This window comes from Oncorhynchus mykiss, chromosome 8, assembly GCF_013265735.2.
Source record: "Oncorhynchus mykiss isolate Arlee chromosome 8, USDA_OmykA_1.1, whole genome shotgun sequence".
NCBI lineage: Eukaryota > Metazoa > Chordata > Actinopteri > Salmoniformes > Salmonidae > Oncorhynchus > Oncorhynchus mykiss.
The window spans coordinates 65285711-65429889 of NC_048572.1; the positions used below are offsets into that span (position 1 = coordinate 65285711).

The 144179-nt window shown below is 41.1% G+C and overlaps 5 protein-coding genes across 15 annotated transcripts in view; 2 read left to right on the plus strand and 3 right to left on the minus strand.

The window, feature by feature from the left end:
• c8h10orf67 (chromosome 8 C10orf67 homolog) overlaps nucleotides 1-5100 on the minus strand; it is a 20815-nt gene extending 15715 nt beyond the window's left edge. The window contains exons 1-6 of one of the 3 annotated variants that reach the window (XM_021613331.2): nucleotides 4689-5100; nucleotides 4299-4419; nucleotides 3322-3423; nucleotides 3140-3214; nucleotides 2740-2892; nucleotides 470-617 (exon numbers count right to left, since the gene is read on the minus strand). In XM_021613331.2, coding sequence (XP_021469006.1) covers nucleotides 470-617; nucleotides 2740-2892; nucleotides 3140-3214; nucleotides 3322-3423; nucleotides 4299-4419; nucleotides 4689-4774 — 685 coding nt within the window. In that variant the 5' untranslated portion in view covers nucleotides 4775-5100. Of the gene's footprint in view, nucleotides 1-469; nucleotides 618-2739; nucleotides 2893-3139; nucleotides 3215-3321; nucleotides 3466-4298; nucleotides 4420-4575; nucleotides 4666-4688 lie in introns of those variants that run through there. The other 2 variants (XM_021613330.2, XM_036985984.1) reach the window with 2 other exon arrangements.
• A 10184-nt stretch (nucleotides 5101-15284) lies between these two features.
• On the plus strand, nucleotides 15285-100830 carry si:ch211-207d6.2 (sickle tail protein). Of its 6 annotated transcripts, none has more exons than XM_021613332.2 (20): nucleotides 15285-15790; nucleotides 38512-38798; nucleotides 47974-48160; nucleotides 48426-48624; nucleotides 51476-51572; nucleotides 62537-63333; nucleotides 64189-64316; nucleotides 64472-64641; nucleotides 65266-65450; nucleotides 73880-74016; nucleotides 74254-74401; nucleotides 74493-75006; nucleotides 75961-76243; nucleotides 92828-93084; nucleotides 93288-93467; nucleotides 93794-93913; nucleotides 94594-94677; nucleotides 94775-96478; nucleotides 97381-97500; nucleotides 98154-100830. In XM_021613332.2, exons 1-20 carry the CDS (start codon nucleotides 15565-15567, stop codon nucleotides 98700-98702), a joined length of 6372 nt encoding a protein of 2123 aa, XP_021469007.2. In that variant the 5' UTR covers nucleotides 15285-15564; the 3' UTR covers nucleotides 98703-100830. The 6 variants fall into 6 exon arrangements, with proteins under 6 accessions (XP_021469007.2, XP_036841880.1, XP_021469011.2 ...); XM_036985985.1 differs by having other exon boundaries at nucleotides 94775-95773; XM_021613336.2 differs by having other exon boundaries at nucleotides 94775-94873.
• Nucleotides 100831-103837: 3007 nt separating this feature from the next.
• Nucleotides 103838-122903, minus strand: paxip1 (PAX interacting (with transcription-activation domain) protein 1). Of its 2 annotated transcripts, XM_036985986.1 has the most exons (20): nucleotides 122605-122897; nucleotides 121388-121522; nucleotides 119937-119980; nucleotides 119740-119803; nucleotides 119536-119646; nucleotides 118299-118928; nucleotides 116473-117394; nucleotides 116193-116287; nucleotides 115961-116056; nucleotides 112073-112210; nucleotides 111029-111150; nucleotides 109035-109219; nucleotides 107271-107382; nucleotides 106959-107061; nucleotides 106615-106783; nucleotides 105922-106022; nucleotides 104642-104776; nucleotides 104452-104527; nucleotides 104270-104330; nucleotides 103838-104147 (listed from the first exon to the last, which is right to left on the minus strand). In XM_036985986.1, exons 1-20 carry the CDS (start codon nucleotides 122683-122685, stop codon nucleotides 104132-104134), a joined length of 3396 nt encoding a protein of 1131 aa, XP_036841881.1. In that variant the 5' UTR covers nucleotides 122686-122897; the 3' UTR covers nucleotides 103838-104131. The 2 variants fall into 2 exon arrangements, with proteins under 2 accessions (XP_036841881.1, XP_036841884.1); XM_036985989.1 differs by lacking the exon at nucleotides 104270-104330 and having other exon boundaries at nucleotides 103838-104178; nucleotides 122605-122903.
• Nucleotides 122904-130565: 7662 nt separating this feature from the next.
• Nucleotides 130566-136269, plus strand: LOC110530354 (homeobox protein engrailed-2b-like). Its single transcript, XM_021613339.2, has 2 exons — nucleotides 130566-131412; nucleotides 133379-136269. Exons 1-2 carry the CDS (start codon nucleotides 130947-130949, stop codon nucleotides 133717-133719), a joined length of 807 nt encoding a protein of 268 aa, XP_021469014.1. The 5' UTR covers nucleotides 130566-130946; the 3' UTR covers nucleotides 133720-136269.
• A 3987-nt stretch (nucleotides 136270-140256) lies between these two features.
• Nucleotides 140257-144179, minus strand: part of cnpy1 (canopy FGF signaling regulator 1) — a 21384-nt gene continuing 17461 nt past the window's right edge. For all 3 annotated transcript variants that reach the window (XM_021613341.2, XM_021613340.2, XM_021613342.2), the window contains 3 exons: nucleotides 142498-142707; nucleotides 141422-141518; nucleotides 140257-140432 (listed from right to left, as the gene is read on the minus strand). In XM_021613341.2, coding sequence (XP_021469016.1) covers nucleotides 140392-140432; nucleotides 141422-141518; nucleotides 142498-142707 — 348 coding nt within the window. In that variant the 3' untranslated portion in view covers nucleotides 140257-140391. The remainder of the gene's footprint in view (nucleotides 140433-141421; nucleotides 141519-142497; nucleotides 142708-144179) is intronic.

Sequence of the window (144179 nt, forward strand, 5' to 3'; positions counted from 1 at the left end):
ACATATTCAGATGGTTACCTAAGTTACATAAGCAATTAATGAACATCAAACATTTAGAGAGATAAAACGCTGATCCTTGAAAATACACCTGTGCACTGTTTACTTTCTCTTGAAGGACTCCCACACTGTGGACTGGATGGCCAAACATTACAATCTGACCAATGGCTGCCAAACTGTGAGTTATTAGCTCATGTTTCCAGACAATATCTGCTGCAGGGGGCACATGATTAGCCTAGTTGAAACGGCAATTGATGTAGGAAGTTTGCATACGGGGTTAAAAAGTAAAGATTTATCAATTAGACTAAACAGTTTAACATAGTTATTGAGTCACAGAATGACATCAATATGGATTTTATGGTCCAGATACTATGACTTAACATCTTAAATCCTATAACATTTCAATAAGCAGATCTTAAAAAACTGCAGGGAATAGGATTTGTTACAAAAATGAAAAGAATCCCCACAATACCTAGATCTTCCAACTGCTGCTCTTTAGCCTCCAAGGAATTGCGGACCTGGTCCATGACAATGTGCATGGAGTCAATGTCGTCTTGTAGCTTTTGATTCTCTTGTCTCAGCCATTCTTTATCCGGGTCATCCACAGCCTCACAGCTAATCTGAAGAAAAAAAATGACAACTCCTTTTTAACCTTTTTTCTTTAATCCGCAAAACAAAAGGCACACAGCTCAAGCAGCGTGGCAAGTATGAGTCCTTTTCAGAAACAAAGCAATCGTACAACTTTCTGCCTCCTTCGATTTCCCCCTGAATAATAAAAAGCCGAGACACACAAAAAATAACTCCGGCCATGAGTTTTTTTTCACCCCTCTTTGCCCGGAAGAAAGAAGGCAGTACATTATATACAAAGACCATAATTCATGGGGACATTTTTATTGACAGGGATAATACATATCATACTGTTTGCGTGCCCCTGTCATTCAGGTCAATTTATTCTGGAAGTCCAAAGCGGCAGCTGGGCCTTTCCACCCACGGTTTGGGCCCTGGTCTCTAACAACCGCTGCCTGTAACTAGGCAGGGCTGAGGGGGGAGACTGGGGGAGTACGGTTGGGCAACACCAGGGGGTTTGAAGAGTGCACAGCTTCCAGGGGGGGGCTTGTTGCCTTTGTGTCTTCCCTCAGTGGCAGCGCTGCCAGTGTCACCAGGATCACATCACATGTCAGAGCAGTGAAGTTTGCAGACTGGGAGCCGCATGGAGCCCATCAGGTTCCTGTGATATCCACGCAGTTGGCCCTCTCCACTTTGTGCTGCAGCCACCATTCATGCCCTGGACATTAACAGGGCTTTTGCATGCCTGTCACACTTAGGACTGTGCAGTGTGCAGGCGTTCAAAGGCTTTCAAAGCTTCAAGGTCCCCCCCACCCTGCTTTTCCCTTGTTTTGTTTCCTCCTCTTGTTTTATAATGAAAGAAGACAGTACTTTTGTGAGCAGGGGTCATATTTGAGTAAAGAAATCTAACTTTTTAAAATAATATGAATGCCTTTTTGTTTCAGTTGGAATGATGCCAAAACTGTGTGAATTCAATAGATTTTTGTAAGAGAGCCACCCAATACATCCAGGTTTGCCAAAAGACACATTTGAATTAAAAAGGAAACACACCATGCTTCATAAGCTTGACATTATCAGGAACTGTATGCTCTCTATGGACTAAATGCTGTATCAGCGTTAATCAAATAATTAAAAAACTATTTAGAGGGATTATAAGGTTAGGAGTGCTTGCGTTGCGTGTGACACTGCAGTTTTGACGCCGCGTTAGGCTAAGCTACATGTCATGCCACAGAGGATTACCCAGTTGGTCCTCTCTGTAATCAGCCTGGGCACCGTTCCATCTACCTTGGCACAGCCCCGACCCGATCGGCATCAACAAATGATCACCTCTTCATGCACCACCAAACACCATCCATCCCCTCATCTCTCTCCCCATCCAAGATAAAGTTAACTAACTATGAGTGACAGCAATAAACACAAGTTTTTCTTGTTTTATGGGGGTTCCCTCTGTCTCTGGTTCTCTCTACACAGCTGTATCTAAAACCCAAAACACTGCATGGCTGACTGGGACTGTTTCCACTGCGATTGAAGAAGAAACGCTGCTTCCTTTACCTCTGGCTCCACCATCTGCCATAGAGTGGTAACTACGAGTGATTAGCCATGCGGTTCTCCCATGGCCGTGACCACTCTCATTAGCACAAAGAACAAAGGAGCAATTCTCCAGAGCTGCAGTCATCTGTTTCACTTTGAGAGGCTGGTTTTGTGTGACTACTCTCCCTGCCATCTGCCTACAGTAGAGTCCCACTTGTGTTGGACAAAACTAAAATACTGAGGGGCGAGAGAGGAATCGAGAGATAGAGTGAGGGGCTGCCCGGCCTCATTAAAACAAGGCAATTAGGGGAATACACCTCACCTTGTAACACTAAATACCTAATTAATGTTGATTTCTGGGGGGGTGTCACTCACCACATAAAAGGTATGACTGATGAGAAATGAATACCTTTTGGTCAAACAAAAGGTGTGTATATCACCACCCCTCCCTTGAATGCATTTTTATCTAACCATGATTAACTACAATCGTATTGTTCACCACTGGCAGCTCTAGCAGAACCTTTGAATATTCTTAATTCTTTAACTTCTTAATTTGGAATATAATTAGGATAAAGACAAAATACAATGTGACTCACATCACTAGAGTAAGTGGGCAAAGTGAAGAACACACTGATCCCAACCTACCTTTGTGAAGACTCTCTCCTCATATTCCCTCAGCTGTTCACTCATACACGTGATCTTCAAGTTCTTCTCTTGGATCTCATTCATCAGATCTTTCAGCCTCCCTGTCTCACTAGCAACAGCAGCTACATTTTCTCCTTTTTTAAGGTAGTAATTCTGAAATAAAACAACACAGTCAAATCAAATGTTATTGTTCGCATACACATGTTTAGCAGATGTTATAGTGGGTGTAGCGAAATGCTTGAAATACACAGTCAATATATTTTGAAAGCATTATAAAAACTTGGTGATAGAGACATGCACACATGCAATGCTCTTTAGTATTTGGGATACAATAAGAGTTATGACAATATACAGTGAAACGTGTCATTGTTGTAACACACTAGGCTTAAGGTGTCCATACCTTGTAGCTGCCTCTGATCACATGGATTGCATCATTGAATTGTTGTTGATAACTTCTCCGTATAACTTTTACTTTCTGTATGAAACAATGTTTAGTTTAGTTTATAAGCATAATGCAATTTGACTGAGAACATGGTAATTATTTATGTTCAAAATAAATTGTACAAATTCAATATCTGTCACCTCCTTATGATGATTCTCCAAACTCTTCACTTTGTCATTCATGCTGGTATACAAGGACTCTGCCTCTTGCTGAAGTTTGGACTCATAGTGTGCCTGTATGAACTTTATTTTCAAAAAAATGTCTTTTTTCAGGGTATCCATATTCTAACAAACAAAGGGGGAGATTAGTCAACATTTCTTTATGTAGGCATGTTGAGCCAAAGCACATTCCAGCACAATTCATCAACTGAAATGCATACTGTAAGCTAGATGTTGTTTAGTCTACATCGTACAAATATATTGAATAGGCCTCCCCAATGAATTTAATGTTCTTATGTATTATAGCCTTTAATTTGACAAATACACAAGGTGCAAACACATCAAGACTGTGCTCTTTTAAAGCACAAGGGACATAAGTATAACTCAGCAGCTAGCATAATCAGCTTGAATCAGTAGGAAGTAGCTACTGTACTCTGTTTTGGTTCCTTCTTTGTTGAATTGGTATCACTTTCAATCTTTGGAGGATGAATACTCCACAAATCTACTAGCCTGCCAATCAATTTGTTTAACTCTGCAGGCAAGGGCAGTCATTGCTGCGCCCTTGCTAACATTTTCTTCCCCAGAACAAAGCCTCCATATGCCCTCTCAGCAGGGGACTGGGGAGATATAAGAGCCATGCATTTAGGCCTAAAGTTATAGGAATTTTGAGATGAAAGGGGATGCAGAGTGAATTGAAACACTGAGCAAATCTAGAGGAATGCACAAGTCACTGTCACTCAGGCGTGGCGTTTCACTTTCTATGTTGCTCTTCTGATTGCAGTGTTTTTTTGTAAGTAGCCAAATCAAAAAGGATAATACTAATAATTGGAGTTGTTTGAAAATATAAACTTTTCGATTGTATAAAGTGCATCTTTATTTTGTAATAAACATGTGCATTTATTGTATGGAGAAACAAAGTTATTATATAAGCAAGCAATGTACAAACTAAAGTAACCTACCTTTATAAGTTCAGCAGTGTGGTCAGATAGTAACTTGACAGTGGGTAATTCTGAGACATCGGTTTGGACAGAAGCATCTGGACCAAAGAATCCCACCCTCAATTGATTCCCCAGTGAAAACCTCCACATTAGGCGCCGCAGCAGACAAACAGGTAAATTAGACAGACAAAAAAAACAAACAGAGGAGAAAACAATGTCAATCATTATTAAAAAATATATATTTAGAAAAATGTAACAGGTGCTTGCCCAATATGATAACCAAGATAGCTAACGTTACCAATATTGAGAGTCGAGAGATAGCTGGGTACCGTTAGAATGTGCATGTGACAGAAAAAAGTTACAGCTAGCTAGCTTGTTTGGCTAACGTTAGCTAATTAGCTATCTACTTACTTGCGAATTTCCTCTATTTCTTTAGAAAATAGCTCCTCTTCGTCCTCATTCATACACATCTTTTTTTGTTTACACACGAGGTTCATGACCGTGAATGTCAGACAGATTTTGTGTTTCAAAATCACTTGCTTGCTAGCTAGTTGATTTGCTAGCTTGTCTTTGCCACTCCAGAGTATGGTGTTGCTATAGCTACTTGGACAACTGGGAAACTAGCTCTCATCAGGAGCAGGTATGATTTTCTACTTGTTTCTATCTTATTTACTTTAAATGGTCATTGAGCTAGTTATTTGAATGGTAGACGTGTCAAATCTCTCCAGCCACGATTATCGAACAATTCTTATTTTCATTTTTTTACATCACATTGTAACTAGCTAGCTGGCTTGCAACACTGACGCGCGCACTGTCATGAAGGGTCGCTACTAGTTACCACAAACACAAAGTCATAAACCCCGCCTATTTCTACAATTTATCTTCTTAAAATGTGATTTTAAACCTTACTTAACCGTAACCCTAACCTTAACCACACTACTAACTTTACGCCTAACCTTAAATTTAGACCAGAAAGTACATTTGAGTTTTCATTCATTTTTAGCATATTGAGCCAATTTGGACTTTGTGGCTATGGTAACTAGTGTAAACCGCCACCGCAAGTGCTTGTTCAGTCTAGGCTGCAGGTTATGGTTGACCCTCATTTAATTAAGAGGTTTTGGGCACCAGAGGGACCCCAATGAAATATGTTTTTTTTCTTCTTCGTAACAACCAACTGATGTTAACAACTTAATCAAAATATGAATCTTTGAAACTGCAACTTTCAGATGATGACACTTGTTTTTGTGCAAATGTATGATGAGTGCATTCGTTGATTCAGATTACTATTTGATCTATAATTTCCAAATGTGTAACATTCTGTTCCTGTGAACATAACAATTTGTATCCAGACAGGCTTCACTGTTACCACTCTTGTGAATTTCAGTTCATCATATTTTTGTTGGTTATTGAAATTGAGCCAAATAGGGCCAATTAAATTGTACACATTTTAAAATTGAATGGATCTGAGATTAGTGAAAAACTCTAATCACAAAATTAATTGTTTTCACACAATATAAAAACATTAAAATAGTTGTCCTAGTCTGTCTAAATAGCATAATCTCTTAGAGTCTGATTGAGCAACATAATCCCTAAATCTGAAATCTATTCCCCTGGTAAAGCCCCATCCATAGTCACAGAGGCAGCAGACTAGGTATGTCTCCTCCCCTCCCCCTTTCACACAGCGTTGCTTACAGTACATCTGAGTCTGCCCTGAGGGCCAGGCAGTATGGCGCTTTAATTAATCAAAAACAGTTTAGTCCAATGAATAGGAGGTGATGGTATTATTATTTGTTTGTCTGTTTTTACTAGTGAATATAATCCTATTTTCTGGAATGTGAAGTCTTTGTTTGAGATATTCTGTTTTAAGATTCAGTGCCTCACAGCTGTGTGGTTTTGGGATGGAATCACACTGAAGATCAATACCACACACGTCAATAGGGATATAGCCTAACCGCCGTGGAGACTCAGGGGAGGGATGTGTGTGTGTGGAGGGGGGTTGACCACCACTGAAGCAATTGTCTCAAACATCTTATTTAGCAACACCTCACAACATACATAGAGATTCTATTATGTATTCATGGTTGTTCACATACAGTATTTGTAAGTTTAACTAACTTGAACAGAATTAAAATCTATTGTTATTTTTTTTCCAAACTGTTGGTTTTGAGGGGAAACTTGTCAGAGTCCATATTTTTCCTGACCATACTGGGTGAGAACAATAGGCCATCTGCAGCTCAGAACAATGTCAAATTTTTAAGGAAGAACAACACAGGGGTCTCCATTCAGTAACACTGGTTAACGACTACTACAGGAAATATAAGTGTGTCTTATTAAAAAAATAAATGTCCCCATGCATTGGAGATTAAAACATTTATCCTTTATTCAACCAATACTTTTGTTTTGAACAAAGGATGAATTTTGGGACACATTTGCTAATGTTAGAAAATAATGGATTCAAAAAAGATGATCTAATCTTCACAAGTTAGATTGTGCATGCATGATAGCTCTATCAAATGCATATTGGAAAGCAGACTTCACCCCATCAGCTCCAGTGATGCTGGTGATTTCTATTGATGAAGCACATAGGTTACCCATAGTGCATTAATGGGCTGTCCAAGTAATTTGATTTGCTAATTGTGATGGCGTAGTGCACCAGTGTAACAGGGCTGGAGTTGAAGGGCCCTTGTGAAGTGGTTGGTAAGTGTTTCTTCAATAGAGAAAACATAAGACATTGTGAACCCTATGACACGAATTTATATATTTTTTTTCTGATGTAATTCAGAGGCATGTAAGAAAAGCATGTTCAATGCATTTGAAACACTTTAATTGTGATTGACAGTTTAAAGACGTCAAGATTTTGTTTTTCCCTTTGCATAGGACCTTACTGTTGCAATGCTATGAGTTGACTTTGTTTATGTGTTAAAGTCAGCATTCATTATAAACTCAGCAAAAAAAGAACTGTCTTCTCACTTTCAACTGCGTTTATTTTCAGCAAACTTAACATGCGTAAATATTTGTATGAACATAACAAGATTCAACAACTGAGACATAAACTGAACAAGTTCCACATGCATGTGACTAACAGAAATTGAATAATGTGTCCCTGAACAAAGGGGGGGGGGGGGGGTCAAAATCAAAAGTAACAGTCAGTATCTGGTGTGGCCACCAGCTGCATTAAGTACTGCAGTGCATCTCCTCCTCATGGATTGCACCAGATTTGCCAGTTCTTGCTGTAAGATGTTACCCCATTCTTCCACCAAGGCACCTGCAAGTTCCCTGACATTTCTGGGGGGAATGGCCCTAGCCCTCACCCTCCGATCCAACAGGTCCCAGACGTGCTCAATGGGATTGAGATCCGGGCTCTTTGCTGGCCACGGCAGAACACTGACATTCCTGTTTTGCAGGAAATCACGCACAGAACGAGCAGTATGGCTGGTGGCATTGTCATGCTAGAGGGTCATGTCAGGATGAGCCTGCAGGAAGAGTACCACATGAGGGAAGAAAATGTCTTCCCTATAATGCACAGCGTTGAGATTGCCTGCAATGACAACAAGCTCAGTCCGATGATGCTGTGACACACCGCCCCAGACCATGACGCACCCTCCACCTCCAAATCAATCCCGCTCCAGAGTAAAGGCCTGGGTGTAACGCTCATTCCTTCGACGATAAACGCGAATCCGACAATCAGACAAAACTGCGACTCGTCAGTGAAGAGCACTTTTTTGCCAGGCCTGTCTGGTCCAGCAACGTTGGGTTTGTGCCCATAGGCGACGTTGTTGCCGGTGATGTCTGGTGAGGACCTGCCTACAAGCCCTAAGTCCAGCCTCTCTCAGCCTATTGGGGACAGTCTGAGCACTGATGGAGGGATTGTGCGTTCCTGTTGTAACTCGGGCAGTTGTTGTTGCCATCCTGTACCTGTCCCGCAGGTGTGATGTTCGGATGTACCGATCCTGTGCAGGTGTTGTTACACGTGGTCTGCCACTGCGAGGATGATCAGCTGTCCTTCCTTTCTCCTTGTAGCGCTGTCTTAGGTGTCTCACAGTACGGACATTGCAATTTATTGCCCTGGCCTACACTTGCAGTCCTCATGCCTCCTTGCAGCATGCCTTAAGCACGTTCACGCAGATGAGCAGGGACCCTGTGCATCTTTCTTTTGGAGTTTTTCAGTCAGTAGAAAGGCCTCTTTAGTGTCCTAAGTTTTCATAACTGTGACCTTAATTGCCTACCGTCTGTAAGCTGTTATTGTCTTAACTTAACAACCGTTCCACAGGTGCATGTTCATTAACTGTTTATGGTTCATTGAACAAGCATGGGAAACCGTGTTTAAACCCTTTACAATGAAGATCTGTGAAGTTATTTAGATTTTTACGTTTTATCTTTGAAAGACAGGGTCCTGAAAAAGGGAATGTTTATTTTTTTGCTGAGTTTAGATGTTGTGTCAGAAACATAATATTTTCGAAACAAATTAAACAACATTGTCGGTAGGCTAGTCCGGTCTTTCTGTTCTGTTGTGATTTACAGTTCCATTTTCATAGAATTTAATGGTTCGGCCTATGAATGACTGATATTTTGTCCTCTCCTCCAAGCTTCCGTCCTTTTCTCCTCCACCAAAAACTGTTAAGCTTTAGGAGAGTGTGTAGGAGAGTGTCAATTTGTGTATGCTACTGCGGTAGAGTTTTGAAATCCACCACACACACTTTGAAACAGCTGTTGTTTTTCTCAGATGAGAAAAGAATACACACATTTAAAAACAATACGCTACTTATGCTTTTATCTATAAAATGTATAGCACAACTATCTACATTTCTTTTTACACATGTATTTTGGGTTTCCCCCTCTGTGATTTAATTTTCTTGATGATACACTAGTGATTTTTGTATTCTTTTTTTTGTTGTATTATTATTAATTCTTATTTACAGTGACAGCCTACCCTGGCGAAACCCAGACGATGCTAGGCCAATTGTGCGCAATCACAGCTGGTTGTGATACAGCCTGGAATTGAAGCAGGGTGTCTGTAGTGATGCCTCTTAGCACTGAGATGCAGTGCCTTAAACCACTGTGCCACTCGGGAGCCCGCTGGAGAGTTAAAGGAGAGTTTCATTTCATACAAGCACATTAGTATCCACGTTTTCTCTGCACATCTGATTACCTTTGACCTATTTCAAGAGGAGGCGAGGAGAGGATAGAATTCCAATTTAGATTCTCCCTTTGTAACAGTGATTTCACGGTGCAGAGTTTTAGAATACATGTTGCCCTTTAGTGGTGATAGGATAGTACCTCATTGAGGAATTAAATCTTGCAGCAATAAACTGCACATTTATCACATTTGTCGTTTAAGGAAAGGCTGCATGAGTCAATCTGTTGATGCGAATTGTGGTAAAGTTAAATATGTAATCTGTAGGCTTAAGTAACACATTTGGGCGGCAGTGTAGCCTAGTGGTTAGAGTGGTGGACTAGTAACCAAAAGGTTACAAGTTCAAATCCCAGAGCTGACAAGGTACAAATCTGTCGTTCTGCCCCTGAACAAGGCAGTTAACCCACTGTTCCTAGGCCGTCATTGAAAATAAGAATTTGTTCTTAACTGACTAAATAAAGATAAACATTTTTAAAAAATGTAACCACAACAGCTTGCATGGCATTTGTTAAGCAGTACCCCAGTATTTGATATTATTAATTCTCTGTTCTATTCAAGTCAGCAAAGCTGTTGTTTTTTAATCAACAGAGTTGGGCACTCAGCCAATCATCCAACAGCGCTGTTGTAAACGTTTTAATTTCCAAGCATGTTAGCAGTATTGAATCATAAAACAGAAAATGTAAAATGATCAACATCCATATTTTCCATTTATTACTGTGTGATTTAATCAGAATCAAGTGCCATCTGCTTTGAGACAAAAAATCTGAAACATCCAAAATATCACCTCACATGGCTGCAGCCTATAAAATAGACTAGAAAGTAAAACATTGACATCATAGCTCAAGTGGGGAAAGCCAGGGCATGATGAAATCACTAAATACCCCAGGCACAAAGTAGATTAAGCCTAGCAGCTCATGACCCAATCATTCAGAGGCAGACAGAGCCCACAGCAGGCGATGTGTTAAGGGGACAGAGTCAGCAAATTAACCCCATGGGATCACAACATGGTCCACACACAGAGGGCCAGATTGGATGGAAAATAAATCAAAACAAAGCTCTTTTAGGCCAGCCCACCCACAATAGCCAGCGACAATAACATCACAACAGAGGAAATGTGAATATTTGGAACAAATGGCGTCCCATACTAAAATAATCCGAACTGCGAAGCCTCCATATGCAAATAAAAAAAAGTAATTACTTAGTCAGAGGTTTAGGAGCATCTGACACTTTGAGGTTTTAATCTGACATATGGTTTGTTTGTGGGAGCAGAGGAGTGTTGTCATACAGAAGGTTTAAAACTGATTTTAGGGGGTAGAATACTAATTGTATATGATTCAGATTACAAATATTTTAGTTCCATAATATTATATAATCTGTTCCCCCCAACATCATCTCTGATGTTTTATGTGATGACATCACAGGTATAGCAATAGGATCTCAAATGGTCACAAGCCTTTTGAGAAGAGGAGCCTCAGCCATATTATATCATTCTTAGTTGAGACCATTACAATGTGCTTCAATTACATAAAAAAACTATGACGGTTCCTTAATGATTATGACACATGACCATTTAATGCCCAGTCTGTGGAGAAATTGACTGAATTGGCGACACTTTTACATCAGAGCCTAGTGGCGAGGAAACACTTTATTTTAATACATTTCCTCGCGTCCTCTCCTCTGTCATTTCTCTGTGATAGTAAACTCTCCATCAGTTTCTGTGGCCAAGAGTTGGAATAAAATCATTAAACCATAAGTCACTTGGCAAGCAGGAATAAAGGGCCCTCTGTTTCTCTGAGTCCTGAAAAGAGCTGCATGGTTTGTTGGTTTCATTCAGAAACCAACAAGTTAATGTTGCATATAATGTAATGTTTTGGTACTTAAAATGTGATTTTACATTGACTGATGAAGCATAGTATATAACTACTGTAAGGTAAAACTGGTGTAATCAGAGGTGAGGCTTCTTCCAACAGCCAATCATTCTAGAAAGGGTCTGAAAAATGTACCAAATATGATACATGTATGACCACACGAGGGCCCCAGAGAGAGCTCTGAGAAGACAGTTCTTTAAAAAAAATGCTGGTTCCAGGACCCCACCTTAAATAAGTAATTCAGTATCAATAACAAAACCAGAGTAGAGCTACAATTATCTGGTTCTCAATAGATTTGGGATATTTAAGAATACAGTACATACTAACATTCACTTACATTGAAAAAATCACCCTATAGCCTGTGTGAGCAATGTGCTGCGAAAAGCACAGAATGTGTCACGCTATCAACACCTGTCATTGACTATTAGCTACATAAAGGTGATGTTTAACCCTCAGTGGTATACATGTTTAAGCATTCCCTATATTGTTTCTGGCTTTTCTATACAAGGCTTTATTTAGTTTTGAATTGATCAAATTGCCCCATTGTAAAACAGTGCCTACTCAAGTGCCCACCACATACTGGTTATACTACTTGTAACAGGTTATATTCCTATAACCCTAAGAGGATAGCTAGGGACCTCTGTGTGCTTCCTTGCCTGTGTGTGTACCCTTTCTCAGGGCTAGGGAAACCCCCTTGGCCCTTCCTCAAGACATGAAGGGAGAGTGTTGGACTGCTGAAAATAAACCCCTATTAAAGCCATTTTATTCTTGCTTCAGAGAATCATGACAGCAGAAACTGTCTCCCTCTGTAACATGTGGTGGGAGATATTTTGGGACATTAGCCTGCAAATAGACCACAAACCTATACATGACACAGAGAGCCAGTTAATTATTATGATGACAATTAATGATGCGTCTTATCTACAGTATATGGTCCTATGCTTCTGTATTGCATATACTGCGTGTACACTTTAGAACATAGTGTTTTCAGTGGTGGAAAAAGTACCCAATTGTCATACTTGAGTAAAAGTAAAGATACCTTAATAGAAAATGACTCAAGTAAAAGTGAAAGTCACCCAGTATAATTGCTAAAATATGCTTAAGTATCAAAAGTAAAAGTATAAATCATTTCACATTCTTAAATTCTTATATTCTTATATATTAAGCAAACCATACGGCACCGTTTTCCTATTTTTTAAATTGACGGTTAGCCAGGGGTACACACCAACACTCAGACATTTACAAATGACGCATGTGTGTTTAGTGAGTCTGCCAGATCAGAAGCAGTAGGGATGACCAGGGATGTTCTCTTGATAAGTGGGAATTAGACCATTTCCCTGTCCTGCTAAGCATTCAAAATGTAACAAGAACATTTTGGGTGTCAGCGAAAATGTATGGAGTAAAAATTACATCATTTTTTTTTTTGAAATGTAGTGAAGTAAAAGTTGTCAAAAAAAATTGTATAGTAAAGATACCCCAAAAAACGACTTAAGTACTTTACACCAGTGAGTGTTTTAGCACATAGTAGCCTATGACATTTAAATTGGTCTCGGGAAAATTGCACAATGGGTCATTTTGGGTTCAGTGATTTTAAAAATAAACAGTTTACATCTGAAATGTTTTGTCAATAAATAATATACTTAGTTGTGACTGTCCTGTTTATGAATATAAGATTGTCTGGGGGTCTGTCTACTCTTATTGAAGACAATAATATTCTTCAAGACATGTTTAGCGTACAATTTGAAGGTAAGAATTTCAAAAACTCATTTTCACCAACAGAAATGGTTACGGCAGTAGTTGTCTTCAATGTTTCAATATTTAGTCACCAGTATTTAGGGACGGTTACCAATGCAATGCTTTCTCATGACCAAATGCCATGGAGCCACCCAGGGCTGTTCTTGTGATGATGAAGTTTGACCATCCCGTGTCAGTATCATGATGAGGGAACAGTCCAATGGAAGATTCTCTTCCACCACCACTACAGAGATAATTGGTCCCTTATACTACATGATTGAACTGGGTCACTTAACTGTGAAGTGGCCAGGACTTTATAGAGGATTTTAATACAGATCATTTAGTTTAACTCCAGGAGGTCCAGTAGGATAGGGAGAGTGGAGATCACTGGTTTAGTGAGAAGCTGAGCCACAGGGCTGAACCACAGTCCATTACCCCACATTTAGGTCCTGTACTGTTGGTTCATGTGGCTATAAGGATAGTTCCAACCAGCAACACAGACAGATGAATTTCACCACAATAACCTACAGATACTCTTTTAATAGAAGGGAGTATTTAAAGATCATCTATTATTATGTTTAAACTAACCCCAACCAAACATTTAGGATAAGTTGTTACATATGTATGTTTTGTAAATGTGCCCACAGAGAAGGCTTAGAGATTGTATTCAGTTGACACGATGCCTTTCATTTGTGATTTCCTGGCTCTGTTTATCTGACTGTCACATCCTAATTTTCTTTAGGCTATAGAGGCTGGGAGCACAACTGGGTCAGTTATACTTCCTGAATGCTCCCGATCCTTCCAACGAGGGAAGGACAGGGGACTGGCTCACATGGCAGCACATCTGCATTATGTCTCTTGCTATAAGGGCACAAGGCGAGACCCAAATGCAGACACAGGGGGCAGATGGTTGAGCTCTGATATTTATTATAACAAAAGGGGCAGGCAAAAAAGCAGGTTGGGGACAGGCGAGAGTTTATAAACCAGGTCAGAGTCCAAACAGTACAAGGGGATAGGCAGGCTCGAGGTCAGAACAGGCAGAGTGGTCAGGCAGGCGGATTCGGTGTCAGGACAGGCAAGGGTCAAAACCAGGAGGGCTAGGAAAAACAAGACGAACTGGCACAGAGATACAGGAAACACAGGGTAAAAACACCGGGGACTAATGGGGAAAACAGGTGACACCTGGTGGTGGGTGGAGACAATCACAAAGACAGGTGAAACAGGTCAGGGCGTGACACTTGCCCGTGGTGTTTTATTTTTTTTTACCTGTTTCAGATTTGTCTGGGTTGGTTCTACTGGGGTTTGATTTTCTATAAAGGCTTTCATGTCATGTTATTCAGGTGGATTTTGACATGTGCACGCTATGCTACAGTAAGGCGTTTTATCTGACCTTTTATTGTCCAATAAGATGTTATATTTCATATATAATCAGCTTTTTATATACTTGTAATATATTATATTTATTTGTATTTTGTATTTTAGTTGTTACTGTTTTCTGTCATGGCATGTTCTAACACATCCAATCTCCCCTGTCATCTAAACCCACATCAACTGTTTGGATTTTGTCCCAAAAAAACACTCATTATTCAGAGATATTCTAACAATGAACCAATTCCAAATGACAACTTATCTGTTAGTTTACCTCTATATCTGTCGTCTCTAATGATGTGAACTCTACTAACCAGCAAGCAGATTTCCCTGAGGCAGCCTATCAGAGAGCACTACACACTACTTAGTGAGGTTGTAGCTGCCTGCATGCGCTGGCATCCATGCCTACTCAGCAGAAGCAGGACAACCGTTAAACTGTAATCATCTGTGCTCTCTGCAACCTTATGCCATTAATACTGTGTAGGCTAAACATTCCGTGCTGAGATTACCTTCATATTAAGGAAGGGTTTTACCGTTACCCTGGCATCCGTTCCACTAGATTAGAGGTAATTTGTCACCAGTGTGGGATCATCTAAGCATCATTTACTATGAGAGAGAGAGAGAGAGAGAGAGAGAGAGAGAGAGAGAGAGAGAGAGAGAGAGAGAGAGAGAGAGAGAGAGAGAGAGAGAGAGAGAGAGAGAGAGAGAGAGAGAGAGAGAGAGAGAGAGAGAGAGAGAGAGAGAGAGAGAGAGAGAGAGAGAGAGAGAGAGAGAGAGAGAGAGAGAGAGAGAGAGAGAGAGAGAGAGAGAGAGAGAGAGAGAGAGAGAGAGAGAGAGAGAGAGAGAGAGAGAGAGAGAGAGCTTGTGAGGCTTCTGACTCTCCCAATGCAGACTCACAGACCGTTGTACTGCAAGGCACAGCACAGCAGAGTGCACATGTGGAATCATGCTGATGAACTACGTCCTATCTAACTAAGGAGCTGAGCTTTGTCTAAAGATACTTTTTTCTTGTTAGACAGCTAATCCTCCGTGTCCGGTCGAGGCTTGGCACTCAGACTACTGAGAGTTTGATTACCAACTGGACAGACAGACTGGCAGAAGTGTGTGGGAGAGAGGAGCCAGCTAGAGGGATAAACAAGACGTTCTGGAGTATCTGACCGGAATTCTTGTTGACGGTGGAAAGATGACATCCAAGTCATCCAGGCTGGGCAGACCCTCATCGGCAGGGTCCAAGCAGCCCTCTCAGAGGAAGGATTGCCCGGTGGGTAACCGATCCTGTATGCTGCGGGTCGGGGAGAGGCTGATGAGGGCTGGGAGTGAGGGGAACCTACATGTAGTGAGACCCAAACCTGTCCAGCAGACACCCCTGGAGGAAGGACACCAACAGTCCAGCTCCATCACACCCAAAGGTAGGAACTCTCAAAAGTCTTTAAGTTTATAGTCTAAGGCACTTACTACTGTACTGCAAGACTTTAGTAGTAATTTACTAACTCATTGTTTTCTGATGATGTACTGTATGAGCCATATGATATTGTATTGACAATGACATTGTGTCAAAGTCAATACACCACAAATTAAATCTGATTATGTACAGTGTTACAGTGCTACATGCTTCTGTGCATCAGTCATGATCACCCCACCAACACTCTCGCACTCTCTCTATCGCCCTCACCTACACGCTGACACACACACACAGACACACACAGACACACACACACGCACACACACACAGAGAGAGAGAGATACACAATTACTGTACAGTATGTGGAGGGCTATTTTGTATTGTCATGCATTCCTGGGTGAAGCACATGAGTCTGGCCACATTGTTCTGCCTAGGCCCCCTCAGCGGCCAGTGGATTAAGCCCTGGGGTCAACCCTTTTAGCTATCATTGTGCTGATTAGTTACATTCCCCCTCTTATCATCACATTCTCTTTCAGTAAAGTTGGGTTAATCTCCTGCCCCGGTTCAAAAGTAACTGCTGCTGCAGACCCTCTGATTGCAAATTGTACCGTTTTGAATTGAACCTTGCCAACTCTGCAGCTGGAATCAGTCGCATAGAGAAAAATAATTTCTCACACTATCCAGGGTACAAATGAGCCTGTAAGTGAACTCAGGTTCCCTCTAGGTTTAATATATCATTTGAGCTGACGAACAATGGCTGCGATACATGGCCTATAACTAACAGATGACATTTCCTGTGGCTGTCTATCTATCGTCAGTTGCTGCCAGTGGCAGGCTTAACACCATGTATTCAGAGAAAGATCTGAACACTAAGCCTCTGCTCTCCTCACAGGACATGATACAAGACTGTTCTGCTAAACTACCCTTTAACCAGCCTATTTTTGAAATGTCTTCCCTTTCTCCATACATTGTGACAAACTGCACTTCTCACACTGAGCCCTCGGCTTAAAATCTTCTCACACTTGCTGTCACATGCAAGTGACATAGAGTAGACTTAAAATAGAATAGAATAGTACTGAACCTGGTCTTCTATCATGAGTGATAGTAGTTTTGCAATTTAGTTGGGAGTAAATAACCTGTTGAGTTTTAGTGTGTGAATGATTCATCATGAGGGCCATCCCAGCCATGGTTCGCCTGCTTAACAGTTGATGATGATCTCATCTTTCATTGTCTACATCTGTTGTTAATTGTGTTTTAGTTAGTATTGTCAATTCTAATATTCAAATGTAAGTTGTAGCTACTCACAATTCAGCATGTTGCTGCCAGTTGCTCTATATATTTTTTGTCAAATAATAATTATACTGTTTTCCTTTGATCTAAATCTTTTGGCGGATAACAATGCCTGCCACTGGAAACAGTCTGGTGGTAATTATCAGTGCATATGTCAATATCTAAGCTGCAAGATCACCCAAAACTGTAGTATTAACCTGATGACTTTTGTGCCTTCTAACCCCTTTTATACATTGTCTGTTTAAGCTACAGACTGGGTTGTACCATTGGATTCGTATATTATTTTCTGCATACGTAGATACCAGCCATTAGCCTGTGTGATTAACGGTGGCTGAGCAACAGCGGTGTTTGTGAGACAACCACAGATCCCGAAGGAGCCGCAGGGCCAGGTCTTTTTACAAAATCGTCTGTAGAGCTACAAACTATTGAAAGCAATTTATGAAAAGCTGAGACGCCCACGAACACGCACATGTTTTTCTCTATGACTCTCACAAGCTACACAAGAGTCGTTAGAAGGTAAGGGGTTCTTCTACATAGAAGATCATAGGAAATCACAGGACATACTGTAGTGTCTATGATACTGTAATAAGCTCACATAGTTGCTATCACAAACTCCAAACTCCACACAGTTGTCACTGAGTAGTTAGATATCCATTTCCCATTGAGCAAACAATTTCTGTACTTACATTATTCATATAAATGAATTGTTATCAGGTTTTTGCTTTGACAGACCTTTGTTTTTATTGACATTTGTCAATAAAACCACGAATGTAACTGTTTATGTCAAATTGTTATCTGTTCTACTTGTAGCCCTGGTTGTCCTGAAAATAACTGTAAAACACTTCATTGAGAGGCTAAATATAAGGGGGGACGCAGATAAATGAAAAGACAATTTGTTGCTGGAGTCTGGGGGCTGATAGGGCAAAGCAGAGACAGTTCTCAACAGGCTTTCTCAGGTTTCAGCTTCAAAGTGGATGCCTGTTTTTTAGATAAAGATACTGGTGTCTTTATCAACACCTTGTTTCCAAAGATAGAGACTGGTTTCTGAGCAAGTGTTGACAGGATTTAAAGTTTAGACTTTTAAACATCAATATCCACTAGATTAAACTAATGGGCAAATCTGATGGTATTATTATCAGAATAATTATCCACTGAAATGTACAATCCTCTTGTGAAATTTAACCTAAGTGCTCTGTCAATTGCAACGTGAAGACTGTTTGTCATGATGTGGAGTAGAAATGGATTTAGGATGGGAATTATACTTTTTTCATTACATTGTATCCTTTATTACCTAAAAACCCTTATCTGTGTATTATTGGATCTAACAGACCTTTTTCATTTTGACCAAGTCACTTCATTTTCAGTTACGTAACCCATGTGATCTGTTAATTATGGCAATCCTTGTGTCATCTCAGGCAGCAGCCTAGCTCACAGACCCTGATTTTGATTCGCTCTGACAGCTGCGTGATTTCAGATCAGACGGAAGTCTGCCCGGCCCTGTCCGTCCCAACCCCCACCTCCCACCTCTACAGCCTCTACACTACAGCCCTAATGACATGTCTTTTTTTTATAGCCACAACAGCGATGCATGCTTTCATGAACTCAACACATCTGAAACAGCTGCTCAATTGATTTAGACTTCATGTTGTTCCCTTGTTAATAATGATTTAGGTGATACTGGCGTGACATGGCTATTTCTGTGGCTTTGGTTTAGTCTCTGGATGAGATGCATACAGATGACATCATCGAGGCCAGTGTTCTCATAAACAATAGAAATTCCTGCTCTCCCATTCGGAAAACCATCCCTAATTCTCCAAATGACTCCTTATAACTAGAACTGGGGCCCAGCCTCTTCTCATCCAAGTTTATGATTGACTCAGATTGACTTACAGTAACTACCTAGCTAACCTGCAGATATTTACTTTAAAAGAACCCTTTAAAATGAAAGTTTTCATTGGCGTTTGTTTTTCTTCCCTCTGGTAGATTCACAGGCCAATAGAGGAGCGTACATACAGCCTGTAGCTGTATGTTATTATTGCTAATAGAGCCACCCAGGCTAAAATAAAAATGTACTACAAATTCTGGATGTCCCTCTCTCTTGGTGTCCATAACCTGTTACAGTTAGTATGTAAGGACATTCATGTTCCATGCTTTTATTGTTGTAAGGTTTTGTTGCACAGCACATGCTTGACAGCCCCCACCAAGACAGTTATTTAAAACACTCCCCCGCATACTAGTGCTGGGGGCATAATGTGAGATCTAAGTCATGCAACAAGGATGAACAAGCTAGGGAGAGAAGAAGTACGCACATTCTGTATAAACTGATTAGAGCGTACCCTAAAGCCATGTTTGGTCAAGTTCACACGAGGTTACTGAAACTATTGTAATTCACATTTATTTACCTAGTCTTTGTGATAGCATGCCAAATTACCAATAAAGAAAATGTATTTGGAAACTGTGGTTGGCAAAGTTAATAACAGCTGATAATGAGCATAATAGGGCATGTATTAAACACTAAAGGATCAGTTCAGACTTCTATGCTATTTATAAAATGCTACCCTGAACCAAGCAACAGGTTGATGTCATGTGAGGCATTGATTATTGTGAAAGTCTGTGTTTATTAGGTGTTTTATTGCTACAGTATGCCAACAGTGTTATACTGTATATAGTAGGCTATAGGCTATTTCAGGCAACACATCAATTCCACCCTCTCAACATCTTTGAAAACTGACTGAAGGGTCAATTAAGTAAATTACATTGAACACAGGTTTTGATTTAAAGTGGGTGTGGCGTACCTCCCCATGTCTTTACATGAGATGGATACGGGAATAGGTTTTTGATTAAATTGTTGGGCAATCTAGATCATTGAAAGATAAGTGAATTTTCACTTAACAGACACGCCAACATCCTTCAGGAGTGTAAAAAGGGGGAGGGGAAATCCTTGGGATAACTTGTGTTAAAGTCAGTGATCAGTAGATCTGTATGAGTTGATAGAGCTAGGCTCTTTCCAAGTGGCACCCTATTCCCTACACAGAGCACTACTTTTGACCAGATCCCTTGGTGCACTACAAGAAAAAGGGATCCATTTGGGATGCATTCCTAGTGAATGAGGGGTCTTAAAAGGATGGGTAAGAAGCCTTGTGAGCAGACAGAAAGGAAGAGTAAAATATTACTACGGTATTGCTTTGCTCTCCCAGGACTCATCTTTCAAAACGGTCTCATAAGATATTTTTTTTTTAGCTCATGCGGCTTTATAAAACCTTGTCACATACTATTTCATAGCATATTTTCAAGGCTGAATGTCCCAGCCTTCAGACTCCGTGAAGTGCATCAGATAAAAAACAACTCAAGTCTCACAATATCAACAATATGTAGTCTGCCTCCTCTAGACCAGACTGCCTTTATACCCTATAATTAGGGGTTCACAGCAAAGCTCTTGTTCTTCTCAGATGTTTTTTTTTTTTCATTGATCAAATAACTCAAGTATACTGTAGCTTGGTAACTTTCTTTCTAATTACCAATCTATACTTGAGTTATTTGACTTTGTATGTAGAGGCCACGAGTAACTTGGTCAAAAAGAATGGCACCGATTGGCCTATATGCGGTCTCACTTAAACCCAAATATCTGTCAACCCATTTGACCTAGAGGCTTGAAACTTTGTACTGTATGTAGGTGTATTTCTTCATGCTGAACAAATTTGCCTCAAGGACCCATAAGTTTTGTTAGGACAGATTTTCCTCCAACCTGGACATTTTGGAAAGCTTCTCATGAACCTTAAGTCCAAATAACACAAAATGTGGGTATGTAGACCCATGTTACCTCCTAACTTATACTGAACAAAAATATAAACGCTACATGTAAAGTGTTGGTCCCATGTCTCATGAGCTAAAATAAAAAATTACAGAAAAACACACAAAAAGCTTATTTCACAAAAATGTTGTGCACAAATGTGTTTACATTCCTGTTAGTGAGCATTTCTCCTTTGCCAAGATAATCCATCCACCTGATAGGTGTGGCATATCAAGAAGCTGATTAAGCAGCATGACCATTACACAGGTGCACCTTGTGCTGGGGACAATAAAAGACCACTCTAAAATGTGGAGTTTTGTCACACAATACAAAGCCACAGATGTCTCAAGTTATGAGGGAGTGTTCAATTGACATGCTGACTGCAAGAATGTCCACCAGAGATGTTGCCAGATAATTGAATGTTAATTTCTCTACCATAAGCCACTTCCAATGTTGTTTTAGAGAATTTGGCAGTGCATCCAACCGGCCTCACAACCGCATACATGTTCTGCCTGTTATAAAGGGAAAAACTAATTCCGATTGGCTGGGACTGGCTCCCCAGTGGGTGGTCTTGGCTCCCAAGTGGTTAGGCCTATGGCTGCGCTCCTGCCCAGTCAGGTGAAATCCATAGATTAGGGAATAATGAATTTATTTCAATTGACTGATTTCCTTGTATGAACTGTAACTCAATAAAATCTTTGTAATTGTTTGATGTTGAGTTTAAATTTTTGTTCAGTGCAGTTTGAGAAAAGCTAAGGGATTGATTAAGAGATGCCTGAGTTATTGATAAATCAGGAAATCAGATTTTACGTGTTTATTTAAATCCTTTGTAAATCCTCTCCACTGAAACTTTTTGGCGTCATCAAAGACATTATCATGATTAATCATGTTAAGTTTGGCATTGATATAAAAAAGTAAACTAACTATTTTGACTATGGAACCCTAATGCTTAAAATAATCATAAAAATCTTCTCATAGACTTAAAGTCAAATTCACTCCAAATTTGCTCTTTGCACTCATCACAATAGTCATTAAAGAGTTTGAGAAAATAAAGATGATGCATTCAAAGATGGCCACAATATACCAGTAGATGCATATTAGCCCACACAGTGTCTTCAGGAAGTATTCATACCGCTTGACTTATTCCACATTTTGTTGAGTTACATTCTGAATTCAAAATGGATTAAATATATTTCTCACCCATCTACACACAACACCCCATAATGACAAAGTGAAAACATGTTTTTAGAAATGTTTGCAAATTTATTGAAAATTAAACACAGAAATGTCTCATTTACATAAGTATTCACACCCCTGAGTCAATACTTTGTAGAAGCACCTTTGGCGGCAATTACAGCTTTGAGTCATCTTGGGTATGTCTGTCAGCTTTGCACATCTGGATTTGGGGATTTTCTCCCATTCTTTCTTGCAGATTTTCTCTAGCTCTATTAAGTTAGGTAGTTAGCTGAGGTGAACAGCAATCTTCAAGACTTTCCACAGATTTTCAAAGGAATTCAAATCTGGGCTTTGGCTGTGCCACTCAAGAACTTTAACATTCTAACACGGAACCCAAACCGTCTGCGCGAGTGCGCCATCGTGCGCTATCGTGCATACATTTATTTTGTCCCCCTACACCAAACGCGATCACGACACGCAGGTTAAAACATCAAAACAAACTCTGAACCAATGACATTAATTTGGGGACAGGTCGAAAAGCATTAAACATGTATGGTAATTTAACTAGTTAGCTTGCACTTGCCAGCTAATTTGTCCTATTTAGCTAGCTTGCTGTTGCTAGTTAATTTGTCCTGGGATATAAACATTGAGTTGTTATTTTACCTGAAATGCTCAAGGTCCTCTACTCCGACAATTAATCCACACATAAAACAACGAACCGAATCGTTTCTAGTCATCTCTCCTCCTTCCGGGCTTTTTCATCTTTGAACTTATATGGTGATTGACATCTAAACTTTCATAGTATTACCACGACGACCGGCAAAACATTTTGTCTTTCAATCACCCACGTGGGTATAACCAATGAGGAGATGGCACGTGGGTACCTGCTTCTATATACCAATGACGAGATGGGAGAGGCAGGACTTGCAGTGCGATCTGCGTCAGAAATAGGAATGACTTCTATTTTACAGTTGACCAGGACAGCTCTAGCACGGCAGACATTTAACAAACTGACATGTTGGGAAGGTGGAATCCTATGACGGTGACACATTGTAAATCACTGAGCTCTTCTCCATTCTACTGTCAATGTTTCCCTATGGAGATTGCATGGCTGTGTGGTCGGTTTTATACACCTGTCAGCAATGGGTGTGTCTGAAATAACGGAATCCACTCATTTCAAGGGGTGTCCACATAGTTTTGTATAGATAGTGTATGTAAATGAGATATTTCTGTATTTCATTTTCAATAAATAAGTCAACTTTCTGAAGGCACTGTAACCTAATATGCTAAGAAATACTTCCATCTTCTTATCATGAAACACAAGACCAAATGACAATTTTGGGGGAATGTAGGCCTGTGGTACATGTCTGATTTAACATGTCCATTTAAACCATTGTAAATCGACTCCACAGTGGCCTATCAAACCTGTCATTAATATCATGAATGTGCCTAAGATGAACCACACTGAATTTGGAGTTGATATCTCAAAAACCAAGGAAACTATTAAAAACATTTTTTTTACATATGTAACTTTAATGCTCAAAGTCATCTGCAATCATCTTCTCCTCATGAACCACACGTCAAATTCACTCAATATGTTGTATTTAGACTCATTACATCAGTATTTAATGGTTTTAAGAAAAAAGTACCTATAGATGCACACACTGTACCTTTCGATGCATGTTAGCGCACATGCTGAGTTGGGCACACTACACCAATAGATAGCACCATATCTCACCAGGGCTATAAGAACTGAATCAATGGACATGGGGCCATGAAATGTAGTATGTGAAGATATTGTATATGTCCTTACAAGCTGTGAGAATATAAAGTAAATGCAACATTAGATGGCTGCACCAGACCAGTTTTTGGCACTATAGATGTCATTGGCACCAGTCACACCATAGGATATTAGAGCAAAAACTATTGATCAAGTGGACTTTGTCTCATGCAAATGTTAGATTTAAATTATGCAGACGAACAATGTGAAATATCATGAAAATAAAGCTGAAAATATTTCACAAATCTTAACATAAACCATTAGTAATATTGACCCCATTATTGGTATATAAATATATTTTTATTAAGTGTATATTAAGTAATGACTTTAAGAATGATTACCTGCTGCATTCAAAGATAGCCAACCTACAGCACTAGACTAAACTTAACTTGTGTCATCCTTCTGGTATTGAGAGAAAAACATGTAATACTTTCACTGATTGCACATAAAGGAAGATAGTTCCTACATTAAGGAATATACAAAACAGAGGACAGTTTATTAGGTACACCCATCTAGTACCAGGTCAGATCCCCTTTGCCTCCAGAACAGCCTGAATTATTCGGGGGATGGAAACAAGGGACCTAACGTGTGCCAGAAAAACATTCACCACACCATTACACCACCACCCGCCTGTACCGTTGACACCAGGCAGGATGAGGCCATGGACTGATGCTGCTTATGCCAAATCCTGACTCTTCTATCAGCATGACACAACAGGAAACGGGATTCGTCGGACCAGGAAATGTTTTTCCACTCCTCAATCAATTGTCTAGTGTTGGCGATCGCGTGCCCACTGGAGCCTCTTCTTCTTGTTTTTAGCTGATAGGAGTGGAGCCCAGTGTTGTCATCTGCTGCAATAGCCCCTTCGTGACAAGGACCAACAATTTTTGCTGTTCTGCACACCACTGTTGTACTGCACCAGTATTTGCCTGTTAGGTTGCATGATTCGTGCCATTCTCCTTCGATCTCTCATCAACATGCTGTTTTTCGGCTACAGGACTGCCATTGACTGGAGGTTTTTTGTTTGTTGCACATTTCTCTGTAAATCCTAGATACTGTCATGTGTGAAAATACCAGGAGGCCCGCCGTATCTGATATACTGGAACTGGCGCGCCTGGCACAGACAATCATACCACGCTCAAAGCTATTTAGGTCACTCGTTTTGCCCATTCTAACTTTCAGTCAAACAGTTCCTGAATGCCTCAATGCCTGTCTACCTGTTTTTTTTAATAGCAAACCACAGCCACATGACCCACTGTCAGTAGGAGCGAACCATTTTCGTGAACGGGGTGGTGTACCTAATAAACTGGACACTGAATGTACTGTACATCGCCATTCATAGGCTTCATTAGGAAATGTGTTGATGATGTTGTACCCACAATAACAATCCGGATATACCCCAACCAAAAACCCTGGATGAATGGAGAAATCCGTACCATGCTGAGAAACGGGAAAGGGGATACCTAGTCAGTTACACAACTGAATGCATTCAACCAGAATCTGTCTTCCGCATTTAACCCAACCCCAGAGCCTGTACTGCAGCATTCAATGTCAGCAGAATGAGCCCAGATGACTCAGTGGCACGCGACGTGTACAAGGTAAGCAGGTACGAGCTCCACAAATCCATTAGGGATGCAAAAAGACAACTCGATGTGTTACCCACCAAAGCCTCCCTACCAGATGAACTTAACATATTCTATGCTCGCTTCGAGACCGACTACTGAGCCATCCAGGATATCTCTCGGTGCTTTCGCTCTCCGAGGCTGAAATCTCAAAAGAGTGAATACTCACAAAGCCGCCGGCCCAGATGGCATCCTTGACCGCGTCGTCAGAGTGTGCACTGACCAGCTGGCGGGCGTCTAATTGGACATCTTCAACCTGTCCCTGTCCCAGGCTGTAATCCCCACTTGCTTCAAGGAGACCACCATTGTCCCAGTGTCCAAGAAAAGCAAGGTGACATACCCAAATGACTATTGGCCCGCCATACTCACCCCTGTCATCATGAAGTGCTACGAGAGGCTGGTCACATCCCACATCAAGGCCAGCATGCCAGGCACACTGGACCGACTACAATTTCCCTACCGCTCAAACAGATCCATGGGAGAGGCTATCACTATTTACATGGCCCTAACCCATCTGGACAGGAGGAACACCTACATGAAAATGCTGTTGATTGGCTAAAGGTCAGTATTCAACACCATTGTTCCCTCCAAGTTCGCCACCAAGCTCAGTGCCCTGGGTCTAGACACTACCCTCTGCAACTGGATACTGGACTTCCTGACGAGCATACCACAGGCTGAAAGGATTGGCAACAACACCTCATCCACACTGTCTCTTAACACAGAAGCACCCCAGGGGTGTGTTCTCAGCCCTCTGCTGTACTCCCTGTTCATCCACGACTGCAGAAGAAGGAGGTGAACTGGCATTGCAGTGCCAGGACAATGTCAGCAAAACAAAGGAATTGATTGTTGACTTCAGGAAGCAGAGGAGGTCCAACATGTCCACATCAACAGTACTGCAGAAGTGAGAGTCAGCAGTTTTAAGTTCCTCCGCATCCACATCACCAAGGCCTTGACACGGACCAACAACAATAGCGCCTCTGCTTCCTAAGGCAGCTGAAGAAATATCTCCTCTCAATACTACCGCTGCACCATCGAGAGCGTCCTGACCGGTTGCATCACAGCCTGGTATGGGAACTGCTGTGTCCACGAACGCAAGGCCCTAAAGCCGGTGGTGAAGACAGCCCAGTGAGGCCGTGTTAACACCAATTGAGGACATCTACTTTTTTTATATTTATATATTATATACCTTCTTATTTTTTTACCTTACCTTCTTATTTTCAATGATGGCCTAGTGGGTTAACTGCCTGTTCAGGGGCAGAACGACAGATTTGTACCATGTCAGCTCGGGGATTTGAACTTGCAACCTTTTGTTTACTAGTCCAACGCTCTAACCACTAGGCTACGCTGCCGCCCCAACTTGAAACAGTGCCTGAGGAAGTCCCAGCAGCATCATCAAAGACCTTACACACCTCAGCTACAAGCTGTTCACTCCCTTAGCGTTGGAGAGATGATATTGGAACACGAGGTCTAATACCAACAGGCTCAGAGACAGTTTCTATCTACAAACCAATCAGACTTCTGAACACTTGAACTGAACTGACCACCTGCACCTGCACGTTAGTACACATGCACTCACTCACGCACATACCCACACAGACATCCACACATCCACACACACATACATCAGTGGCGGCTCTTCAGAGGAGGAAGGGGAGGACCATCCTCCTCAGGAAATTTCATAAAAATACAAATTGTGAAATATTAAAAAAGTTATCGTTTTTAGATAAAACTATACTAAATATATTCACATGACCAAATAATTAAATTTATTAAAATACACTGTTTTATAATGAAGTCCTACAGTAGCCTAAACAGCACTCTGTATGGTAGCACCATGGTGTAGCCGGAAGACAGCTAGCTTCCGTCCTCCTCTGACTTCAATTCAAAATCTAGGAGGCTCATGGTTCTCACCCCCTTCCATAGACTTACACAGTAATTATGACTTCCGGAGGACTTCCTCCAACCAATCAGAGCTCTTGCAGCATGAACTGATTACAGCTGTGAATTGGTTATATTCATTGCTAGACAGACATTTTCAAGTCTTGCCATAGATTTTAAAGCTGTTTTAAGTCAAAACTGTAGCTAGGCCACTCAGGAACATTCAATGTCGTCTTGGTAAGCAACGGCAGTGTATATTTGGCCTTGTATTTTAGGTTTGTTTGTCCTGCTGAAAGGTGAATTTGTCTCCCAGTGTCACGTGTGCTCCCTCTCCGGCCTCTAGATCACCAGGCTGCTCATTAGGGTGCACATCTGTCACCAGCGTTAGGCACATAATGACACTCACCTGGACTCCATCACCTCCTTGATTACCTGCCCTTTATATGTCACTCCCTTTGGTTCCTTCTCCAGTTGTCATTGTTCCTGTTTCATGTCGATGCGCTGTTCCTGTTTCTTGTTTTGTTCATTTATTAATTAAATGTTATCACTGCCTGAACTTGCTTCCCGACTTTCAGCGTACATCGTTACACCCAGGGTCTTTTGGCAAGCAGACTGGACTTGGTTTTCCTCTAGGATTTTGCCTGTGCTTAGCTCTATTCCGTTTCTTTTAATCCTAAAAAACTCCCTAGTCTTTGCTGATGACAAGCATACCCATAATATGATGCAACCACCACCATGCTTGAAAATATGAAGAGTGGCACTCAGTAATGTGTTGTGTTGGATTTGCCCCAAACTGCAACTGAGTTAGGGAGGACACCTATATCCTTGTAGTGACCGGGTGTATTGATACACCATCCAAAGTGTAATGAATAACTTCACCAAGCTCAAAGGGATGGATATTCAACCTCTGCTTTTTTGCATTTTTACCCATCTACCAATGGGTGCCCTTCTTTGCAAGTAATTGGAAAACCTCCCTGGTCCTTGTGGTTGAATCTGTGTTTGAAATTCATTGCTCGACCTTACATATAATTGTATGTGTAGGGTACAGAGATGAGGTAGTCATTCAAAAATCCTGTTAAACACTATAAATGCACACAGAGTGAGTCCATGCAACTTATTATGTGACTTGTTAAGCAAATTGTTACTCCTGAACTTATTTAGGTTTGCCATAACAAAGTGGTTGAATACTTATTGACTCAAGACATTTCAGCTTTTCATTTTTAATTAATTTGTAAAAATTTCTAAAAATACAATTTCACTTTGACATTATGGGGTATTGTATTTGGTTTGGAATTTTTGTGAGTGAAGTGTTCATTGCGTTTCTGTCCAGGAATATGACATGCCAGTCAATGATAAAGACATTGAGAGTTACTTTTACAAAATCAGTAAAGATCTGACCCACCAATAGAGGGTGCCATCACCCTGAACTTTTTTATTCTCAGCATTGAGATGCAATTCCTCGAATTGTCATGGTTGTTCTTCTCTCGTTATCTCTGCTCTGCGATAAGGACACAAAAACCCATCCGGAACAATATCTTCCTCATAACCATAATGACATTTTCCAGCATTGTGCGAACCGATATGTAGTTGAAGCTGAAGCATTCGATGGTTGGCTGTGTAGTGTAGTCAGTGAACCAATGCAGCATGGCAGATCAGAGATCCACCTTCGGGGCAGAAGTGAACTAGATCAATCAGCTCAGCTTTGTCAAAAGGAGCGAGCGAGACTAGGCTTCCTTTCCTCTCCTCGGCTTTATCTACTGCTTCCCTTGCGTCTCTCTTTCTCTCTCACTCTCTCTGTCTCTCTCTCTCTCACCACTCTTCAATCCACTTGTGCGGACTGTCACACAGTGGACCTTAAGTGTCACATCCACTTGGCAGGCTTTTCATGTTGAATTAATTCAACTGCTGAACAAAAATTGGCAGTTTTTTTTGAGGGGGGGCAAAAAACAAAACTGTATAGCTGCCATATTAGACTAAATGTCAAATGTTCTGCTAAAGGAAAATGAAATATTATTTATGAACATGTAGGCTACATTTCCAATCATCATAATGATGTGATAATATTAATTTGAGCTATTTAATAGCCTAATACAGTATACCCTTACAGTGCATTCAAAAAATATTCAGACCCATTGACCTTTTCAAGATTTTGTTACGTTACAGCCTTATTCTAAAATAGACAAAATATTTTTTTCCCTCAACAATCTACACACAAGCCCCCATTATGACAAATAAAAAAACAAATACCTTATTTACATACAGTGGGACAAAAAAGTATTTAGTCAGCCACCAATTGTGCAAGTTTTCCCACTTAAAAAGATGAGCGAGGCCTGTAAGTTTCATCATAGGTACACTTCAACTATGACAGACAAAATGAGAAAAAAAATCCAGAAAATCACGTTGTAGGATTTTTAATGAATTTATTTGCAAATTATGGTGGAAAATAAGTATTTGGTCAATAACAAAAGTTTATCTCAATACTTTGTTATATACCCTTTGTTTTCAATGACAGAGGTCAAACGTTTTCTGTAAGTCTTCACAAGGTTTTCACACACTGTTGCTGGTATTTGGGCCCATTCCTCCATGCAGATCTCCTCTAGAGCAGTGATGTTTTGGGGCTGTTGCTGGGCAACACGGACTTTCAACTTCCTCCAAAGATTTTCTATGGGGTTGAGATCTGGAGACTGGCTGGCAGAAAGACCCAGCCACATTTCATCTTCAATGCCCTTGCTGATGGAAGGAGGTTTTCACTTAAAATCTCACGATACATGGCCCCATTCATTCTTTCCTTTACACTTATCAGTCGTCCTGGTCCCTTTGCAGAAAAATAGCCCCAAAGCATGATGTTTCCACCCCCATGCTTCACAGTTGGTATGGTGTTCTTTGGATGCAACTCAGCATTCTTTGTCCTCCAAACACGACGAGTTGAGTTTTTACCAAAAAGTTATATTTTGGTTTCATCTGACCATATGACATTCTCCCAATCTTCTTCTGGATCATCCAAATGCTCTCTAGCAAACTTCAGACGGGCCTGGACATGTACTGCCTTAAGCAGGGGGACACGTCTGGCACTGCAGGATTTGAGTCCCTGGCGGCGTAGTGTGTTACTGATGGTAGGCTTTGTTACTTTGGTCCCAGCTCTCTGCAGGTCATTCACTAGGTCCCCCTGTGTGGTTCTGTGATTTTTGATCACCGTTCTTGTGATCATTTTGACCCCACGGGGTGAGATCTTGCATGGAGCCCCAGATCGAGGGAGATTATCAGTGGTCTTGTATGTCTTCCATTTCCTAATAATTGCTCCCACAGTTGATTTCTTCAAACCAAGCTGCTTACCTATTGCAGATTCAGTCTTCCGAGCCTGGTGCAGGTCTACAATTTTGTTTCTGGTGTCCTTTGACAGCTCTTTGGTCTTGGCCATAGTGGAGTTTGGAGTGTGATTGTTTGAGGTGGTAGACAGGTGTCTTTTATACTGATAACAATTTCAAACAGGTGCCATTAATACAGGTAACGAGTGGAGGACAGAGGAGCCTCTTAAAGAAGAAGTTACAGGTCTGTGAGAGCCAGGAATCTTGCTTGTTTGTAGGTGACCGAATACTTATTTTCCACCATAATTTGCAAATAAATTCATAAAAAATCCTACAATGTGATATTCTGGATTTTTTTCTTCTCATTTTGTCTGTCATAGTTGAAGTGTACCTATGATGAAAAATACAGGCCTCTCTCATCTTTTTAAGTGGGAGAACTTGCACAATTGGTGTCTGACTAAATACTTTTTTACCCCACTGTAAGTATTCAGATCCGTTGCTATGAGACTCGAAATTGAGCTCAGGTGCATCCGGTTTCCATTGATTATCCTTGAGATGTTTCTCCAACTTGACTGGAGTCTACCTGTGGTAAATGCAATTGATTGGACATGATTTGGAAAGGCACACACCTGTCTATATAAGGGCAGTGCATGTCAGAGCAAAAACCAAGCCATGAGGCCGAAGGAATTGTCCATAGAGCTCTGAGACAGGATTGTGTTGTGGCACAGATCTGAGGAAGGGTACCATTGAAGGTCGCAAAGAACACAGTGGCCTCCATCATTCTTAAATGGAAGACGTTTAGAACCACCAAGACTCTTCCTAGAGTTGGCCACCCGGCCAAACTGAGCAATCGGGGGAGAAGGGCCTTGGTCAGGGAGGTGACCAAGAACCCGAAGGTCACTCTGACAGAGCTCCAGAGTTCTTCTGTGGAGATGGGAGAACCTTCCAGTAGGACAACCATCTCTGCAGCACTCCACCAACCAGGCCTTTATGGTAGAGTGGCCAGATGGAAGACACTCTTCAGTAAAAGGCACATGACAGCCCACTTGGAGTTTGCCAAAAGGCACCTAAAGGTCTCTCAGACCATGAGAAACAAGATTCTCTGGTCTGTTGAAACCAATATTGAGTGTGGACGTCTGGAGGAAACCTGGCGCCATCCCTACGGTTAAGCATGGTGGTGGAAGCATCATGCTGTGAGGATGTTTTTCAGCAGCAGGGACTGGGAGACTAGTCGGGATCGAGGATCAAAGTACAGAGAGATCCTTGATGAAAACCTGCTCCAGAGCACTCAGGACCTCAGACTGGGGCGAAGCTTTTCCTTCCAACAGGACAACGACCCTAAGCACATAGCCAAGACAATGCAGGGGTGGCTTCGGGACAAGTCTCTGAATGTCCTTGTGTGGCCCAGCCAGAGCCCGGACTTGAACCCGATCGAACATCTCTGGAGAGACCTGAAAATAGCTGTGCAGCTACGCTCCCCATCCAACCTGACAGAGCTTGAGAGGATCTGCAGAAAATAATGAGAGAAACTCCCCAAATACAGGTGTGCCAAGCTTGTAGCATCATACCCAAGAAGACTCCACGCTGTAATCGCTGCCAAAGGTGCTTTAACAAAGTACTGAGTAAAGGGTCTGAATACCTATGTAAATGTGATATTTCTGTTTTTAATTTTTAATACATTTGGAAAAATGTCTAAAAAACATTGTTTTTTTTGCTTTGTCATTATGAGGTATTGTGTGTAGATTGATGTGGGGGAAAAACAATGTCATCAGTTTTAGAATAAGGCTGTAACGTAACACAATGTGGAAAAAGTCAAGGGGTCTGAATACTTTTCGAAAGCACTTTATATACACCACTGCACTATGCAAGAGCATTACTTGTATGAAATTATGTGAAACTACAGTTTCAGGGCTTTTCTCCATGTACAATATCAATAATGCCCAACGGAACATTTAAAATGAGTGTTGATACAGCCCACCATGAGTGTCTTAGGTTTACCCAACAGTGAAAATTGAATGCATGGAGTTCAAACTGTATTGAGAGGAAATTATATTTTTGTTCTGTATAATTTTGTTCTATTCTTATGAAAGCTCAAATACTAAATGTGACACATTTTAGTCCACTTACTAACATCTAACGTCAAAGCCCGAGGAATTTAAGTACAACAACAAAACATTACTCTTCGCTGTGGAATTAGTCTATTTTCCTATGCTTGTTTGCATGGCCTTGGTTTGCAGGTTCACTTCTGATAGAAAATGAATGCTGATTTGTACAATAGACCCAAATAGTAGTTATTTTCAAAGTTTTCATGAAGGAAACTATTGGTGGGGTTTCCAGTTTGACCATGACTGTGACCTTGACCTCAGAGTCCAGCTGTGTGAAGAGGGAACAGTGGGAGAGGTTGAGGAAATGAAGGCTAAAATCACCACAGAGGACAGACTAATGATGTCAAACTTTTTTGTATTATTATGAAAAAGAGAATTAGACATTACATTTGTATTATAAAGGTACATATGTTAAATCTTTGACCATCTGGAAGTTATGTTGTAAAGATATGTATTTGTTCATTAATTTGTTATGCCATGTATTCCCAACATGCACTCATAGGCTGGAAAACAGGGTGTTTGGAAAAAGTGAGGACAGCTTTACAATGGAGCTTCCTCAGGAACACACACACACACACACACACGTTGGTTTTGACCATAACTTTCCACGTATAACCTTGCACTACAGAAAGACCTGAACACTGTCTGCACTGTCAATGCAGAATTCATAGTGTTTAAGGGAATAGTGTACAAAGTAATGGAATATCAGTACATACGGCATACTCACTGGAGAGGGAGAAGAGGTAAGGCATAATGTAATCTAGGTAAAGACTAAATGTTTATCTGTTGATTTTTGTCTCTGTGGTCTTTGCAGTATTCCTCTGGTGGATGCGTTTGGATACTGTGACTGTCATGTTAGTGAATAATGATCCAAGGTGTCATTGAGGAATCACCAGTAAACTGAACCTGGACTAAAGCAGCAGTCAGAGGTTGTAGTATGAGAGACACTTTAATAATATTCCTTGTATTAGCCAACTAATACCCAGTTTTAGCTTAATTAAACACTCAGTCAAGTGGGGAACGCTAAGCTTAAATATTTAAAGCAGGATAAAAGACAAGAGGGAGGACAAGGTTCCCGAGCGGTATTACTGTATTTAGAAACTCTATTACATAGATGGATTAAGCCCATTCCTTGGAAGCTCATCAATTAGTCTGAAACTTTGACATGCAGAGAAGTCTTACAACACTAAGCAGATGTACTGACAAGTATGCCTACATAGGAGCTTATGATGAACTGTAGGTCTCGCTCACATGGTGTTATACTGTATGTTACTTCGATGTGCAGCTGGTTGAAGAAACAAAATATGATACAGAAAGTCTACACATAGCGGAATATAATCAGACACTACAGTTAGGCATATGTAATTCTGCTTTGTAACCCAGACCTACAGTTCATCATAAGCTCCTGACCCAGAGTCTATTTCAGGTTAAGGAACTACTGTGCACTTAAATGATACAACAGAAAACAAAATAGTCCTGTCTCTTTAACTGGTTCAGATAAATCAACAAAAACATGTTTCATAGCCAAGATTGAAGCACTGGGGAAATTCTCAACAGCTGTGTACATCCCTGCCTGCCCATCCCCACCCCCCTCCTGAGGAGGCTTCACAGCACATTGCACATGCCAGAATGAGTTCCTTCTCTCCCTCGGCTCCTCTTGCCTAATTCCAGGAAGATAAATAGTCCAGCTTGACTACAACTGAGACTCATACATGGGCCTCTGACCTGCCTACAATCTCTGCTTTCTGTCTTTGTTTCCTGGTAGCATGCCTCATGCTCTCTTCCTTTATAACCGGAGTATAAAAGCAGGGGTAGTCTTGCTGATTTAAACTCACACATTTGCTTCATTTTATATCCAACTGGATGGGTTGGGATATGATACAGAGGACCTGAATTTGCTATATTCTGGTTACAAGCACAACTTTCCTCTGGACTGTAGTAGGACCTTCTTTGACCTCAGTGTGTGTCACACCCTTTGTTGATGTACACTGAACAAAAATATAAACGCAACATGCAACAACAAGATTTTACTGAGTTACATTTAATATAAGGAAATTGGTCAATTTAAATTAATTATTTAGGCCTTCATCTATGGATGTTACATGACTGGGAATACAGATATGTATCTGTTGGTCACAAATACCTTAAAAAAAAGTAGGGGTGTGGATCAGAAAATCAGTCAGTATCTGGTGTGACCACCATTTGCCTCATGCAGTGCGACACATTTCCTTCACATAGAGTTGATCAGGCTGTTGATTGTGGCCTGTGGAATGTTGTCCCACTCCTCTTCAATGGCTGTGCGAAGTTGCTGGGTATTGGTGTGAACTGGAATACACTGTCGTACACGTTTATCCAGAGCATCCCAAACATGCTTAATGGGTGACATGTCTGAGTATGCAGGCCATGGAAGAACTGGGACATTTTCAGCTTCCAGGAATTGTGTACAGATCCTTGCGACATGGAGCCGTGCATTATCATGCTGAAACATTCGGTGATGGCGGCGGATGAATGGCACAACAATGGGCCTCAGGATCTTGTCACGGTCACTCTGTGCATTCAAATTGCCATCAATATAATGCAATTGTGTTTGTTGTCCGTAGCTTATGCCTGCCCTTACCATAACCCCACTGCCACCATGGGGCACTCTGTTCACAACGTTGACATCAGCAAACCGCTCGCCCCCACACAACGCCATACACATGGTCTGCGGATGTGAGGCAAATTCTCTAAAATGACATTGGAGATGGTTTCTGGTAGAGAAATTAACATTAAATTCTCTGGCAACAGCTCTGGTGGACATTCCTGCAGTCAGCATGCCAATTGTTCGCTCCCTCAAAACTTGAGACATCTGTGGCATTGTGTTGTGTGACAAAACTGCACATTTTAGAGTGGTCTTTTATTGTCCTCAGCACAAGGTGCACCTGTGCAATGATCAGCTTCTTGATATGCCACACCTGTCAGGTGGCTGGATTATTTTAGCAAAGGAGAAATGCTCACTAACAGGGATGTAAACAAATTTGTGCTCAAAATTTGAGAGAAATAATATTTTTGTGCATATGGAACATTTATGGGATCTTTTATTTTAGCTCAAGAAACATGGGACCAACACTTTACATGTTGTGTTTATATTTTTTTTTCAGTGGATTTGTCCTCCATGCCGTAAGTGGAAAACATCTCATAACAGTTCCCTGGTATATTCAAGGTGTGGGGTTGAGGATATCCTCTGAGGTGTCCTGCTTGTATCCACTCTGTTTAAAAGCTTAATAGGTGAGGGGACTTGCTCAAGTCTTTGGCTGATTACTGCTTTAGGCCTTCCCCTAAATCTTCCAGACAAACAACACATGCAGATGGGAGTCCGTTTTTCCAGCAGACCCTTAACCAACGTGGGATGGCTTCCTCGTGGGATAGGCATTGTTCTGAGCAGGAAGCACATCTATGTTGAACATAACCTATAAGAGACTTCTCTTGATGATGCATTGTCCCAGCATTGAATTCTTTCCTATACAGGATTTGTAATTATACTACAACAGATGCGTTCTTACAAAACTGCAGCTTTGTGTTGATGCCATTTGTTTCCCATGACACAACCCCCACACACACACCGCCCTTCCAGCATAATTCTAAAAGTCATTTTCTGCTTAACCAAAAAGGCATACCTTTAGGTCCACTTGAAATGTCAACAAGATGTGTCGCATCATTCTTTGCCTGAAGTTGTGCAAAATGCTACTCAACAATGTGGACATCAGTCATTAGTCAAGATGAAGTAAACACGTCTTGTGCATGCTCTGAGTAAAGCATTTAAAGCATTTTAAACATCATAATAATTTTGTCTACCTGTTTGAAAATCTACGCATTTTTTCTAATATGAAGCTCTGTACTGTGTATTCATACAGTAGGCACGTATATCACCACACAATTGTGTGATGAAAGTTCAAGAGATAAAGTAGGCCTACATCTCCCCCAACAAGACTACAGACAGTCTGACTCCAGACTAAATCAGCACTGTGTGATAGATATAATGAATACAGAGGATTAGAACTTCTCTCTCATTTGGTCTGCCTGCTTTGAGGGTCTAAGCCTTCATATTCTAGATGCTTAGGCGATACCACCCTTTTCAAAAGCAAACTCCATGGTGGCCTTATCATTCTTAAGCCATACAAGTTTGGATTCTTGCTTTTTTGATCCACATTTCTATGCTGTATCTATAGCATAGTAAAAGTAAGGCACATGCCTGTTTCAGTTTGTTTAAATCTTTTGAGTTGTGTGTTGTTCACCCTCTGGGTTCATGTTGTAGGTGTTAATTTAGGTAACATACAGAGGGATCCTAAAATGATTGACAACCTTAATAGTTGTGTGTTGTTCACCTTCTGGGTTCATGTTGTAGGTGTTAATTTAGGTAACATACAGAGGGATCCTAAAATGATTGACAACCTTAATAGTTGTGTGTTGTTCACCCTCTGGGTTCATGTTGTAGGTGTTAATTTAGGTAACATACAGAGGGGTCCTAAAATGATTGGCACCCTTAATAAACACTAGCAATAATTACTGTATAAAATAAATAATTCAAATACTGAGCTTTTTAAAATGTTTTTTTATACTAATACAATTGCTCAGAGAAATAAATGTTCTTTAACAAGTAATATTTTTCTGTCTCAAAAGGGTAAGGGTCAAAATGATTGACAAGGATTACAGATAATCCTGAATGAATCGTGAATAATGAGTGAGAGATCATACCCCCAAGACATGCTAACCTCCCCTGTTATTGGTGATGGTGAGAGGATAGCATGTCTTGGGAGTATGATCTTTGACCCTCTATAACTTTCTCACTCATCATTATTCATGATTCATTCAGGACTATCCATTATCATGGTAGCATCCACATTAATATAGAAGTGTTTAGAAACATATTCTATTCTTATTTACAATAATAGTGACAAATTATTTACCATTCTATTCTATTGGGCACAAAATAATCTGAAACACAACCAAAACAAACTGCAAATGCATCCATTTGCTCCCGAGTGGCACAGCGGTCTAAAGCACTGCATTTCAGTTCCCGAGGCATCTCTACAGACCCTGGCTCTATCCCGGGCTGTATAACAACCGGCCGTGATTGGGAGTCCCATAGGACGGTGCACAATTGGCCCAGCGTCATCCGGGTTAGAGGATGGTTTGGCTGGGGTAGGCCGTCATTGTAAAATAATAATTTGTTCTTAACTGACTTGCCTAGTTAAATAAATGTTTAAAAAAATAATAGTACAAAAAAAGTATTATCCAACAACTTTGTATCAGTCACAAGCTTGATGTAGTCATTGTGTGCTAGGAATATGAGTGCAGCACAGATTGTCATCCATGGAACTCTTAAAGGCAAAACAACTTTCTGAAGGTTCATGAAACAGACAGCTATGATTACTCATCACATGAAATAGTGTTGTACACATCATGCACGGTCTTGTCTTTGGATGTTTGCGTGTCATGATAAACAAGGAAAGGACAGGAAAGGGGGATACCTAGTCAGCTGTACAACTGAATGCCTTCAACTGATAAACAGTTAACACCCTCATGTAAGAGTTGTGGTTGTGTTTTCCCTCGTAACAACATAATTTCATTGGTGTGTTTGAATCCCGATAACGTAATATATGATTCTCTTTTATATCTGTTGTATTATTATAACGTAATATATGATTCTCTTTCATATCTGTTGTATTATTATAATGTAATATATGATTCTCTTTCATATCTGTTGTCTTATTACCTCTTTTTATATCTGTTTTATTAATAGAGTTAGGAAACAACAACCAGAGAGACTCATCACCTGAGGATGTAGAGCGTTTCCACAGGCAGCAGACTGTAGAGAACCAGAACCACCACTCTGAGCCACGTTCCCCCAGCACAGTCCCCAGGAGGTACACCATCGGAGGGCAAGGGCCCCGCAGTGCCAGAGACCCCCTGACCATGCAGCACGCTGACGTAGAGAGGAAGAAAGAGGTGTTCCTGGAGCACCTGAAGCAGAGGTATCCTCACCATGCTGCTGTCATCATGGGCCATCAGGACCGCCTCAGAGACCATGTAAGCGGGAACCCTTTTTTATTTGGTTGGTTCTGATTCCCTGCATAATGGCATGATATACACTGTAGGCTTGTGTTGTTATTGTATTGGTGTGAGTATATCAGCTACTGTATAAGGATTTCAAAGCACATATGACACATTTGTCTCAGTATGCCTTGAATTGAAGAATTTAATGAATGTAGAACATATTATTTAAAAAAAAAATAATTCAATACATGGTGTTTCATCAATACATGCAATACGTTAATTCAATACTATTGTGTGGTGTCAGGTGTGCCTGGCCTGGAGTGTAGCCTAACGTAAATGATGGAAATAGAGATGTCAATAAGAATTTCCAGTAAAACACAATAAATTATGGAACAATTTCAGTATACACTTACTGTTTAGGCCAGCCTACCTGAAATAGCGGTGCCGCCTCGCCAGGGGGGTGGTGCCGTGCGCGCGCTGATGCTAGAAGTGGCCATGTGGTAAAATAAACTGTGACTGTTCTACAAGTTAGACAGGTAAATCCAGACCCGCATTTGGGCTAGGTGGAGATCGTTTCCATGGCCACACCTGTCACCTCGAGGAAAGCTCATTTTACAAGCGAACGTCGTCTTGTTGCAGTCATTGCGAAAGAAACCCGTTTACTCCGAATTGAGCAGGACTTACCCTCGGATTGAGGCTTTGATATTTAGGCTACGTTCAGGTAAACTATCGTTGAAAGTAGGCCTACATTAGACTACTTTACCTAGTTTACCTCCAGTTGTGCAATTACAGTATTCTATTGGTATTGGTATAGCGCAGATGCTTGTACAGTAGTGATAACTTGTTGGTAGTTTGCAGATAAACTTGTTCGATATAAGGATAGCAGATATACGCAATAACCTGCCCTGCATACTTTCCAGTCAGTGTAACCTATGCTACCAGTATATACATTTATTTTTACGTATGTTTTTTTTCTCATTTCAATTTAGTCTGGCGCCTACACTCCAAGCACATCAATGTCTATTTGCGTTCATTTTGTATTTTTCTTAAAGGGATAGTTCAACCAAATGACCATGTGAGCTGTCTATGGACCAGGTATGTATGATAGCAATCTATGCTTTGGTTTTATTTCCCAGTCACTGTTTCAAAATGCCAAGGTTTTAGCATTTGTGGCACAACTTACATTCAAGTTATGGTAAGATATTAGACATTTTCTACATCCTCATGTCCAAATAAACCGAAAGTATCAAAAATGTTACCTACCGTGACTTGGGTATTTGTGCCACAAAGCCCACAAAGCTAAAACATTAGCATTTGGGAACAGTTCCAGGGAAACGAAACCAACGCATGTATTGTTGTCATACCTTGTCCATAGACTGCTTACAGGGTAGGGAAACCAATGTATAATTTTGTAATTTGGGTTAACTATCCCTTTAAATGAGGGGAATAGTCTAGGTCTACAGTTATGTCTTGAAAAAAAATACAATCTTAAACCATTTTCCTATTGGTATTTATAGATTAATAGGTTAAATATACAGTTGAAGTCAGAAGTTTACATACACTTAGGTTGGAGTCATTAAAACTTGTTTTTCAACCACTCCACAAATGTCTTGTTAACAAACTATAGTTTTGGCAAGTCGGTTAGGACATCTACTTTGTGCATGACACAAGTCATTTTTTCAACAATTTTTTACAGACAGATTATTTCACTTATAATTCACTGTATCACAATTCCAGTGGGTCAGAAGTTTACATACACTAAGTTGACTGCCTTTAAACAGCTTGGAAAATTCCAGAAAATGATGCCATGGCTTTAGAAGCTTCTGATAGGCTAATTGACATCATTTGAGTCAATTGGAGGTGTACCTGTGGATTAGAGGTTGACCAATTATGATTTTTCAACGCCGATACCGATTACTGGAGGACCAAAAAGAGCCGATACCAATTAATCGTCCGATTTTTATTTATTTGTAATAATGACAATTACAACAATACTGAATGAACACTTATTTTAAATTAATATAATGCATCAATAAAATCAATTTAGCCTCAAATAAATAATGAAACATGTTCAATTTGGTTTAAATAATGCAAAAACAAAGGGTTGGAGAAGAAAGTAAAAGTGCAATATGTGCCATGTAAAAAAGCTAACGTTTAAGTTCCTTTCTCAGAACATGAGAACATTTGAAAGCTGATGGTTCCTTTTAACATGAGTCTTCAATATTCCCAGGTAAGAGGTTATAGGTTGTAGTTATTATAGGAATTATAGGACTTTCTCTCTATACCATTTGTATTTCATATACCTTTCACTATTGGATGTTCTTATAGGCACTTTAGTATTGCCAGTGTAACAGTATAGCTTCCGTCCCTCTCCTCGCGCCTACCTGGGCTTGAACCAGGAACACATCGACAACAGCCACCCTCGAAGCATCGTTACCCATCGCTCCACAAAAGCCGCGGCCCTTGCAGTGCAAGTAGAACAACTACTCCAAGTCTCAGAGTGAGTGACGTTTGAAACGCTATTAGCGCGCACCCCGCTAACTAGCTAGTCATTTCACATCGGTTACACCAGCCTAATCTCGGGAGTTGATAGGCTTGAAGTCATGAACAGCTCAATGCTTGAAGCACAGCGAAGAGCTGCTGGCAAATGCACGAAAGTGCTGTTTGAATGAATGCTTACGAGCCTGCTGCTGCTTATCACCGCTCAGTCAGACTGTTCTATCAAATATCAAATCATAGACTTAATTATAACATAATAACATACAGAAATACGAGCCTTAGGTCATTAATATGTTCGAATCCGGAAACTATCATTTCGAAAACAAAACGTTTATTTGAAATACGGAACCGTTTCGTATTTTATCTAACGGGTGGCATCCCTAAGTCTAAATATCGCTGTTACATTGCACAACCTTCAATGTTATGTCATAATTATGTACAATTCTGGCAAAATAATTACGGTCTTTGTTAGGAAGAAATGGTCTTCACACAGTTCGCAACGAGCCAGGCGGCCCAAACTGCTGCATATACCCTGATTCTGCTTGCACGGTACGTAAGAGAAGTGACACAATTTCCCAAGTTAAAATAAATTCATGTTAGCAGGCAATATTAACTAAATATACAGTTTTAAAAATATATACTTGTGTATTGATTTTAAAGAAAGGCATTGATGTTTATGGTTAGGTACACATTGGTGCAACGACAGCGCTTTTTTTTTCTCGCAAATGTGCTTGTTAAATCATCACCCGTTTGGCAAAGTAGGCTGTGATTCGATGAGAAAATAACAGGCACCACATCGATTATATGCAACGCAGGACAAGCTAGATAAACTAGTAATGTCATCAACCATGTATAGTTAACGAGTGATTATGTTAAGATTGATTGTTTTTTACAAGATAAGTTTAATGCTAGCTAGCAACTTACCTTGGCTTCTTGATGCACTCGCATAACAGGTAGTCAGCCTGCCACGCAGTCTCCTCGTGGAGTGCAATGTAATCGGCCACAAATGCAGATTACCGATTGTTATGAAAGCTTGAAATCGGCCCTAATTAATCGGCAATTCCGATTAATCGGTCGACCTCTACTGTGGATGTATTTCAAGGCCTACCTTCAAACTCAGTGCCTCTTTGCTTGACATCATGGGAAAGTCAAAAGAAATCAGCCAAGAACTCAGAAAAAAATTGTAGACCTCCACAAGTCTGGTTCATCCTTGGGAGCAATTTCCAAACACCTGAAGGTACCACGTTCATCTGTACAAACAACAGTACGCAAGTATAAACTCCATGGGACCACACAGCCGTCATACCGCTCAGGAAGGAGACGCGTTCTGTCTCCTAGAGATGAACGTACTTTGGTGCGAAAAGTGCAAATCAATCCCAGGACAACAGCAAAGGACCTTGTGAAGATGCTGGAGGAAACCGGTACAAATGTATCTATTTCCACAGTAAAACGAGTCCTAAATTGACATAACCTGAAAGGTCGCTCAGCAAGGAAGAAGCCACTGCTCCAAAACCGCCATAAAAAGCCAGACTACGGTTTGCAACTGCACATGAGGACAAAGATCGTAGTTTTTGGAGAAATGTCCTCTGGTCAGATGAAACAAAAGTATAACTGTTTGGCCATAATGACCATTGTTAAGTTTGGAGGAAAAAGGGGGAGGCTTGCAAGCCACAGAACACCGTCCCAACCTTGAAGCACAGGGGTGGCAGCATCATGTTGTGGGGGTGCTTTGCTGCAGGAGGGACTGGTGCACTTCGCAAAAGAGATTGCATCATGAGGAGGGGAAGATTATGTGGATATATTGAAGCAACATCTCAAGACATCAGTCAGGAAGTTAAAGCTTGGTCGTAAATGGGTCTTCCAAATGGACAATGACCCCAAGCATACCTCAAGTTGTGGCAAAATGGCTTAAGGACATCAAAGTCAAGGTATTGGAGTGGCCATCACAAAGCCCTGACCTCGATCCCATAGAAAATCTGTGGGCAGAACTGAAAAGCATTTGCGAGCAAGGAGGCCTACAAACCTGATTCAGTTACACCAGCCCTGTCAGGAGGAATGGGCCAAAATTCACCCAACTTGTTGTGGGAAGCTAGTGGAATGCTACCTGAAACATTTGACCCAAATTAAACTATTTAAAGGCAATGCTACCAAATAGTAATTGAGTGTATGTAAACTTCTGAACCACTGGGAATGTGATGAAAGAAATAAAAGCTGAAATAATTCATTCTCTCTACTATTATTCTGACATTTCACGTTCTTAAAATAAAGTGGTGATCCTAACTGACCTAGCTCAGGGAATTCTTAATAGGATTAAATGTCAGGATTTGTGAGACACTGAGTTTAAATGTATTTGGCTAAGGTGTATGTACATTTCTGACTTCAACTGTACATATGTATAGAGTTGCTATAAAATGTGTACAATTGTTATAAAATGCTTCACTGTTTTGTAATGGAATTATTTCAATGACTTTAGTAGCAGTGAAACCATAGTCTACTCTTCTTATGTGGTGAAGTCCATGTTGCTCTGTTAGTTAAATGCTCATCCATCTACCTGTTACCCAGTGTGATCATTCTAATGGTCTGCAGCAAGGGAGGAGTTGAGGATGAAACATTTGCCAATGCTTTCAAAGACCTGGCATCCCACCAAAGCAGATGAACCATGGTCTGGTCTCTGCCCATGCATCTGTCAGTGATTAGAGATCAAAGTGGGCCATTTGTGGGCCCTGCTTTCATCCCTAGCTGGCTCACTGTGCTGTGCTCTTCCCTCCCTTCACTACAAGTAACACCTTGAACAGTGACGGAGTGCTACCTTATGGTGGAGAGGTATGCAATTGTAGCTCTACACATGGGGTCCATATTGGATGGATAGATAGATTCAGTGGTTTCGGGGGCACAGCTGGAAGTGTTTTTGTTCTATTGCACTCTTGACAGGCTCGGCCCATCTTGGTCTGAGAGATTTCTAGCTGAACAAGGTGGCACTTTTGTTTTCACCCCTCAGAATTTATTTTTATTTATTTTTACCAGGTAGGCTAGTTGAGAACAACTGCGACCTGGCCAAGATGATAAAGCAAAGCAGTGCGACAAACAGAGTTACACATGGAATAAACAAACATACAGTCAATAACACAATAGAAAAAAGGTATATATACAGTGTGTGCAAATTAGGTAAGATAAGGGAGGTAAGGCAATAAATAGGCCATGGTGGCGAAATAATTTTAATTTAGCAATTAAACGCTGGAGTGATAGATTTGCAGAAGATGAATGTGCAAGTAGAGATACTGGGATGCAATGGAGCAAAAATAAATAACAGTATGGGGCTGAGGTAGTTGGATGGGCTATTTACAGATGGGCTATGTACAGGTGTAGTGATCTGTGAGCTGCTCTGACAGCTGGTGCTTAAAGTTAGTGAGGGAGATATGAGTCTACAGCTTCAGTGATTTTTGCAATTCGTTCCAGTCATTGGCAGCAGAGAACTGGATGGATAGGCGGCCAAAGGGGGAATTGGCTTTGGGGGTGACCAGTTAAATATACCTGCTGGAGCGCGTGCTACGGGTGAGTGCTGCTATGGTGACCAATGAGCTGAGATAAGGCGGGGCTTTACCTAGCAAAGACTTATAGATGTCCTGGAGCCAGTGGGTTTGGCAACGAATATGAAGCGAGGGCCAGCCAACGAAAGCATACAGGTCGCAGTGGTGGGTAGTATATGTCGCTTTGGTGACAAAACGGATGGCACCTCGATAGACTGCATCCAATTCGCTGAGTAGAGTGTTTGAGGCGATTTTGTAAATGACATCGCAGAAGTCAAGGATCGGTAGGATAGTCAGTTTTACAAGGGTATGTTTGGCAGCATGAGTGAAGGATGCTTTGTTGCAAAATAGGAAGCCGATTCTAGATTTAATTTTGGATTGGAGATGCTTATTGTTAGTCTGGAAGGAGAGTTTACAGTCTAACCAGACACCTAGGTATTTGTAGATGTCCACATATTCTAAGTCAGAACCGTCCAGAGTAGTGATGCTGGATGGGCGGGCAGGTGCTGGTAGCGATCGGTTGAAGAGCATGCATTTAGTTTTGCTTGCGTTTAAGAGCAGTTGGAGGCCACGGAAGGAGAGTTGTATGACGTTGAAGCTTGTCTGGAGGTTAGATAACACAGTGTCCAATGAAGGGCCAGAAGTATACAGGTTGGTATTGTCTGCGTAGAGGTGGATCAGAGAATCACCAGCAGCAAGAGCGACGTCGTTGATGTATACAGAGAAAAGAGTCGGCCCGAGAATTGAACCCTGCGGCACCCCCATAGAGACTGCCAGAGGTCTGGACAACAGGCCCTCCGATTTGACACACTGAACTCTGTCAGAGAATTAGTTGGTAAACCAGGCAAGGCAGTCATTTGAGAAACCAAGGCTGTTGAGTCTGCCGATAAGAATGTGGTGATTGACAGAGTCGAAAGCCTTGGCCAGGTCTATGAATACAGCTGCACAGTATTGTCTCTTATTGATGGAGGATTTGATATCGTTTAGGACCTTGAGCGTGGCTGAGGTGAACCCATGACCAGCTCGGAAACCAGATTGCATAGCAGAGGTGGTGTGGTTGGATTCTAAATGTTTGATGATCTGTTTGTTAACTTGTCTTTTGAAGACCTTTGAAAGGCAGGGTAGGATAGATATAGGTCTGTAGCAGTTTGGGTCTAGAGTGTCCCCCCTTTGAAGAGGGGGATGACTGCGGCAGCTTTCCAATATTAGAGTGTCCCCCTTTGAAGAGGGGATGACTGCGGTGGCTTTCCAATATTTGGGGATCTCAGATGATACGAAAGAGAGGTTGAACAGGCTAGTAATAGGGGTTGTAACAATTTCGGCTGATAATTTTAGAAAGAGAGGGTCCAGATTGTCTAGCCCTGCTGATTTGTAGGGGTCCAGATTTTGCAGCTCTTTCAGAACATCAGCTATCTGGATTTGGGTGAAGGAGAAATGGGGGAGGCTTGGGCAAGTTGATGTGGGGGGTGCAGGGCTGTTGACCAGGTTAGGGCTGGCCAGGTGGAAAGCATGGCCAGCCTTAGAAAAATGCTTATTGAAATTCTCAATTATCGTGGATTTATTGATAGTGACAGTGTTTCCTAGCCTCAGTGCAGTGGGCAGCTGGGAGGCGGTGCCCTTATTCTCCATTGACTTTACAGTGTCCCAGATGGCGAAGTCCTTCTAGAGGGGACCTTTACAAGATTTAGCTAACCAGATCGCTGAGTCCCGCTTAAGTGACGCTGGTTTAAACATTAACTAGCTGCATTTAGTAGCTACAATGTACTACATTTCCCTTGTTGTATTATTGTGCCAGCTTCAAACCGGTATCACAGTTATAATCACTATCACAGTGTGAACCTGTAGTTTCACTGTACCCATCTGTAATTATTGTATGTAATACATGGTTTTACTCCCACTTACTAAACAATGGGACAGTTATTTTTGTTCCATAGCCAAGTTAAAACCTCAGTGTAGGAGTCCGTAAAGGTTTTGACTTGTAGGTGCCTTCAACTCCAGCACAGGTAGCTTCTCTAGCTAGTCAAATCTTGTAATGCATTATTAACACAATATCTGAAACCCATAGGGTCAACCTGAAGTGGATGACAGTTAACACCTATAATGATCATGCTCGTTGTCAACTCCAAATCTTGTGTTCTTTTAGGTAGGAAATACTGAACATATATTTTATGAAAGATAAAGTAAATCTATTGGGAAAGAATAACTGGATGTAACCAGTATGTTTTCTCGCCAGTAGCCACAGCTCAAGTTATTGGAGGCCTTTATGGGTACCTTTTGATTAACTAAACAAATGATTTGCTCTGAGCTCAAATGTGCTCTGAAGTTTTAGCATTATCGGTAAAGCATTACCATTATGGGAATGAAAGGAGAGACCAAAACTATGTTGATTGAGAATAAACATCAGCCAAAATTGGAGTATTGTTATTCCGTGTTCATTGTTGTTATGGGAATTTGGATAGCGTCATTGGATATATTTATGAGTCTAGAAATACATGTTCAAACAAAGCATATGTTGACATAGAAATAGAATAGGTCTGTTGTAATGAGATGCAGAGTTAAAACTGAAACAAAGCATGTGTACCACTACTACTAGCTATACTGTATTTATGTACATTTCATGAATTCAACTTATTTCCTGTGCATCAAATAATGTAATGGTAATTATGTGAGTCAAAGTGAAGAGGAGAGGGCACTCTGATCCAGAGCTGCCTGAGGTGGTTATTCACCAGAGTGTGTGAGCGTAGCCCAGTCAGTGCCAAGCTTAAAATGTAAATGCAGTGAGTGACTCAGTGTGCGTGTTTGTGTGTCAGGTTGCAGATGTCCCCAGAAGTAACCCTTACAGAGGCCGCATGCATCAGGGACACATTCACATCAAATTATGTGTTTGCCAAATACACAGAACAAGTCCATTAAATCTGCTTTTTTTGCAAGTATGACAGTTAACCACAAATTAACTTAAAGACGTGTTGACAGTTGTTATTTTCAAAAGTGAGCAAGGTGCCCTTAAGCAGACTGGTCCTACTTTAGCATATTTCTGTGTGCAAGCATGCATGTTTGACAGTAATTTAGTGGAAGTAGATGTAACTTCAGGTTGAATACATCACATCCCTGACTATAGAACTTTTGTGATTGTGTGTTGGTGACTGTTTCTCCATCTTCCATCTCTCCTTCTGCTTCTACAGGTCAGGAGCCCCCAGCACTCTGCCAGCCCCCCACCCATTATAGGGGAGCAGCTCGAGCACCTCTCGTTAGAGTCTCTGGAGACCATGTCAGAGGGAGACGGTCCAGCCGTCTTCACCCGTGGCTGCCAGGCACGGGCCAGCCTGCCGGTGGTCCGCTCTGCCAACCAGACCAGGGACAGATCATTAGGTAAGTACTATGGAGCTCTCTCTTCCGCATGCTCTATGTCACACACGTCCTTGTACTCTGACACGTTATCTCTCTCTCCCAATCTTTTACGCTCTCACTCCTTGAGGTCTCACGGTTTCTCTCTATCTCCGTCTTTGTCTTTCTCTTTCTCTCTCTCTCGCTCTCTCCCCCCTCTCGCTCTCTCTCTCTCTCTCTCTCGCTCTCTCTCTCTCTCTCTCGCTCTAATTTTGATGTTACAAAGTGTTTCCTCACCCTCCCTCTTCAGGTGTGCTGTACCTGCAGTACGCAGAGGAAACCAAGCAGATCCGGATGCCCAATGAGATTACCAGCATAGACACAATCAGGGCTCTGTTTGTTAGTGCTTTCCCCCAGCAGCTCACCATAAAGATGCTGGAGTCTCCCAGTGTAGCTGTGTACATCAAAGATGAGACCAGGAACATGTACCACGAGCTAACTGATGTCAGGTGTGTTCATCTATCTACTGTACATTAGTGACTCTACCTTCTGTTGTGATTTATTTCTTCAGATGACATTTCCCCTCTATTGAGCATGTTATGTTGCAAGGCCCATACTGGTTTTGAATGGGCTTCAAGCTTATATCATAAAAAATTATGTAAATGTACAGTACCAGTCAAAAGTTTGGACACACCTACTCATTCAAGGGGTTTTCTTTATTTTTACTATTTTCTGCATTGTAGAATAATAGTGAAGACATCAAAACTATGAAATAACACATGAAATCGTTTAGTAACCAAAAAAGTGTTAAACAAATAAAAAATATATTTTAGATTCTTCAAAGTAGCCTCCCTTTGCCTTGATGACAGCTTTGCCCATTCTTGGCATTCTCTCAATCAGCTTCATGAGGAATGCTTTTCCAACAGTCTTGAGGGAGTTCCTACATATGCTGAGTACTTGTTGGCCACTTTTCCTCCACTCTGCTGTCCAACTCATCCCAAACCATCTCAATTGGGTTGAGGTCTGGTGATTGTGGAGACCAGGTCATCTGATGCAGCATTCCATCACTCTCCTTGGTCAAATAGCCCTTACACAGCCTGGAGGTGAGTTTTGGTTAATTGTCCTATTGAAAAACAAATGATAGTCCAACTAAGCACAAACTAGATGGGATGGCATATCTCTACAGAATGCTGTGGTAGCCGTGCTGGTTAAGTGTGCCTTGAACTCTAAATAGATCACCAACAATGTCACCAGCCAAGCACCATCACACCTCCTCCATGCTTCACAGTGGGAACCACACATGCGGAGATCATCCGTTCTCCTACTCTGCATCTAACAAAGACACGCGGTTGGAAACAAAAATCTCAAATTTGGACTCATCAGACCAAAGGACAGATTTCCACCTGTCTAATGTCCATTGCTCGTGTTTCTAGGCCCAAGCAAGTCTCTTCATCGAGGTGTCCTTTAGTAATGATGTCACGCCTGCTCCCGCTCTCCCTCTCTGGTACTCGAGGGCGCCAGGTTGCTTTTCATTACACATACCTGTCACCATCATTACGCGCATTAGCGCTCATTGGACTCACCAGGACTCCTTCACGTTTTGATTGCCTCCCCTATATCTGCTTCTTCTGTTTCATCCCTGTGTCAGTATTATTGTTGTTTAAGTTTCCCCTGTCTAGACGCTGTCCGTAATTCTGTTCCTGTCCGTTGTTTCATTAAATGTTCACTCCCAGTACCTGCTTCTCATCTCCAGCTTCGATTCTTACAAATGGTTTCTTGCAGCAATTCGACTATGAAGGCCTGATTCACGCAGTCTCCTCTGAACAGTTGATGTTGAGATGTTGCTGTTACTTGAACTTTGTGAAGCATTCATTTGGGCTGCAATCTGAGGCTGGTAACTAATGAACTTGTCGTCTACAGCAGAGGTAACTCTGGGTCTTCCTTTCCTTTGGTTTTCCTCATGAGAGCCAGTTTCATTGCAGTGCTTGATGGTTTTTCCGATTGCACTTGAAGAAACTTTCATAGTTCTTTACATTTTCCGGAATGACTGACCTTGATGTCTTAAAGTAATGACCGCCATTTCTCTTTGCTTATTTGAGCTTCTTGCCATAACCTGGACTTGGTCTTTTACCAAATAGGGCTTTCTTCTGTATACCAACCCTACCATGTCACAACACAACTGATTGGCTCAAACACATTAAGAAGGAAAGAAATTCCACAAATTCACTTTTAACAAGGCACACCTGTTAATTGAAAAAAAAAAGTATTTTTTTTATTTCACCTTTATTTAACCAGGTAGGCTAGTTGAGAACAAGTTCTAATTTTTAACTGCGACCTGGCCAAGATAAAGCATAGCATGCTTTAAATGCATTCCAGGTGACTACCTCATGAAGCTAGTTGAGAGAATGTCAAGAGTGTGCAAGGCTGTCATCAAGGCAAAGGGAGGCTACTTTGAAGAATCTAAAATCTCAAATATAATTTGATTTGTTTAACATTTTTTGGTTACAACATGATTCCATATGTGTTATTTTGTAGAAAATAATAAAAATAAAGAAAAACCCTGGAATGAGTAAGTGTGTCCAAACTTTTGACTGGTACTGTGTATTCGTATTTGTGGATTAATTTACTTCAACCTGACGCTTTTCATAAAGGTTTTTGATTGTGATTTAAAAAAAAATGCATAATCAAAAACCTTCATGAAAAGCATCAAGTAGAAGTAAATTAATCCACGAATACGAATATAATTTTACATGTATCTTAATTGACCACTTTTTCAGGAATTTAAGCCCAGAAAGCTTTAAGCCCATTCACAAACTGTTTAGGACTTGCAACAGGAAGTTGGCGTGACTTTCATAGGGTTAGTTAAACACTTGAAAGACACAAATTGGCACACTTTTACCTAACAACGGAGGTTGGTACAGTATGATACTACCTAATGCTACGGTATGTTGTGTGGTCGGGTAAAAAAAGGGATTGTCAAGCTTTGTGTGCTGTATAGTAGTACAAGTATCTATAACACTGCTGTTAAAACATCCATCTTTTGGTATAGATCTTCAAATTACAGGGGAAGCCTTGCAAGTCATTTAGTCTCTGCTTCGGCATTTCAGCATTCTAAGCGTAACATGAATACTCCTCCACCTCCTTCTTTTTCAGTGTAGGCAAGGAGGCATTAATTAGGGTATTGTTGAGGCAACAAGAGAGGAGGCCCATGTCTGCTGATGACAGGGTGTCTGTCTTTACCACACCCTAATCTGCACAGACACTCCTCTACGGCAGTGGTTCCATGTATTTGATATATTTCAGAGCTAGCACACCTTATTCAACTTGCAGTGTAAATTTGGACGTTTTTCTTTTTTCCAGAAATATTACATCTCGATGCTGTCTGAAGGTGTACCACAAAGACCCTGCACATGCCTTCAATCGCAGCAACGCAAGGCCTAACAATGCTGAGGGCAGGGTGAGTGAAGCCCAAATGATAACACAGCCAAGCACACAAACTCCCCTAAGTCCCCTAAATCCATCTGTCTAGTGCGCTACCTTTGACATCAAGGAAGCTTCCGGTCCTAAATCCCTAACCAGGGGCCTTTAGCTCATCATTCTGAGACACACACAGGGATAAAAGCAACCTTGTGTATTCTTGATTGTAATAGAAGTAGGATCAGAGGCAGGGGTATTCTTCTATATGTTTGGTATACCCTGCTAAGCAGTTATCAAAATCAAATATTTTTAGTCACATGCCCCGAATACAACAGGTGTAGACCTTACAAGCCCCTAACTAACAATACAGTTTAAAGAATGTGATCAAGAAATAAAAGAAACAAGTAATTAAAGCAGCAGTAAAATAACAATAGTGAGAATATATACAGGGGGTACCAGAACAGAGTCAATGTGCAGGGTTAGTCGATGTAATTGAGGTAATATGTACATGTAGGTAGTGTTATTAAAGTGACTATGCATAGATAATAACAGAGAGTAGCAGCGGCATTAAAGGGGGGGGGGGCGGCAATGCAAATTGTCTGGGTAGCCATTTGATTAGATGTTCAGGAGTCTTATGGCTTGGGGGTAGAAGCGGTTTCAAAGCCTCTTGGACCTAGACTTAGCGCTCCGGTACCGCTTGCTGTGTGGTATTAGAGAGAACAGTCTATGACTAGGGTGGCTGGAGTCTTTGACAATTTTTAGGGCCTTTCTCTGACACCGGCTGGGTTAGAGGTCTGGGATGGCAGGTAGCTTGGCCCCTGTGATGTACTGGATCGTACGCACTACCCTCTGTAGTGCCTTGCGGTCGTTGTCTGTGATCAGGCCTACCACTGTTGTGTCATCTGCAAACTTAATGCTGGTGTTGGAGTTGTGCCTGGCCGTGCAGTCATGAATAAACAGGGAGTACAGGAGGGGACTGAGCACGCACCCCTGAGGGGCCCCTGTGTTGAGGATCAGCGTCGTGGATGTGTTGTTACCTACCCTTACCACCTGGGGGCAGCCCGTCAGGAAGTCCAGGATCCAGTTGCAGAGGGAGGTGTTTAGTCCCGGGGTCCTTAGCTTAGTGATGAGCTTTGAGGGCGGTATGGTGTTGAACGCTGAGCTGTAGTCAATGAATAGCATTCTCACATAGGTGTTCCTTTTGTCCAGGTGGGAAAGGGCAGTGTGGAGTTCAATAGAGATTGCATCATCTGTAGATCTATTAGGGCGGTATGCAAATTGGAGTGGGTCTAGGGTTTCTGGGATAATGGTGTTGATGTGAGCCATGACCAGACTTTCAGAGCACTTCATGGCTACAGACGTGAGTGCTACGGGTCTGTAGTCATTTTGGCTGGTGCTCTCATGCATGTTTCAGTGTTATTTGCCTTGAAACGAGCATAGAGGTAGTTTAGCTTGTGTCACTGAGCAGCTCTCGGCTGTGCTTCCCTTTGTAGTCTGTAATGGTATGCAAGCCCTGCCATATCCAACGAGCGTCGGGGCCGGTGTAGTACGATTCGATCTTAGTCCTGTATTGACGCTTTGCCTGTTTGATGGTTCCTCTCGCTTTAGTTCCAACCCAATTTTCGGGCAACCCAAGAGGAAACACCGGCGTTACAGAGGCAAGAGAGGGTGGATCGGTCACCTCTTCCCTCCATTCTACTAGCTAATGTACAGTCACTTGATAATAAGATGGATGACCTCCAATCGTGGATTTGCTACCAACGGGACTCTCAATATTCTTTGCTTTTCAGAAACATGGCTCTCGGACAGGATAACCGCCATGGCTATCCAACTCGATGGCTTCTCCATTCACCGACAGGACAGTGGAGTCGGGGAAATCGAGGGGGGGAGGGGTTTGCCTCATGACTCTGTACTCTTGCTTCCTGTTTACAAGCAGAAGCTGAAACAGGAAGTACCCATGATTCTCTCTGTTGAGAAATGGTCACCAGAATCAGAGTTTATGCTATAGGACTGCTTTGCTAGCGTTGATTGGAATATGTTTCGAGACTCCACCTATAATATTGATGAGCTATCCACCTCTGTCACCTGTTTCATTGGCAAATGCATCGGCGACGTTGTACCCACGGTGAGGGTTCGCTGCTTCCCCAATCAAAAGCCCTGGATTAACACCAAGGTTGGCACTAAGCTAAAGAGCAGGGCTACCGCACACAGCGCTATCGTAGAAGACAAACCTGATGCTACGGCCAAAGATAGGAATAAGTACAAGAAGGCCTGCTATGACCTCTGCAGAGTCATCAAATGAGCTAAAGGACAATATAGGAATAAGTTGGAATCATATTACATAGGCAGGGGCTACAGTGGCAGGGGCTACAGTCCGTTATGGATTACAAGGGAAGACATCGGCGACGTTGTACCCACGGTGAGGGATCTTTTTTTTTTTTGTATTTTACCTTTATTTAACTAGGCAAGTCAGTTAAGAACAAATTCTTATTTTCAATGACGGCCTAGGAACAGTGGGTTAACTGCCTGTTCAGGGGCAGAACGACAGATTTGTACCTTGTCAGCTCGGGGGTTTGAACTTGCAACCTTCCGGTTACTAGTCGAATGCTCTAACCACTAGGCTACCCTGCCCAACGATGCCTTGTTACTAGACGAACTCAATGTATTTTATGCACGCTTTGACAACAACAACCTTGAGCCTCATGCCACAATGACCACTGCCCTGTAGCACTCACCTCTGTAATCATGAAGTGCTTTGTGAGGCTGGTTATGGCACACATTAACTCTATCATCCCAGCCACCCTAGACCCACTTCAATTTGCATACCGCCCCAACAGATCCATAGACAACGCAATCTCAATTGCTCTCCACACTGCCCTCACCCACCTAGATAAAAGGAATATGTGTGTGAGAATGCTGTTCATTGACTTCAGCTCAGCGTTCAACACCATTGTCCCCTCCAAGCTCATTACCAAGCTTTGGACTCTGGGTCTGAACACCTCCCTCTGCAACTGGATCCTGGACTTCCTGATGGGCCGACCCCAGGGGGTTAGGGTAGGCAACATCACTTCCACCACGCTGACCCTTAACACAGGGGTCCCACAGAGGTGTGTCCTTAGTCCCCTCCTGTACTAACAGTTCACCCATGACTGTATGGCCACGCATGACTCCAACACCTTTATCAAGTTTGCTGACGAGTTGACGGGGTTAGGCCTGATCACCGGCGATGATGAGTGGATCAGAGGGCAGCAGTGGATCAGGTAGACCGCTTCAAGTTCCTCAGTTTCCAAATCACTGAAGATTTAAAATGTTCCAAACACACATGTACAGTTGTGAAGAAGGCGCAACAGTGCCTCTTTCCCCTCAGGAGGTTGAAAAAGTTTGGCATGGGCCCTCAAATCCTGAAAAGGTTCTACAGCTGTACCACTGAGAGCATATTGACTGGCTGCGTCACTGCTTGGTATGGAAAATGCACCGCTCTCGATCACATGGCGCTACAGAGGGTGGTGTGGATAGCCCAGTAGATCACTGGGGCCGAGCTCTCTGCCATCCAGAATCTCTGTATCAGGCGGTGTGAAAAGAAGGCCTGGAAAATCGTCAGACACTAACCACCCAAGCCATAGACTATTTTCTCTGCTGCCACATGTGAAGAGGTACGTGTGCATCAAGTCTGACACCAATAGGCTCTTGAACAACTTCTAATCCCCAAGCAATACGACTGATAAATAGCAAACAAAACGGCTACACATACTGAGTTTACCTTGTATCTTTATAAACCTTTTATTTCAATATTTGCACTGTCGCTATGCACACTCACAGGGCGCTGCACACACACACACTGTCACTCCAACACACACACACACACACACACACACACACACACACACACACACACACACACACACACTCACTCACTCACAGGGCGCTGCACACACACACACTGTCACTCCAACACTGTCACTCCAACACACACACACTCACTCATCATTTGGTCACTGACACATAATATTCATGTACATTCATACTGACTCTACACACCTGCACACCCACTCACATGCAAGCTGCTGCTACTCGGTTTATCTTGTATCCTGTTGCCTAGTCCCCTTACCCCTATATATATCTACCTCCCTCACTCCAGTATCTCTGCACATGTAAATATGGTATTGGATCTGACTTTTTAAATATTTCATGTATATATTACTTTATTGTGTATTTCATAAATCCTATTCTTATTTATGCTGTGTTGTTTTCTAGTAATACATTGTTATTGATTTTTGCATTGTTGCGTTTTAAGTTTGCAAGAAAGGCATTTCACTGTATGTGCATGTCACATTAAATCTTGAAGAATATCGTACAAAATTATTGCCTGATGATCTTCTGAACTTTCCAATACCTTTCTTATGCATTCAAACCATACTTCCTTCAGATTGAAATACAGTCAAAAGTACTGTCAGACTGATTTGTAATAGACTTTCATAGGTAATCAACGGCCAACTAGCTAACTTTTTTTTTCACATGGTGGGGTTGCAAATTTGATTTTATATCAAAATAGGGTCGCGGGCCAAAAAAGTCTGTTTTTAGGAGCTCTTCTGTCAGTCAGTATAGTATGACCCTGATAGTATAAACAACTCATCTTGTAACTGTCTTTTTTCCAATAATCACATTAGCCATGTCTTCCCACTAGGCAAAAACGGTGGTTTCCACGTTATTTCAACAACAACAAAATTCAATGTGTTGACTTTGATTCAATGTGGAAAACTGATCGGATTTGCAAAAAGCCATCAACATAAAGGAATTTAGTCTTTTTTTTACCCAACGTTTAACCTAAATCCTTGATTTCACGTTGAATTCACATTAGTTGATAGCTCAACAAAATGTAAATAAAAACTAGACGTTGAAATGACGTCTGTTCCCAATGGGATAGGATCACTTTATTGGACTGAATTGAAAGTATGCTACATGTCACTAATGTACGTATGTTGATGCTTTCAAGGCAAGCTCCCATTCTGGATTAGAAATGACAAGTATTTACTGTAGAATTTTCTGAACGTCTTTTACAGTTACAATCTGTCTCCGAAATAGTTATACTAGGATATTATTGACCATCACGGAGTTAAGTTCATGTCATATAGAAATAAAACCAGAGGAAAGTAATACTGTAGCCACTGTAGCCTTCAGAAAATATTCATACCCCTTGACTTATTCCACATTTTGTGTTAACGCCTGGATTCAAAATGGATTAAATATATAGTTTTAGCCTCCATCTACACAATATCCCATAATGACAAATTGAAAACATGTTTTTAGAAATGTTGGAATACAGAAATATTCAATTTAGAATCACCTTTGGCAGCAATTACAGCTGTGAGTCTTTCTGGGTAAGTCTCTAAGAGCTTTGTACAGCTGGATTGTCAATATTTGCACATTATTCTTAAATTATTAAATCTCGGTCAAGTTTGTTGATCATTGCAAGATAGACATTTTCAAATCTTGCCATAGATTTTCAAGCAGACTTAAGTCAAAATTGTAACTAGGCCACTCAAAACAGTCAAAACAGTGTCATCTTGGTAAGCAACTCCAGTGTATATTTGGCCTTGTGTTTTAGGTTATTGTCCTGTTGAAAGGTGAATTTGTCTCCCAGTGTCTGTTGGAAAGCAGACTGAACCAGGTTCTCCTCTAGGATTTTTCCTGTGCTTAGCTCTATTCCGTTTCTTTTTATCAAAAAAAAATCCATAGTCCTTGCCGATCACAAGCATACCCTTAACATGATGTAGCCACCACCATGCTTGTAAATATGAAGAGTGGTACTCTGTGTTGGATTTGCCCTGTGTTTGAAAAATGTACTGCTCGACTGAGGGACCTTACATATTACTGTATTTGTGGGGTACATCGATGTAGTCATTCAAAAATCATGTTAAACACCATTATTAAACACAGAGCGATTCCATGCAACTTATTACGTGACCTGTTAAGCACATTTGTACTCCTGAACTTATTTAGGCTTGCCATAACAAATGGGTTTAATAGTTATTGACACAAAACATTTCAGCTTGAAAAAAATGTTTCATTCCACTTTGTCATTATAGTCATTGTGTGTCACTGGCCTACACACAATCTCAATTTAATCCTTTTTAAATGTAATCTGTAGCACAACAAAATGTTGGAAAACGTCAAGTGGTGTGAATACTTCCTGAAGGCTCTACCCTACCAAGCAAAGAGCAGTAACTGCTCATAGTGAAAATTAGATAAATTACTTCTAAGTTTTTTTTATTGTCCAGCCAAATGAATTGTAGGCAGATCTTTGGAGATGTGGTTGTTTTACAATGTTATTTTTTATTCATATTAACCCTGACCTCTGACATGACCTGTGACCCTAGACTGCAGTTACTGCCTTCTTGTTTGGTACACCCACTGCAATACGCTTCCAAGACAACATTTTTTTTAACAAACTTGTTTTCATATATTTATTTGTATGTTGTTGTCAGTGTCATATAGTTTGATACTTGTAGACAATAAATAATGCCAAGGTAAACCGTAGACACTGCAGCCCAAAGATCAGTGAAACCAAGGTAAAACTGATGTGAGTGATGGCAGTTACTGCCTTTTTCCTTGGTTTCAATGGAACGTTCTGCAGTTACAGCAAACATGACCCCCACTCCATAACACAACACAATGGAGGCAGGATATTTTGTCCACATGATAAAGCATGTATTTAATGTATAAAATAATAACACTTTTTTGACCAAATGTGCATCGACTGCTTTTTTGCTTAGTAGGGCAGAGCTATGTCTCAACAAACTGTTGAAAGTTATTTTATAGTGTATCTTGTCGTTTTGGATAGTGGAGGGGGAAGGGGAGGAAGGGGAGGATTTTTTTTTTCTTTTGTGAAACATAAAGATTGCTACAGGGATTAAACTATACTAAATATATTGACATGTCACCAAATAATTTATTAAAACATACTGCTTTGCAATGAAGCACTCTAGGGTAGCCCCATGGTGTAGCCGGAGGACAGCTAGCTTCCGTTCTCCTCTGGGTACATTGGTGTTCACCTGCTTCCATAGACTTACACAGTAATTATGACGGGTTGGAGGACGTCCTCCAATCAGAGCTTTTGCAGCATGAACTGTGACATGTTGTCCACCAATCAAAGGTTTAGAGAATGCTTCTAGTAGTAAAAGCATAAGCTACAGCTAGCTAGCGCTGCATAAAATGTGGTGAGTATTTGAAACAGAGAGCGAGAAAGACAATAGTTGAACAGTTTTGACTAAATCTCTTCAAAAATGAAGGAGAAGCAAGCAAGAGAGAGAGAGCTATATTTAGTCATTTTTATTCACTTTTACTTACCTAGCTAGCAAATGCAGCTAGCTAGTTTAGCCTACTCAAACACCCAGCTCAAACAGAGAGGGATGCTATGTTATCTAGCTGGCTATGACTATCCAACACTGGAACTCTTCCAAGTCTAAGCAAGCTTTTGGTCTTACTAATTTATTGCCACCGGGGCCCGCTGGTGTAGCTGCTAAACTGCTTATTGACTTACTGTACTGCATGATTGTAGCAGGTTTGCTAACACATTAGTTATATTTGCTATGTTGACTATGACATAACTTTAGCTAATATGTTGACAACGATGTAGGCTGTGTGTTGTGCTTATGATATGGTATGGCTTGGAAAAGTTTTATCACCTGACCACAGACAGCTGTTGTGTTGGGCATTGAAGTCCACAAGCAAAGTGAGAAGGTGAGAGGAGGAGAGCGAGTAGATGCCTGCAGGAATACAACGTGGCTGCTTAGAACGTGAACTGTGTTTACTTGTAATCAGGTGTGTATTCATTCCACCGATTCTGTTGAAAAACGTTTCTCACATGAAACCAAACAGGGATAAACATACCTGAATTTGTCTAATAGAAACTAATTTACAACTGTTGGACTAATGATTTCACCCCTAGATCCACTAGATGTAGGCAAGAATGTGCAAGGCGGTATTGAATTTGACTATCATGTAGTAGCCTAAATCTATCGCTGTTACATTGAACTGGGTGAATAGAATATGAATGACAGTCATCCAATATGCTGTAATAGAAATAAGGCCACTCTCATAAAAAGTCAAAAATGTCCTCCCTCTTAAACGGCTCCGACCGCCACTGGTCTGCACCATATTGACATCATAGTGCAGGGGTAGGCAAACCTGGTCCTGGAGTGCTGCAGGCACTTCATGTTTTTAATTTAACCGACCTGGAAGGACAGGAGTGTTGAATTTAGGCAATCACTGAACTGATCAATTAGCTCAGTTGGTCAGGTGGGCTTCTGAGTGGCCCAGGGATTGGGAGTAGGGTTTCAAAATTCCAGGAACTTTCAATAAATTCCCTGGTTTTCCCTCCAGATTCCGGGAATCCTCCAACCAGGATTTCCAGAAAACAAGGCACTTCGTTGAAAGTTCCAAGAATTTTGCAACCCTAATTGGGAGGCATGTAACCCTGCTGGGAAAGAGCTCAAATTCCTTTGGTGGGTGTTGTTCTCAGCACGTTGTGTTGTGATGTTAGGAGAAGTAGTGCCTAGTGATCAGAGGCCTTTTTGCTCAGAAAGTAGAGTTCTGTTAGATTGACGTACTGTGTACAACCTTGTGTTGCAACACCAAAGGAAGTGCCCAACCATCCTGGACATTCTTTATTTTCAGATCCACTTGATTTAACTCACAAGATCAGACTATATATATTTATATATTGTTTTACATACACCTGATGGGTGCAGTGAAATGTATTGTTTTACAGGGTCAGCCATAGTAGTAAGTCGCCCCTGGATTAAGTGTCTTGCTCGGGTATTCGAACCAGCAATCTTTTGGTTACTGGCCCAACACTGTAACCCCTAGGCTACCTGCTGCCCATAAATGCATGTGATGTCTGTGGTAGTGCAGATCTTCCTCTTCACAGAAAGAAAAAAAATGTGCTCTCTAGAACCTGAAAGGGTTATTCAGTTGTCCCCATAAGAAAACCCTTTGAAGAACCCCTTTAGGCTCCTTGTAAAACACTTTTGGTTTTAGGTAGAACCTTTTTGAGTCCCATGTAGAACCCTTTCCACAGAGGGTTTTACATGGAACCCAAAAGGATTCTACCTGGAACCAAAAACGGTTTTCCTGTGTGGACAGCCGCATAACTCTTTTGGAATCTTTTTTTCCTAAGAGTGTAGGCACAGATACATTTAGGCTTGTGGATGAAAGATGATAACACTTTTACCCTGGTCTGGAATGCATTGTCGGCATGAAAATGTGTCTTTTGTTTAAGTTTATTACTGTACCCACTGGTGGTCAGCCCAGCATATTTTTCCATAGATGGAATAGCCCCATGTGTTTTAGGGTATTTCTGACCAGATAAGATTGATAATGCCATACTCTAAAAATATTTCCTGTTTGAGGCACTCCTGTTGTTTTTGCACAGGTTGAGAAAAGGTGAAATGTGGGAAAACAAGATAAGAATATTTTCATTGTAGCAGGCCTATGTTAAATGTCTGTCTGCTTTGTTGTGGAAATATTTGGGTATCAATGTTATGCAGTGGTCTAGGGCACTGCATCGCAGCGCTAGCTGTGCCACCAGAGACTCTGGGTTCGCGCCCAGGCAGCCGGCCGCGACTGGGAGGTCCGTGGGGCGACGCACAATTGGGCTAGTGTCGTCCGGGTTAGGGAGGGTTTGGCCGGTAGGGAAATCCTTGTCTCATCACTCACCAGCGACTCCTGTGGCGGGCCGGGCGCAGTGCGTGCTAACCAAGGTCGCCAGGTGCACGGTGTTTCCTCTGACACATTGGTGCGGCTGGCTTCCGGGTTGGATGCGCGCTGTGTTAAGAATCGGTACGGCTTGGTTGGGTTGTGTTTTTTAGGACGCATGACTTTCGACCTTCCTCTCTCCCAAGACCGTACGGGAGTTGTAGCGATGAGGCAAGATAGGAACTACTAATAATTGGATACTATGAAATTGGGGAGGAAAATGGGGTAAAAAAAATAAATAATAATACTTCAACGTACATGTCAATGACTTGTTGTGTATGAATGAGCTGCTCTTATTGTCATAATACAATACAACTGGTTTTCAGATTATTCCTAGTCGTTGTGAATGTCACCTGTTTGACTCTAGGGTTATTCTAGAATATTCCAAATGCAGTTTTATCTGTTATGACAAGCCACTTTATGAAAGGTGAATAGATAATCCCTATGAAAAAGCAAAACGCAAAGTTAGCCAACACCCCTCTTGCATCATGCAACGGTTCTATAACTTTCTGATCACTGTTCAAATCTGCTGAACTGCTGAAGGTAAAGCATGTACCTGCAGCACGAGCACTAGGAAGATTGTGAGTACCATAACAAGTATTTTCTTGAGTCTGTAGTCAACTATTACTGGCTAATGTAATTTAGCTTAGATTTGCTCCAGTTCAGTGATTGGCATGTTTACACATCAACTGACAATGCTTGATTAATGGACTTTTTCACGGGAATCGTGTCAAGAGTCCATTTTACATGACCTTATGATCTGAACAAGTTGTCTTTAGATTGTTGTTGTGAAAAGACTCTGAAATGAATACAGACAAAGATGCAGATCAGGGAGAATTATGTGTCAATGGTAACGTTGGGAATTACTCATACTGCGTATTGAACTAGTCCTGCACGCACAGCATACACAACAAACGCGCTGTGTCTTCACTCGGCACAGTGACGCATGACTGTGCAATAACGACATGTCTAAACAGATAATGGTGTTTACCTGTGGTACAATTCCACCTTTGTGGATGTGGTTTTCCTCTCTTTTTCTCCCACACTCTGTGTATGGCCTTTGTCAAAACAGATGCACATTATGTCTACAATTTGTCATTAAGAAAAGCAACATTTAGATTCATAGATTTATTTTTTGGGGGACAGATATAACGTTAATCTAATGACGGAGAGTCTCTCTGCATAGCACATCAAGTCTCTTTTCATTGACTTTGATGACCTTTTCTCTGATTTTCCTCCTGTCTACAGATACCAAGGGAGATACTGTATGGAAGTCATAGCCCTGTGCACACTTTACAATCCACCTGCAGTCCTGTCCACTCCATACAGGGGTCCATGTCTCCCCCCACAGTCCGCTCCATGCCCTCCTCCCCCTCCAGGATCCCCTATGGCCACCGAGCAGGGGGAGGGGTGCCAGGCAGTGCCACCCTCCCCAGGGCCAGCATGTCCAGTGGGCCCCCCAGCAGGTCCGTCACACCCTCCCCCAGTGCCATCCTGGAGAGAAGAGACGTCAAACCTGACGAGGACCTGAGCAGTACAAGTATGGCGCTGGTGCGTGCCGACGGGTTGTATGTCAACGTCACTGACCCCTACGCTGTCCAGGAGGGCCGGCTGAGTATCGCCTCCTCCCAGGGGGGCGGCCACATGGGAGACATGGTCGACATAGGTGGTGGTAGCCTCCACCGAGCCTTGGTCAAGTCCCCAGCCTCCTATACAGAGAACCCGGAGCAGCAGCACTCCCTCTACAGGCAGAAGTCCCGGAGGTACGGGGAAAGCCAGGGACTACCGCCACTCGGCACCAAAACCCCGCCCCCTTCCCCTCACAGATTGAACGACAACCACGGCCCTGTGGCCTCAGAGAGGGGCTCTCCTATTCGCCGGTCTCTGCGGAAGGAGAGTAATGGTAATACAGTGGAGGTGGTGAACAGGACCAGGGGTAGTGTGTCCTCTGTGTCCTCCTCTCCTGTGTTCGTGGAGCTCCCCTCAGGGCACTATGGGGACAGGCTGTTTCAGGGACACCTCACCCCCAATGACCCCCAGACCAGGTGAGACTCACAGACATAGAATTACTAATTCTATAACTATGTTGATACTCACGTAACAGAGGGCTCATTTTATTTGTTTACAGAGAGCTCATTTATTTGTTTATAGTCCACTCAGTAACGATTGCCTCTGTTTTCCAGGGAGTCCTGGGTGACTAACTACCACCTCAACTTTGGGTTTTTGATAAAGCACGATAGAAATTCAATGCGTTGTTGTTGTTGTTAATATTATCTATTATAGGTAACTGCCAAAATAATGGAATATCTTGAGTAAATGAGGGATACAAAGTATATTGAAAGCAGGTGCTTCTACACAGGTGTGGTTCCTTAGTTAATTAAGCAATTAACATTCCACCATGCTTAGGGTTATGTATAGAAAATCCTGGGCAGGCCATTATTTTGGTCACCATGGCTATGCCCCCATAGGATGGCAATGCCCCCATCCACAGCACACAAGTGGTCACTGAATGGTTTGATAAGCATGAAAACGATGTAAACCATATGAGAGATTCGGGAGTGGCGCCTGAGACAGCGTTTTCCACAACCATCAACAACATTTCATGTGAATTTCTTGTGAAAGAATGGAGTTGCATCCCACCAATAGATTTCCAGACACTTGTAGAATCTGTGTCAAGCTGTTCTGGCTCGTGGTGGCCCAACGCCCTCAGGAGATGCATTGTTTTTAAACAATCTGTTAGTCATATGTTTAGGATAATGACTTTATTTTTTAAATGCACTGGACTGTGTCCAAGTAAAAACAAGATTGATTTATTTTTATGTTGGTGTTTCCTTTATTTTGGCAGTTACCTGTACATAGCACAGTATTGTTTTTGGCTGAACATGTATTGTGTTTTGCAGTGAGCGAATGAAGGCCATGGAACAACAGATTGCCAGTCTGGCTGGCCTTGTTCAGCATGCACTTGCTATTGGGCCAGCTGAGATAGATAGGAGGACTGCTTCTCCTTTCCATGTCAACAACAGTGCAGGTGCTCTTATTACACAACAATTAGTGTTACAAAGTCAAATTAGGATTTGTTTTTTGTGGTTTCATGCATGGATAATTAAAGTTCTTTTGAATCTGCCCTATTTTAATCTCGTATTACAGTAACTCATAGAGTTGTCTCACTGATCTGATGTGTAGGAGTGTCACCAGTTCCTGCATCCAGAACCCCTGCCCTCCTTGCAGATGGCTTCAATGCTCTAGTCCCTCAGGCCCCTTCCCCTGACTCCACCCTGCAGGTCACACTGACCACGGTCAGGAGGAACGTCACTGACCTCCGACAGCAGCTTCACCAACTCCGACAGCTACAGGTACTTAATAAGACACCTGCACATTACATTAATCCATTATCAGAATTGTTTAAAGATGCACTATGCAGAAATTGCTCCGCCCTTTCCTGGTTGCAAACATTCTAATAGTTAGCCTAATTTCAGTTTGTCACAAAATAGCAAGTATAGTGTAGAGAATCATTGTACCATCTAAACCACTGAAATATATTTTCCATAACCAAAAATATTGTATTTTCAGCTGTTTGAAGCTGGTGTACAAAACCGAAAGTCAAAGATGCAAAAACAAAACTTAAGAACGGGAAGCCACTTCTTGGACTTGCTTTCAATGAGAATGACACTTCTATATATAACACACATTTCTATGTCAATTTGGTTGGGTTGCCCAAAAAGTTTCCTATTGCAGCTTTATGTGATACCTCTTGTCATCCAAGCACCATAAGTGAAAACACAAACGTAAAAGACAGATGTACAATATTCACAATACTGTTATCTGAGAGAATCTGCATATATTTAGATCCAATATATACAGTATACCTTTATATGGTGTGTTCATATTATGTACTCCGTTATATTCCTCCATCACGTATAGTGCATCTCATTCATTGAGTGAGTGTTGTAATGCCACTGTGTATGGTCCATTACTAGATGCAGAACCAGGACAGTGTGAAGGGGATGCTGAAGAGAGCAGAGGAGGAGCTAGCTGAGGTGATGTCTGAGACCCTACAGAGACAACAGCAGGAGACCGAGCCTGGCCAGAGACAGAGGACCACGGTGGACGAGGAGAGACGCAAGTACCAGGCCATGGAGGAGAGAGTTCTGGCCCAGCTCAGGTAAAGGGTTGGAACCCCACACACTGACTGACAGGATATGTCATTTATTGAAGGCATTGACTTTGTTGAGCCCATCTTACTTTTACACAGCTATTGTTAATAACAAGAGTACAGATTATATCCTATGGCAACAAAAAGAGAAATCATCTACTTCCTAAAATAAACAGTGATCAGACGATAGTAATACGTAATTGCTCCAGATACCCTATTCGTTTTTTTTTATTTGGCTAAACTGCTGAAGCTAACATTGTGAGCGTGATCTTATGTTGCAATGTGAAGTAATTAGTTGCAGCTAAAGTGGGATTAGTTAATCTACTCTGATTATGTCATCAGAACAGATTCCAGTGAATCAGAGCACAGTCTATCTACCAGCATGTGGTACGTACACTAACTCAGCTATGGAATGAGTCATTGGTATTCAGCCAAAAATTGCTAGTAATGTTTCACAATGTTTAAATGAGTGCTAATGAGGTTAAGTATGTGATCTGGGGGGACTGTGGTACTGTCGGTGATAGGAGAGATTAGTAATGGAGTCAAAGCCAATGTCTTACTTTACTATGTCAGATCACTGGGCCAAATTCATCTTGGGGACTGGGGGGGATAGACAGTACTGTATGTGTTAAACACCTGTGTTACTGTATACTGTATGTAGCTGTTATGTAATGTTGAGAGCACAATTTGGGTGGGAAAACGGATATTGGGAAACAGCTATTGCTCACACTTTTTCACGCTTAACATACTTTTGAATATATAGTGTATGTGGACACACCTTCAAATTAGTGGATTCGGTTATTTCAGCCACACCTGTTGCTGACAGGTATACAGTTGAGCACACAGCCATGCAATCTCCTTAACAAACATTGACAGTAGAATGGCCTTACTGAAAAGCTCAGTGACTTTCAACTTGGCACCTTCGTAGGATGTCACCTTTCCAACAAGTCAGTTCATCAAATTTCTGCCCTGCTCTTAGTGCTGATATTGTGAAGTGGAAATGTCTGGGAGCAACACCGGCTCAGCCGCGAAGTGGTAGGCCACACAAGCTCACAGAACCGCCGAGTGTTGCAATACTCACTACCAAGTTCCAAACTGCCCCTGGAAGTAACTTCTGCACAATAACTGTTTGTCGGGAATTTAATGAAATGGGTTTCCATGGCCGAGCAGCCGCACACAGGCCTAAGGTCACCATGCGCAATGCCAAGCGTTGGCTATAGTGGTGTAAAGCTCGCTGCCATTCAACTCTGGAGCAGTGGAAATGCTTTCTCTGGAGTGATTAATCACGCTTCACCATCTGGCAGTCCGATTGACAAGTCTGGGTTTGATGGAGGCCAGGAGAATGCTACATGCATAGTGGCAACTGTAACGTTTGGTGGAGGAGGAATAATGGTCTGTGGCTGTTTTTCATGGTTCTTGCTAGGCCCCTTAGTTCCAGTGAAGGGAAATCTTAACGCAACAGCATACAATGACATTCTAGACTATTATGTGCTTCCAACGTTGTGGCAACAGTTTGGGGAAGGCTCTTTCCTGTTTCAGCATGACAATGCCCCCGTGCACAAAGCGAGGTCCATACATAAATGGTTTGTCGAGATCGGTGTGGAAGAACTTGACTGGCCTGCACAGAGCCTTGACCTCAACCCCCTCAAACACGTTTGAGATGAATTGGAACGACGACTGCGAACCAGGCCTAATTGCCCAACCTCCCTAATGCTCTTGTGGCTGAATGGAAGCAATTTGCCAGCAGCAATGTTCCAACATTTGATGGAAAGCCTTCCCAGAAGAGTGGAGGCTGTTTTGGCAGAAAAAGGGGAACCAACATCATATTAATGCCTATTATTTTGGAATGACGCGTCTATTTAGTGTAGACGTTTTTATTTTTTTAATTTAACCTTTATTTAACTAGGCAAGTCAGTTAAGAACAAATTCTTATTTACAACCTAGGAACAGTGGGTTAACGACAGATTTTTACCAGCTCAGGGATTCGATCTAGCAACCATTTGGTTGTTGGCCCTACCACTAGGCTACCTGCCGCCCGTTTAGCAACGAAAACCAATGTGTGTGTGCAACACTTGGGGCAAAACAGACAGGGTTGGCTTAGAATCAAAAGATTGTTATCAACATGTAAACTAGAGGTCGACCGATTAATCGGAATGGCCGATTTCAAGTTCTCATAACAATCGGAAATCAGTATTTTTGGATACCGATTTGGCTGATTTAAAAAAAACATAAAACAAATCTACACCTTTATTTAACTAGGCAAGTCAGTTAAGAACACATTCTTATTTTCAATGACGGCCTAGGAACGGTGGGTTAACTGCCTTGTTCAGGGGCAGAATGACAGATTTGTACCTTGTCAGCTCGGGGATTCGTTTTTGCAACCTTCTAGTTACTAATCCAACGCTCTAACCACCTGCCTTACATTGCACTCCACGAGGAGCCTGCATGCAGGCTGACTACCTGTTACATGAGGGTAGCAAGAAGTCAAGGTAAGTTGCTAGCTAGCATTAAACTTATCTTATAAAAAATAATCAATCTTAACATAATCACTAGTTAATTTCACATGGTTGATGATATTACTAGTTTATCTAGCATGTCCTGCGTTGCATATAATCGATGCGGTGCCTGTTAATTTCTTATCGAATCACAGCCTACTTCGCCAAACGGGTGATGATTTAGCACTGTCGTTGCTCCAACGTGTACCTAACCATAAACATCAATGTCTTTCTTTAAAATCAATACACAAGTATATATTTTTAAACCTGCATATTTAGTTAATATTGCCTGCTAACATGAATTTCTTATAATTAGGGAAATTGTGTCACTTCTCTGGCGTTCCGTGCAAGCAGTCGGGTTATATGCAGCAGTTTGGGCCACCTGGCTCGTTGCGAACTGTGTGAAGTCCATTTATTCCTAACAAAGACCGTAATTAATTTGCCAGAATTGTACCTAATTATGACATAACATTTAAGGTTGTACAATGTAACAGCAATATTTAGACTTAGGGATGCCACCCGTTAGATAAAATACGGAACGGTTCCGTATTTCACTGAAAGAATAAATGTTTTGTTTTCGAAATGATAGTTTCCGGATTCGACTTATCAATGTGTTATTATGTTATAATTAAGTCTATGATTTGATATTTGATAGAGAAGTCTGACTGAGCGGTGGTAGGCAGCAGCAGGCTCGTAAGCATTCATTCAAACAGCACTTTCGTGCGTTTTGCCAGCAGCTCTTCACTGTGCTTCAAGCATTGCGCTGTTTATGACTTCAAGCCTATCAATTCCAGAGATTAGGCTGGTGTAACCGATGTGAAATGGCTAGCTAGTTAGCGGGGTGCGCGCGGGGTGCGCACAAACGTCACTCGCTCTGAGACTTGAAGTAGTTGTTCCCCTTGCTCTGCATGGGTAACTCTGCTTCGAGGGTGGCTGTTGTCGATGTGTTCCTGGTTCGAGCCCATGTAGAGGCGAGGAGAGGGACGGAAGCTATACTGTTACACTGGCAATACTAAAGTGTCTATTAGAACATCCAAATGTCAAAGGTATATGGAATACAAATGGTATAGAGAGAATTAGTCCTATAATTCCTATAATAACTACAACCTAAAACCTCTTACCTTGGAATATTAAAGTCTCATGTTAAAAGGAACCACCAGCTTTCATATGTTCTCATGTTCTGAGTAAGGAGCTTAAACGTTAGTTTTTTTTACATGGCACATATTGCACTTTTACTTTATTCTCCAATACTTTGTTTTTGCATTATTTAAACCGAATTGAACATGTTTCATAATTTTTTTAGGCTAAATTGAGTTTTATTGATGTATTATATTAAGCGTTAATTCAGTATTGTTGTAATTGTCATTATTACAAATACATTTTTTTTAAATCGGCCGATTAATAGGTACCGGCTTTTTTGGTCCTCCAATAATTGGTATCGGCATTGAAAAATCATAATCGGTCGACCTCTAGTTTGGACATACTGCCAAATTATCTAAAATTATAATAGAGGCGGCTTCTGGTAGAGAAATTAACATTGGGTTCTCTTGCAACAGCTCTGGTGTACATTCCGTCAGTCAGCATGCCAATTTCTCGTTCCCTCAAAACGTCAGACATTTGTGGCATTGTGTTCTGTACCAAAACTGCACATTTGAGTGGCCTTTTATTGTCCCCCAGGTGCACCTGTGTAATGATCATGCTTTTTAATATGCCACACCTGTCAGGTGGATGGATAATATTGGCAAAAGAGAAATGCTCATTAACAGGGAAGTAAACACATTTATGCACAGAATTTGAGAGAAATATGCTTTTTGTGCTTATGGATAATTTCTGGGATCTTTTATTTCAGCTCATGAAACATTGGACCAACACTGTGTTGCGTTTATATTTTTGTTCAGAATATGGTTTCTACTTTTTAACATTGGTATACAGTTGAAGTCGGAAGTTTGCATACACTTAGGTTGGAGTCATTAAAACTAGTTTTTCAACCAATCCACAAATTTCTTGTTAACACACTATAGTTTTTGCAAGTCGGTTAGGACATCTACTTTGTGCTTAGTAATTTTTCCAACAATTGTTTTGACAGATTATTTCACTTATAATTCACTGTATCACAATTCCAGTGGGTCAGAAGTTTACATACACTAAGTTGACTGTGCCTTTTTAAACCGCTTGGAAAATGTCATGGCTTTAGAAGCTTCTGATAGGCTAATTGACATAATTTGAGTCAATTGGAGGTGTACCTGTGGATGTATTTCAAGGCCTACCTTCAAACTCAGTGCCTCTTTGCTTGACATCATGGACAAATCAAAAGAAATCAGCCAAGACCTCAGAAAAAATCTTTTAACCTCCACATGTCTGGTTCATCCTTGGGAGCAATTTCCAAACACCTGAAGGTACCACGTTTATCTATGCAAACAATAGTAAGCAAGTATAAACACCGTGGGACCACGCAGCTATCATACCACTCGGGAAGGAGACACATTGTCTTCTAGAGAGGAACGTACTTTGGTGCGAAAAGTGCAAATCAATTCCAGAACAACAGCAAAGAACCTTGTGAAGATGCTGGAGCAAACCGGTACAAAAGTATCTGTATCCACAGTAAAAACGAGCCCTATATCGACATAACCTGAAAGGCCGCTCAGCAAGGAGGAGGCCACTGCTCCAAAAACTCCATAAAAAAGCCAGACTACAGTTTGCAACTGCACATGGGGACAAAGATCATACTTATTGGATAAATGTCCTCTGGTCTGATTAAACAAAAGTAGAACTGTTTGGCCATAATGACCATCGTTATGTTTGGAGGAAAGGGGGGGGGGGGGGCTTGCAAGCCGAAGAACACCGTTCCAACCGTGAAGCACGGGGTGGCAGCATCATGTGTGGGGGTGCTTTGCTGCAGGAGGGACTGGTGCACTTCACAAAATAGAGGGCATCATGAGGAAGGGAAGATTATGTGGATATATTGAAGCAGCATCAAGACATCAGTCAGGAAGTTAAAGTTTGGTCGCAGATGGGTCTTCCAAATAGACAATGACCCCAAGCATACTTCCAAAGTTGTTGCAAAATGGCAGCAGAACAGGGGCAGTATTTTCATTTTTGGGAAAAAAACGAACAAGAATAGCCGTAGGTGGCTACATTGCGTAAGTGGTCACCTGATGGCTCCCAGGGTGACTCTCGCGTAAAATACAGAGGTAGCCATTACTCCAATCGGTCCTACTGAAAAACGAATTGTCCCGACAGATATATTATCGAATAGATATTTGAAAAACACCTTGAGGATTGATTATAAACAACGTTTGCTATGTTTCTGTCGATATTATGAAGCTAATTTGGAATATTTTTCGCCGTTTTTGTGACTGCAATTTCCGGGCGATTTCTCAGCCAAACGTGAAGAACAAACGGAGCTATTTCGCCTACAAAAATAATATTTTGGGGAAAAAATTAACTTTGGCGATCTACCTGGGAGTCTCGTGAGTGAAAGCATCCGAAGTTAATCAAAGGTAAACGATTTAATTTGATTGCTTTTCTGATTTGTGACAATGTTGCCTGCTGCTAACAAGGCATAATGCTATGCTAGGCTATCAATAAACTTACACAAATGCTTGTCTATCTTTGGCTGTAAAGCATATTTTGAAAATCTGAGATGACAGGGTGATTAACAAAAGGCTAAGCTGTGTCTCAATATATTTCATTTGTGATTTTCATGAATAGGAATATTTTCTAGGGATATTTATGTCCGTTGCGTTATGCTAATTAGTGTCAGGCGATGATTACGCTCCCGGACCCGGGATGGGGAGTCACAAGAAATTAAGGACAACAAAGTAAAAATTATTGGAGTGGCCATCACAAAGCCCTGACCTCAATCCTATAGAAAATGTGTGGGTAGAATTGAAAATGCGTCTGCGAGCAAGTTACAACCAGCTCTGTCAGGAGGAATGGGCCAAAATTCACCCAACTTATTGTGGGAAGCTTGTGGAAGGCTACCCGAAACGTTTGTCCCAAGTTAAAAACTGAGTTTAAATGTATTTGTATGTAAACTTCCGACTTCAACTGTATGTATGACTTCAAATGTATTAACAGAGGTTTTAGGTAGGCAATATATAGGCTACTATAAAATGTCATGTATTTGAGTTTTTCTTGGAATAGAAACACCATAATATAAACTTTAGCTTGCACTATGCAGAAATTGCTAAAACTCTAATAGTTCACCCATTTTCAGTATATGTGACAAAATAAGATGGTACAATGATTCTCTATGCTATACTATCTAAATTTGTTCGTGTCACCCCAAAAGTTACATATTGCCATTTTAATTCAGCTAAAATATCAGAAATAAATCATAAGTAATGAAAGCCAGTGTCAGCTCCTTTTCATAAATAAAAGAGAATAAATAATCTCATCCTGTAGCAGTCAAATGATTTGCGCACAAAAGCAAGCTTCAACCAACTTAATTTGCATTGAGCGTGAGAAATGCTCTTTACAAGTGAAATATTAGTATTATAAAGACAGAAAAATACACGTCAAAGTTTAATTACACAAAGGAATATTAGTGGGAATATAACCATAATATATACAAGAGAATGGAATATATTTGAAAAGCCTAAAATTGAGAAATACATCCCCGTGTGGATTCTATTTTTCAATTTATTTTAGATTTGATTGGACAAAACAAAACAAGTAGGCTGCTAGTACAGTGCAACAGACTTTAGTGAACCATTTCCAGAAAATGTATACAAAACAACACATTCAGGAGCAAAACATCCTGAATATCAGGACGCACAACTGCAACGCGTTTAGAATACTAATTCATACGCACATTGCATCTGAAACTGTTCTTTAGAGATTGCAACCCATCTGTCCCCATGAAAAGTATGTTTAGGGCTCCATCTACATTCATTCCACCTGGGACAGGACAAATCTTATTTGTGATATCAGGCCAAGTTTAGCAGAAGGCATGAAGAGCTCTGCTTGTCTTCAAATGCCCTGATTTATGCATTGTGACACTTTTGTTTACCTATGGCCCCATAATAAGACATTAGCTAAAGTTCTTCCCGCTAATGAAAACAACTCCACAAAATATTATTGTCCAAATAATCTGTGCACACCTCAGATTTTTTGGGCCCAGTTAGTGGCTTTTGACTCCTTGTAGCTTGAAGTGTTTTAAATAGCCTAATTGGTCTGTGTCAGCCTGTGCAGAATAGTACGGTAGTAATATTTTTTTATGAAGTCTGGTACACCCTCCTGTAGACTCTTAAAAAGGGTTCTTTACCAACATCTTCCTCAGTGTTGGAACCAAATAATGTCTCTATTTGTTTTTCAGATTAATCTTGTGTTTTGAGAAAGTAGATAACAGTTTAATACTAACATATATAAATGAGTATGAATAATTTAGGTAAACAATTGCATATTAAATTATGTGTGGTCTGTCGTGCAGTCGAATTTTACAATATACAACGTGTCCCCCAAAATGTGTATATACAGTGCCAGTCAAAAGTTTGGACATACCTACTCATTCAAGGGTTTTTATTTATTTAGACTATTTTCGACATTATAAAATAATAGTGAAGACATGAAAACTATGAAATAACACATATGGAATCATGTAGTAACCAAAAGAGTTTTAAAAAATTAAAATATATTTTATATTTGAGATTCTTCAAAGAAGCCACCGTTTGCCTTGATGACAGCTTTGCACACACTTGCATGAACTCAACATTTACATCGCTGCCATCTGATGTTTATTGCTCGTTATTACATTAGGAGAAATCACCATGCAAAAACTACAGTGCCTGGGAGAAGATGCAAAAATGGAACCATTTATTAGTTGAGCAGTGAGCACCATCATAATATAGGCCAATCACCAATGTCTTTCCTTGTCATGCCAAACATGAACATTGGTTTTACTGTAATGTTATGACCAGATGTAGAACCTGTGTCTCTCAGGGAGCTGGAGGAGTATGTGGACCGTCTGAGGAGAGACTCGTCCTCCGACAAAGGTCAGCTGTCAATCACCCTCAGGGACGTGGAGGAGGGAGCTGTCAACCTCAGGAGGGTGGGAGAAGCTTTGGCTGGACTTAAAGGTGAGCACTGTCTGGGGCTGCTGCTAGAGGTTAGCACATCATTGACCACAGGTAGAAGATGTTCAAGTGATTAAGTTACCAATAGCAGGAGATACGCCATAGCAGCATTAATCATATACAACCAGTCAGTTCTGTAATGTTTTAAAATATGTGAAGGGTAAGAAAGGACACCGTGGATAGCTGACACCTCGTCAATGTGTGACAACTTTAGGATTTATGGTCCCTCCCCTCTGTCAGGTGAGTTCCCAAGCCTGCATGGGAAGATGCGGACGGTGCTGCGTGTGGAGGTGGAGGCGGTGCGATTCCTGAAGGAGGAGCCTCATAAGATGGACAGCATGCTTAAGAGGGTCAAAGCCCTGACAGAGGCTCTCAGCGGTCTCAGAAGGTACATGCTGCCCCTATATATCATCCAGGACATGTAAGAGCATGATTGATGATCTGAGTAGTCAAATAAAGTTGTGCTGTGTTCCCTTCAGATGTGTCACAGAGAATCATCCTCACAATCCCGAGCCTGGAGCAGCCATAGCAGAAGGGGGTGTAGAGCCTGCCATTGCCCAGTCTGAACCCCCCCAGAAGAATCTCCCCACCATGGAATCCCCCAAACCTCAGCCCAGGCCCTCTGTCAGACCCCCCCAGCCACAGGTCAAGAACCCTGCAGGCAGGCCAGACACAGTCCCCACCTCACCTGACATTGTCCACCGTGTGAAGAGCTCTCCCGTCAACATGCATTCTTGTCAGCACTCAGCAGCTCTGCCACACCACCCCAGCCCCCCACTGACCTCCACCCACGGTCGAGACTCCCCCACCGTGGCCAAGGTCAGTCCCCGCAGCCGAGAGAACAGTCCGGCCCTGCAGAAGAGAATAGTTCCTTGGTGTGGTGATGGACCGGCACCCACGGCCAGCAGCACTGAGACCACCTCACAATCACCTGGTTCAGAGGAGATCCACACCAACAGGGGCAGCCTCAAACACATCGTCATGGATATTGAGGTAGTCATAGTCGGTCTGATAATCCTAGTAATTATTTTAGTGTCTGTAAAACACGAGTCGGTTTCCTGTTTAAGCTTAAACCGAGACTAAAAATATTAAATTGAAATTATTCTTAGTCTAAGACTGGACTTAATCTGGGTCCAGGAAACTTGCTCAAGGTAGCTGGGTTGAGATGAAGAAAGTCTTTAAAACTGAGATGACTGTTACTTACTGTGTAATGTAATATAGACCACACTATCACTCAAGATGATTAAACAGAGCCCTCTGCCAGTTCTCTAACATAAACCAATCTCAGTAAAGTGCATCTACATTTCTGATCGGTATGCATTGAGACGTCTGGGCCATTATATATCATTAGTATACCTCTCTGGTCACCCCCAAAACCAATTCCTCCTTTGGCCACCTCTCCTTCCAGTTCTCTGCTACCAATGACTGGAACGAACTACAAAAATCTCTGAAACTGGAAACACTTATCTCCCTCACTAGCTTTAAGCAACAGCTGCCAGAGCAGCTCACAGATTACTGCACCTGTACATAGCCCATCTATAATTTAGCCCAAACAACTACCTCTTCCCCTACTGTAGTTTTTATTTTATTTTGCTCCTTTGCACCCCATTATTTCTATTTCTACTTTGCACATTCTTCCACTGCAAATCTACCATTCCAGTGTTTTACTTGCTATATTGTATTTACTTCGCCACCATGGCCTTTTTTTTTGCCTTTACCTCCCTTATCTCACCTCATTTGCTCACATTGTATATAGACTTATTTTTCTATTGTATTATTGACTGTATTTTTGTTTTACTCCATGTGTAACTCTGTGTCGTTGTATGTGTCGAACTGCTTTGCTTTATCTTGGCTAGGTTGCAATTGTAAATGAGAAACTTGTTCTCAACTTGCCTACCTGGTTAAATAAAGGTGAAATAAATAACAAAATTCTCCTCCACCCCACAGATGGCAGAGAGAGAGCAGGACCTGGAGGAGGGGAGGTCGCCACAGAACTCAGCAGCCACCTCTTCTCGGAGTGAGTTTGAGCAGATTCTCCAGGAGGCCCAGGCCAGCCTGATGAAGGCCATACCCGACCTGGAGGTAACTGAGACCGGGAGAAGGGAGGCTCAGTCCTCCCCTCCACCCCTAGCTCCAGACCAGCCATCTCTCCCAGACCCAGAGCTTCCGCTCAACCCTCCACTGCCAGACGAAGTAGATGCCCCTCAACCTACTGAGGCATCTCTTCCAGGTAAGAAACTATGGAAGTTAATAGACCAATTCAATTGTTGGAAGCATCAAAGTTACCAGTTTGCTGTAATTTTTCCTATTTTTGTAAGAAACTCTGGAAGGACTCAGAATGCAGAACCATTGTACAAACTGGAAGATTGTTCATCATCCCCAAACAAAACTGAAGGTGCAAATAATCATAATGATACATAAAAAAAATGTGGAAATAACCATCTTGGTTAAGGGCGAAGACCAATAAGGCAGAATCACTTTCCTTAAATGTATCCATAATGGAAAGAAAATTGCCTTTATTAATGCGTATGCTCCAAATTCACATTATCCTACTTTATTTGATTCTATGAACAGCATATTGTTAGAATTAACTGAATTCCATCTGGTTATTGGGAAACCAGGAGCTGTGCCAGGCCTGCCACGTCTGTTGACTCCTCCAGCTGTAACGCATAGAATTCACTAGCTTGTATGCGAAGCAGTAATTTTTTAATACATCACCTACCATATCACTGATGCATCGTGAAACAGTGTTGTTTGATGAAGGCATTGTCTGTATAGTTTTTTTTGCCTTTCCCCCAAGCATTGTCCCAGCCATATCCGCGGCAGCAGGAAGAATGAAGTCCTCCACAATAGTATGGGGCTTGCCTGTTCTAGCCACTCGGTAGCTCTCCACATAAGACGCTTCTAGCCCCTTCTTATTAATGGTATCTGTTGCTTTTATACATGTCTTACTGCTCAAAAGTAATCTTAATTCTCGCTCAAAAAACCCCTGTGGCATATTTTTCAAATTGGCATGTTTCGTTTCCAAATGTCTGCGCAGGAGTGAAGGTGTCATCAAGTTGTGAGATTAGTAATTTTGCACGAAAAACACACTGTGGCTGAGGAAAGGCACTACTCCCAATATAAGTGAACAGCAAACCAATGTAGTTCTCATCATATTTGCGACTCTTCGATGGTCCAACGTCCCTGTCTGTTGTTCGGTGCTTTCCCGGGGAACGGGGGCAGTAGCTCTTTGGCTGCATCAGATTCACAACTGCCAGTGTGCGTGCTAGCTGGGCTAGCAACAAATGTAGAATTACTGATGTTAGCATTGGATGTGCTCATGGAAGCAGAACAACTTGTGTCGTTGACAGGTGCAGGTGTGGTACTGCTGGTAGTAGCTGTACTACCAGTAGAGGCTGGTATTTGTGTCTACGGACGCGGGCCTTACTTTTTTTAAACCATTGATACATTTTCGATCAAAGGGAATGAGCAGCAGCTACGTTTGGCTACATGTGGACCGTTAGTGGAATTCCCGCAAGAGAGAGTAACGGTTAATGTGATTGGATGTTAATTATTTGACTTGGCTACCTGTATTTGACATTATGTTGTTATTTCGCTGAACACTAGATGGTTTCATTTTATTTTAGGCAGTGAAACGAGGCGACTCGGGCGAGAAAAAAACATCACCCAAATGTATAGCCCCGTTGACAAATCTAAATGGACTGTTTGAAAATGTGAATCACATTTATTATTTGGCGTACCCCCGACGGCATTGCGTGTACCCCAGTTTGGGAATAGCCGGTCTAGAGGAAGGTGTTTGTCCTTAGGCCTGGAGGGAAGCCAAAGTCATTACACTACCCAAGAGTGGTAAAGCGGCCTTTACTGGTTCTAACGGCAGACCTATCAGCTTGTTGCCAGATCTTAGCAAACTGTTTTGCTGTGACCAAATACATTGTCTTGACCAAACATATTGACAACATACTTTCATCGTTCTTATAGAGAAGAGCACTCAACATGTACTGCACAAATGACACATGATTGGTTGAAAATAAATTATAATAAAAAGATTGTGGGAGCTGTACTGTTAGATTTCAGTGGAGCCTTTGATATTATTGACCATAACCTGTTAACTTACAGTAGAAGTCAAAACTTTGGACACACCTACACAAAGCAAAGGGTGGCTACTTTGAAGAATCTCAAATATAAAACATTTTGATTTGTTTAACACTTTTTTGGTTACTACATGATTCCATGTCTTTTATTTAATAGTTTTGAGGTCTTCACTATTATTCTACAATATAGTAAAAACGAAGAAAAACCCTTGAATGAGTAGGTTTGTCCAAACTTTTGACTGGTACTGTATGTTTTATGCATTTTCAACCTTATATTGCCATATCGTGGATTCAGAGCTAGCTAATTAAACTCAGAGCTTTCTTTAACGGAAGCCTTTCTAATGTGAAACGTGTAGGGTGTGGTGTACCGCAGGGCAGCTCTCTAGGCCATCTATTCTTTACCAATGACCTGGCACTAAACAAAGCCTTTGTGTCCCTGTATGCTGATGACTGAACCATATACAATGCATTCAGAAAGTATTCAGACGCCTTGAATTTTTACACATTTTGTTAACTTACTACCTTATTCTAAAATTGATTTAAAAAAATAAAAAAATCTGCATCAATCCACACACAATACCCCAAAATGACAACACCATAACCGTTTTAGACAATTTTGCAAATGTATAAATAATAAAAAACTGAAATTCAGACCTTTTGCTTTGAGACTCAAAATTGAGCTCAGGTGCATCCTGTTTCCATTGATCATCTTTGAGATGTTTCTACAACTTGATTGGAGTCCACCTGTGGTAAATTCAATTGATTGGACATGATTTGGAGACACACGTGCACACATATAAGGTCAGGCTCAGATCTGGGGAAGGGTAGCCAAAACATTTCTGCAGCATTGAAGGTCCTCAAGAACACAGTGCCCTCAATCATTCTGAAATGGAAGAAGTTTGGAACCACCAAGACTCTTCCTAGAGCTGGCCACCCAGCCAAACTGAGCAATCGTGGGGAAAAGGGCTTTGTTGAGGGAGGTGACCAAAAACCTGATGGTCATTCGGACAGAGATCCAGAATTCCTCTGTGGAGATTGGAAAACCTTCCAGTAGGACAACCATCACAGCAGCAGTCCACAAATCAGGCCTTTATGGTAGAGTGGCCAGACAGAAGCCACTCTTAAGTAAAAGGTGCATGACAACCCGCTTGGAGTTTGCTAAAAGGCACCTAAAGTACTCTGACCATGAGAAACAAGATTCTCTGGTCTGATGAAACCAAGATTGAACTCGTTGGTCTGAATGCCAAGCGTCAGGCATGGTAGTGGCAGCATCATGCTGTGAGGATGTTTTTCAGCGGCAGGGACTGGGAGACTAGTCAGGATCGAGGGAAAGATGAACTGAGCAAAGTACAGAGAGATCTTTGATGAAAGCCTGCTCCAAAGTGCTCAGGACCACAGACTGGGGCGAAAATTCACCTTCCAACAGCACAATGACCTTAAGCACACAGCCAAGACAACGCAGAGCCCGGACTTGAACCCGATCGAACATCTCTAGAGAGACCTGGAAATAGCTTTGCAGCGACGCTCCCCATCCAACCTGACAGAGTTTGAGAGGATCTGCAGAGAAGAATGGGAGAAACTTCCCAAATACAGGTGTGCCAAGCTTGTAGCATCATACTCAAGGCTGTAATCGCTGCCAAAGGTGCTACAACAAAGTACTTAGTAAAGGGCCTGAATTCTTATGTAAATGTGATATTTCAGGGGTTTTGTGGAACACAAAACAAACATTGAGGATAAAAAAATTTTTTAATCCATTTTAGAGTAAGACTTTAACATAAGAAAATGTGGAAAAGGGGGGCGCTGGTGAGCAGCAACATGTGAAGTCACGTTCTCAGTCAAATTTTATTTGTCACATACACATGGTTAGCAGATGTTAATGCGAGTGTAGCGAAATGCTTGTGCTTCTAGTTCCAACAATGCAGTAATAACAAGTAATCTAACTAACAATTCCAAAACTACTGTCTTGTACACAGTGTAAGGGGATAAAGAATATGTACATAAGGATATATGAATGAGTGATGGTACAGAGCAGCATAGGCAAGATACAGTAGATGGTATCGAGTACAGTATGTACAAATGAGATGAGTATGTAAACAAAGTGGCATAGTTTAAAGTGGCTAGTGATACATGTATTACATAAGGATACAGTCGATGATATAGAGTACAGTATATACGTATGCATATGAGATGAATAATGTAGGGTAAGTAACATTATATAAGGTAGCATTGTTTAAAGTGGCTAGTGATATATTACATCATTTCCCATCAATTCCCATTATTAAAGTGGCTGGAGTTGAGTCAGTGTCAGTGTGTTGGCAGCAGCCACTCAGTGTTAGTGGTGGCTGTTTAACAGTCTGATGGCCTTGAGATAGAAGCTGTTTTTCAGTCTCTCGGTCCCAGCTTTGATGCACCTGTACTGACCTCGCCTTCTGGATGATAGCGGGGTGAACAGGCAGTGGCTCGGGTGGTTGATGTCCTTGATGATCTTTATGGCCTTCCTGTGACATCGGGTGGTGTAGGTGTCCTGGAGGGCAGGTAGTTTGCCCCCGGTGATGTGTTGTGCAGACCTCACTACCCTCTGGAGAGCCTTACGGTTGAGGGCGGTGCAGTTGCCATACCAGGCGGTGATACAGCCCGCCAGGATGCTCTCGATTGTGCATCTGTAGAAGTTTGTGAGTGCTTTTGGTGACAAACCGAATTTCTTCAGCCTTCTGAGGTTGAAGAGGTGCTGCTGCGCCTTCTTCACGATGCTGTCTGTGTGAGTGGACCAATTCAGTTTGTCTGTGATGTGTATGCCGAGGAACTTAAAACTTGCTACCCTCTCCACTACTGTTCCATCGATGTGGATAGGGGGGTGTTCCCTCTGCTGTTTCCTGAAGTCCACAATCATCTCCTTAGTTTTGTTGACGTTGAGTGTGAGGTTATTTTCCTGACACCACACTCCGAGGGCCCTCACCTCCTCCCTGTAGGCCGTCTCGTCGTTGTTGGTAATCAAGCCTACCACTGTTGTGTCGTCCGCAAACTTGATGATTGAGTTGGAGGCGTGCGTGGCCACGCAGTCGTGGGTGAACAGGGAGTACAGGAGAGGGCTCAGAACGCACCCTTGTGGGGCCCCAGTGTTGAGGATCAGCGGGGAGGAGATGTTGTTGCCTACCCTCACCACCTGGGGGCGGCCCGTCAGGAAGTCCAGTACCCAGTTGCACAGGGCGGGGTCGAGACCCAGGGTCTCGAGCTTGATGACGAGCTTGGAGGGTACTATGGTGTTGAATGCCGAGCTGTAGTCGATGAACAGCATTCTCACATAGGTATTCCTCTTGTCCAGATGGGTTAGGGCAGTGTGCAGTGTGGTTGAGATTGCATCGTCTGTGGACCTATTTGGGCGGTAAGCAAATTGGAGTGGGTCTAGGGTGTCAGGTAGGGTGGAGGTGATATGGTCCTTGACTAGTCTCTCAAAGCACTTCATGATGACGGATGTGAGTGCTACGGGGCGGTAGTCGTTTAGCTCAGTTACCTTAGCTTTCTTGGGAACAGGAACAATGGTGGCCCTCTTGAAGCATGTGGGAACAGCAGACTGGTATAGGGATTGATTGAATATGTCCGTAAACACACCGGCCAGCTGGTCTGCGCATGCTCTGAGGGCGCGGCTGGGGATGCCGTCTGGGCCTGCAGCCTTGCGAGGGTTAACACGTTTAAATGTCTTACTCACCTCGGCTGCAGTGAAGGAGAGACCGCATGTTTTCGTAGCAGGCCGTGTCAGTGGCACTGTATTGTCCTCAAAGCGGGCAAAAAAGTAATTTAGTCTGCCTGGGAGCAAGACATCCTGGTCCGTGACTGGGCTGGATTTCTTCCTGTAGTCCGTGATTGACTGTAGACCCTGCCACATGCCTCTTGTGTCTGAGCCGTTGAATTGAGATTCTACTTTGTCTCTGTACTGGCGCTTAGCTTGTTTGATAGCCTTGCGGAGGGAATAGCTGCACTGTTTGTATTCGGTCATGTTACCAGACACCTTGCCCTGATTAAAAGCAGTGGTTCGCGCTTTCAGTTTCACACGAATGCTGCCATCAATCCACGGTTTCTGGTTAGGGAATGTTTTAATCGTTGCTATGGGAACGACATCTTCAACGCACGTTCTAATGAACTCGCACACCGAATCAGCGTATTCGTCAATGTTATCTGACGCAGTACGAAACATCTCCCAGTCCACGTGATGGAAGCAGTCTTGGAGTGTGGAGTCAGCTTGGTCGGACCAGCGTTGGACAGACCTCAGCGTGGGAGCCTCTTGTTTTAGTTTCTGTCTGTAGGCAGGGATCAACAAAATGGAGTCGTGGTCAGCTTTTCCAAAAGGGGGGCGGGGCAGGGCCTTATATGCGTCGCGGAAGTTAGAGTAACAATGATCCAAGGTCTTTCCACCCCTGGTTGCGCAATCGATATGCTGATAAAATTTAGGGAGTCTTGTTTTCAGATTAGCCTTGTTAAAATCCCCAGCTACAATGAATGCAGCCTCCGGATAAATCGTTTCCAGTTTGCAGAGACTTGACCAACACCTCCCCCACGTGTTCATTTTGTAACATTTCATTTGGAATCAAACCCAATTTACTAATCTGGCTTATTTTCTGAAAATGTTGGCACTTTTATTGTAAAATGTTGAGACAACGGGCCGCGGCCCACAAAGGAGCAGGCCTCTGCTAAAACCTCGGGCTCACCTGACACGGACTCTGATCCCCCCAACCTAGACATGGTAATGGCAGCTATCATTAAACCTGAACAGACTGTGCTGGCTAAGGTGGAGTCATTATCCACTGACCCATCCTCACAAATAGCTATTCTCGCCACCGAGGTCAACATAAAGATCGACTCCGTTAATCTAGAATTGGTGAGATATGACACCCGTCTGAATAGCCTGGAAGATGGTGCAAATATTTACTCCAACAAAGGGGTGACACAAAGAGCAAGTCACCCGGCTATCATCAGATGTCGTCAAACTCACTTCCAAGGTTGAGGACCTCGAGAACCGACAGTGCCGGGGGAACAGTCAAATTTTCAGCGTGAGAGAGGGAGTCGAGACCGTAGGCGGAATGCAGCCTACCCTGTCCATAGCTAAACTGCTACAGGAAATTCTAGGCCTCGATTACGCCCCCACTCGCACAGAAGCATACAGTCCTCACCGAAAGTTAGTTAAATTCCACTACATTCAGGAGAAGGAGGATGTCTTCCGTAAGCCAGCGCGAGCGGCTCCCATCACCCACGATGGCCGGAATATTTGCATTTACCCGGACTACACGGCGGCAGTCATGAAGAAGAGGTCAGCCTTCAACGAGGTGAGGGGGCTCCTACACCGCTGTCTGGACACCAGGTTTGGCATTCGTTACCCAGCTGTACTAAAGATAACTACTCCCTCCGGCGAGTAGAAGAAAATGTCCCAACCAAGGCCAAAGAATACGTTGTCACGCACCTACATCGACAGGCGACATAATACTAACTAGCCATTGTGGGCGGATACTGTGACCCTGCACTAGCCTTGCTAACGCAACCAAGGACCAACTAGTGAATTCATATCTTGATTAGAAACATGCCTCCACCCTGCTGCCAAAAAAATGACAATTATTAATCCAGTAATTTAACATTATGAACAATGATGGTATGTATAGGGTGACATGTTCTCACAAGGACAATATAGTTTGAATAGTATTTTATTTACAGTACATGACACAGTTAGCTTTTACCAACTATCTGCGGCTGTATAGGCACAGTGCTAGGTGATGCGGTAATAATTAGCCTAGTCGCTGTCTAAGGCTAGCCACTGAGCTCTCTTTCCATGCCTACTAACATACTGTGAGCATGTTTAATACATATAAGTTTATACTCCCAAAGGACCATATGTATTATTCTTTACAATTTGACTGGTTGGTCCGCTCTGGTGCTTGTGGGCGGATGGCACGGGTTTGCAGGTTGTATAGCCGAGCGACGGGTATTAATTACAATGCCAGTCAAATTTCAGTGTTCTGGCTTGTTAGGATGTTCAACAGAGGGTTACATTTCCACAAATGTTGAATTTTACTGGGTTTGTTTTCCTATTTACTTACTTAATTAAATGTTGGTTTTTTTGTGTGTGTGTGTGTGTGTGTGTGTGTGTGTGTTGAGGTCTGAAATTTACATACACCTTAGTTAAATACATTTAAACTCAGTTTTTCACAATTCTTTACATTTAATCCAATAAAAATTCCCTGTCTTAGGTCAGTTAGGATCACCACTTTATTTTAAGAATGTGAAATGTCAGAATAATAGTAGTGAGAATGGTTTATTTCAGCGTTTATTCCTTTCATCACATTCCCAGTGGGTCAGAAGTTTACATGCACTCAATTAGTATTTGGTAGCATTGCCTTTAAATTGTTTAACTTGGGTCAAACATTTTGGGTAGCCTTCCACAAGCTTCCCACAATAAGTTGGGTGAATTTTGGCCCATTCCTCCTGGCAGAGCTGGTGTAACTGAATCAGGTTTGTAGGCCTCCTTGCTCGCGCACGCTTTTTCAGTTCTGCCCACAAATGTTCTATGGGATTGAGGTCAGGGCTTTGTGATGGCCACTCCAATACCTTGACTTTGTTGTCCTTAAGCCATTTTGGCACAACTTTGGAAGTATGCTTGGGGTCATTGTCCATTTGGAAGACCCATTTGCGACCAAGCTTTAACTTCCTCTTGAGATGTTGCTTCAATATATCCACACAATTTTTCTTCCTCATGATGCCATCTATTTTGTGAAGTGCACCAGTCCCTCCTGCAGCAAAGCACCCCCACAACATGATGCTGCCACCCCCGTGCTTCACGGTTGGGATGGTGTTCTTCGGCTTGCAAGCCTCCCCCTTTTTCCTCCAAACCTAACGATGGTCATAATGGCCAAACAGTTCTATTTTTGTTTCATCAGACCAGAGGACATTTCTCCAAAAAGTATGATATTTGTCCCCATGTGCAGTTGAAAACCGTAGTCTGGCTTTTTTATGGCGGTTTTGGAGCAGTGGCTTCTTCCTTGCTGAGCGGCCTTTCAGGTTATGTCGATATAGGACTCGTTTTACTGTGGATATAGATACTTTTGTACCTGTTTCCTCCAGCATCTTCACAAGGTCCTTTGCTGTTGTTCTGGGATTGATTTGCACTTTTCGCCTAAAACTATGTTCATCGCTAGGAGACAGAAGGCGTCTCCTTCCTGAGTGGTATGACGGCTTCGTGGTCCCATGGTGTTTATACTTGCGTACTATTGTTTGTACAGATGAACGCGGTACCATCAGGTGTTTGTAAATCGCTCCCAAGGATGAACAAGACTTGTGGAGGTCTACAATTTTTTTTCTGAGGTCTTGACTGATTTCTTTTGATTTTCCCATGATGTCAAGCAAAGAGGCACTGAGTTTGAAGGTAGGCCTTGAATTACATCCGCAGGTACACCTCCAATTGACTCAAATGATGTCAATTAGCCTATCAGAAGCTTCTAAAGCCATGATAGAATTTTCTGGAATTTTCCAAGCTGTTTAAAAGGAACAGTCAACTTAGTGTATGTAAACTTCTGACCGACTGGAATTGTCTGTAAACAGTTGTTGGAAAAATTACTTGTCATGCACAAAGTCTATGTCCTAACCGACTTGCCAAAACTATAGTTTGTTTACAAGAAATGTGTGGAGTGGTTGAAAAACAAGTTTTAATGACTCCAACCTAAGTGTATGTAAACTTCCGACTTCAACTGTATATGTGTTTTTAAGTCATCCCAAGTAGATGGGGTTGGTCGGGGGTGGGGGGGGGACATATTCCTATACCTCCTTTTTTAATATAGAACCACCTCAACCATCTATCAGGGCACATGGCGAGACCCAAATGCAGACACAGGAGCCAGATGGTAGCGCTCCGATATTTATTATAACAAAGGGAGTGGTCAAAGGCATATCGGGGCCAGGCGAGAGTTCATAAATCAGGTCAGAGTACAAACGGTACCAGACGATATGAAGTCTCGAGGTCGGGCCAGGCAGGGGTCAGAAATCAGATACAGTACAAGGGGATATGCAGGCTGGTGGTCAGGCAGGCGGGTTCGGAGTCAGGACAGGCAAGGATCGAAACCAGGAGGACTAGAGACTGGGAAAAAATAGGAGCAAGGAATACCGCTGGTTGACTTGGCAAACAATATGAACTGGCACAGAGAGACAGGAAGCACAGGGATATATACACCGGGGATTATAAGCGACACCTGGAGGAGGTGGAGACAATCACAAGGACAGGTGAACCAGATCAGGGTGTGACCGGTTCCCTCCAGAATCCCCTTCCCTAGGTGTAAATGTGATTATGTTTGCCCTGGATAGAGCTTTACTGAGGTTCAGTTTAACACAGTAGCATTTTGCTCTAGTCTAGGAGAGGTAGATGCAGCCTTCCAACAGGGCCAGCATAGGGGTCCAAGGTTTTCTTCAGGGTATTTTGCTGTTTTTAGCAGTTTTTAAAAAAATTATATTTATATTTTATTACTCTGACCTTTCAGCACACTGGCCATGTGATTGTCCTAACATTCATTTCTGATTACTATGACTGCCTAATTCACATACTCTAGGCTCCACTTGCTTTATCAGCTGGAACGTGAAAGGAACTAATTAGGTGGTCAAGCGTAGCCGCGTGTATGCTCATCTTAAGTCCTTAAGTCCGGACATGGTTTCTCTCCAAGAGACCCATCTCCGGTCCAGCGACCATGATAAACTAAAGAGAGGATGGGTAGACTAAATATTTCACTCCAACTTTGGTGCTAAGGCCAGCAGGGCAGCCATCCTTATCAGAAAAGGTACCCCGCTTGTCTCCTCCAAAGTAATTTCAGATACTAATGGCAGATATATTATAGTGATGGGAAAATGGTTTATTCTGGCTAACCTCTATGATCCTAATTGGGATGACGCTCAATTTCTCTGACCTTATCGCAACAGTTCCCGACCTTAACCCTCATCATTTGATATTTAGCGGAGATTTCAAATGTGTATTGCATCCAAGTCTAGACAGATCCCGACCGAAGCCCAACAATGTGGGAGCAAATCCCACTGCTAAACAGTACTCCTTTTTTTTCCTCCAGTCCACGAATCATACTCTGGGTTTTACTTGTTTTCTGTGGGATTGCTCCTCCATGGATCAGGCAAATTATAGGATTCTACACTGCATCGCAGTGCTAGCTGTGCCACCAGAGACTCTGGGTTCGAGCCCAGGCTCTGTCGCAGCCGGCCGCGACCGGGAGGTCCATGGGGCGACGCACAATTGGCCTAGTGTCGTCTGGGTTAGGGAGGGTTTGGCCGGTAGGGATATCCTTGTCTCATCGCGCACTAGCGACTCCTGTGGCGGGCCAGGTGCAGTGCACACTGACCAGGTCGCTAGGTGTACGGTGTTTCCTCCGACACATTGGTGCGGCTGGCTTCCGGATTGGATGCGCGCTGTGTTAAGAAGCAGTGCGGCTTGGTTGGGTTGTGTTTCGGAGGACGCATGGCTCTCGACCTTCGTCTCTCCCGAGCCCGTACGGGAGTTGTAGCGATGAGACAACACAGTAAATATTAACAATTGGATACCACGAAATTGGGGAGAAAAATGGGCTAAACATTTTTTTTTTTATATGATTCTAGAAATGAGTTGATTACTGATTTTGACAATAAAATTCTTCCTTTTGTAACTAATAGCCAATTTTTTTTTACATTTTCTTTCAAAATCAGGCGCAGTAATCAACAAATTTTTCCTGCTGGACAATAGAATTCTTCCTTTTGTAATAGGCAATATATATATATATACTTACCTTTATTTAACTAGGCAAGTCAGTTAAGAGCAAATTCTTATTTTCAATGACGGCCTAGGAACACTGCCTAGTTCAGGGGCAGAACGACAGATTTTTACCTGCTTGGGGATTCGATCTTGCTACCTTTCGGTTACTAGTCCAATGCTAGGCTACCTGCCGCCCCAATATCACAGCATCATTATATCAGACCATAGCCCTGTCCAGCTAGATATCCGCTTTACGGACAGTACTGTGTCATAATGCGTGTGGCAACTTGACCCACTACTACTATCCTGTAGTGCCTTTAAAAAAATACATATCAACTCACATTGATGTCTTTTTACAGATCAACTGCACCCCTGATGTGTCTCACTCTACTGTGTGGGAGTCGTTAAAAGCATATCTAAGGAGACTAATTATTTCATTTAACCAGGCAAGTCAGTTAAGAACAAATTCTTATTTTCAATTACAGCCTAGGAACAGTGGGTTAACTGCCTGTTCAGGGGCAGAACAACAGATTTGTACCTTCTCAGCTTGGGGGTTTGAACTTGCAACCTTCCGGTTACTAGTCCACCGCTCTAACCACTAGGCTACCCTGACAACACACAGCGCACCAAACAATTATCGGAGCTCTCTCAACTCAATCTAAATGTGGACAACAGATACGCTTCTTCTCCGACTCCTGCACTCTACAAAGAGAGACTGCTACACCAATCGAAATTTACAATCTTTCCACCAAACAAACTGCGCAGGTTCTGTTTTAAGTCCAGTCAAAAATTCTATGTACACTGAGAGAAAGCTGGCAAGTTGTTATCTCACCAGCTTTGACAATCCGCTGCTAGCAGCACCATACCTTAAATCTGTGTTGCAGCTGATTTAACGTCTACCAATCCCAAAGAAATCAACAATCAATTTAATCAATTCTATTCGGCTCTTTACTCACCAGAGGCTCTTCCTGACACATCTTGTATGCATGCATTTCTAGACAATCTGGACATCCCCTGTCTCAATTCAGATGAACAAACCAACATGGATGCCTCAATAAGTGATGATGAAGCTACTCTGGCAATCCAGTCCATGCAGAGCGGTAAAGCCCCTGGGCCTGATGGCTTCCCTATTGAATTTTATAAAACATTCTCCTCTAAATGATCTCCTATCCTCAGCTCAATGTACAATGAAATCCTTTCTAGTCAGAAACTGCCACAGACACTTACCCAGGCGACTATTTCGTTTTTTCTTAAAAAAGACAATCCCCTAGACTGTGGCTCGTACCGCCCTATAAGCCTTTTGTGCCGTTTAGAGACAGTGATGCCTAATATAATTAACTCTGACCAATCCTGATTTATCTCAGGTAGGCAATATTTCTACAATATTCGCCGACTATTTAATGTTCTTTATTCTGCCCAGTCAACTCTACAGCCAGAGTTGTCATCTCTTGATGCTGAATAGGCTTTCGACCGGGTTGAGTGGGAATATCTATTTACAGTACTAGAGAGATTTGTGTTTGGCCGCCATTCCTTTACTGGATTAAGATTTTGTACTCGTCCCCAGTGGCTTCTGTTCGCACCAACAATGTTACCTCCAGCTACTTCCCTCTCCACAGGGGTGCCAGGCAGGGTTGCTGTTTATCCCCTTTCCTATTTAATATGGTTACTGAGCCTCTTGCTGTCGCTCTGCGGGCGGAGGAGAGGATTAAGGGGATATTGAGGGGCAACATGACTCACAAGGTGTCCTTATATGCAGACAGTCTTCTTTTATACATCTCTAACCCTGTGGAGTCTATACCCCATCTCTTGGACATGCTACAAGGTTTTGGGACATTCTTTGGTTAGAAGTTAAACCTAACAAAAAGCATGCTCCTCCCCATGAATCAGTTAGCAGAAGGAATTGGGTATGCCAATTTCCCATTTAAGGTGGAGCATCAGGTTTTTTCTTATTTGGGGATAAAGGTCACACACTCTGTTTAAACATAACTTCAAAACACTCCCAAAGCAGGATTTCATAAGGTGGTCCACGAATGACGAATCCACCAAATCCACAAATGTTTTTTTGTGACCTATTTGTTGATAACATATTCGTCTCATTTGATACTCTGAGGGTTGACCATAACATTCCCAAAAGCCACTTTTTTAGATACCTGCAGCTTTGCCAAAATACATTTCCCTTCATTTCCACTCGAGCCCACTAAGTGTCCAGTCGTGAGGTGCTTAGATCTTAACCCTTATCTGAAGGGCACAATCTCAAGATTATACGACATAATACAGGACATTAATCCGCCTTCCTTTGCAAATACAAAATCTGCAATGGAGCAAGACACAGGTGGCGAGCTACCGGATGATACAGTATATGGTAATAAAGTATTGAGCGTATCCACACATCATTTTGCATAAGGCAATGGCTTATTCAGTTTAAGGTTTTTCACCGTCTCCATTACTCAAATGACAGATTGGCAAAAATATACCCAAATGTTGACCCCAGAGTCCAGCAACTGTGGAACACATGTTTTGGTCATGCAAATGTTTGAGTGGCCTCTGGGACCCATTTTTTGATGCGTTCTCACATATGTGTAATACAACTGTTTGCCCCCAACCCAGTCACTGCCATTTTTGGGGTACTTCCCCTAGACCAGAATGCTACCACACATCAGGCGAATGCGACAGCATCACTGCTAGCTTGCCACCTTGTCCTCTTTCACTGGAAGTCTGCAAAGCCGCCCTCCTTTATGCAGTGGGTTAAGGAAGTGATGTCATCCCTGCCTCTGGAGAGGGTTAGATACACTGTGCTTGGGTCCCGACAGAAGTTAGACTTAAACTGGTCTCCATTAATACAATACGTGGAGCCTGTCTTTTACTTAGTGTAACTTGCATAGTTTGGTGAGCAGTCATGTCAGTTCTAGTGGCCATTTGTGCTGATTTTTCCAATGTTTCAGTGTCTATTAATGTTTGTTTCTATTTTTCTTTCCTATTTAACTTACTTTTATAGATGCCTTTGTGGGTGGGTGGTTTGGAGAGAGGGATGAGGGGTTGGGGTTGTACTGTTTTTGTTGTTATATCTGAAAATCTAGCACTTTTGGAAAGCTCATATTCTAGGCTAGACATTAAAAAAGTATGGTACACAGATCTACAGTAAGTGAATCTGAATAACCCTTTAACTGGAAAAGAATATGGAAAAATATGACCTTGTCATCCCGTAATCTGAACCATCAATTTATACATTCTAAATTTGTTCACAGACTGTATTTAACACCAAAGAAAAGTTTTATCACACTGTTCACTGTGTCCCCTAAAACAGGTAGGCACATTCCTTCATGTGATGTTGGAGTGCCCTGCAGTTAAATGCTTCTGGGACAAAGTTACAAAATTAATTTTGAAGTGTATGGATGTAAACATTCAATGCGTTGCATCTACTGTGTTACTTAACGATGATAGCTCCTTCAATCTCTCAGTCAATCACAGACGATTACTGCTGGCAGGCTGCACTTCCGCAAAAAAAAAGATGCTGGCTCTTAAGTGGCAAACACCCCACTCTCTCACAATTCACCAGTGGATACAGTCACTAGTAGAAGTTATAACATTAGAATTATCGACAGCGAGAATGAAAGGTGCTAGTCAAGAAACAATTGAGGCCTGGACAAATTTGCTTTGTGAAGAAGACTCTGTGAAGAATAATCTGAGCTAAAGCCCAACACACACACACATATATATATATATATATATATATATGGTAAACATAATACTCAACATAAATATTTCAGGTTACTACAGTTACTACAGTATATATATATATATATATATATATGGTAAACATAATACTCAACATAAATATTTCAGGTTACTACAGTTACTACAGTATATATATATATATATATATATATGGTAAACATAATACTCAACATAAATATTTCAGGTTACTACAGTTACTACAGTATATATATATATATATATATATATGGTAAACATAATACTCAACATAAATATTTCAGGTTACTACAGTTACTACAGTATATATATATATATATATATATGGTAAACATAATACTCAACATAAATATTTCAGGTTACTACAGTTACTACAGTATATATATATATATATATATGGTAAACATAATACTCAACATAAATATTTCAGGTTACTACAGTTACTACAGTATATATAAATATATATATACACACTGTAGTAACCTGAAATATTTATGCTGAGTATTATGTTTACCAATAGATGGCAGTATTGATTCAAAACGGGGTTTGCTTTCTGCTATCCGTCGGCGTTTAAATGTCTGCCATATATATCGTGCTCGAGAAAGCCTAGTTTTACACCAGGTGCTTTCTGCTATCTGTCGACGTTTAAATGTCTGCCATATATATCGTGCTCGAGAAAGCCTAGTTTTACACCAGGTGCTTTCTGCTATCTGTCGACGTTTAAATGTCTGCCATATATATCGTGCTCGAGAAAGCCTAGTTTTACACCAGGTGCTTTCTGCTATCCGTCGACGTTTAAATGTCTGCCATATATATCGTGCTCGAGAAAGCCTCAGGTAGTTTTACACCAGGTGCTTTCCAGTAATGTTATTCAAAGTTACCATTTAAATACTAAAACATACTTATGTGTCCAGTGTCATCAATCTAAGAAGCATCCTAAGATACAGTACCTATTTTCATATTTTTTGTTAGTCATTGCTTTCAGGCCCACAGGGAAGGGCTGGTATGGGGAGGGTTTTCTCTCGTTGACGGGGGGGTGGACGTAAAAGCATCCTAGGTTAGGGGATATGGGGTAGGGGGCAGGTAGATAGAGATATGGGGGGGTGGGGACTGACAACCAACCTGTATTGCCAGGCGGGGTGCTAAGGGGTGGAAAACATGGTTTAATAAAACTTATGTCAAGATGTGTATGTATTATTTATGCTTTACATACAGTATACATTTTCTGTGTCTGTGTGTCGTCATCTGACAGAACCCACTCAGCCAGCTGATGTGGCTGCTGAGGTGACTGTTCAGGTCAGCCCTGAGCGACCACATAAGTCTATGGTTGAAAAGCCTCGCAGGCCCAGTGTGGAGAGAGAGATGAAGAACAGCCCAGAGAAGTCAGGGAAGTCTCTTCCACCACCCCCACCACGGAGGTTCTTCCCTTCACTGTCCGGCCCAGGGCTGACCACAGGGAGGTCTGGAGAAGTCATCTTTACTACCAGGAAGGAAGCCACCACCGCCCAGGTGTGCGACTCATTTGTTGGCAATTTCACTAGTCAAGCAGCATTCCCTCCCAGGATAACCTCATAACACTGCCAGTCAAATAGTTGTCTTTAGTAGTGTATGCACACATGACCTAGTGGGGGATACAGTGGCAATTTATCTAAGCCAGTTTTGCTCTGGCAAGTATTCCAGTGTCCAAGTCAGTGTGTTACTATCCCCTTCAGGATGATGAAGAGGCGGTGGTCCCTCAACCCAGTCCCAAACCCACCAGACAGCCCCCAGAGGTCAAGCCCAAGCCCCAAACCACTCCTGTTTTTATAGCCTCAGCTGAGCCAGGGGAAAAGGAGGACAAAGAAGAAGAGGATGATGATGAGGAGGAGGATAAATTCATGAAGGAACTACAGGTAAAAATACACAAGTCACATGTAAAACCACAAATATGTACAAAGCATTTGCCTATTTTTTTTAGCCTTTTTTAACATAAACAGTAGCTCTATTGTATGTGGTCTTATCTTACCTGCATTACTATGAAAACCTCATGGAAATGTGTTCATGTCTCCCTCTGTTGTTCAATGGAGGAAAGGGTTTTGTCTGTGTGAACAAGAATATGCCCTGCCCTGCCTAATACATCAGTTACTGTGATATTTAACTCAGCCTTTGTTGTACAGCCACAGAGGCCTTGTCATGAAATACGATCTGTGATCTAATCGGTGCAATTTGACCTCCTCAGGTGTTTCAGAAGTACACTCTTAGAGATGTAAGCACAAAGTGTGTCATAGACCTTACAAGCACTGCATCTCAAGTCAGACAGATAGAGCCAGAACTCACTCTCTCACCCAAAGACCCAAAGGTAACAGATGTGGTACCCTTTTTCTAACCCGTTCTGGCCCCCTTAGGCATGCACTGCTTGTAACTCACTCACTGCTTGTCTGGCCTCTAACACTAATCTGATCTGGGGCCTGCCTGTCAGTACTGTCTGTGCTTACAGCTTAATCAGCCTCTGAATCTGGTCTGAGCATGGATCTAAAGCTTGCTTTTGATTGAATATGCTTCTGAACACTGGTCTGACTGCCACTCATTGCTGTGTTCAGCTATTGCAGCTATTGCTATTGGAATGGCCTGGGGGGCCGAAGGTTTGGTGTTTCTTTTGGTGTTTCTTGTCTGTCATGTTATCAATGCCTTTCAGAGAATTGGCTGATCTCATATAAAAGGTGTATGGTGTCTCTTGGTGTTGGAAAATGTTTGCTCTTGATTTCCAAATGTGATATTATCTTCAATTAATTTCCATTTCCTTCCACTCTGAGATTAGACTTGTCATTCACACTGTGCAGTGTTCTTGCCTGGCTCCGTGAATGAATCTGCATCTGATCATTTGTAGCATATCTCTTATGACATTGTGCTTGACTCTATTTCCCTTAGTTTTCTAAGCATGCCCTCTTGGCTGCCAAGGTTGGTCTCCTCAATGTAATTTGAAATGTAAACTGAACCCGGAGCTGTTGTGCAATGATGTTATCTCCTAAACTGTCATAGGAGAGTCAGGAGAACAAGGGTAAAGAGAAAAGTGTGCTCAACACTGACGAAAACAGATTTGTCATTGTTCCAAAGAGTCCCAGGGTAAGTCTTAACTTCCCCAAATAACCATGTTCTTCAGTCAGAATACAGTATATTGTATGTTTTTGATGTTGATATTTCCCTGATTTTTTTTTTCCAGGTCATGTATTATGTCACAGGACAGTTATCCAATGAGAAGCCTCCATCGGGAAAAACAGACCAATCGGAAGGCAGGGAGGGAACATTGTCCCCCTCACAGGTGGCAAACTCAAATACACTTGACTCCCAGCAGACAGAGTTACTAATAGCAGACACAACACCTCTGGTATCATGTAACTCAGTGCTGGAAAGCCAAGATTGTCCTCCTAATATACAGAAGATAGCAGTTGGAGAAGATAGTGGGAAGGAGAGCGTTGTTGATGAGAATGTCCGGAAGGATCCTGTTCAGTGTCAGAAAGTGGGGGTAGTTGAACCTGTGTCTCCTCCAATACCTGCAGAGAAGCAGGACATTTCTGAACCCTCTCAGCAAGACTATCTTACTAACAGTAAACCATCATCATCTTCGTCATCATCACCACCACCATCTTCACCAGCATCACCACCACTTCCACTATCATCATCTTTACCACCACCAGTACCAGTAATCCAGTTTGTGAGTAGTACAGGCCAAGAGGTTTCAGGTAGTCCAGGGTCTCCACCAGAGAGCAGGAGCCTGGGTGACAGCCAGAGCCAGCAGGTAGTGTTGAGGTCCTTCAGAAGCAGAGCACCACGGTATGTAGAGGAGGGCAGCAGCCTGAGCCCTGACCTCCCAGACGAGGAGGGCCCTCCTCCCCCTGAGAACATCTCCTTCATGATGATCACCAGCAACAGAGTGCAGGCTCTGTCCACTGGGGAGTACCAGGAGATAGTGAATGGTACCAGCATGTCCGAGGTTCAGACCGTCAGTGTGGGGAACGACACCACCAGTATCAGCCAGGAGCACAGTGGCTTCGACAGGAAGCCTGTGATCATCATATTCGACGAGCCCATGGACATCCGGTCGGCCTACAAGCGTATGTCCACCATCTTTGAGTGTGAGGAGGAGCTGGATAGGCTGCTGCACCAGGAGAGCATCAAGGAGGAAGCAGAGGAGGCAGGATCAGAGACGAGTGTACCTCAGGTAAAGTCTAACACTTATCTACATCAGGCAAACAAGACAGCAGTGACAGGAAACACTGCAACCAGTCACCATAATACTCCTGCTGTGGTTGCGCAACAGAAGAGTACAGCAGAGTGCTCATTACCAGAACAGTCTAAAACAGAGCCCTCAAACACCAGCAAACCAGAGACCAAAAAGAAGTTCAAATTCAAGTTCCCCAAAAATAAGCTGGCAGCCATCAGCCAGGCGATTCGCACTGGGACCAAAACAGGGAAGAAGACACTTCAGGTGGTGGTCTATGAGGACGAGGAGGAGTGGGACGGACACATGAATGAGACCGAAAGGTTTGAGATCAACAGCAGTAGCATACCACAAACTGACTTTAGTCACCTCACCTCTGTGAATAACATCACGTCACCAAGCACTCTCACCAGGTCAAACTCTAAACGCAGGACAGAGGAGATCTGTAAGAATGCCTACGACTCCATAACCAGTCTAGAGGAGACCATTAAACAGCTGGAGATCACTGTGGACAATATAAGCCCAGCAGCGCCTAACACCGACTCCTGTGAAGAGTCTCCAGCCACAGTGAAATCCCAACGAGAGAGAAGTCCCTCCAAGAGGCCTGCCCCTCCTCAGGTCTCAAAGTTCCTGAAGCATTCTCAGAGTAAGAAGTCCAAACCAGAGCTTCCCAGGCCATCCATCACAAGCAGCTCCAAGAAACAGGTCTCTTTTAGAGCTCCTTCCCCCTAACACTGCACTGGTGGCTGGGTCCCTGTGAGGGCTGGTGGCTGGGTCCCTATGAGGGCTGGGCTGGTGGCTGTGTCCCTTTGAGAGCTGGGCTGGTGGCTGGGTCCCTGGTAGATTCCCACCTTCTCTCCCTCTAACCACTAAAGATGAACATGTTTTTCAGGCGCTGCTGGGGATACAGCTGGGATCTACCTCTGCTTATAAGCTGTCTTTGTGGTGTCAGCTGACATGATTGTTGTCCCAGGGTACCTGGGTTGCTATGATGTGTGTTTGTTTCCTAATTGTGGACTTTGAACAGTGACTGGCTTTAAAATGACTGGCTTTATATTGTGGCCATGGTTCCACTGTGCATGCTTTGCTCTCAGTGTTGATGCAGGCGGGTCAGTGGCTCCTGAACTTTAGAAAAAAAACGAGGACCCCTAACTGGACTTGGCAGCTTTCTAGATATACCCAAAGCCTGTAATCACAGGCAATATAACGTTATTACTTTATGAGAACATCTCTGGCATACCGCAACACCATAAATAAATATTATTTGTTTTTAACCATCAATTACAAGGGTGCTAATTTATTCTCAGCTGATAGTAAAATAACTTAATTTGCTTTTACTAATAATGTCCAAACAGCATGTGAAACTATAAGTGCAAACTAAAAAAAAGAATACAGCTCAACACAAAATCCCCCATTACAGTCTCAGACTTCCCCCTGGAGCTGGTAACTCTACTAGTAGCTCAGTTTGGGAAGCACAGATCTACTGTAAGCATACTGCCATCTTATCTCTGGATACATGTCTTTTCTGTTGTTGTTGCTTTGGCTCTTAGGTGTTTTCACAATCTGTTCCTAATATATGATTTCTGTCTGTTTTTGAATACTTACAGAATACCAGTGGCTCTCCTTCTTCGAGTCAAATGTCACTTTCTGTGTCTGCAAAGTCCTGGCAGCAACCAGCCGGGTCAGCTGACAAACCAGGAGGAAAAACTCAGAAGCAGTTTCCACAGGTAGTTTTACTGTAAGATGGCCTGTGTTATGAAGTATTGGAGAAACTACTTTCATGATTTAGAGAAGTTTACACGAAGCCTTGGAAACTGTACAATTATAGGAAATGTTTGTTGAATCCACTCACTCTCTGTCTTGTTCTCCTACTGTATGTCTTCAAGACCTTTTGACTGTTACCATCTGTACCCTCTTCTTCCCCTCTATATGCTCCTTGAGCATGCTCACCATGTAATTGTAATTCACTTGGAGGTGGAGGCAAGGATAGAAGATTGGCAAGGATATATTCACTTCACTTTTTCAACGTCTTCAACCTTAAACTAAATCAACTAAACTGAACCTATTTTCAAAATAAACTCACCCTCTGTCAACTGTCCAAATATTATTTAACCTTCTTTATCTCACCCTGAGAAGCATGATATGTATGTCATAAACACTGCATGTGTGTTATGAGTTGGTGCATTGAATTAGTGAATTAGTGGGCATCATTAACCCTGTAGATAATTTCCTGACTTCATATTTTCTATGAATGATCTATAATTAGTGTATTTTAGTGCCACCTCTTTGCTTTCTAACATGATGCTTATTTATCTTTGTATAATAACCCTTCTTTTGCCTTTCTTGACATTCCATATCTCCCGCCATCTTTGTTTCGCAGGCTAACAGAAGTGCTGAGAAAGCTGGTGGGGATAGTAACCATTATTTCCTTGCTTTACCTGCTTCTAAGATCCCAGCCTTTTGTCATAGCTCTGGAAAAAATATGTCATTGCCCGGTCCAAACACTGTGTCTAACCCTATTAAATCACCTTCCTCCTCCCCATCCTCCTCACACAAATCTTTCATCCCATCTCTTAATCTGAGTCGTCTCGTCCCTCCTAGCCCTTCTCTCAATGACAGACGTCAAAATCTTTCCCTCTCATCACAAACCCAAAATGGCCGACCCAGCCCTTTCTCTCACTGCTCATCTTCCTCTTCCTCCTCCACCTCCCCCTCTTCCAACTCCTCCTCTTTGTCCCCCACATCCACGTCCTCCACCTCCTCCTCCCCTCCCTCTCCTTCCCTCCTCTCCCCGACTGCCATGAGTCAAGGTGCGAGGAGTATCCACCGCATTGCTCATATACCCAGCTTCACCGGACACAAGATGCAAGGTGGATACAGCAGCAAAACCACACATACACCAGCAGCTTCTTTGTCCAAGGACATATGATTATCTTTTTATATCTATATGTAACAAAGTTAAAAACATACCGTAAACTCATGCCACAGCTTGCTTGAAATGTTGCAGATGGAGCCATCCAATTTGTACGTTTTGGGTGGCTCAACACGTTGGAACATTGTCAAGGAGGACAGTTACGTGTGTTGCGAAGCAGCGGATCACTGGTTCGAACCCAGTATGGGGCAGTCGGTCAGTGGAGGAAGCTAAGCTTTTAGCAGCACACAGACCCCTGTTACATAACAGAATAAAGTATAGTTGAGGAAAGTGCACCAGTATTGAATTGTAAAGGCCTGTTATATTAAATGAAGTGCCCTTTAATATAGACTCCATGGAGAATTCAATGTTTTTTAAGAATATGAATAAAGGTTTGCTAAAGTGCCAATTCAGCATTTTGACATGTTCCTCCATCAACCCTGTCACTTCTAGGAAGATTTCAACCCACTTAATCCAAAGATTCCTCCATAATTTCACCGTCATTGTAAAGCCCTAGTTGTTGCTTTGACAGTCGTTTCTGGAAAGTATTTTTTATTTCATGTGATTAGTGATTCATTTAAATCCATCTCTCATTTTGGAGGCAAGAAGTTTAGCAGTTAAGAGCGATGGGCCAATAATCGAAAGGTCGCTGTTTCGAATCCCCGAGCTGACTAGGTGTAAATTCTGCCTGTGCCCTCGAGGAGCCACTTAACCCTAATTGCTCCTGTAAGTCACTCTGGATGAGAGGTTCTTCTAAAAGACAAAACATTAACATTTTAAGGTCAATCCTGTTACATTAACTGAAATCTGTTTTTAATATTGTGAAACTATTCCTTTAAAAAACATAGTCAAATCATGGTGTAAAAGCAGGTGATCCGTTTCTACCCTTTTTGGCCATTTTCTGGTGTTTTGTGGTGGAAAACTGAATGGGGTCGAGCATAACACATAGATAAGACAGGCTAGAAATGTTTAAGCTATTCCATTGTTTTGGTGAAGCTTGCATTTAATTGCCACTCCCTGTTGCACACAACAAACGTACATTCCCCCTGTTCACAAGGGGATTAATGGCTGATTTAAGATTAAATGTTACTTTATTTGGCACTTATAGGGTCTTTTTTTTTTTTTACGTGAACATGTTTTTATGAAGTTAAATGTGCATTTTATGACCGAATGTACAAATTAAGTGAAATCAAAAGTTTTTTTTTTTTCCAAGTTACACTTCTCAAAAGGCACCGAATTGGTGGAATGGCCCTGTTGTATGATGATAACCATATTCACAAGAACTACTAGCTTTACAAATGATCAACACAAAAAGGTGCAAACATTCTAGAGTTAATACTAATGTAGTTTAGTGGTGCTGGAAATCTAGTTACATTTTTATTGATGTGAGAAATCTGTGATTTTAACGGATGGTGTTATATTTTATACGAATTAGAGTGACACTTAATAATATAAAGATTTGATCTAAAATAACAATTTATGTAAAGAAATCAAATCATTTATTTACATTTCTATGGTGGATGAAGGCATAGATGCAGACTTTCATCTAGCATCAGTCATTCAGATGTCATCTCTCTTATGCAATGAGCTTAGATGTGTGGAGTTGTGCGAGTGGAACTTTGAAGAACAAAATGCTTGGTGATTTCTCAAGCTTCCGATGCACTGCCAAATCTTTGAGCTAACAAGATAGCTACTGTACATGCAAAATAATGTTTAGAGGCCTTTTAAGGCAGTAGATGTACTAACATGCTTGTACTAAAGTGTTTGGTTTTACAGATCATGTATCTAAGACATGCACTATGTGGACATTGTAATGTTTACCTTTGGGATGGCAACTGACTTATATTCATATTAGTAACTGGTGTTTACATTCATAATTAGTGACAGAAGTTTACATGCAAGTGTATGTATTTAAGAGGGTTTTGTCTTCAGAAAAGTATTTTAACTTGCCAAACTTCACTCCTATGCATGCCCTTTTAGAGATTTTAGAGATGTATCTGTCATGTTAGAGAACTATTGTTTGCACAACTCTGTAAATATTTAGTGTTCTCTGATTTTGTAAAGCTGTAAACCATGTTGTAAAAAGGTATTGTAGAATTGAATGCTTGTGAGGTTGAGAAACTAATAAAGGGCTTTCTGTTAGTGATTTGCTGTATGCTTTATGTGTTCATGTTATATTAATCTGTGTGATTGTATGAAAATCGGTTCACTGACATCAGTTTGCGCTTCCTATTATTGCCCAACAGAAGTCAATATACACATGCAATTGTACAGGAAAGAGAGCAGCCAGACAGCAAATCTCAGGTTTGCATACCAGTATTTTTCAAATGTTCTGTATAATTTACCTAAAATAGCTATACCTAAATGTAATATTATTTGTGTCTATATCAAACACATTTCAAACAGCTCCCCATGATATTGAAGCAATCATTTGTCCAAAAGTCCAAAATAAAATCTGAAATTCTAAAACCGATTTAAATGGTCATATGATTAGGTCATGAAAGGATATTGTTATTACAAAGAAAACTACAAGAAAACACATTTAGACATTACAAATAATATGTGTTAGTGAATGTCATTAACACATTTCCTGAAACAATTTGTCCATACTGTATATGCACACAGTCCATTGTGGAATCACACTAAGAAAAAAAAAACATAATGAGATATCTCATCCTTTTAATTAGTAAAATTATTAGTAATTAGTTTCATTAAATGATAATTAGCTCATGTAAATTCCAGACATAATGAATCCCAATGCCCATCTACGGTAATTAGCATATCATCATTCTGCATCATATTTAACACAGGAAAGTTGAAGAGAGTCCAGATTGTGAGATGCAACACAGAGGGACGGATGGCTGGTAATTAAAAATAACTCACTTTAGCATCATAGGGTTAATTATGATCTCTCCCAATGCTTTATAGTAGTGTCACATCAACAGCACAAGTCTAGGAGGACATCCACAAACCAACAAGGAACTTTCTGTCAGTTAATCAAAGATGTGGCTCCCTAATTTGCATTTCTAATTGGAATTACTGTAATGAGGGTGTCAATCAGTATGGTTGCCAAATTAGCCAAGTAGTTTTCTGTAAGTAATACTAGAAATGTGAATAAATTTGCCATGTTGTTAGATCTTTGGCAACAGCACAGAGCATGAACGAGGTGAGGTGAAGATGTTAACCCAGTAAGGATAATAAATATCTACAGATCAACATGCCAACATGTCCAGTGCCGACAAGATTTACAATGAACAAATTACACCATAGATTATTAGTGGAACAAAAGCAAGTGTTAAAGTGTTGGTATTTGGCAGGAACAGAAGTCTACAAACCCTGTAGCTCCCCATGACCAGTGTTGGTGACCACTGTGGGTAAAAGCAATATTTCCCATATGGTGGGTCACACTCTATGGCCACCATCTACGGTCCTGGCTAAAAATAAATTAGGGGGGAATGTGGTCAAATCTATTGTCTTCATTTTTAACTGTTGCCCTAAATCAATGAAAGTGCATCATGTGAGTGCTGTCCTTTGTTGGTATTTAGATAGGTCATCATAGCAATGTTTAGCAGCCAGCACTGCAGAGAGCAAACAAAGAATCATTGGTAACTTTATTATTCATTTCTCATGTTACTATTTTATTATTTTTAACTTTGCATCGTTGGGAAGGGCTCGTAAGCACGCATTTCACATTAAAGTCTACACCAGTTGTATTTGGTGCATGTGACTAAAATGTATCTTTATTATGGAGTTGCAGGCACTCTGGACAGTGGAAAATAGCCATCAGTGTTTGTTCTGGAGGGGGGGGGGGGGGGGGGGTCACAAAAACAGTCAAAAGGCTCTATTTCATTACCTTTATTTATTCAGGCAAGTCAGTTAAGAACAAATTCTTATTTACAATGACGGCCTAGGAACAGTGGGTTAACTGCCTTGTTCAGGTGCAGAATGACAGATTTTTACCTTGTGAGCTCAGGGATTTGATCTTGCAACCTTTTGGTTGCTAGTCCAACACTCTAACCACTAGGCTACCTGCCACCCCTCTTCAAGGGTCATGGTAAAAAAAGATGTTTTGGAACTGCTGCAATGCTTCATTACTGAATTGTACATTACATTTTTTTCTATTTAATTAATGAAAGTGGGTGCAATATAGTCTTTGTTCAAGTACAGTGGCTTTATGCAATACATTTTAAGAGAGAACTAATGGAAAGCTCTGGCATATATAGACATTCATTTTAGCTAAAACCTATTCATCATACTGTAGGTAGTGAAAATCTTAATTTTTTGATGCAATGGACTATGGATCTCTCCTCTTGCCCACCTCTGTCAGCAAATGTAACCTATATTTCTGCTAATACTGATTTGGTACGCCCTGTTTGATTACAGAGCTAGGTTTATTTTGAGATGACTATGAATCTCTGTACAGCACTAGATTTCTTAAAACCCAAGGGTCTCAAAAAAGAGGATCTCCTGTTCATAGTTACCTATGGATCCACTACAGTAGGCCTATCAAGGTTATTAGTAATACCTGTATGGGAAATGAAGGTTATTCAAAATATAGTTCTATAACGTCAGTAGAAGATAACAGCATTGTGCACAGTACATAATATTTAATGACACAAAGCATATTTAGAAACCCAAAATGTTATCCACAATGCACCAACAATGACTTGGTTCCAGTTTTCCAAACTTCAACATCTTTGGTAACGCGATCAGCTCCCCAAAGCGTATCTGGCACACGACCTTGGATGAGGCACTAATTCAATTGTGTTTTTGAGGGCATCACCTCAGGCTATTCACCCACCAGAGGGGCCAAGAGATAACTCCAGGCACTTGTCTGACAGCAAGCAATTTTCGATCACCAGTAACTACTTTAATACTTCATTAACAATTAATTAAATCAAGTCTTTGAGGAATTATGTCTTAAAAGTAAGATCAAGAGTAGAGACCATGTTCAATTTGGTAGTTTGGAAAAGTCTGGCATGACAGTAGAATTTGATCATTAAATTATGTTGCTTAGTGCAGTTTGGTTCAATACATGAAATACTCTGCTTCTTATGTTGTGATTGTAAAATGCCTCTCGGCATCAGAGTTTTGGCACTGTACCATGAATATCTAAATAGTGACATTTGTGAGAATGCAAAGAAATTCTCAGATTCATGTTGACAACAAAGTTCTGATTTTATTCCAAAAGTGTTGAATAATTGCAGGAACATTTTGACAATACAATAAAACATGTTAAAATCCATAATTTAAACATTCAGTCCACAAAAATAACAAAGATGTATGTATGTATTATTAACGGTTGTTACAAAAAGCTACAAAACGACCGATTATCTATCCACAGTGTACAAAATCTTGCAAAATATCAAGGGTAGTGTGACTGTACATTGCAACTTGTTTTTAGCCTTCCTTGCTGCCTCCTCATCTTCACCTTCTTGTCGTCGCCATCATGTGAATTTATATGTGAGATTGTTAAGGAAAGTGGTGAGCTGGGCTTTAACAGAAAAACAAAGTGGATATCACAATCAGAATCACTACAATCAATTGCCACGATCTTAAAACCCATGTTTTATTTAAAAGGATATGATTCATAATCCATGTTCTGTGTCAATACACCAGTCAATATAAACTCAGCATTGTGAGTGTCTGTTAGGAAGAAACAGGGGAGACAAGAAGTAGGTTTAGGCTAGAGTCAAAACAGGATGTCAAAACAAATCGGCCACATCCAAAGCACATGCACATGTGTACATGTACAGGTTTCTCTTACCAATGTTCTTCAAGAAGTACTCTCTACAGAGATGAAGATCATTCTCACATGATATCAGGATGATCTCAGCAAGGTTCTGAAAAGAACAGAAAACGTTCCACGAGTTCAGTAATAGAACATCACCTCGGTTACATTCTTCCAAGTACACATTTATAACACAATGCTGTGACGACATGGAGAGGACCAGTACCTTGTTCTGCTTGTGCTCCATTATCTTGCGGAAGGAGGGCTGCTTGGGGAGCACCTTGCCTCCTGCGCTCTCTACAATGGCTTTCATAGTGATAAGGCTGGGACAGATCCCAGGGGTAATGTAGAAATACTTGCCCTAGAGAGGGAGAGAAAAACAGAAAGACATGTTTATGAGCCAGTTGGGTATCTAATGTAGGGCTGACAGATATGGGCAAAAAATGTAATTGTGTTTTTTTTAACCAAATATTGCAATTGCGATTTGACTTACACGGAGTGTACAAAACATTAGGAATACTTTCATAATATTGAGTTGCACCCCCCCCGTTTGCCCTCAGAACAGACTCAATTCGTCAGGGCATGAACTACAGGGTGACAAAAGTGTTCCACAGGGATGCTGGCTCATGTTGACTTCAATGCTTCCCACAATTGTGTCAAGTTGGCTGGATGGACCATTCTTGATACACACGAGAAACTGTTGAGCGTGGAAAAAACCCAGCAGTGTTGCAGTTCTTGACACACTCAAACTGGTGTGCCTGGCACCTACTACCATACCCCATTCAAAGGCACTTAAATATTTTGTCTTGCCAATTCACGCTCTAAATGGCACACAGACAATTGTATCAAGGCTTAAAAATCCTTCTTTAACCGGTCTCCTCCCATTCATCTACACTGATTGTAGTGGATTTAACAAGAGCCATCAATAAGGGATCATAGCTTTCAGCTGTGTTCACCTGGTCAGTCTGTCATGGAAAGTTGTTCCTAATGTTTAGTACAGAGTAGCTCAAAACACTTGGGTGACTGTTGGAATCATGGAAATAGAGTGATTCATATTGAGAAGCAAAGTGGAAAGCACCACCGTGCTTGTTTGGAACAATCTGTTGACTGCACATGACAGAACAGCATGCAAACTTATAGTGACTAACAACCGGGCTAACAGCGGGGAGGTGGAACTGCGTTGCTTGAGTGACGGGTTGGGGCTTGGTGTGTGGGAAGCAGCCGCAAGAGAGGGAGAGCGACGATAAACATAGTAACAAATGGACCTTACATGCGGCTGACTGGCGTTTCAAAATATTGCATGCAATATGGATATTGCACATGTCAATATTGCGATTTCGATGTGAATTTGATTCATTGTGCAGCCCTAATCGAATGCATCCAATCAGACGAATTGACTCGATAACAATCTGATGACTCGACAGAACAAGTATATACACATTGGTGTCCACTGTTCAGGCAGATAGACATTGGGGATAGATTCCATAAGTGCATTGTTTCACTAACCTTGAAGAGTGGTGCAGTGTGGGCCCTCTTCAGTGACTCTTCCAGACTGAAGCCAAACAGCACCTCTGCCTCTGCATCTCTCAGCATGTAGTTCTGCTCATCTGAATAAACAAACACGTACTATAAGAATACACATACTCTAACGAATAAACACATACTGTAGTCTAAAGCAGGGATCATCAACTAGATTCAGCCAAGGGATGATTTTATTAAGCAGATGGTCAGGGGGCCAGATCATAATTCCAAGTAGTTTGTATTCTGCAAATTGACAGCAAGAAGTCAAAACAGATCATATTTGACTAAAACATAATAGTTTTATACCTTGCTTAGATTTGTATACGATCACACATACTGTATCTATCTATTATGCATGGGAATACTTTGGAACAGATTTCCTAAATTAATAGCAGCGATTTGCTGGTGTTTTCTTATGTTCAACAATAAAAACATTTTTTACATTTGACTTTTGAAATAAAATCACCCGTGGGGCAAATTCAGTCAGCGGGCCACCAGTTGGGGGACCCTACTCTGAAGAATGTACAAAAACTCTAAAACCAAACACACTCACTCTAAGAACCCACATACACTCTACAAAGCTACACACAAAAAGTAAGTGATCACAACAGTGTCTCGCAACATGAAACTCCCTCACACAGATCTATTCTCTAATAACTGAATGCATATTTAACGTACCGACAAACTTCTGGCTCTTCCAGCTCTCTTCTAACCACTCAGGGGTGACGATGTGCTTGACGATTGACATGGCTGTGAGAAACTTCACCGTCCTCGTCACCTTGTTGGCCACAAGATGGGTGCACTTCTGAGCGCTCTCTGCAATCTCCCCTCCAAGGTTGTGCAGCCTCTGGATAGACAAAAGGAGACATCGGATGCATTGTTAGAGGCTGGTCTGTGAGTGCTGAGAATCAGAAGTCATCCTGTGATACGTTTTGAGAAATATTGGTGATTGATAACAATAATTCTAGACAATGACTGTTTCCTGCAGACTCAGCTGTGCAGAGGCATAAAAAGGCAATTACCTTCATGAATTGTTGGACCTGTGTTGGCTCAAAGCCAGTGAAGAAAATGTACGGTGTGGACTCTGGTGGAAGCTTCTTGGTTGGGGATTGAATCTCCTCAAGTCTACAATTGAGAGAACATTTGGATCATTGGGTGAGAAACTTTAGGTAATTGCGTTGTATCCATATATACATACAAATAAATAAATAAATATATACATTTAAAAACATTTTTTAGAAACAAATATTTTTCCTAACACAAATTTTGCAGATTGACTAATTCAACATACTGTGCTACACAACACTGTGAAATTTAGAGTGATGGAGACTCACCTTGGCTTCTTATTTGGAGGCTGGGAGTTTGACTCAGACTGTCTCTGCTTCTGTTGCAGCTGCAATGCTGCCAACGCATCAGGTGAAACCTTCACAGGAGCCCGCCAAGCACCTAAAATCAAAAGGAGAAAAATGTATATAATCCACACCTGTGTGTAAGAATTTTGTCCATCACCCTCAATTTTTTTTCAATTATTATTACCCATACAGTGCATTCGGAAAGTATTCAGAGCCCTTGATTTTTTCCCCCCCATATTTTGTTACAATAGTCTTATTCAAAAATGGATTATATTAACAAAAAATCTATACTCAATACCCAATTATCATCAAGAAAAAACAGGTTTTTAGAAATTGTTGCAAATGTATATTTAAAAAAAAACTGAAATATCACATTTACATAAGTATTCAGATCATTTACTCTGTACTTTGTTGAAGCACCTTTTTGTGATTACATCCTTGAGCCTTCTTGGGTATGATGCTACAAGCGTGGCACACCTGTATTTGGGGAGTTTCTCCCATTCTTATCTGCAGATCCTCTCAAGAACTGTCTAGTTAGATGAGGAGTGTCACTGCACAGCTGTTTTCAGGCCTCTCCAGAGATGTTCGATTGGGTTCAAGTCCGGGCTCTGGCTGGGCTACTCAAGGACATTGAGACTTGTGCTGAAGCCACTCCTGCGTTGTCTTGGCTGTGTGCTCAAGGGCATTGTCCTCATTGGAAGGTGAACCTTCACCCCACTGAGGTCTGGAGCAGGTTTTCATCAAGGATTTCGCTATACTTTGCTCTGTTAATCTTTCCCTCGAGCCTGACGAGGCTCTCAGTCTCTGTCATTGAAAAACATCCCCACAGCATGATGCTGCCACCACCATGCTTCACTGTAGGGGTGGTGCCAGGTTTCCTCCAGACGGGACTCTTGGCATTCACGTCAAAGAGTTCTATCTTCATCAGACCAGAGAATCTTGTTTCTCATGGTCAGAGTCCTTTAGGTGCCTTTTGGCAAATGCCAAGTAGGCTGTCATGTGCCTTTTACTGAGTAGTGGCTTCCGTCTGGCAACTCTACTATAAAGGCCTTTGGTAGAGTGCTGCATATGTGGTTGTCCTTCTGGAAGGTTCTCCCATCTCCACAGAGGAACTCCAGAGCTCTATGAGAGTGACCATTGGGTTCTTGGTCACAGCTCTAGGAAGATACTTGATGGTCCTAAACTTCTTCCATTTAAGAATGATTTAAGGCCACTGTGTTCTTGGGGACCTTCAATGCTGCAGAAATGTTTTGGTACCCTTCCCCAGATAAACACAATACTATCTCGGAGCTCTACGGACAATTCCTTTGACCTTATGGCTTGGTTTTTGCTCTGAAATGCACTGTCAACTGTGGGACCTTATATAGACAGTTGTGTGCCTTTCCAAATCATGTCCAATCAATTGAATTTTCCACAAGTAGACTCCAACCAAGTTATAGAAACAGCTCAAGGATGATCAATGGAACTAGGATGCACCGGAGCTCAATTATGAGTCCCATAACGAAGGGTCTGAATACTTACGTAATAAAATGTATGTTTTTTTTATAAATTTGCAAAAATGTCTAAAAAGCTGTTTTCGCTTTGTCATTATGGGATAGTGTGTGTAGATTGATGAGGATTTTTTATTTTATTTCATCGTTTAGGCTGTAACGTAACAAAATGTGGAAAAAGGTTAGGGTTCTGAATACTTTTCGAATGCGCTGTAAAGTCCCCTTGCCCCCACTGTAAGACTTCTGAACCCTGTACCCAGTAGGTTCTGAACCAGATGCTGGTTGGGGATGAGTGGTTCCTGCAGGTTGAAGTTGGAGTATCTGCTGTGCTGGATCTGCCGGAGAGCCTCAAAGTTCCCCAGGAGGATGTCACAGAGCCACTGGGCATTGACGCAGGGGATCCTCCACTCCTTGGCCTTCTCATACTTCAGACCACTGGGCCTGAGGAGACAGGGAGGGAGAGGGTTAACACAGGGGATTCCAACAGTAAAGTAAAACAGACATGATGCAGGCATAAAACACAAACACACACATACAGTTGGGCAAAAACGTATTTAGTCAGCCACCAATTGTGCATGTTCTCCCACTTAAAAAGATGAGGCCTGTAATCATAGGTACACTCCTTTCATCATAGGTACACTTCAACTATGACAGACAAAATGAGAAGAAAAAAAATGGACATTGTAGGATTTTTAATGAATTTATTTGTAAATTATGGTGGAAAATAAGTATTTGGTCAATAACAAAAGTTTCTCAATACTTTGTTATATACCCTTTGCTGGCAATGACAGAGGTCAAACGTTTTCTGTAAGTCTTCACAAGGTTTTCACACACTGTTGCTGGTATTTTGGCCCATTCCTCCATGCAGATCTCCTCTAGAGCAGTGATGTTTTGGGGCTGTTGCTGGGCAACACGGACTTTCAACTCCCTCCAAAGATTTTCTATGGGGTTGAGATCTGGAGACTGGCTAGGCCACTCCAGGACCTTGAAATGCTTCTTACGAAGCCACTCCTTCGTTGCCCGGGCGGTGTGTTTGGGATCATTGTCATGCTGAAAGACCCAGCCACGTTTCATCTTCAATGCCCTTGCTGATGGAAGGAGGTTTTCACTCAAAATCTCACGATACATGGCCCCATTCATTCTTTCCTTTACACGGATCAGTCGTCCTGGTCCCTTTGCAGAAAAACAGCCCCAAAGCATGATGTTTCCACCCCCATGCTTCACAGTAGGTATGGTGTTCTTCGGATGCAACTCAGCATTCTTTGTCCTCCAAACACAACGAGTTGAGTTTTTACCAAAAAGTTACATTTTGGTTTCAACTGACCATATGACATTCTCCCAATCTTCTTCTGGATCATCCAAATGTTCTCTAGCAAACTTCAGACGGGCCTGAACATGTACTGGCTTAAGCAGGGGGACACGTCTGGCACTGCAGGATTTGAGTCCCTGGCGGCGTAGTGTGTTACTGATGGTAGGCTTTGTTACTTTGGGTCCCATCTCTCTGCAGGTCGTTCACTAGGTCCCCCCGTGTGGTTCTGGGATTTTTGCTCACCGTTCTTGAGATCATTTTGACACCACGGGGTGAGATCTTGCGTGGAGCCCCAGATCGAGGGAGATTATCAGTGGTCTTGTATGTCTTCCATTTCCTAATACTTGCTCCCACTTCAAACCAAGCTGCTTACCTATTGCAGATTCAGTCTTCCCAGCCTGGTGCATGTCTACAATTTTGTTTCTGGTGTCCTTTGACAGCTCTTTGGTCTTGGCCATAGTGGAGTTTGGAGTGTGACTGTTTGAGGTTGGGGACAGGTGTCTTTTATACTGATAACAAGTTCAAACAGGTGCCATTAATACAGGTAACGAGTGGAGGACAGAGGAGCCTCTTAAAGAAGAAGTTACAGGTCTGTGAGAGCCAGAAATCTTGCTTGTTTGTAGGTGACCAAATACTTATTTTCCACCATAATTTGCAAATAAATTCTTAAAAATCCTACAATGTGATTTTCTGGATTTTTCTCATTTTGTCTGTCATAGTTGAAGTGTACCTATGATGAAAATGACAGGCCTCTCATCTTTTTAAGTGGGAGAAATTGCACAATTGGTGGCTGACTAAATACTTTTTTGCCCCACTGTATATATAAAAGCTGCAACCCATCCACACAAATTCTGAACATGATTACGCCAAGGACTTGACTGTGTCTACAACATTTACATGCCATTCTAAATAGGTGAAAGCATATCAATATCTTCTCGTACTCTTTACAGATGAGCACGGTGTTGCTACGACAGAGGTAGCCTGTGTATCTGGCTCCTGCCAGATAGGCCATTAGCTTCAGGTCATCACGGTCTGAGTCCACAAAGCCAGTCACAGAGATGATCTGAGGAGGAACGAATGTTAGGAACGTCAATGGACTTACTATTGAAGCTATAAACTCTACTTCTGAGCTATTCATTACATAGGCCTAGTTCTTCTTGGAATTCTAGTCATTACCTCATCATACACCAATGCAAAATGTTTGATTGTACCCATGGGTGTAGTGCTGCCGGAGCAACGCTCTGCCACTTCTCAGAATGCAATGGTGCTCATTTAATAAAGTTGAAGTGGAATCAAGTTCACGCAAGATCATTTAATGATTAACCAGTATCCGACATAACAAACCAAATATAATAGCTAGTACAATGTTACTGTTAGACCAAAAAACACATCATTTCGTATAAGACGTCAGGATGATTGTGCTGAATGGTTGCATTTTTTTTAATCATGAGGCCAAGACTCAACAGAACGTGCCATTGGGCAAAATATGTGCTTTGACAAACAAAACACAGGGAGGCTGTAGCTTGTGAACTCCATCTGCTCTAAAATGCACTCAAACAGTAGGTTATGTACATCAATCAAGAATATCTGAAAGCATATACCCATGAAACTGATTTAGATTCAAATGGTTGGCATACAGCTTGGACGTTTCATCCGTAAAACGTGAAGAATTGTCATCCACGATTGACAGAGATGGTGCCCTTAATTTTTTGGTTTTGGTAGGCCTAATTTGGTTTTTGAGGGTATTAAAAATGGAAACATTTATTTGAGCTAATTTGGAGGATGTATTTTATACATATTTTAAAATGATATCAGGTCTATTCAATAGGCTACATGTCGGAATAAACTTTGATTGCGAAATTAGGGGGGGGCGGAATAGCACACCACTGATTGTACCGTTGTTCAAAATAAAAACAAATGAAAGCAGTTCCCAACCCATGTTAGATGTTTTGAATGTGGCGAGATAAAGAGGAAGTGATGCGTACGTGTTGTGAGCAGGGCTTCGCTCCAGGTGGGAAGGCGAAGGGGAGGTGTAGGGTTCTGTGGGGAGGAACCATCTTCTTTTTTTTCAGGATTGTGTTCAGCCAGTGGGCAGTGACACAGCGTCTCCCCTCCCGTAGGGCCTGAGGTACAGCAACAAGAGAGATGACCTTTAAAACCTAATATAACGGGGACACACACACACACACACACTAGAGTCCTGCACGGGTCCGTTTTTTGGAGACACATCCGCCCCGGCCACATCAATTCCGAGCCCCACCCAATATACCCTACATCAGGACTGATTTTTCACGTAACCCGACACACCCGCATAGAATAGTTCTGAGAGCCGATCCGTGACCAGCCAAATAACATAATAAAAATGGTTCATTAATTGAAGGCTGTTATCCCCCTTCCCTGGCCTGTATGAATTAATTTGTCTGCATGTCTAGTCAACATTTGGATAAAAGGAAACCATGCCATGAATTAAGAACAATATATTTTTATTTTCACAATGAGATGCGGCACATAGACGACTCAAATCTCTCTGGAAAAAAAGGCCTTCTAATTACCCTTCTTAGCTGACATAACGAAACCTTTCCATTCAACAATGTTTAGATAATAAAATAGTTTAATTGAAACTTAAACAATTCCCAGAATCGAATATAGGATGCAAAAATACATTTATTTAGTAGGTTATACTCACAACTTTTACCAGGCACACTGGTTTAAACTTGATATGGCCTGTGTAAATCAGTGATTCCCAAACTGTGGGGTTCCCCCCACCACAAAAAAATGTACTCAGTCCGGCATTAAACTTACTCTTGAAAGTTGTCATAGCAGAAAGCACAAGGTGCAATTTCAAAATTGGGTAGTGCATCATCAGTTCCTCTTGTCATGTCAGTCATTACTTACCTTAGAGAGCCATGTATAACTCGTCTATCAACTAGCCCATGTCAGCTAATGTTTTTTCTTTTTTTTCTTTGCCCATAGATAGTTGTAATTTTGTTCTCACTCAAATATCAAATGAACACACATTAGACATGGCAAAATGTATAGAATTGCAAGATAACTTACCAGTTTTAAAGCAAATTATCTTTGCACCCCATGACAAAATGTGTAGAATTGCAGGAAATAAGCACAGAATGTTCCCTAATGCTGGAAGGTGTGAAAAAGTTTGGGAACCCCTGGTCTAAATGAACAGAAGCCTGAATGAACGTGCTAATAAACTGAATTAGCCTATTGTAAAGAAATACCTGCTTGCACTTTTTGCAGGCTGTATGTCCATCTATCAGGTTGTTGTTCTTGTCCACAATGATCCTTCCAAACCAAACCAGGGATTTCACCCAATTCTGAATTTCATAACCTTTTTATTCTCTGGTTACGTTTGCCCTTTTCATGTGAGCTAAACTATCCATGGAAAGTAGGCCTAAACTTGGCAATGTATTCTCACATGGGGGGGATGAAACATCAGTTTCAACACCACACAAATAATGGACAGTTCCACTGCATGCATGGCTAGTAGCCTATAGGTCTGCCTCACCACTCACAGAACGGAACTCACAACCCAATGCAACACAACATGCTCCTGGGTTTGTAAAAAAATATCATCTTGATTTAAAATGTTTCTGACCCGCAGAATAATTGTTCTGAACCACGAGCCGACCCGTGGGTTGAAATAATGCTTTCATTTAGAGGTCGACCGATTAATCGGAATGGCCGATTAATTAGGGCCGTTTTCAAGTTTTCATAACAATCGGTAATCTGCATTTTTGGACACCGATCATGGCCGATTACATTGCACTCCACGAGGAGACTGCGTGACAGGCTGACTACCTGTTATGCGAGTGCAGCAAGGAGCAAAGGTAAGGTGCTAGCTAGCATTAAATGTTTCTTATAAAAAACAATCAAACATAATCACTAGTTAACTACACATGGTTGATGATATTACTAGTTTATCTAGCGTATCCTGCGTTGCATATAATCGTTGCAGTGCCTGTTAATTTATCATTGAATCACAGCCTACTTCGCAAAATGGGTGATTTAACAAGCGCATTCGTGAAAAAAGCACTGTTGTTGCACCAATGTGTACCTAACCATAAACATCAACGCCTTTCTTATTCCCAGGTAACAAGTTTTAGGTTGAGGTTATTATAGGAATTATAGGACTATTTCTCTCTATACCATTTGTATTTCATATACCTTTGACTATTGGATGTTCTTATAGGCACTATAGTACTGCCAGTGTAACAGTATAGCTTCCATCCCTCTCCTCGCCCCTATCTGGGCTCGAACCAGGAACACATCGAAAACAGCCACCCTCGAAGCATCGTTACCCATCGCTCCACAAAAGCCGCGGCCCTTGCAGAGCAAGGAGAACAACTACTCCAAGTCTCAGAGTGAGTGACGTTTGAAACACTATTAGCGCGCACCCCGCTAACTAGCTAGCCATTTCACATCAGTTACACGAGCCAAATCTCGGGAGTTGATAGGCTTGAAGTTATAAACAGTGCAATGCTTGAAGCACAGCGAAGAGCTGCTGGCAAATGCCCGAAAGTGCTGTTTGAAAGAATGCTTACGAGCCTGCTGCTGCCTACCACCGCTCAGTCAGACTGCTCTATCAAATATCAAATCATAGACTTAATTATAACATAATAACACACAGAAATACGAGCCTTAGGTCATTAATATGGTAAAATCCGGAAACTGTCATTTCAAAAATAAAACGTTTATTCTTTCAGTGAAATACGAAAACATTCCGTATTTTATCTAACGGGGGGCATCCATAAGTCTAAATATTCCTGTTACATTGCAAAACCTTCAATGTTATGTCATAATTATGCAAAATTCTGGCAAATTAGTTCGCAACGAGCCAGGCGGCCCAAACTGTTGCATATACCCTGACTCTGCGTGCAATGAACGCAAGAGAATTGACACAATTTCCCTAGTTTAATATTGCCTGCTAATATGAATTTATTTTAACTAAATATGCAGTTTTAAAATATATACTTCTGTGCATTGATTTTAAGAAAGGCATTGATGTTTATGGTTAGGTACATTCATGCAATGATTATACATTTTTTTCGCAAAGGCGCTTTTGTTAAATCATCCCCCGTTTGGCGAAGTTGGCTGTCTTTGTTAGGAAGAAATAGTCTTCACAGTTCACATTGAGCCAGGCGGCCCAAACTGCTGCATATACCTTGACTCTGTTGCACAGAACGCAAGAGAAGTGACACAATTTCCCTAGTTAAAATAAATTAATGTTAGCAGGCAATATTAACTAAATATACAGGTTTAAAAATATATACTTGTGTATTGGGAATATTGAAGACTCATGTTAAAAGGAACCACGTTAGCTTTTTTACATGGCACATACTGCACTTTTACTTTCTTCTCCAACACTTTGTTTTTGCATTATTTAAAACAAATTGAACATGTTTCATTATTTATTTGAGGCTAAATTGATTTTATTGATTAATTATATTAAGTTAAAATAAAAGTGTTCATTCAGTATTGTTGTAATTGTCATTATTACAAATAAATACATAAATAAATAATAAATACATTTTAAAAATTAATAAATTAATTTAAATAAAAATATATATATAAAAAAATGAATACATTAAATTCCATTTTTTTTGTTTATTTTATTTATTTTTTATTTTTTAAATCGTCTGATTAATTGGTATCGGCTTTTTTTGGTCCTCCAATAATCGGTATCGGCAATGAAAAATCATAATCGGTCGATCTCTACTTTCATTCCACCCGCCAGCTGTTTTCTTTGCGGGTCAACCACGGGTATCCGACCCGATGCAGGACTCTATAACACACACACACACTTGTCCTTCAAACAAGCCTTTAGCTGAGATGAAAAACTCTTTAGTGATGCTTACCTGGACATACATGCTGCTAACTTGAGTTTCACAGAGCAGGTGAGTGCAGCGGTTGTTAAGAGAGGAGTCCACAATTCCACCATAGGCCTGGATAATCTGTGATTCACAAAATACAACTCAGCAATGCAAGGGGAAAAACAGTAGTTGAAAAAATGCAGTTATAACGAATGCTGTTTGCTAAGACACAAGATAAAGATAAGTCCAAGAAAATAATGAACGTTTTTTTTCTTACTCTCTTCCACGTGGCAAGGAGCTGCTTGTCTGCCATCTGCTCTGGGTAGTCAGCAACAGCAAACACACAGCCCACCAAGAAGCCATCTTCAGGAACTACAGCAGCAAACAGAACAATGTTTGGTTAGTCAAACAAATCAGAACTATAACCATTAAAAACAGCATGATGATCATTGGATGTATATCATCTGATCACGATTGTTTTCTTAATGTATTTTGATGACTTTCTGTAATGGCCTGAAATTGAAATTGAAACCTCAATTGTGTCTTAGAGAACTTACTCTCCTGTCCTGGCTCGTGGCCAAACAGCTGGTGCACTTGAGGCGGCTGGAGCTGAGGCTGTAGTGACCCTTGCTGCTGCTGCGGCTGCTGGAGTGGCTGCTGGCTTGGATGCTGCTGCAGCGACTGCTGCTGGCTCTTCAGATGCTGCTGCTGCTGTTGTTGTTGCTGGAGCTGCTGCATGTGCTGCTGCTGCATCTGTTGCTGCAGGAAATGCTGCTGCTGCTGCTGTTGGAGGTGTTGTTGATGGAGTTGCTGTTGCTGCTGGTTCTGCTGCTGTTGCTGCTGCTGCTGTTGCTGCTGCAGCTGTTGCTGGAGCCTGTGCTGTTGGAACTGCTGTAACTGCTGTTGTAAAGCATGCTGCTGCTGCAGCTGCTGCTGCTGCTGCATTGGTGGCCGCAGGAGCTGCTGCGGCCGCAGTTGTTGCTGCGAGAATGCATGTTGTGGTTGTTGTTGTTGCTGGGTGAAGATCTGTTGTTGGTGGATCTGCTGTTGCTGTGGCTGCTGCTGGATGAACTGATGTGCTTGTTGTTGTGGCAACTGAGGAGGGAAACCTGGCTGAGGAACCTGCGGCTGCTGCTGCTGTTGTTGTTGTTGCTGGTGGTGCAACTGCATGAGTTGCTGTGGTGGGAGATGCTGCAGCATGGGGTGCTGCTGCTGTGACAGCTGCTGAGGTGGGTGTTGTTGTTGTGGCTGTTGTTGTTGTTGTTGTTGTGGCTGTTGTTGTTGTGGCTGTTGTTGTTGGGGGACCTGATGAGACTGCTGCTGCAGTAACTGCTGCTGTGCTTCGGCTGTGAGCTGCTGCTGACCTTGGGGCTTCGCTTGGTTGAACAGGAGCGGGTTGGGTTGGGCGTTGGGCTGGCCCTGGTTCGTTTGCTGCTGCTGCTCTAATATCTTCGTTGAGGCAGAGAGACTCTGTAGGATCTGTGGTAAGAAACCAAACAAATGTTGACATTTTATCAATGACATCAACTTTTTCAGTTGATGGCATTGCACCAATACTTTGCCGCTACGTGACCATAATGACCTGACCTGTGTCCCATATGTACCTGCATTCCATACAGAACCAGGCTAATAATGACTCGCCATATTTTAAATTAGCATGCCCTTGTGTTCTTAGATTGATTTGGATAGATTTACTCAGAGTTTAAAAAAAACTACTGGCCCAAACATAAAATTCTACTTGGTATTTACATTCTTTTTTACCTTTATTTAACTAGGCAAGTCAGTTAAGAATAAATTCTTATTTACAATGATGAGTGGGTTACTGCCTTGTAACTGCCTTGTTCAGGGGCAGAACAACAGATTTGTACCTTGTCAGCTCGGTGATTCGATACAGAAACCTTTCAGTTACTGGCCCTACGCTCTAACCACTAGGCTACCTGCCACCCTCTCTGTAACAAGAACAGTAGTAGTTGCTTTGAAAACTATATTTCTCCCACAAATGCATTCTGAACAATGGTCATATGCTTCTATGCTTATTAGAATCCATCCCTCTCTCCTCCATGAGCACAGTAGTGAGAGGGAGTGAGATTGGCTCGCTCACACAGCAGACGACAGCGAAACAGGGGCAGGCAGATACTTTCATATGGTTTATATTTGGTCAAATGCACATAATGGTTTGAATAAATCATGATAACAGCATTTTTTTAAGCAAGTTGTTAACCAAAAAATGACGTGACCAACTCCATAAAAAAATTGCCAATTAAAATGGTTGCAAATGCGAGAGTTCTGGTCGCCGTTTCGAACCCTGATTTCACACCACTACTGCAAAAGAAACCAAGCAAGAAAGAAAGCCTGAGTGAACGCCAAAGAACGGTGTTCTTACGTGTGCAACGTTGGGGGGCCTTGTGGTCTGCTGGATGTCAGAGTTGTTGGTGATGTTCCGTAGTGTCCTGGCCGCTGGGCTCCAGCCTGCCATGCCCTCTGTCCTCTCTGCCCCCGGCTGGGCAGCACTGGGTACTAGGGCAGCCCGGGCTTCTGATGGCCCTGCACTGCCTGGCACAGGGGGAACACTGGCACAGAGGTTGATCAGGCCAGAGTCCTTCACTGGCTGCAGTCTGCGTTTGGGACCCAGGGGCGGCCCGGTCATCTCCGCTGGGGTCCAGTTGAGGTTCCGCTCCTCCTTCTCCGTGGAAGAGTCATCCGAGTCATCAAACATGAGTTCGTCTCGTCGCTCGGCTTTGGGCGAGGTCCCTCCTCGGCCACTAGCAGGGGAGTCATCTCTTGATGAGGGGCTGGATCTCCGGGACCTGGGGCCTGGGCGCCTGCGGCCTGGAGGGCTGTAGCTGCCCTCAGAGCGCGACTCGTACTCGCTCTCCTCATCCTCCTCCTGGTAGGTCAGCCGGGGGTGGTACAGAGCCTCGTCCTTCCTACTCTTGTCCAATGCGGAGTGTGTGATCCACTCCGGAGTGACGATTTTGATGCTGCTGTGCTTCAGGGCAACCTCATACTTTTCCTGGAAAACACAATTCACGGTGTGAATGTACAGACATAATACTTTTCAGGTGTATGATGTTCTTTCTGTGTACTGCAAAAATTTGTGTTTTGGTATCATCTGACCAACATAGTACAGCAATCAAGATCTTGAGATGAATTGTTTCATTAGAATACAACCTGAAGTAACACAAAGACATGTTGTGTTCAGGCATTTCTCAGTGGCCAAGCAAAGACTAGACACTAGACAGCTTATGGGCAGGCTCTACCTCCTGGTGCCTGAGCATAAAGGCAGCAGTAAAACAAGACATCCCCTTCCTGCAATAACCATCAGACAGACCAGTGCCAAAGCAAGACTTATAAAATGTCCAACACAAGCAAGGCCTCAGCAGGCACCTCAATAGATCCTAAAAATAGTAACATGCCGACATTATTTTTCAAAAGACTGTTCAATTCACCAATTTGTCCATTTTCTCCAAAATGGGTGAACACTTTAAATCGTGTTTTTTCCCCCCATATTTTCTTGTGAATCGGAAGAGCATTGGAATAATGTTACATTAGAAAAACACAAACACCACACAAGAATGACAAAACTTAATATGACAAGAATAGTACTGAAAAATAATTACCCCTTTTGGCTCTGGAACAATCAGGTGAGTACATTTCTTGTTTAGGTTGAGTTGACAGTCACCACCATAAAAAGTGATCAAGGCCCAAAGAGTGTTCAGATCTTCTGGTAGCTAAACAAAGAAATGCATGAGAAAGATCTTAACATGATATAAAATACTTATCCTAATAAATCCATAAAACAATATATACGTAAAAGTACATACTTTAGGTAGACATGCCGTGACACCGAAGAATATTTGTCCTGACTCTGGGGAGAAACCGGTAACTCTGAATTATCTTATGTTAAGAAAGTCATTCAACTCAAATGTTCAGCTACTCTTTCAGCTAAAGTGTTACCGTTAAAATATAATTCACAAACATCAATCAATTGTTCATGAAATTCATTTCTATGAAAAGATACGGTAGCAGGTCTCCACATCTGACAGACAAAGTCACCCAAGACGGCTGAAAAACAAGGAAAACAGAGTTTAAAATGGTTGAACTTTTTCCCTTCACACCACCAAGGCTCCAGGTTTTTTTTGTGAATTGTCTACATAAAGGGATATACAGGTACCTGCCAAAATAAAGGAAACACTTGAGTAAATGAGGGATAAAGTATATTGAAAGCAGGTGCTTCCACACAGGTGTGGTTCCTGAGAAATACGCCATTAACAGCCTATCATGCTTAGGGTAGGGTAATGTATAAAAATGCCCAGTTGCCCATTATTTTGGATGACATAGCTAGAAGAGATCACAGTGACAGTGGTGTAAAGTACTTCAGTAAAAATACTTTAAAGTATTACTTAAGTAGGTTTTGGGGGTATCTGTACATTACTATTCATATTTTTGACAACTTTTACTTCACTACATTCCTAAAGAAAATGATGTACTTTATACTCCATACATTTTTCCTGACACCCAAAAGTACTCGTTACATTTTGACAAGAAAATGGTCCAATTCACACTCTTATCAAGATAACATCCCTGGTCATCCCTACAGCCTCTGATCTGGCGGACCCACTAAACACAAATGCTTTGTTTGTAAATTAGTGTGCCCCTGGCTATCAGTCAATAAAAATGTAAAATACAATTGTGCCATCTGATTTGCTTAATATAAGGAATTTGAAATTGTTTATACTTTTACTTTTGATACTTAAGTACATTTTAACAATCCCATTTACTTTAGATACTTGAGTATATTTTAAACCAAATACTTTTAAGACTTTTTCTCAAGTAGTATTTTACTGGGTGACTTTCACTTGAGTCATTTTCTATTAAGGTATCTTTACTTTTACTCAAGTATGACAATTGAGTTTTTCTTCCACTACTGCTTAGTGACTTTGAAAGAGGGGTCTCAAAGGAGCATAGATTGTGTGAAGGGTGAAGGGAGATACATAGTCAGTTGTACAACAATGCATTCAACTGAAATATGTATTCCGCATTTAACCAGATCTCAACCCAATAGAACACTTATGGGAGATTCTGGAGTGGCGCCTGAGACAGCTTTCCCACCACCATCAACAAAAAAAACCTGGGGTGTAATCATTAGCCAAACAGTTGCAAAACATAACTAAAACGAGAGTTTCTATTGGACAAATTCAGGTCGGTCCCTCCCCGTTTCATTCCATTGACTTCCGTTAAAGAAACGTTTTGCAACCGAATCTGCATAATGAATACGCCCCAAATTATGGAATTTCTTGTGGGGAAATTATGTTGTGTCCCTCCAATATACTTCCAGACACTTGTAGAATCTATGCCAAGGCTCATTGAAGCTGTTCTGGCAGGTTGTGGCGGTCCAACGCACTATTAAAACATGTTATGTTGGTGTTTCCTTTATTTAGGCAGTTATCCATGTATAATTCACACCCTTACCTTGACAACTGGAAGGTCAAAGACCTCTCGTGACTCCCCAACCTCTGGGTTATCTCCATCCTCTGCTATAATGTGTGTAGCCAAGGCATTGTATGAGACCTCCTTGCCTTTCCCTGCTTTCAGCAGCTGGACAACCTAAAGTGCACATGAAATCACATCAATGAAATAAAACAGAACACCTGGAGGTCGAATGAACAAGTTATATGCACATGATCAAATCAAATCGTATTTGCATAATACAACAGTGAAATGCTTACTTACAAGCCCTTAACCAACAATGCAGTTTTACAACAAAAAAATAAAGTATTTAATAAAATCAACTTTTGTAAAAAAATAAATATGATAAATTATATGATAAATGTGTACAATTCCAACCAAAGTGTGATAAAGGCAGTAGGCATCAAAGACGTTATTCATCAATCATGGGGTAGCCTGTATACTTAAGAAATGGACGTTATCAATGAGCAGTAGAAGATACTGTTGATTATTAGCTAGCTAGTAAGTGACAAAAATATACACGGTATAGGCCAAATCAATCTCAGTGGTATTGATTATTTGAAACATAGTTTGAAGGAACAATTTGAAAATGTTCGTGATGTATTTAACTAGGCATATACATCGTATGTACACGATAAATCAGTTTATAAACACAGGCGCGTAAATTAAAGGCATTATTTGGCAGGAAGTTGCCACTTGCATCTCTACAATGGCGGATTTGTCCTCGCATATGCGCAATGACAGGCGCACAATTCAGCAAACCGACGATGGGCTTTCACCTCAATATTATAGTAACGACCCTGGGTTTATCAATCCATCTCGTTCTAGCTATGGTAATCCATACATATACAATGCAAAACATGCCAAATGTATATTTACTGTATTACTAGCTGCGTTGCAAAATTGGATAACCAAGTCATAGGAATGCCAGAATACTGGTTGGCTAACCTGCACTCGTAGAAAACTGGCTAGCTAGCTAAGCATCCAACTGGCTACGGTCGCTAACGTCAACAAACTAACCTCATCTGGATCAATGACAACTTCATATATATTTGTAAAACGCAATGCATGTATTAGTTTATACACCAAATCTGCAAACAATACGGGTTACAAAAGGGAAATGGAAACACTGGTCGTTAGCGTTTCGCTATGCTAACCGGCTAGTGCGGTAAACGTCATTGGTTAGCTAGCTAGCTGTATGTCAACAGTGATAGCTTTACCTTTTGGTCAATGTCCCCGACCACGTAAAATTTAACATCTTTAAAGAGATCCTCAGGGACCTTCGGTTCTTCATCCGACATTATTATCCATAAAATGCTAATCAAGATATGTAAAACAAAATCACTAAAAAGTCAAAAGACATTAAAAAGTTATTCCCCTCAAGGTACACACTAGCGCCAAATCTCACTGAGCGCGCCTGTACCAGAGCGTGACGACAAAGGGGGTGGAACGGAATAACATTGTTTCATTTATGTATTGTTTCTCAGATATAGTGATGTATTGTGTTATACATATTTATTATAATCATTACTAAATGCATCGCCTTACATTCAACAGACCTCTACAAACATTTATCAAATAGAAATGCTACCCCACAACAATTTGAAACATGGAACGTCTATGGGAGGAGTTAAGTATTGACGCAAGGTGGAAAAGCCATGCTGAAGTGCCACAATTCTGATCAGTGCAAAGGGCAGGTACAAACGGGAGGGGGGTATTTTCTTAACTAACTTTATTGAACGTTAAACAGGGATCTCTTTACCAGCTACAGAAAATAGGTATAATGCAGACAGATATAATAATGCAGGTAATGGGAGAAGCTTGAGGTCATTAATGAACTCTGTTAAAAGCTGGAGATGCCCCAGGGGTCTGGGCCAGTGGCCCCCAAAAGCAAAACTGTCCTCATGTCAGGCAGCTCCTATGCTCTTAGAAAAAAATGGTTCCAAATGGTTATTTGGCTGTCCCCAGAAGAGAACTCTTTTGGGTTCCATGTAAAGGGTTCTACATGGAACCTGAAATGGTTCTTCAAAGGCTTTTCCTATGGGGACAGCCAACAAACCCTTTTAGGTTCAAGATAGCACCCTTTTTCTAAGAGTGTAGACAGGGCTTGAAGCAGATGTTGGCCTAGTGATGATGGCCTTTAATTTAGCCTAGCAGTGGAAGAGCAGGAAAAGCGCCATATTATCAGACTGTAGCAGACACAATTTCTTATTTAATGAGGCAAGTCATGCAAACAAAGACAGATCATACTGTAAGTGTGGCCATGCAGACTTTTTAAACGGCCTTTCCTCCCCATGAAAATGTATAGAAATGGTACTATATTCATGTTTATGGGTGATAACGTGTTAGATTAAGGATTGTGACTGCTAACATCTACTGATAAAGATTCATTTTCTATCATCTTGAGATTGTAGCATGTTTTCCCCTTATGTTACAGACACATGTAATTCACCTTTTCGAAGATCTCATCTACTATGGAATTCATTCCTCCACGGTTCTTAGTTAATTGGCCTAATTGCTTCATTAATTAGAAGGTGTCAAATTGAAGTGCTATCAAACCGACCATAGCAGGGGTGTGTATGATATATCCATAGTGAATTATGGACATCAGTGTGAAAAGACCTTGACAAACTCTGAAATGCATCCAATTAAAGCCATAATTGGATCACTTCACTGACAGCTACATTACGTATGAGAATGTGGCCTTGTGACCTCAGAGTTACAATTTGACATCCTTGATCTGGAGCTTTTGACAAGGTGAAGCAGTTTGATTTAAGTCAATTTTACCCATATGAGCATATTGTCTTTCTCCTTTAGAGGTATAGCATGCTCAAGAGGATTATATTAATCCAGCATGACTATCAAGGTCACCCGCGAGCACATTGGTGTAATGCCATTTAATAAATTAAGAATTGTGACCATTATGGCTATATGATTTCATGACAGGGAGTCCATCATGAAGCCACAGCTAACAAACTGTGCCGAGGTCCTTGGAAACATTTTGGACAGAGAAAATTATTCAAATTTTGAACATTAGAAACATCTGATCCTTCATAGAGCACATAAATTTAAAACAATGTTGGGTTAATGATTCTCTGGTTCCATAGGCTACTCTCTATGAGGTACATTTGGGTGAACTTTCCATTTAATAATACACCTTATTCTGAATCCACTGAATGTTTTTACCAGGACTCAAAATGGCACACAGCATCACAAGTAGACCTTGTAGTCTATTTTTTTTATTTTAGGTATTAATTTGAATTACACTGAGACATTCATCTTCTCACTAACAGGACTGCCACCAGGCTCACCAGCAGCAACCATCCTGTATCAGTCCCTTCCCTTCTGAGGCAGCGTCCTACATAGTCCTGGTGGGGGACTGACAGTCAGCCTTCCGCCCAGAGATTTCTGGGAGCAGGGCCAACTTTTCCTCCCTGGATAGATTCCATGGTAACCATTTTGTTTCTTATCCCCAGCTGTGCCTCAGGTTGTGAAGATGATTGTGTTCCATCCAAGAATCGTGGATCACATGTAGCCTATGTTGATAATTTTGTAATGACAATTATTACTTATATTGATATATTTACATAACAGATTGTTAGGGCAATTACCATAAACCAGTTTTTGTGTTTATCATGTTGACATGTTTAAACAAATCTGATAAGTCTTAGTTTTCTTAGATTACTGTTGGAAAATCAACTGAAATAAATGATTTTAAAAGTATTTAATAAAATCCCATGTGCATCCAAAATATCCTAACCCAAATGTACCACTAGATGGAACTGTTTACACTTTCTCTAATACGCTAGTAGTTTACAACCACTCAGGACAATGCAAAGAAGAGACCCCTGCTGGAAAGATACAACATTCACTATGAATTGTTTTGCCTCTGACCAGACATTTAAGAGCTTCTTTCTAAGTGAGAGCTGTGAATGAAATAACAGAAAATCACTCACACAAACATGTGCATTGTGCACACACTTCAAGGCACTTTCAAACAGTTTGTAGGGCAAATAGGTCAAACCACCAACTTTTATGGTACAGTATACCTACTGTACTGTTGAAAGTTCAATATGGGGGTAACATCAATTCAATTATGAACATATTCTCTAAAGTAATAGTGAGCAGATCATCAGGGCTATTACATTTTAATAACATTATGTTAATTGAAAACCTGAAAATGACCTGCTGGAGCAAAAGGGAAAGAGCCAACATGTCTAATAAAATATCCCTGGGGTCCATATACAGTAGTACTTACACAGAGATTCAATCAGCAAGCTCAGATTAAAAAAGGGAGCAACACATTTTTAATTAGGGCATTGTTCCCCGATATTCTATCAGAACTACTATTTGGTTGATGAAATAACACCACTAAAGTACTGTAAAGGAGATGGCTTCTCAATGTTACTTTATATTAGGTCAAGGTCATAAGGTTATCAATGCATATTCGTTTATGAGACGTTATTGAAAACACTCATATGAGTTATTACATGTTATTTAATGGTCAATTATGATGCTGAATAACCAAGCCAGATACACCTAGCACAACACACTAGTGGTTTGAGTCTTTGAAAATATCAGTATGTCTAACTAAGCCAGTGCCTTTTGTGATTTCCTTTTTTGAACTAGGTACAGTATAGGCTATTGTTCACCAGTATCGGCTATGTTTACCATTCATGCTGACAGAGATTGTCGAATAATATTTAACATAAAGCAAAAGCATTTACTGCACTTTGACTGAATAAAGTTTTGCACAAAAGTTCTCACATTTCTGCTTTCCACCCTTTTCATCTTACCTTGTCTCTCTAGCTCTGAGAAAGAGTGAAGATCTTAATGAAGTATTCTTCAAATCTATGCTACATGAATATGACGAAATGCATTATAATGAGAAGTATCTATTCTGTCAAATCCAATGTCACATATATGCCATCAAAAGATGTCATACAACAGTGGAGCATGCCATAATGTATTATACACTCACTATTGAATAAAGTCCACCTTTTATACTTTTTAATATACATATTTGTACAGGGCTAAATTAGTGTACATGACTAAATGAGTGTAAAATCATATATTACAATGGAGGATTGATACATTTTCTATATGATGATCAATGAACTTAATACATCATTGATTACTGAAGACAAGCAAAAGTCAACTAAATTCCTATTATGCACATGCAAAAACATGGAATCCTTATGTCTTTAAATGGTGACATAAACTATGATGGAGAAAATGCCATCAGGATCAAGACAACTTTGCTTAGCATTTTCAATTGGTCCTAAATTGCACTGCTGGTGTCAGTTAAATTCCAGTAAATGTAATTAAAGATGCAATTCTTTATATTTCTATAGGCCTATAATCATGTATCAAGTAGCCATAGGCTATTTCACTGAAACACGCTATTATTTCTTTCCTGAACTGACCGAAATTAAAACACAATGGACCAACACCCTTTTTTCCCAGCTGTAGCCTGATATAGGCTATAGTTGCTGCAACCATGGTCACCAAAAAGTAGAGGAAAAGGCTGGGGTTGAGTTGACTGGAGAAATCCAAACTGGCTCAGTTTTCAAACGCCTATTCAGCTGGGATTTATCCACGCCAGGGCGATCGGGGGGATTAACCAGTAATTAAACCCCATAAACAATCGTCCCATTGGCCTTTTCAACGTCTTGTTGAAGGAGACTTGGTCACTTTGCACATAAAGGAAAGTGCGGATAGAGGGAGGGACAGTTTAGATCAATGATCTATAAGTAAATAGCAAGCACATCCTAAAGTATTTCAAATGTCATTTATCCAATAAATTACATGTTTATAGAAAATTATACATTTAAATGACACGTAGGCTATACATTAAAATGAAAATACTGACAGCAATCAGTTGAGTTCAGGATTCATTTCCCTGGAATATGACATTATGTGAGGGTAAACGGGGTAAACATAATTAACGGGGTATGAGTATAAATAAATTCGCATAAGAACAATTAAAAATGTGTCGGGAGATTAAGTCATGCCAATAGATAATCTACATAATCGAACCAAAAGGAAACCACTATGAAAGTTGGATAGGCTATGTCCTGGCCAGAAAAACCTTATCGGGGTTGAGACCAGTGTGCCGCACAGTTTTCACCAAAAGCTTTCCAGACTATAGGAAGTGGTCAGTAGGCCTAACCTTTATCCTCATCCTCGGGGACCCCCTTAGTGTTTTCTCTCTCCGTTTGTTTTTCAAAGGCCAACAGGAAGCGTCAGGATCCAACATGACCCCTGCATTGTTACAGAGCAGATATCACAGCCATTCAATGGAGCACATCTGTGTGCTGGTGATCTGGGGCTATGATCTGTGAGCTGCAGCCAACGCTATGGCGTTCATTCACAAATCCCTCTGCCTCTGTAGCATAACCCTTTCTGAGGGAAAGTAAACCAAATAGAAAGATACATTTACCGAAATAGAAAGTTTTGACTGGGTTAGGAAAGCTAGGATGAAAGTTACGAAAATGGGCACCAGATTGCCTAGGCCTATTAAAATTGTCGGTGGATGACTCTGTTAGAATAGGCTAGACTGGAATTATTGGACTCATAAGGAAATACTTTTCCAACTGCTAATAATTGACTATACAGAAATGTGTTTTAGGAAAATTTGCATATAGGTTGAACTGCGATGTTTTTAAATATGAGCAATTAAGAATAATTTAGAAAATATGATTTGGCCTAAGATTAACTCCGTAAAAGAACGATTGAACATTTGCAAACAATATGCCAAATTCTATTTATGTTTGACATACAGTGTTGCAGATTGTGAGAGTTGGGGATGTCAACATGAAGGACAGAAACTTCCGTCAAAATATTTTAAATGGATAATATTCACATCTCTGCACGTTTGTTAATCGTTCCACACGAATTTCAATATTTCATAGGACAAGGTTATGAATGCGAAATACAGCTTCAAAAAAAATATAAGCTTAACAAAACTCATCTGACATTGCTTGGACCTCTGACAACTTCAAGCTGCATGTATTTTCGATTACAGGGTCCAACTTCACCAACGAGTCCTGGTACGTTTTCAAATAAGCATTGCAGAACAGCGTAAATAATTTAAAATAACGTCAACAGGTCTGCACGTGTTCTTCAGCAATATGGAATTGGAATTTCATTGTTTGCTTCGTCGCATGTAGGCAAGGCACACCTAGTCTACATGCAAAGCTGTCCTTTTAAATGCTATAGGCATACCGTATGAATAGTCTATATGTCACATTTAATGTTTGATGCAGGTGCACCAAACATTAACAATCAATGTAACAATTAAACATGAACAATCAATGTAACAATGAAATGCTAAAATAGGCAGCCTAATATCCTGTATCAGGACAAAAATAGGCACACCTAAACAAAACTAATCACAAAGATGAATTAAGAAGACACTGGGACTACAAAACACACACATTTAGCTGAACAATTGTATTTCTGGAATATAAATGATTAAAACGTGTATGATTTAATACAGCCATATAACGAATGATTTGACCATTATAAGTCAGTATTTCATGAACACATGTATGTTTTCAGTTTTTGCTATAGGCAAAGTTTTTTTTAATCTCTCCGTGATGTTGTCTATAAACCTGTAACCTCTACATCCAACTAGTAGGAAAATGAAAAAGGGAAAAGTATAATGAATACTAGATCAGATCAATCCAACTCAATATTCTCAAACAAAAGCCAGTCTTGGTAATTTAATATTTTCTAAGGAGCAGTCCAAAACATTAATTAATAGGCTATTCTTGTGCATTATTTGTTTACAGTAATATTTTGCGGATCGTTGATAACATCTGGAATAACTTCTGCCTTCTACATTCCCAACTAGGCTATAGGCCAACAATAATGTTCAAACGCTGTGTAATAACACAAAATAATGGATTCAGACATGTTATGGCCAATCCCAACAACTAGGCAACATCATGTTTTTGGTGATGCCATAGGCACTGCATGACACATAGGCTGTCAAATAGAAAATAACAATTTGTTCAATACGCCTGCACTATATATAATGCACACCTAGTTCACCATGTTTAGAGAGCAAGATGCGCGCTTGTTGACCTGAGCTCATTTCGCTCATCAATATGTCAAAATATATCCCAGTTTGATTGTATACGACAGTCAGAAAGTCTACATTTTACCGAAAGACTTGACTGAGGACATCACCCATATGCATTGGGCCACCGAGAGAAGAATAGTCTTCAATTCTTCACCGCAACATCTGATATCACAGCTGTTTGATGGCATCGCCAATTTTTAAAGCGCCACGGTCCTTTTTACGCGCAAACCGATTTTGGCTATTGACTGGACTAAAGACCAAACAGATTGTCCGCGTCCACTAGAGCAACAATCGTATGATAAAAACTATAGACTACATTACCCATGCCCTATAGTGGTTATAGATACTATTGGATAACCAGAGACCAATGGATGACTATTACGCACCATATTTGATTAGGCTACCTTGACAACATAGGGGAATATTAAGTTGCATTCACATACAATTTGACATAGGGCTACTTCACGTGCAATAGACGAAGAAACGAGTAGCCTAGCAAGTGCACCACCCATCGTGTCCCCCTAGCCAACTATGCGCTACTCTGGGAAACACCGTTGGAAACTTATTCAGTAATGTTGGGGACTGCTAAAGCATTTGCGGAGTGATGGCTCATCCCTATTTGGAAATATTCCTCAATCATCCAGAATTTGGGGGGGAAGATTGAGAAACATATTTGAGATTTCACACCCCTCCCCCATTCGAGGATACCCCATTTTCATGGGCAAGTCTTGTGTGCGCTTTGAACCGAAGAACCAACGAAATGTGGAGATATGTCTATAACAAAAAACTTTTTTTAAACTCTCAGCAGAAAATAGTTTGTTTTTTATTATAAAAAACAAACTGGGAAGGCTGACTGAATCAGAAATGGTGTCCTACTTGTTTATGTTTTTTGAATACTACAGCTTTGAGGATTGGGTGAGGTGTAGGGGTGCTGTCATCGTTCTTCTAGTATTCTGGAGTCATTGGTCATGTGGTAACATTTCACGAACTCTATTGGTTCAAGGCACGTGTCTTAGATACCGGACTGCAACGTCACTGGGGGGACTCGTAGCCTATTAAAAATAAGAACGAAAATCCATAGTGAAAGTATTTCAGGAGCAGTTAGCGCCTCTTTATCTACTCGTAGTTTAGTAGTTGAAGCATCAAGATTGGATTGGTTCTGAAAGGGGACTACTACTACTCAGTATTTTAAATGGTAGTCTACTTTCTCAACAAATAGATTGATCGCAGCAAGCCGGAAAAATACATTTGAAGTATGTTTTTTCTTTGTGAAAAAGGCAAGAGGCGTGGTTTTATTACTACCAAAACTAGATACTGAAAAAAAAAAAGGATTTCGTTTTTATTTCCAATTACATTGTATTTAAAAAACGTAGTGGACAAGGAAAGCTAAAACATTCATTCATTGGAATTCATAATTTTGTGTGGGAGAGTGAGAAAGGTAGGCTACCAGAATTGGACATAGAGTATTTCACCATGGAAGAAGATGATAATCGCAATGGAGAGCGTCAAGATTCGGGCGAAGAATTCAACAGAGCTATTCTTCCTCTTCTTCAAGCACCTGGGAACCAGCAACCGCACCGAATCACGAACTTTTACATTGATAATATTTTGAGACCAGACTTTGGACGGCGGAAAGACGGGACTTTTAATTATGATGAGAATCACCTCAATAGACGAGAGAATAGTCCGCGCCTTCCCCCAAAATCTGGGCAGTTAGGTGGGACCGTGGCAGGGGAAGGAACATCGAATTCTCGTTCAGTCGGTGAGCCAAAAAAAGATATTGTTGGAGATGCGCCTCTCAAGTCCCGAGGAGAAATTGGAGATCAGTGCCTAAGCTCCGACTCGGATAGTTCTCAAGCCATTTCTGCACCTTCGTCGAAACCTATGCTCTGGCCAGCCTGGGTGTATTGTACAAGATATTCAGACCGGCCATCCTCAGGTAAAGTATAGTATTTTCCTTGCCTTAGTATAAAGTAAGAATAGGAATACCATGAACCATTGGATCACTTGTGCAATATAAACTGACTCAGTGAACTAAATAAGTCAAAATATAAACCTGAAACGATCTCCTGCAGCCGCATTATACAAACATAAAAACTATCCCTTTGTGTAGCCCATTTTCAACTATTTGTCCGAAACTTTTAGGAAATGAATAAAATAATTTTCGAATTATTTTTTGGTTGCCAAGTAATGTTATTATTATTATTTTTTTATCCATAACGACAAGGAAGATTTCGATTGACCTAGAATTCTGATTGGATGATAATGGCGGTTACAAACCAAATATTAGGCATAGGCCTACTATAGGCAATGTCATCGTATTGTTACTGTTATTATAAGTATCTCCTTAAAAATATTTGTCAAGTCATGCAATTATTATCAAGCTGGCAATTCCGTTTGAGTAGCCCTAATAAAGAAAACAATGAAAAGGATGAAAAAAATAGAAAATTCAATACTTTTTGGAGGAAAAAAAAAGGATTGAAAGTATCGAAGTATTAAACATATTGAAGTAGTTAACTTGTAAAGCAACTTTTAAATCAGTATTGAAACGCAGTTTAACGCCATTGTTCCTCACTCGTCTTTGTTAATATTTAATTAGCATATTGTTTTGACAATGGAGCAAGGCAAAAAGTATTCCATCTATATGCGAAATGACTGAGATGCGTGCAATCAGACTTTTAGAGTGCAACGTTTCGAGAGAAAAATTTGACAGATATTAAGAATAAAGACGTCGTTTTATAGTTACTTTTTACTTCCCTCCTCTGTTATATTCAGCCTGTAGTTGATCTTATTCTTAAACTATTCTCATATTAGGATATTAGGCCTAGCATAAGTGTTTATCTACTGCTGTAGGATGTGATTATCAGATCTTCCATTATGGCCTATAGCAGAATGTTTGTTATATTTTGAGCTTTTTCATATAATGTCGAAGTAAATACACTTCAAAAGTGTATCAAAGTAACAATTATAGATACTGTCTGTTTTCATTTCTAGGCTATTTAATTTCTAGCTAACATCGTTTAAAATTAGCACATTGTTAAACTATATTGGATTATCCATTCAGCTATTTAGAAGCACTAACATGAAGTTAATATCGATAATATGCCATCGTCGTATAACATATATGCCCTATACTATGCATATTGAAATGAATACATTAACTTCTCTGAACAACTCGAAAATAGTAACAATAGTTATATTACTAAACAAAAAAAGTTACCACTGTGTTTTATGTTGGTCTCATAGCATAGGTCTGTCTGCATGTAACGAAATAAACGGTAGAAGAAACTTAATTGCAGGAGTACGGAAAAATATACTTCGATGGAAGAAAAGGGCCTATTGATCATAATAACATTCAAATGCTATTGTGAATCCAATAAACGTGTAGCTGCGAATCGATCTCTTATTTGGTGTAGAACCAGTCAACTCAAAAACAGTTTAATGAAATGTTCACGATATTCATTACATATTTATGAAGCTTATAAATGTAGTTCCTATGGTAACAGCGAGAAAGGGGCGCCTTATACCCCCTCCCTCTAACCCCACCCCCATCAACACCCACCCATCATCCTCTCCTATGCACACAAAACCCTGCACCCTTTTAGAATACTTTACATTCGAATACAATTTTAGGTCTACAGCTTATTGTGCCTATACTGGCAATTTAGCTAATATTAATACCACCACAATACTTATTCTGCTACTAAAGGCCCATTGGGCCTAATAGTTGGTTACTACTGATATCCTACTAGGTCTATTCTAAAATGTTAGAGTACTACGAATCTGTTTTGATCGAAATGATAATCATATGAATGAGTCAGGCATTAGTGATGTTATTGAGGATGTTGAAGGCATCATTTTTGTCTGTTTCAATGTCTGATCATCGAATGTATTCTAATCTACAGGGCCAAGATCTCGTAAACCAAAGAAGTCGACCACTACCACGACAACGACGACGACCCCAAGCAAGGATGACAAGCGTCCAAGAACGGCCTTTACAGCAGAACAACTCCAGAGACTAAAAACGGAGTTTCAGACCAGTCGGTACCTGACTGAACAGAGAAGACAGAGTCTGGCACAAGAACTCGGCCTCAACGAATCTCAAATTAAAATCTGGTTTCAAAACAAGAGGGCTAAAATAAAGAAGGCTACCGGGAATAAAAACTCTTTAGCCTTGCACCTGATGGCACAGGGACTATACAATCATGCCACATCATCTAAGGATGAAAAATCAGACAGCGATTGAAGAAAAGATACAAAGCAATAAATAACTTTAAAGGGCCAGTGTACAAAAACACCAGCAAATATTTAAAACATGAATGAGACAGGATTTTGCAATATTCTGTAGGTATAGTTGTTTTTTAAAATTGTTTTTTAAACTTTGCTAGGTATTATTACTGCACTGTTGGAGCTAGAAACACCAGCATTTCGCTGCACATGTGATAGCATCTGCAAATCAGTGTATGCGACCAATACACTTTGATTTGGTTTAAACCATTTTGTGTTATAAAACTTTTGCCATGTTCTCCCTGGAACTTTAGAATTGCTTCAGCATCAAAGTTTGTTTTGTTTTTGTTTTGTTTTTAACAAGTTTTGTTTTTATCACATTTGACCGAAATAATGGAAACATGCTGATGTCCAAAGATTTGTTCTGCTGCATTTTGGAAACTGTGAATTTTAAATAGCCTAAATAGTGTTTATCTATGTTTTTACGTTTTTTTATCACACTGTTTCCTTGTACTTTGATGTTCATGTTGAAGATATGTTTTCTGAGGCTCCTTTGTTTTGTGTAAAAATACAGCCTGTCTGAGTTGATATGGAGGGAACCATATGCATTAAATGATGCGTATTATCTGATAACAATGCATTTTTATCTTCAAGTGCTGCATTAACTATAGTTATCTCGTGAGCATTAAAAATGAATAAATTCAGTCAAATAATTCAGCTTTGGGTACATGTATTGATATGAAACTGAGATTTGATTAAAAATAAATACATAATATATTCAATAGGCCTATAAATTACTTTAAACTTGACCCAAACTATAGAAATGAGTTGAGTCATAAAAGGAATGTAGCCTAACTTCACTTTCACGAAAGGACCTATCTTGAAATACCTATAGCATATAGTAAGAAAAACAAAACAGTATTTTATAAACCGAAATATTTGTCTGGTATGCAAGCGCGTAAAACGAACTTTCTTGCAAGTCTACCATTGGTTAACAATGCTATGATTCACCCCAAAGTTCAAGTTATGCGCGCGTAGCTCATATCCAATGGTTAAATAGGGAGGAGTGGTGGGGGTGGATGACAACAATGGGAATTGAACAGATATCCATTTGGAATTATAATGGAAATGCATCCGTTTTGGGTCACTTCCACCACCAACAAAATCCAATTTAACCCCGACTCAAATCAGGATTTCAGGGCCATGCAAGGACCTTTAACTTTGTACCATAGGCCTATATGGAACACCTTCACTTCAATCATTATACTCTTATGAAACACTTCACCGCTGAAGTAACGTCAATGGGCATCATATATGTCTACTGTACAAATTATGTATCTCAAATTGTCCATGCATTCCATAGTTTGAAATACAATTTATTGTTATTTGCAAATAACATAATGTTCATATTTATAAACAATACTCAGCGCCCATATTGTTTCTCTAAAATAATGTTTACATTACTTATTTATCTTGCAATAACTTCTTTTTGTGAATTAAACATTTAGAGGCCTTTGCATGAAACCTGCAATCTGTCACCTGTATATCACGAGACAAAAGTTGCTGTATCTACCAAATTGTGGTCTTATGATGTGAATGATCTTTTATTGTCAATCTTAAGTGTGTGTAAATTAAAATCCAAATTTAAAACACACTTTGCCTTAAAAATTCTGTAAATGAACTTTTCTATGAGAACTGTGCTACAAAGAAATAACACATTAAATGTTTATAACAAGAATGGGCTATTGCCATTAGAGATGGTATACGTGAATTTACAACATAATATTTAAGCATATGTATAAAGAAGGACAAAGTTTTGGTTGTATTTTTCTGTCAGTATTCTGATATGAGACAAATGTAAATAATTTGTATCATACTGTGAAATTAACCAATAAGTAAATAAACCACAAGAATACTAAGACAAGTTTAAATCCTTTATTTTTTTATAGTGATATAAACAACATGTCAATAATCAGAGGGCTCTAAAAGTACAGGCTGATTAACGTCTACTGTTCATTCACAAACTGCCACTCTGGGAATAATTTAAGGCATAAATGTGATATGGCTAAGCCGCATTTATGTTGAAATAACTGAATATCAATTTGAATAACAATTACTGGCCTGTCTTGAAGGTAAATGAGACAGCAAGGAGAATTTAATCGAAGTACAGAACAAATAATGCCACTTAAAAATATTGTCCTCTGATAGGCAATTGGTGGGTTTATGTATGATGCATGATCATTTCCTTGATACAAGGCCTGCCCCATGCCTCTTTCTGGATGGGCTAGCTATCAATACACATATTTGTGGACGTGTTTTCTCATACAGAGTAGACTGCATTGTGTGATTTGCTATTCGCAGGTGGTCATCAGCTAAATAAACCTATAAAGAAGAATACATTATTTCATGCATGGAAATAATGTATTAGACTTGTTTTACAGTCTGCGATTTAAGTGGTGTTTACATAAATTACAAGCTGGTAATGACCTAATAGGCCTACTTGCATTCTGGTTTCTTTGGGTTTTATTCAAACAAGCAGCACTTGCACAAAATATCAGGTAGTTATAGTTGTGTTGATTTCTTGGAAGTGGCAACAGAAGTATCCATAGTTACTGTATAATGTCCTTGTAAATACCAGGGAAAACGCAAGTAAAACAGTAAATTAAAGTGACCCTACAGTAAAGTAACAGGACTGAAAAGTATTAGTTAAATCACTACAGAGTTCAAATTACTTTAAAAAGTTGCACTCTTCAAGTTTAAGTATGAACAGAATTCAATCAAACTTGGTATGCAGAGAAAGCATCTTGTCCCTGCACCAGGAATGTCATTTTTTTTTAAATGACAATGGAAAGGACGACTGTTGCTTTCGCCAGGCAAACATAGTCTACAATGTATTTACTAAATGCAAAATACTAAAAAGAGATGTTGACCACAAAGAAAAGTTACACATAACTTGCACCAAGGTGCACCATGATGTCTAAGTTATATGCAGGGGAGTATACCTCATTTTAGTTTTACAATTGAGTAGTGGTCGGGTGACCGCCACAACTCCTACCAAAGTCAAAATACAGGTTTACATCTCTGAAGTCATTGGTGCACAATGCTGAATGCAGGCTGCCTATACGTAGGGAGTCTTGAATAGAGTTTGAAGAGAAAGCCCAGCATCTCAAAAAGGTAAAGTACTAATTTCTGTCTTCCGAAAAGTGATTAGATGTGCAATAACTCTGCAATGATCTCAAAAGTGGTCTAAGAATCCCACGACAGCAGTTTTACTCCGTATTCCACTCAGTTGCTATAACATTCACCTTCAAGTAATTTGCTCTGTCAAACATATCCACAGCAGAATAACAAACAGGGAATTAAAAGCTTTAAAAAACATTGAAACTAGTAGGTTCAATAGAATACATATCCTCATAAATCAGCCTTTTGAGACTCGTGTTGTTTGGTTACAGAGGAGCTAGTAATCCAGAATGCTGAAAGCTTTCCCATCACCAGTTGCTGACTGTAACAGAGTCTCTCATCAACTAAGTCAATTTCCCCTCACATGCATCAACCAAGTAAGATTGATCAAATCCAGAATATGATCATAATACAGTATACTCATGTGGATTTCAAAACTGCCATGCATAAACAAACACATCAAACTTCAGTCACCAATACAGGTCACAACGTTCTGCAGTCTCAGTATTACCTGATGCTCTCAAACATGTATAGAAAGGCCCCAAAAAACAGAAAAAGGATCCAAACACAAAAGGGAGAGCTATCTGTGCGGACCATTCTCAGCATTGACCTGCTCCTCAATGCCCCAGAACCTCATCTGCATTTCTATTCTTGCCCAGCTTGTGTATGTGGAAGTAACGCCCAACGGTCACTGACTTGATGAGCTCTCTGGGTTAGAAAAGCTGGTGCCTTAGACGCTGAGCAACTCGGTTAGTTCCTCAATGGAGTCTGTGGCCGGGATCCCCTGATGAAGGTCAAAGCCCTCGGTCACAGCTGCAGGTGGCTCATTTCCTTTAACGCATCACTTCTTCTACACTTTAGAATTCAAAATGTCCCTAAAAAGGAATCTCATTAAATGATGTACATTTCTACAAAAATTCCATCGTCAAAAAGCTTACGTTCTCTCCTCCAACTCTCCATAACAGTGATGCCTGATATCTTTTGAGCATCAAATACACAAAAAGTTCCTGCATAACTCTTCATGTTGATGAAAGTTAAAGTTTGGATAGAAAGTTCTGCCACAATTTCATTCCCTGCTTCTGGACATGAAAATGAACATGATTTCATCCACAACATTCCAGCCACCACTTTAGTCACGAGACTTTAAGAAGGTCCAAATGCAAATGCCCACAGACAATGAAGAAATAAATAGCCTGGCCTACATCTTAGTTATCATAAGTTCACATATCCCGTGTCATAAAATTTAACCTCTCCAATTGGCAGAGGCAAAGGGCAGTCTGACTCAAAAAGAAAATACATATCAGAAAAGTATTGATGTCTCTTGTGTGTCTCTCAAACAAAAGACCCATCCTGTCCCTTCCCCCCACTGAGTTATTTATCCATAGTTCTTAAATGCTTCCTAGTCAAACTTGAATATGGAATGAAGCGCTAGGGCTTTGTGGCGGAAATATAATTAAGCTGGTGAAAGATGTATAAGGTGAAGAATAGGGATGACATCAGGCCAATTTCACACTTGGCACTCGGATGGCCGGGCCCAAGCTAGGCTCTTGCCACGCAACACAGATCAAAGCACACTACTACTACCAAAAAGGCAAAGGAGGACTTAAGTATGCTAATCTCCAGGACAAATATATTTTAATCTTGTTAGAATACAAGTTAATGCTGCAGATCAGTGACTAAACTTTATAGAGAGTAAGGGAAATATTCACTTTCCCAACATTTCTGAATGAGATGGTATTCCTGGACCATTCAAATTGCATTTAAGAAATTGTACAAATGGTTTATCATATAGTCCTCATTACCTGTGTGAAGGTTGCATTTCATCTGAAAAAAACCCTCCAGGAGTCCACTCAGCATACTGCAAAGGCACTAACATGCGTAGGAAATGAGCATTTAGTGGTCCAGTTTGCCCCGCCACTTTGAGCCCCTTGCCAACAGCACCTTGGTAACCCTTGATCTGTCATGAAGTTAAGCTCAAGCCCTAGACATCCAGAGACAGCTATGCACACAAAGCAAAGCTGACACTTTTTTAAAGCCAGAATAAACTCCCAACACACAACTTCTAGGAATATACAACAAGTTGAAAACTTTTGTTTTGAAAAAACTGGATGTGCAGTGGGGGAAAATGCTTTAATTCCTGATGATAATCAAAATTATATATTCGGTTAGTATTCAACTTGCCTGCTTCATAGGGTTTATTTTCAGTCACATGTAGTCAGTGGAGGTTTGACCCATACAAAGCTTGACCCATGCATTTGTTCTTCGTTCCTTAGCAAAGGAGTTTGACATTTTTTCATCCAAAACTGACCTAAATCTTTCCACAAATAAGTGTAGATACATGTTGGGTAAAACTTTCCAAAAATGCTCAATAATATTTAGACCATAAAGCCCCAAAATACACGTGACTATTTGTCATTATTGGATGAAGCTGTGAGGGTCATTATATGAAAAAGGAACAACATTGTCCATGAGGTTTTGCAGTTCCCTGGCATATAGCAGTGTGTTCAATCTGTAGATGGTGAATTTACAACCTCTGTTTTCTGAGATATGTGTTATCACAATTTTGTTGATAATTGACCTGATTTAGGAATTTACACATGTTTTTATAGGGAGATAAGCATATCAGGCTGTGTATATCTACCAAGGCTCTTCTGTAGGTTATTTTCCCCCACCTTGCACAGTTTTTTTGTAACACTGAAAATGCTGCCTATCGTCGAAATGGGCTATTTTAGAAAAATTGTTGGATCAATTGTCATAACATTTGACATACTTCCCCGTATGTCAGAGCACATACTACTGTTTAAAATGATACCACGACTGGAATTCAATTGTTGGAGACAGCAGATGATGGAACGTAAGGGGACTGCCCATTTCAAAATCAAGAATCAACTCCCTCCTCCACCCAGTACACACAGTGCAAATCAAATGCAACCTGGCATGCGGAAATCCACTATCTCCAACAGTTGAATTCTGGACAAGAAATGATCTGTACAATCAACAGATTTGGAATTCTGTGATATTACAAACAATTCTAAAACTGATCAGCTGATGAAAGTGAAAGCACAAAAGTAGAAAAAAATGCTGATCCAGCTCATCTTGACATTACCTGTAGGATGCCACGCCATCTCTTTTTGACATGGCTGCTTCCTCACAGTCCCTCTAGGCTGAGTGTAGCACATTTAGTCTTGGTTATTTGTTTTTACACCCATCATATCCTTATTTTGAGTGCTACTTCTTCCTCCTGCATATTTAAGAAATATATAATTTATTACTTTTTGACAACAGCACCCAGCTGGAAGTTACTAGGACTATATCTAAAGAAACACCTGACTTTCTATATCATAATACAATTCAGTGGATTTGACAACGTTAGTAGTATCTCAATTCAAAATAGAAAACTTTATTTATAAGTATTCAAGTTGATTGATACAATATCCTTCAAGAATGATTTCTTCATTTGAAATATATATCTAAACTGGTCCGGTCATCGGCAGCAGAGATGCATGTAAAACTATAGTTCGTCACTCTGGAATTTGGCGCCTTTACAGTGATCTGGAAATGAAATATAGACAAAAATGAGTCTACCATCTATCGATAATTGCAGACATCCAGTAGAAGACACACCATTTACTGCAATGACACCTGCCGAAAAATGAATGACATCATATTGAAAACATACGAGCGATAGGAGCTGTGGTTTCTTTCGGATGATGACTTCCATATAACCCTGATACTCAAATAGCAGCGAAGAGGCCAAATCCGTCCTGACTTTCTTCACATAGCACATTCAAACTATCGGCCTACGATCGCGATCTTGTTGAACAAAAATTGCCCTTTAGCTTCTCTAATGGAGTACTAGTTTCATATAGGTACACAACATCATCCTTTGAGATGTTAAATTGTTAAATAAACTGTTTAAGCTTAGATATAGTACTTGGCTGGTTGAGCTGCTGTTTCAGAACCCTCACTTAACAGGGTTGAAACAAAATGGTGGATCAAAGGCGTCAGTTACGTAAGGGGGAAATCATGACACTACAAATAGAGCTGTAATAAAGGTAGTTAGTGTCTGGATGTATACATTTTCATATTCTGTTTTCAGATGCATAATAAACAAAAGTGGTCATGTTTCTATTCCCAGGAAGCAACACGGTACTTTTCTAAACATGTTTAACATCACCAAATGTTGTATTTTGTAGGGCATCTGTCCGCTATTCTTTACAAATCAAAGCTCTTCAAAGCCCAAACACCCAGATACAGTGATTATTTGTTCATACAAAAAAGAGTGATTAGTCATTTAAATAAACTCTAAAAGCAAATCAAAACCCAATGCTGTCATCTATACTCCATTTGGGTAATGATGTGAGTGATAACATAGTTATAGGTAGTATCATTTGGGTAATGATGTGAGTGATAATATAGTTCTAGGTAGTATCATTTGGGTAATGATGTGAGTGATAATATAGTTCTAGGTAGTATCTATGCATTAAGGGGCAAACAGGAGGCCTGGTCAGAGAGAAACCACAACATGTCTGAAACCGTACCTGATACTTCATTGCATAACTTGTCGACCACATGGTCTGTCTCTTTGGCAAAGAGAGAGATGATATCATCTTCAAACTCCTCCACAATGCTTTCACACTGTAACAGAAGAAAGGGGATCGGTTGCCACTCGACAGACAGCAAAAACAGGTCCTCCGCACATGAGAGATTCACAAGCATGTAGTTTCACACAATAGTGGGCATGGCCGTGAGGCAGACTGCCATTTTTCCTCTCGCCTTGCCGTTCAGCCATCTTGGATGACTCATGTAACCTAGATAGGCAACACGATTGTTGGCGAATCCCCACACACACACACACACACACACACACACACACACACACACACACACACACACACATACACACAGACATCTTTGCGCATTATACGATTTCTTACTTGTGATGCCTAACTTGATCTTAAATATGCGCAACTTACGTGTAAGACCGCAATATAATTGTAAATTAACAAAGGAAAATGCGTTATTGCCTGCATTTTGGGTTAGAATACAGTACACCCCTGGCACCAAAATGACAAACTTCAACTTCAATGTTACACTGTAATAACTGTAAAAATAATAATAATAATAATAATGAAAAATACAAATGCAAGCTTTAATACACATGTTTTCAGATTTCTTGTTATAATTTCAATTAATGGCTTTCTATATTACAGACTACGGTGCATGCAATATATCTTAATTAGAAAGGTCATAAGTAAAGTGGAAAAACAATATCAATGTACGTTTTAATGTTACGGGCACAACAATTATCAATAATGTAAATGGATTTTCAGATAATATAAAAAAGCTGTGATATCGAAGGCCAAGGTATAACATTGAGTTCTGTACTTTAAATGACATCAACGTTTCATCCTGTTTAACAAAACATAATAATCAGTTTCCCTCTGCTACCAATATCTCTATTCAACCTTGAAATACTGAAATTAATAGGTGAAAAAAATACTTGGAAATGCAGAACATAGGAAAAAATGTCACCTGAACTTTGAAGTATGTACAGCATGAGTGAAAATAAATGAATAAATATGTGAGTAAATGAATCAATTATTGCCACACTTACCACAAATTTTAGGGCATTGGATCCCTCTGGGCCGTCAAACTTGAAATTGTTAAAATCAGGAAAATCCCCAGCATCAGAACTTCTTGGAGCAAATCTTTTGTATTGTTTTATCTTGGTGTCTGGGTCCACATGAAGAGCATAGTCACTCATGCTACCACAAACTCCATCCAGAAGCTCACTCAAGTTGGCCTCAGACCTAGCAAGAGGGACCTGGTGGATAAAAATATAAAAGAATAATACAAATTAAACTTAACCGAGTTTGATTCCAGTTCTATGAAGTTGCTTGGGATCCGGCCGGGTCATGTTGGTGACCCCTAACTTCCATTCCCATCACACAAACAACCCCTACTTCCCCTATGCTGGAACTATGACATTTAACCTGTAGAAGTATAGCCCTTCCCCTTGGAAACAGGACAACACATGCAATGGTGTCTAGACAGGTCAAGGTGCACTATGCTCCCGCCCCTGTGGCCTCCCCGGAAGGAGAGAGGGGAAAGGGTGACGGGGGGCAGGGGCAGTGAAAGGGCCAGGGAGGGGGGCTGAGTTAAGGAGCAGGGGGAGGCCTAAACAGCAGCCAAGTGCAGGGTAAACAGTTCAGTCTCATCCTTTGGTCCCTTTTGGCGGTTCATCTCCTCCACCCTCCAATGATCAAAGCAGGAAGTTTTCCTTGTCAATCCCGGTCAAAAGGTGCTGGGCAAGGGGAAGGGGGGGCATATTGCAGATGAACTGGATTTTGTGCAATGTAGATATATCCCTGACCCTATTGTCCCCTTTCAGCCTCAGTATGGACCCTTCCGGACCCACTGATTACATTATAGAAGCATTTTCCCCCTCCTCTTTTTTTTATATCTGACTCGTAGTGACACAAAGGGGCTTCCGTGGCTCACTGCCATCTGCTCACAAATAAGATAAAAAGGTTTCAGGAAACTGCCTGAACCTTGGTACACATTTCTCTCCTTTTTCAATGTACAGATAGCTAAGTAGTTAACATTGAGGATGGTCTATCAACAAAAAAATGGTTTGACTACTTCAACATTAATGTTTAACTTTGAACTAATAAGTCACTTCAAAATAAAAATTGGAATATCAACCATAACAGCAATTTTTTGCAAAAATTGTAAACCCAAAATGGAGCTATTCTGATTATTATTACATGTTATTACACCATAGGTGTATTTCTATGAATATGTATGATGAGATCTTGACTTGATTGGTCAGAAAAATCTGCCTAAAATGTTTTTTCGTTTTTTAAACACACCAAAAACATCCAGCATGAAAAAAAGTCCAACGTCAAGCCAAATCCTTATCATGCAATCCTGAAAATGGTGTGGAATTAAATTCCTTCCTTACCAGTCTGAGGGGTTTGAAAGGGACCTGTCAATCACACATTTCCTGAAGAATGAGGAGGGGACTAGGCAGACCTTGCAGAGAAAAGGCTTCTCAGGGATGCTATCCTCCATTGAATTCCCATTGGAAAACCAGCCATTATTGGAAAGGGGCTTTCAATTTCTGGTGTGAATAATATGGACCAATGAAAACACACAAATTCATAAAAACTAGAACCTATTAATGCCACCATTTACAACAATGTGTAATATTGTTATAGTCTTCAGAAAAGGAAATATTTGCATAAACACACAGACAAATGCTTGCCTCAGTATTTACCTTTATCGTGACAATAC

Bases quoted from the DNA above. Each gene is read 5' to 3' on its own strand.
- paxip1 (XM_036985986.1), bottom strand. From the start codon at position 122,685: ATGTCGGATGAAGAACCGAAGGTCCCTGAGGATCTCTTTAAAGATGTT. The intron at 106,784-106,958 runs GTAATTGCCTTT...TTGTCTATCCAG, and splicing joins AGGTCCAACAATTCATGAAG to AGGCTGCACAACCTTGGAGG. The intron at 104,777-105,921 runs GTTAGTGAAACA...CTCCCTCTCTAG, and splicing joins ACACTGCACCACTCTTCAAG to GGCAAGTATTTCTACATTAC.
- LOC110530354 (XM_021613339.2), top strand. From the start codon at position 130,947: ATGGAAGAAGATGATAATCGCAATGGAGAGCGTCAAGATTCGGGCGAA. The intron at 131,413-133,378 runs GTAAAGTATAGT...TCTAATCTACAG, and splicing joins TTCAGACCGGCCATCCTCAG to GGCCAAGATCTCGTAAACCA.
- si:ch211-207d6.2 (XM_021613332.2), top strand. From the start codon at position 15,565: ATGACATCCAAGTCATCCAGGCTGGGCAGACCCTCATCGGCAGGGTCC. The intron at 48,161-48,425 runs GTAAGTACTATG...CTCCCTCTTCAG, and splicing joins GACCAGGGACAGATCATTAG to GTGTGCTGTACCTGCAGTAC. The intron at 48,625-51,475 runs GTGTGTTCATCT...TCTTTTTTCCAG, and splicing joins CACGAGCTAACTGATGTCAG to AAATATTACATCTCGATGCT.